This window comes from Eucyclogobius newberryi, unplaced genomic scaffold (genome assembly GCF_026437365.1).
Source record: "Eucyclogobius newberryi isolate DKJ021-1_F unplaced genomic scaffold, fEucNew1.0.hap1 SCAF_21, whole genome shotgun sequence".
NCBI lineage: Eukaryota > Metazoa > Chordata > Actinopteri > Gobiiformes > Gobiidae > Eucyclogobius > Eucyclogobius newberryi.
Window position 1 is genome coordinate 19,399,429 of NW_027315846.1, and position 141,155 is coordinate 19,540,583.

Here is a 141,155-nt window from a genome sequence, read left to right on the forward strand (position 1 = left end):
CCTCTTTGTTGCCTTCCATGCGTACGTGCTTATCTCCTTGCACACCTTTGTCAGTTGTGGCTACATGGTTCATTCTGTGCCAGGACACACTCTGATAAGGGCCCTACAGCCTCATCCTTTGCCTTCACTTATCACTCCCTTTAGGCAACATGGGACCACTGTCTACTGCTCCATGGATAAGAGCAGGCCTTTTCCCTCGAGCCAGCATAAGTATTTCACGTAGTGCTTAAAATCTAAATTTAGATGTCATCCAGGGAGATGCAGTTGTGTAATTGTCTGGAATAGCCAATCTGGTGGTTTAGGTGTGAGGACGCACACAACATATTCTCTCCTCATGCAGTGATTTGAATATTTCTTGTAGGTATAGCTTTTTGGTATGCCTCTTTTTTATCAAGCATGAAGCGTCTGTTCTTCCTTATCCTGTTCCACATGCCGGTAAACCTATAACTGATTTATGGCCAACTTAAATGTCATGTTACTTTTACTCAACACTTGAGTAAACAATAATGTTGAATCTAATCTAAATAAAATAGTGTATTCCTTATATATGCTATTTGCCTACCTACTGTGTATTTTAGTAAGGTTAGGGTTTGCGTTATTGATCCCTCATGAGGGAAATTCCTTCTCTTCAGTTGAGCTGCTGGACGGTGCTCAGGGATTCATCCTCAGATCTTTCGGCTTCGGTCAGGACTATCCCAGCTGGAGGATTTCTTTCCCCTACTGCATGTGGATGTTAAAAGGGTAGAAAAATCCCACACAAATTTCACACAGAAAGATTAGTGCACTCCACCAATGTGCTATTATTAGGTATTATTCTCATTGGGTTTGTTCAGAATAAGTTTAATTTACTGAAAAAAAAAAAAAAAATACTCACACAGAAGTGTAACCATAGTGTATATTCAAATAGCAGCTGTTTTCTCACTATCAAAATATATTTCTGAAAGCAGGCCTATATCCATAACTCTTATCTTAACTTTTAACCTGACCATAATCTCAAACCTTGGCCCTAATCTCAATAATAACCCCACAACAAGGCCCTAAATTCAACCATTATTGTACAAAGAGTTTCAACCATTACGTATTATAATATCATATATACCATGTATCTGATAATGAAACGACTTAGTTTAGCTGTATATATGACTGAAAGGATTGTCTCTTCTCTTGTAAATCTTAATCCATTTTATGATTTCAATGCAATTTTTTCCTGTTGTATAAAGCACTTTGAATTACCTTAAGTACAAATAAACTTGCCTTGACTTAACATAAAAATACAGGCTTTTATCAAAACTCACCAACAAACATGCAAGCATTGTCCGTGGTAGGAACATGGAACTAATGTCTTTTCCCCTTGCATTTTACGGTTGAGTAGAACCGTACGCTGCTTTATTTCAGGGAGGGAAGTTTGTTGAAACCTGTGTAAAATAATGTTGCATCTTTGGTTGAAAAGGAGGTCTCTTAAACTGATGGTTCACCTCTTTTAACCTTGTATATAGACACTGGAAGGGCTAAAAATAAATGAAGAATTCCAGATAAGATTACAACTTCACCTTTACAAATGTATTACCCTATGACAATCCTTTGAGTGCTGAATATTTGCCATGTGTTTTAATAAACATTTAAACCATTACATTGTCTTTTGTCTGTGCTAAACATGAACATAAACCTACGATATTTAGCCATGCGTTTGCTGTGTGCATTAAGCGCACTGACGCCATCTACTGGACGAACACTATAGTGCAGAACGTACAAAACACGTGAAATACAGAGCAAACGTCTCTCCACAACATGACACAGTACTGACCTTGTTCCCTCGTCAACTTCATATCATGAAACACCATTTACATCTTAACTTTCACACAACTTTAGTTTTATCATCTTTACAAACTTTCCCTTCTGCCTGCGTGTGGCTCCATCAGTGAGCGACACCTTGCGGCTGTTAAACAAAGCGTTAAAAAAAAAAGAACGAAAACAAAACAAAAAGCATAAAGCATAGTTTTCGTAATTAATTATTTGCATCTCAATTAGTAATAAATAAAGCAAGATCTGTGAGGTCACTAAATGTTAATATACTAGTGTCCATAGTCCAATTGTACATAAAATCTGGAAAATAAAGAAAATGTACAAACACATTTTCCTCAAGTATCTCCTGTAGGGCTCAAATGTGCTATTTCCCTCCTGCTGAATAACATAAACTGTAATGATCGGACATTTTACTGCCAAAAGATCATATAGTGCACTTCTAACCTCCAGGTATTGGGTCCTACTCACAGTTAAAGTGACACTCGATCATAGCCAGGGAGCCACACTGTGCGTTTGTTAGCATGTTAGCATGTTAGCATGTTAGCACAACATGCTAATTAGCTACATTTGCTTTTTAGTGCACGGATGGAGAGCAAAAAAAGGAGTAAAACGTTGGTAAGTCCCGCGATTTAATTATTTTTTGGCATAACTTGTTGAAACTATTACACTTTATTTGACATATTTGAAGAATGGTGTTTATGTTTGTTGCGTTTGGCATTTGCTCACAATTTGAACAGAGTAAGGAATTCGTACTATGAGGTGTGTTCCCACTTTTCTTAGAAAGTTTTGAAAAAAAGGCTATATGTTCTCACACCCCTGTTTCTCTCATTTAAAATATATTTTATTTATAATTAACCTAATTAATTATGTTGCACCGAATCACCAAGACAAGTTCCTGTTTGTGAATTCTGTTCATTGACAATGGCAATAAACCCCATTCTGACCATTCTGATTCTAAAAACAAAACCCACACCAGACTTCTAATCTTAAAGGCGAAATGGACGATTTTTCGGCGATTTGAGAACGCAGGTGGAAGTGCGCATGCGCACTCCCCGTGCGGACTGATACAACACACACGTGCGTTTGTTTATTAGCGCAACGGAGCGCATCGCATCGCTCGTCTCCCGTAGATTTCTGTCCACTTCTGCGTCAGCTCCAACTGTCTTTCTCCGTCTTCATTTTGCCCCGTACACTGAGGGAACTATATTATGATAGATCCATGCGCTTAGACACGCGGAAACGTGGGGACGAGCCTGACGCGGCTGCAGGTGAGCGATAGGTGCGTTTTATGATTGATACGTGGCAGGACAAATGATTTATCCACGCCGGCACTATCAGTACAGACACTGATAGTGATATTCTACAAACAGCACCTGCACCTTCACATGGACCTACAACACAGAAGAACAACTGTCCCCCTCAAGACATCCCACCTGACTCCAGACTGGCGCAGTCTCAGCACGTGACAAAACAGGCCAACGATTTACCTGGAAAGGAGCAAACACCACGTTCCATTTCGAGGGTGAGAAGGAAAGATGCTCAGCCGTACATGAAGAAACCAAACGCATTCATGCTCTACAAGGCTGAGCAGAGGGAGAACGTCATGCTCGAATATAACATCAGAAATTCAGCGCAGGTCAACAAAATTGTCGGGGAGCGATGGACAAGGCTCTCGGCGGAGGAACAAGCTCCCTACTTCGAACGGTCGTGGGCTGCCATAACTTCAAGTACCTTGGGTGCTCTACGTGATAACTTTGGGAAAATGAAAGGAAACATGGCCAACACAATGACACCCACATGTTACAGCCCTCCTGCAGCCACTGAACATCCACATGAACACCTTCACATTTTATGACTTCCAGATGACAAATCTTTTGAAACCTTTTTTTAAATGATTGATTACTTAAATAAATTGAAAGTTCTTGATTCATCATTGTCAAAGAGTGTTGTTATTTTATGAATAGTTCATTCTGCTGATCAGGGCTGACCTAAATGGCAAAAGGATTGATGCTGGGAAATTGGCTAAAGAGCTAGATAGTTCCCATGGGCCACGTTTTCATGTTTTTTCTAATTCCTTCATTTGGTGGGATAGCACCGGGCTGGCTTATATATTTATCATAGTTTACACCAGTGAAGTTGAAGAAAATGGCATTTGAAATTACTTCCTGGGATCTGCTCAGGCCATTCCTCCAGTTTGGGGGTCATTGCTATCAAAAAGTATATTTAGATCAAGTTATCGAAATATGTGAAATGTGTAAACATGAGTTTAACCATGAATTTCCCAATAGAGGTGCAAAAAATAAATAAGTAAATAAAATAATACATATATATTTCATGGTATAATAATATCTAACAAAATGCGTTATAATTATATTTTTGATCAAATTGATATATCTTTTCCTCCAGCTTAGTAGTACGCAAATTAATTTGTTTGCAAATTCAGTTTCCTAGTTCTGCGTAGACCCGCCCTTAGGACCTACTTCTCAATATTGGTGATCCAATCAAAAGACGTGCACGTGCTGCACCTGCTGGCATACAAGAGCCAACTCTAAAGCTGATTGGTTGACACTTCATTATCATTTCCGTTCACTTTAAGCTACAAGCACCTTCACTGTTCGGTCTGAAGGGCTGAGGGCAGATTTTAGATCCCTGGCAACACATAATGGTGATAGGATAAAAGATCTAAAAGACCAGCCCTTAAAATCTCAACCTGGGGCAGAAGCAGTGCAACCAAGACGAAAGCCATTAAATGAAGAGAATAACTCTTACTCTGAGGAATAATTTAATAAATATTTGCGGTAATATATATATTAGGCCAGCATTATAAGTCAGTGCTGGCCCTGACGGCCCACCACTGATTTATAATCTTGATCTGATTTTTGATTTATTGGTTTATTTCGAGGTTATAGCATAGTGTAGAACACATGTTTTATAATAATTACATGTTTGCATACCTCTACCAACATATAGGTATTTCATAAACAAGTTCATATGAAATTGCACATTTGAATGTCCACCATGTGTCCATGATTCAAGTCATTAGAAAAATTCTAATAATAGACAATAATAGCTCAAAATGTATAAACTCATCACAATGACAATGACAATTATCTTAAGGCTCTTGTGTTCGATTGTACATTTTATCAAAACTTTTGGTACTATGATAGTGGACATGCGGCTACAGGGCACAATGCAGTCCCAAAGGCAGCAGACCAACAGTGCAGAGGTCAGTGAAACAGGCTGTTTGGATGTGCATCTGACTGACCATTACACCAGCACTCTTCTCCTTGAGAGTGCATCTTGTATTGATTATTTATGCAATGTTATTTGTTTGTATTCTGATGTGAATGCATCTTTTCTCATTACACATTGAAATACTTTGAAACTTGGTGGTCCACAATTCATTCACACTCATTCTCACGTGGCAAGGCTTGGTGAAAATAGGTGTTCCTAATGTCGATGATGTTGTGGCATAATCAGTAAATGCTCTTTGACTAAAACTGCATTGCCTAAATTAGAGGGAGTGCTGAGTAAAAACACAATAATATCAAATAGTTTGGTCTACAGACATCTTTTGCCCCCCAGCCCACCACTCGACATGTAGCCTGAGCTGAGACTGAAATCTGTAATATTACCTTTCCGGGAAATAAACCTCTATCTGAATTACAGTTTGTTTATTATTAAAAAAATTCCACAGATCTAATCTCACCTGCTTATCTCCATGGAGAAAGATATGTTCAATGTACCTTCACCTCATTAAAGTAGTATGTCTTTTTTTCTAGATATGAACCATGAAGAATCTCTGTTGAACTCTAAACTGCCAGTGGAGACCCTTCTGACAACATATCCTTGAAGAGTTGAAGGTTGAAGGTTTGGGTCCACCGCCTCTGTTCGTCTGATGAAGACTGGACAGAGCAGACTGACGATGAGAGACACAAATAACTGATCCACATAATGTATAAATCATTTCTTTCTAGAACACTAAACCTACATGCTAGAGAAGAAGTATATCTGCAGTAACCACCATCACCAAACATTGTTAAATCATGAAATGTCCAACGCTGAAATATGACATGAAAATCCATTCAGGTTTAGAACAAGCCAGACAGTTGTCTATTAATAATGGTATGAATATTATAATGGTTTGAAGAACAGGAGCATTGTTATAAGCCAAAATAAACGCCAGGCCATAAAGCTAATAGTCATGTAAAAAGCAGGCAATAGGCTTCAGTCAAGTAAAGGTAAAATCAGCCTATAAGCGAACTAAGCAACCGCGTAGGGCCCCGAGGCGTTAATAGGGCCCCCAATCTGGCAACCCGTTTTATGCGAAGTGCAAGCGCAGCGTGCGCCACTAGTGTAGTAGCGCTGCTGGCGCGGCAGCGCACACAGCGGTAACATAAAACACACAAACTGCATTTATTTGTAATGACAATCTGGCAACCGAGACACCAAACCTGCGCTGATTGGGCGCGAGCAGAACGAGAGCAAAACATAAACACAACAGAACGTGGTCCTCATGTCCAGAGGAATATATCTCCTGGTGCCGAAAAACGAAAGAAGAAACTTCTTGACGATGTAAAGAAACTGCAAACTCAACAACACTCTCCAGGTATTGAACTTCTCTTACAAAGAGACGGTTAATGCTGCTGTTTGAAACAACACGATTCTGTCACGTTAGTTCGCTCAGGCTGGAGGCGACGAGAGCTCTGCCCCGCGCACAATAATATGTCTGAATGAAAGATAATAAAGCTTAACATTTACACCAGCCCGGTAGTGTTGGCTGCAGGTGAGGCCGGGGAGGGGCGTCTGTGCCCCGGTCACTAAGAGGCGGAGATCTGGTCCGGACGAGCGCCGTCTCGTCCAGACCCTCTGACGTGAGACTTTGGAGTGAACAGTGTGCGGCCCCTGTCCCGGGCCCCTGTCCCGGGCCCCTGTGCAGCCTCACTTAGAGATGAGCGGGTTTGAGTTTGCGTCCCTCTCTCTCTCACATCACCATGTGTGAGATCAATCGTGACTCGTGATGTCTGTTTTACTTCTTAAAGTGCAATAAGAGGAACGTAAAGGTTTATGCGTGTAAGGTCCATCAGCCAATCACATCGCAGCATTGTTTCATGCAGGAGTGTGTGATGTTCTGATCAGAACAAACATTTATATTGTAATTCACTTTTAATAGAGCAATAAAACATTTCAATTTATTTAAAAAGCATCATTAGACTATTTGTTATAAATTATAATAAACTGATAGTGAAAAATAACCAGACATATTATGATTACGTCTGTTATAGAATAATACTATATATTTTTATACAAAAGTGGCAAAGCTGCAGAAACGCAGTCTCTTCACTATAGCGAGGTTTGGACCTTCACTTCTCGTTCTGTTCATTCTCTGGGAATAACATGTTTGCACTGTTTTATCAGTGTCAATTGTTAATCAAGCAATGCTTATGCCATTTTTTAAATTTAATATAACTTGTTTTGTCACTTTGGCAAGAAGGAACAGTTGGGAGCTGTAAAAGATAAATTAGTAAGGATAACTATTACTTTTACATTTTCAGTTAAAATGAATCAATTTGACCATAAGTATTTTTCATAGCCAATATTGTATTGAGTAATTAAGTACACTAATGTATTAATAACTGGCTTTAATCATTTTCTCCTGGCACAGTTTCATCACATCATCATTTTACAGCATTACAACCTCAACATTTTACTCTTACTTTAGCCGGCTGGACCACATTAAAATGCAGCAGAAGACCCAAAAAAGGTCTGAAAATCTCTGGGGGAAAGCCCCCAGACCCCCCCCCCCTGTTCATTAGTTTAAACTAATGTGCTAATGTGGCTGTCGACCCTTAACGCCCACAAATACGCCCAAAAACATATCTGGGAGGTGTGTTATTTGTACAGGGAGTAGAAGTGATGTCAGCGGAATACCAAGTTGCATTGTGGGATTTAAGTTATCAATATTTGAGCTTGTGAGGTGTTGAGAATAAACTAACTGGCAAACGGATGCCCTGGAGTTTTGGTGCGCTTTGTTTGCGTTGAAGAAAGTTCCAATATGTGAATTGTTCACTGACAATGGCAATAAAACTGATTCTGATGACGTGGTGAGGGGCCCCCAAAAATGTTTTCGCTTAGGGCCCCCTGAAGGCTTGGGCCGGCCCTGGGTAAAATATATCTCTTTTTGCATTATGCCCATTTCAGAAATATCAAACATGTTAAAGGTTTAGGCTGTATGACTAAGACACGTTTAATTAGAGAATAGTCAACTTCTACATTAAACTGTGCTGTTCACGCTTAAGATACTGCTGCGCCTGCACCATCTAGTGGGCAATAAGCAAAACAACAAATTAGGCATTTTTTAATCTTGTCGTTCCATCAGCCCAAAGTGGTTAAATGGGGGGAAATATGATAATAAAGCACTCAAGTAGGCTCCTATTTGCATTTCTTTTTATTCAACAAAATGTGTTTAATTGAACTGATGAATTAAGTGGTTGTAAAGCACCACCTGCTTTCAATCAACCATCTTTCAAATATAAAAAAAATATATATATCTTGTTTACTGGTTTCATTACTAGTACTAGTTTAGATCTGGTTTGTCTGTGGTTTAGTCCTGGTTTAATTCTGCTTTAGACCTGTTTTGATTCAGAGTTAGTCCTGGTTCAGACCTGGTTGGTACTGGTCTAGTTCTAATTCTGGTTCAGTACTGGATTGGTAATTTTGCAAAGCATTGTTGGTAAAGCCTTTTGTATGTTATTTCTCCAAAAAATCCAATCTATAGCAAATTATTTTATTGTATTAACTCAATTTATTGGATATTTTGTGCAGTATTGGCGTGTTGTGCACCTCCGGCGCTGAGGCCTTGGCCCTCTGGAAAACTAAGTTGAATGGCCCTTGAGTAGAGTGTAGAGCTGGAGTGGCAAACTCATCTTGGGCCACGGGCCAAACCTAACATACAAAATAAAACAATAAAAAAACAATGAAATAAATAGTTTTATATAGCCTAGTAATAGTTCTATGTGGACACTGTTGCACAAATCTGCAGCAGGTGAAAGACTGAGTCCAGATTCGTGCATCAGCAGCAGGAACAGGAATATGGACTTTTGATATGATTTCTGATATGATGCCTAAAACTATTTTATAATTTTAATTTAATACATTTTAATTTAATTTGCACAAGCAGTTCTATCTCACTTCTCATACTCAAGACCTACGACAGTCCATTATGCATTCATTCTCCAAGATGTTTGAACTATTTTACACCATAGCAATTTCATGCCATGATGAAGCTGATTAATAACAAGATGGTACCAAAGATCAGATTTATCAGATCAGATTTATAAACTGCACATGGGTAAGTAGATAAAGGCTTCCATTATTTCAGTAAGATGTACATTTGCACACATTTGTTTATAATCTTAAATGTGGCATTAATATAATAACATTAATCTTATTTGTGGCATTAATATGCTAACATTGTGTACATATTGGTGGGCTATAGCCAACTTTATGTTTATGTTTACTTGGTTAAATCTTTCAACAAAGGAAATTGACATTTTGTTTTTTATAAAGAGCTGGGGCTGGTATAGCCACTACTGCTCAAGTGAGCTAATAGATGTCTCCGCCCCCTTTTGGGTGAAAACAAACAGTGTTAACAGATAAGCGGGAGATACAAATTGTTAAAATGTTTTGCTACAAAATACCACAAAATAGTGATACTGGCAACACAGCGGAGAAGTTGGTGAATATTTTAATTCAAGGATGGCGGTGTGTAGTGTCACAATGACAATGACCTGAAGATTGGATTAGACAGTTGTAGATGTCGGGATACGACACCACTGTGAGAGGTTGTTTTTCCAGAAAGATTCTTGTAAGTTAAACGTCTCTCGTCCTCTATTTCTCGCTGTTTTTTTCTGGTAAGGATCCCTATCGGATATTAGGATAGAATTAAAATATTCACCAAATTCTCTGGACATTGTTTTAGAAAAAAGCAAGACATTTCGACTGCAGAGTGGGTGGGGCTTAATCAGAGTAAATATTTGAGTTCTCAGACTAGATCCGATTGAGATTGACTCAAGGATGACAGTCGAAACGTTTTGTTTATTCAAAACCATGTCCAGGTGACTACAACTGAAACATTGGACAAATGAGGGATTACACTGTTGTGTGCTTTTCAACATGATTCATGAGTTAAAAAAGAGTGACATTTTATTGAACACTTTGTGGAAGACGTGTAAATATTACAGATCGGTCTACTAGTGTTGAGAGATAATGAAATAAATACAAACAAAAGTCAAATCCCATAGGGATGTATAAAACATACTTCTCTTAAAAATCTCAATTTAGCAAAAAGGAAGAAAAATCATATTTTAGTCTAAGCATAAATACAAAGTGATCTAAATCTATGCCCTATAGAGATTACCTGGTTATTTTAGCTAGGATACATACATAAAACAATTTAAAGACATTTTAAGTACAAAAAAGGCCATTTTGTTGTTAATGATGAGTATGAGAGCAATTCTTTAACAAACCCTTCTGCAGCATACATCTGAAGTCCTGAGAGAAATTGTATTGTCCTGTTTTCTTATGACCAACCAGAGATCAACTTCTTAATAACAACCAAGGGCTTCATTTCTTGTAGCTGCTTTAACAATACATCGGCACTGTCTGAAAATGTGTTATCCATAGCTATCTTTACGTTGTTTACTAATTTAAGTTTTACTGGATTTCTAAAGTCAACTACGACATTGCAGTCTTTGCCTTGATTAGTTAATTTATTTTGTTCGTTTAATTTCACTTTCAATTTGACGGCAGATTTGTGTTTTTGTATTGGCTGTCTTTTAGAAGGAACATCGCAGTTCGTTCCATCATTCAACTTGCGTTTGGAAGCTTGGGATGTGTCTGAGGTTTTTAAGAGCTTGAGAAACGTGTCCTCAAGTCTTAAGTGTTTGAAAGATTCAGAGTTTTTACCATGACCTCGGCCCGATCGCGTGTCAGACTGTAAGCGTTCTCTCCAGTTGTGTACGATGGTGCGATTTCTTAGCGTCCGCATCCTCTGTGAACACACTGGAATTGGTTCAGATGGTTTTTTGGGACGTCCTCTTTTACCTTTGATCTTTTCAGGCGATGGAATCTTAGCAACATCATCTTTCACGTCTGCATCCTCCTGGCTTTGACTGTCCATAGTGTCCATAGCCACAACTTGCTTCTGCTCAGGTGTATTTTCTATGTTTTTTTGCTCAGACTCTTCAGATGAACCTGCCGGGACTTCAGATTTGTTTGTATCATTAGGTTTAGAACGTAGGTATTTTCTGCAGAAGATGAGCTGTTCCCTCTGTGCTTCAGTCGTTTTTTCTGCAAGACCATGGACAATGTAATGCTTGAAAATATCTCTTTCCGCTCGCGTTGAAACATCACAACCTACTATCATGCACGGGTATTGCACCACATAGTTCTTGGCGCACGTGGCAGATGCCTCTTCCTTTGATTTTATGTTTAGGCTTTCAAAACTTATCCATTGTGGTTCAGCTTGCTTCACCTCCTTGTGTTTAAGGGCATTTTTTGCCTTTACATTTGCAGTTTTCTCTACATTCTCCTTTGCATTACTTAACGTAGAGAATAGTCCCATTGACTTGGTCTTTCGCCCATCATTTGCTTTTGGGTCATACACAAAGTCGTGCTTTTTAATCAGGTGGCGGAGCAGGTTTGATTTGGTACTGTACACACGGTCGCATCCTTCGTACTCACACTTGAAAGTTACATCCACTGAACCACTTTCAGAGATTGCAATTTCTTTATGAAAATTCTTGATGTGCTCTATGTATCCTTCCACTGAATCAAAAGGAAGAGCACACTCGGGACGGTCACAGTTGAATGTCCTAATATTCATGCTGGCCATCATAGATGTGGCTTTATCACGGCTAAACTTGTGGAGTAAAAGATAATGCTGCACTAATGTTGTTATTCCTTCAAAAATCCTTGAACAGTTTTTAACTTGGCACCTCACTTCAGTCTCTTTCTCAATACTGTCTACATAATCGTCAGACTCATTTTCTTCTGCATCAGTCTTACACAACGGCAAAGACTCCTGATGCATAGCCCTGTAATGTAGTATTAAATTTTGCTGGATGGTAAATGCAGCAGTGCATCCCTCATGAACACAGCGATATGGTCTGTATGGGCTGTACACATTGTCAAGTTCATACATTTTAGGTCCTAACTTTTTCAGTATGTTATCCTTTTTATAGCTTTCACAGTTGCTCTGTATGTTTTTGGAGCTGCTTGGTTTCTCTGGAGAAGTATACCCAGTATTGGTAACATTGTCCATGTTGTGAAATGACCAATCAGACTGCCTCTTCTTTTCATTTGCTCCAGCACCTGGACTCTTCATTGTGTTCACTGTGGTATCCATATCAGGACCTGTTATAACTACAGCTTCAGGCTCATCAAGAGGAAGAATTGGAACAGTCAAATCACTGAAAAAATGCGGAGGTGACGGTAGCTGAGTAACAGTTGACGCCTCTTGTGGTACTTTTTCCAGTCCCCCATTTCTTGGCGCAGTAAATATATCAGCAACAGGTTCTTTATCTCCTTCAGTTCCGATGGCAATGTCCAGCAGCTCTGGTTTAACTGCAATCGCTGCATTGAGGGGCGTTATGTTTTGACTGGTGCTGACACTTGAATCAATGCAGCCAGTAGCGCCATCATTCTTGTTAAGTTTGAATGCCCGTCTGTTTCGAGCACTTATCTTTAGCTTCTGCATCTCTTCGCCAGACAACCGATGCACCTTCTCATAATGAATTCTCAAACCAGTTGTTCGGGTAAAGGTTTTGTTGCAAATCTGACACGGATATGGAGACAATTTTGATGGTGTTCTTTTTAACCCTTCAATCATCTCCTGAGTATAATCATGCATTTTAGTCAAATGTTTGAACAATGCCTCTTTTGTCATGAATGCATATTCACACTCTTCCTTGTCACATTTAAATGGTTTCACCCTCTTCTCTGGTGATTTGCCCTGAGTTGCCCCTGTTTGAGAGGTGGGAGGTATTGTTTGTTCAAAGTTTAAATTATTTCCCATTTGCTGTTGCACAGACTTAGTTTTATGGAGGGAATTTGAAAGTTCAATCAAGTTTTCTTGTTTTGTAGAAGAATATTCTGTGCAGTATGTGTTGAGAGGTTCTTGTTTTAGAGTCATAGTGGACAAAGTGGCAAAGTTTCCTGATTCCTGTGAGAAATTGCCATTTGACGTGCTGGACACCACTCCATTTGAGTCAGGGACAAGAGGATCATTGAGGAAATCAAGAAAAGACATTGGAAGGTCTGCTGTAAGATCGATCTCATCTATCGGCTTGCACTGAGAGCATTTAGATCGGTGACCGCCTAGAGACTTGGTGCTTGTAAACTCTTTTGAACATCTCTTACATATGACCTTTCCATCTTTAAAGATAGATGGCCACTTGGTGCGTTTACTCCAGTCGCTGGATTTGTCTTGACCATCTGGACCTTTGTTGTTTTCATCTGAGGTCTCACAGTCATTGTCAGGGCACTCATCGTCTGTGTGGCTGCTGCTATTTGGACTCATTCCATCTACAGAATTTTCCAAATGTTCACTTAGAGGATGTGAAGAATTGTCTGTTTTCTCCACTTCATCTGGTTGTAAAGTTTTGTCTGCATTTGGACTTGTGGCTTTTTTAGGCACATCACCAGAGGAACTCTGTGTTAGACAAGAGTTTGGAGTATGTGAAGTCTGATAACTTCCATCATTTAGCGTGTCGACTGTTGAAATACTGTTTTCATTCATCTCTATGCTGTTTTTCCCAATATCTCCACTTGAAACACTAACACTGTTTTCAGGGCATACAATGCCATACTGATGTGGTCCATTGTGTATTTGGCCCGCATTGTCGAGCATTAAAGAACTGGACAAATACTGTGACATTAAACTGGAATCACACGGGCTGTGTGACACAGCACTGTCTTGCACTGTTGCAGCTGAAGCCTTTTCGGATATTGTTGTTGGATAAAGGTCTTGCTGCCACTGAGAATAGCTGCGGGTGGGGTAGTCACTCACGTTTGAAGGGTCTGTATAGCAGTTATTCATAGGAGGTGGAGACCAAGACATGGACATGTCAGATTGCATTCCGGAGTGGCTTGGGCTTCCCCAGGATGGGTATAAAGATGGGTTTACCATTGGAGTGATGGGCACAGGCTCCATGGAGTTTGAATAACACTGGTTAAATGAAGAGGAACAACCTGGATGATAATCTACATGTGGCATTACTGGTTTGTTGCACTGTAATCCCAACTGTGTAACTGGCCTTTTTCCTAACGGCGTCTGATTTGGTGAAAGTGTTGGAACTGGTGCCTTTTTAGATGTAATTTTAGCCACTTTGTTATATTTCTTAGCAAGTTTCCAGTCTTCAAATATTTCAGGGTGCTGTTTCTTAACATGTCGAGAAAGACTTTTGTTTGTGCTGTATGACCTTCCACAGTCACTAACCGGACAACAGTACAAGTTTTCATCACTGTTACTAGGATGGGTACTGGGTATATAACCTTGAAGGGAATAAGGAATTTCAGTTTTGATTTGATCTAAAGCAATTGTTTGAGGGATTTCTTTATGGAATTCCTTATTCAGTATGTCCCCTTGCTGGACATCCATAGTATTTATTGCTCCAGGATACGGCGGTGGTAAATTTCCACCTTCTGCAGCTCCATAATCAGCTTGTTGGATCTCAGGTTCAGAACTCAGTTCAGCAGAGACCGGAGTGGGATTTGTGAGAGGAGTGTTACACTTTTCAAGTTCTTTGCCATCGGTCTCTGCCATACAATTTAGCATGTTTTCAATAGAATGCTTTACTTTAACTGGTTCTTTGACAGCATCGGGTGTACTGCAAGGACTTGTGCTGTCATGAGTCTCATCTGTAGGTATGTTTAAGTTGCTTTTTTCCTGGTAACTTGTGGATGTTAGTATTTCTTCTTCTTCCTGTATGCAGTTAATTGACAGTTCAGTCTTTACAGAGTTTTCAGTTCTAACATTTTCTGGAGCATATGGATTGTGTACCTGTTGGTGGGAAAGGAACTGTTCTTGTGAATAGAATATTCTTCCACAATTATCTGTAGAGCATGTATAAGTTAGATAATGCTGTGCTTCGTGGTCATACAAAAGATAAGCTTCGCTAAAGATTTGCCCACAGTTGGGGAACATGCACTTGGCTTTGAATTCTGGATGGACTTTTCGATGCATTAGAAGTTCAGAATTGGAATTAAAAGTGGCCTTGCAATCTAATTGTATACAGATGTATGGCCTGGTGCCACAGTGTATCTGCAAGTGATCATTTAAATGCTGGACATTAACAAATTGGCGTCTGCAATACTGGCACACTACTTTCTGCTTTTGTATCTCTAAAAAGCGAGTGGCTTCTTCATCATCCTTGTGAGAGCGAACATGAGCCATGAGGTTTCGGAAAAATTTAAATGCTTTGGCACAATTTGTAACAGGGCAGAGACAGTCCTGACTAGGGTCAGGTGGAGCTTGTTCTAAATTAACAGCTTTGTTTTCCAACTGACTGTCCGGCTCAGATTTGATTACGTTATTAGTTGTACTTATTAAAGTGGACTGAGGTGATTTGACAGCTTTTCGTGAGGCTTTCATTGCTGCGAGCCTCTCTTTGCAGGACTGCTTTACATGAGATGCTACATGAGGTTCTAACACCTCCTTACTTTCATAACTATTAGCACAAATGGGACATAAAAACATACCATCTTTAAAATGCTTTTGAGCGTGGCGGACAATTCTGTGTCCCAAGAACTCCTTATCACACAAAACACAATACTGCATGTAGGCCCGCCAGTTTCTGAAACGAGCTGACACAAAACCTTGTTCTCTGAGCTTTTTAGCCTCTCTATTTTTCTCTTTTTCATCTGCTATTTCATTGAGTTCATTAGTAGTAGTAGTTAGCATAAAATCCTCCAGGTCTTTGTATTCAGGGTGCTTTCCATGTCCACTTTCTACATCCTGTTCATCAGTATCATTAAGCGTATCAATAGATGACACTATAGCTGCCTCGTCACCCATCAGCGTTAAACAGTTGTGTTTTAATGTTTTCCAGTCCCAGAATTCTGGATCAAAAGGCCACTGAGTTTTCAAGGCCAAAAGTAACTCACAGCGTAATGAATTGGGCATTGGATGATCCTCGTCTTCCTCAGGTTTTTTATCAGGCTCGTTGTATGATGTTTCCACAGCATAATATGTGTCCACTGTAGGATGGATCAGGAACTCAGTGAGCTGGCATGCACGTTTCACCTCCAGATCGGTAGGTAAAAGGCATGAGATGGTTTTGCAGATGGAAGATTTGCTATCTTTATGGTCGCTAGATGACATTTTCAGGGCTTGAATGCACATTTCCACGCACACTGGAAGTCCCACCTCTCCAATCTGTAATTAAATATAATATAAAAACAATAAATGCCATGTATTGTACACCATCACATAGACCTGTATATACCGTACTTTTCGGAATTCAAGCCGCTACTTTTTTACCACGCTTTGAAACCTTCGGCCCATACAATTTTTATAGATTTTTACTGGCTAAACAAGCGGCACTCTAGCAGGAAGAGCAAGTATTTGACACACTGCAGAAGACGACCTCGGTGAACAGTGGTCACTTGAAGCGTCAAAACGCTGTGTGTTTTATTACAATCAGACTCATTCATGGAGAAATTAGTCTAGATGCTGTGAAACGCAAAGACACATGTGGAGCGCAGACCTGCGATATACAGCGGTCTGCAGTTTAGAACCTGATGCATCGAAATGAAAATTTCTTGGCCCGAATTGACCCCTGCATCACTACTATGGACCATATTTCTGTGTAAATATCTCATGTTACATTGTGGGCACCTGCGGCCCGTATATGTACAATTTCTTGTTTCTTTGTAAATTTCGTTGGAGCGGCTTTTATTCAGGAGCGCTGTATAGCTTGAAAAGTACGGTACTAAATGTCTAACTTACTTCACTTTGAATGACTTTGATAAGAAATAGAATATGACAGACACTTCTACATAGAAGAGCCATGTCTTTACAGCGGCGGAGAAATTCATCAGCGGATGATTCTCGACGAATTAGTAGTTTACTCCAAAAAAGAGTAAGTTCCCTGTAAAGAAGTATAAAAACAATAGAATATAGTGTAAAGAAAGAGTAGTTATTTTTTTTTAAATTTACTATCTATATTATATATATTGTCATTTTTATTTAGTGTAAGACACTTTACCAGGCACAATAGACATCTCCTTGGAGAAGCTGCCGCTTCAGAAAAGCTGAGCATATGCAAAAAGCTCCATTCTCATCTCCTTCTGACTCCAAGTTGCAGATCATCTCTAGAGCCTCTTTACAGTCTATTGATGCAATCTGTGGGATTAAAAGAAACAAATGATAAACCAATGTTTACCATAATCAAAGACTGAGATTATGTTCAGTTATGTTATAACTATCCAAAAAATATATGAATATTGATGTAAAGCATTTGACCTCATCCATCAGCTGCTCCTGGCTTTTTGTCACGCAGATGCAGAGAAGGTAGCTTTGTTTGAAGGTCCCTTTCCCTTCAAATCCAGGATATTCTGAGCAAGTCTTTGCGAGGGAGGCTGCTTTGTCCACACTGTCCATTTTGATAAGGTGCTTTATTCGCATTGTCAGAAGCTTTGGACCTTCAAACTCCAGATATTTGTGAACTACAAGAAGAACACAAGTTATGAGGACATGAAAAAAGAAACAAACATGACTTGAACAAATATACAAGAATACTATTTGAAAACAAACCTTTGTCGGTTTGTGAAGTTTCATTGGCTAATATGCTGCAGAGAGTAGTGTTGGACCAAACACCTTCCTGCTGTGCTAGAACAGCCAGTAGGCTTAGCTGCGAGCTCCCGCTTTCTTGTAAAAGCTTGTGTGCCATCTGAAAAATATTTCATGTTAGGCTTACTTTTAATCTTCCAATTATGTAGAACCAAAACATAGCTGCATATTACTATATTGGTAGTTAATATGGTACTAACGTTGGTGGAGGACTGAAACTCCTCCCATAAGGCACCTGGGACATGCTGTGGCAGCAGAAACAGCAGCTCCACACAGCTCCTGGAATCACACAAGTACATGCAGACAAGTTGTGAGAATGGTTTAGCAAACAAAAAAACACAAGAAAAAGAGAATTTGAACTTACTGTGCTAATTTTTCAAGTAGGAGTGGTACATTTTCACATTCGGGGGAAAGATTGGAGACGGCCTTAGCAAAGTTGAGGATGGCCACAGTGTAGACCTGTAGCTGAGGCAAGGGATCTTCATCTGCTTGCCAGCGGCTGGCATGTTCCACAAGAACCTGCACAACATGTTCAAAATATACCTAGCATTACACTCATTAGGATTATTCGCTTTGGACATTTTAGCCCAAAACTAGAATGTAGTTTATGTTTAACTCTAATTTAACTGTTATAATTCAACTTATCTTCATATAAACCTGTTAAAATCTATTTTTTAAACCCAGCCAGGTCATTGGTCGAAACATCCCTTAATGAACAGAGCTCGCGACTCCAACAAAAACGGCAGGAATGTGTAATGGAGTCCCATTGCACTCTATAAGCGTATAATAGCGACCATAAACTCATTTTACATTACGAAACAGTCCAGACCAACACTAATATGGCCATTTTGATCTGCCAAATTAGTTAAATGGATGGGCCAGCATCTGTAAAACATTATTAATTTCTGCAGCAAAGTAGCCAAGATGCAAATAGGTCAAGCCCCTGCAATGTCTACAAAGTATTTCCTAACTGCAATAGCTGTGTAATAGCTATAACATGCATTTAGTGCACACAGAAAAGACACACCTCGCAGCAATGTCCATTTTCACTGGGGCTACAATGAACAGGACAGGGGCTCCCGCATACCAGTTAGCAGCATTGATCAGATTTGAGCTTTTAGCCTTAAATACAGCCGGAGCACGCGCGCTGCACACACGAGAGTGTGCAGAATACACGGCTGTACACGTACGTGCAGCCTCTACGACGGCCTCACATAAGACGTATAAGAAAATCACATTTTTTAAATGCCAGTCAAATTAGCTATGTTGCTAACGCCTTAGCTACATTGTTATAGCAGACGTTGACGCGCATCCTCGGCCAGGAAACCAGAGGGTCTGTGTGCTGTGGGATGAGGAGCGGTTTTGTGGGCTAACCTGGCAGAAATCCTGGCAGAAACGCAGCGTGGCCTCCAGTGGAGTATCTTGACTCTGTTTTAGAACAGCGGTCAAAGCCTCAAACCTTTCTCGAAGCTCCTCAAAAGCTATCCTTGTATCATATTCCTTCTCATTCTCCCCCTCCGCCATCTTCACAACAATCACGACCGCGTACGCACAGATGTTACGCTGCCAGAGCCGCACACGCACGCGCACGTAAGGGGGGAGGGGTGTGCCTGGACATCGTGGGGTCTGCTATGGATGTTTCCATGGGTCTGGCTCGGTCTGGGTTCACAGAAATCCCCCGACCTGGCCATGGTTCTGCCATTATGGCTCTGCCACGTCTCTTATCGCACCTCTCGGTCAGATGCACCGTGTACAGAAGTCTGGCCTGTGTTTTTGTAGATGTGGGAAGATAAAATAAGCTTTAATGTTCTCTTTTTGCGGAGGGTGAATTGAAATAGGACTAATGACAAGAATGTGACATAGTATTATCTGATTTGATATTGAATACATAATAAGAGCGTAATTGCTTTAGATATATTAGCCTATTAATATCCCTACTCTTGTTCCTCCAGAGTTCATCTGCATGAGGTTATAGTTGGTTATAGAAAAGACTTGAAACTGCCTTAGGCTTACCAACAAAACAAACCACACTGAATTTTATGTCATATGCACAAAACAATTGTCTGGGAGTATTTTAATTAGGGTAGGGCTATAACGTCACATGAATGCAAACATTGACATTCACACAAATAACACAAAGGCTGCCCCGATAAAATCCAATACAAAACATATTCTATACCAGCTTGTGTGTAAGATATGTTACAAGAAACATTGTTTTACTTCAAAGCAGCATTATGCAAGCAAAAGTTATTTCATGGAGGCTTCGACATGCACTTTGTTAAACTTTGTGAAAATAGCAGGTGCTGCAGTGGCACTCTGTATGGTTCCTTACTTGAATGCCACCCACCTCTGTCTGTAATACACACACACAAAAAGAAAACAAAATATATGTAGATTAATGTACAAAACACGACATGGAGTGAAAAATAAATGTTTATAAATTAAATCTAAATAGCATTTCTTATTCAAAGCTATAGTAGAGTTTGAATAGGCCTAAATAATTCTGTATAACACGAAACCTCTTACATCAGAACCGTTCTTTGCAACACAACATGTTGCTTCAGATGTAATATTCTTCGGGTTTGCCATAGTCTTCCTTGCCCTTAAAGGTGTTGGGTAAGCTCTGGAGAAGCAGCACCCCATACACTGATAGACCGGACGCTCCATAGAGAAAAGCACATTCCTTTTCAGAGAGCACTCTTCACATCCAGCTAGAAGAGTCAATTTGGATTAGAATTTAGATGAACAAACTGCACATTTAAAAGTGAAATCGGACAATAATATTCACTATACCGTTACTGTAGGAGTAGGTGTCCACTAAGTAGAGAAATGAAGTCAGCAAAAGAACAGATATCCCTCTGGATTTTACAGAGCCCTTTGTTGCCGGATTCGCCTGGTGAACAAGAAACAAGATCCAAATGTCTAATTCAACTCTAAAGAAGAACATAAATGATATAATGTAAGATACATTACCATGTTGAGAGACGGCACTGCAAATGAAATCTACAGCATCATCTCTACTTTTATAGTAACATATTCCAACGGTCACTTCCTGGATAAAGTAAAGCCTACCTACCTTATCAATGATCTCACTGACTCATTGAGCACTTTGCTGCCATCCCTGTAATCCTCTAAAAGCACAAAGAGATCAAAATTAAGGTCAGAAAGTCAAAACATACATCATCATCCTTCCATTCTGACTATGAATGCACTGTGTCTAATCCCTGAGCTTTCGTTACTTGGTAACTAAGGGTTATTTGTCATGTCACGGTAAAAATGGACAGGTCATTAGTTTATGATTACTGCATAATAATTGCCAACTGTTCTTTGAATTGTAGATTTTTTTGTCATTTGTATATTAAGAAATCTAAATGCACCATGTGTTACAGTTTTTTTTGATAAATGCACTTACAAATTCAGCGGATAATGAACAATGAATAGATTAGAAACTCCTATTGGGAAAGCTCATGTTAAGGAACAACATATTGAGATGGTTCAGATATAGTGCAGGAGAGTTATTATTTAAAGATGAGTTTAGTGCTGCCAGACAGAAGACCTATAACCAAAGAGTTGATTTATGACAGAGGATAATTTTACGTATACTTTTGTATATCACTATTTGAAACTTTTACAACATGCTTCACAACATACTAACATCTAGAGTAATAGAAAAATAGCATTTTGTAAAGTCTATTTTACAGGGAGTTTGCACTTATACAGCATTACACAGAGATGCAACGCAACAAGCTCTTTTTGACAGGGGTTGATAAAAACAACAAATCTGTCAATTGCCTTTCAACCATTTCATTACTCTAACAAAGCATTTCCAAATCCTTCCAGCTTTGACTGTCTATCAGTTCAAGTCATTTAGTTTCTATCATATAATATTTCATCATGCATGTATTTTTATTATAGCAATATACAATACCCTTTTATGCATTTAAAAATAATTATTAACTTCACTATTAGTAACAAAGAGATATTCCAGTAACCATCAAGAATGGAATGCATTAAAAAAATAAAAAAATAATAATAATATATATATATATATATATATATATATATATATATATATATATATAATTATTATTATTATCATACATATATATTGGACTCTGACTTTGACCATAATTTAATCACTCACTGCACTGTTTCTGCACTACATCTGTGAATGCAACTGTTTGTACATAGTAAGCCTATTTTTATTTTTATTTTTGTCTTATAGCCTATTGCTATTTTTATCCCATAGCTGTTGCTTTATCATTGTTCAGTGTTTTATGTTGCACCAAAGCAAGTTCCTATGTTTGTGAATTCTGTTCATTGACAATGGAATGGCAAAAAACCTTTTCTGATTCTAATTCATATATTCAAGATAAGATAAGATATTCCTTTATTGTCCCACATGGGGAAATTTCATATATTCATATTCATATTCATATTCATATATATATATGCCAATCTTTAGTTTTGCACAGAACACTTAGGGTCTTTTATATCTTTGCTTTTATTACAAATTTGCTGTTATTATTATTTCAAAGTACTTTCTACAAGACGTTAATTTGGATTCAGGTATGTTAAGATTAACTTCAGACTTACGACCTATATCATCAGCCTGCCGAGGGACTACAGGTGGAAAATAGCACTTGAGCTACAACCTGGTACAATGCATCTCCCCTGTTAAGGGTCATGTATATTGTGCACTGTCCCTGTCTCAAAAATAAAGAAAAATTGCTTTGACTATATATCAGTTCAATTAATTTAGTTTCTGCCATATAATACACAATCATGCATGTATCATGTGCAAAACTGTCATAATCATGTGCAATACTGTGACATAATGTCAATCATGCCTGGAGTGTTATTATTATTAATATTATAAGAGTTTTTATCTGTGCATATTATTATACTCTTGTGCCTAATCTGTGTTGCAACACTGGAATTTCCTCATTATGGGACAAATAAAGCTTATCTTATCATAAAAATATAATTTATTTTGTTTTCAAACTTGGGGCTACAATGGAATATATTTTTTTCAGACAGGATCTCTGTGCCTCGTCTTTTCATGTATGAACCAGCTTTGCCTGCTACAGTGTCCATGTCTTTCCATACCAAACCCGCTTGAATTTGTGTCTGGCGCCTTCTGCTGGCAACACTAAGCATTTAGACAAATGTGACATTAAAAGATGATGCATTGTGGTCAATTTATTTTCAGCGCTGAAAATTATTTCAAAATACAACACATGTCCCATGATAAATTAATTCTTACCAAACATTCTTGTTTAATTTGTCAATGCCAGAATGCACTGGAGTAGTGGACTGCTTGTAATTCCAAGACTGGTAAATAAACATATCTAAATATCTGGTAAAAATATCTATCCATTTATTTTTGGTCCCTAGTTCGAAACAAAATAAATAGAAAAAACATGCAAGCCAAATGTAGCAAAAATAGACCTCTTGATCTATATATTTGTTTTATTTCTATGTTAAACTAGGTGGAAAGTGAAGCTTTGTAATAATGTTGAATTCTTCCACATCCTTCACAGCCGGAGCATGGCTCTGTTATGGCCGGAGCATGGCTCTGTTATGGCCGGAGCATGGCTCTGTTATGGCCGGAGCATGGCTCTGTTATGGCCGGAGCATGGCTCTGTTATGGCCGGAGCATGGCTCTGTTATGGCCGGAGCATGGCTCTGTTATGGCCGGAGCATGGCTCTGTTATGGCCGGAGCATGGCTCTGTTATGGCCGGAGCGCGCTGCTGTTGTCTGCGCGCTGCAGCTTTACTGTAAATGCATACAAGGCATGCCCGTGCAAGGCCGTCCAAGAAACCCCATCGATGAGACAAAACTCGAGGCGTGAACGTGGCAGCCATTTTACATCATCAAGAGTGAATGACTGGAGCCGGACCAGTGCCGGGACTTTTACACTTTTACTGTCTTTTAAATATCGAATCTACCCTTCAGAACAATCAGCATCACACGCGTTGGCGATCCAGCGGCAGGTAGGGCAAAAACACAACAATCCGCCTCCTCACTGCTTGATAGTTGCTGTCTAAGTGCGGGTTCGCGCCGTGCTGTTGCAAACAATGTGGAAACTGGAGGTGGATGGGAACGAGTTCTCCAGACCGGCTTTTTGAAAATGGACTCTTCCTATGTGGCGGCACGTTGTCAAAACCACGCACCCTGCAGGCTAAAGCCCTTGCCACACGGTTGTCTTTTAATTGAATTGAAATCTTAACTCCCAACTATCTGGTTCAAAATTCGAAACGTGTAGGAAACAATGGCTCCATTGAATGTGTGCTCAATTTGGCATGCTAGCTTATTTTGACAGATCGCAGATTTTACATGCTCATTGTCACTATATGCTAACAGTAGTCACACTAAAAGTATTTTATTTCAATTGGACGTTAGCCGTGCGCTAAAGTCCTTATCGAATAAGGCTCGGTCAGTATTAGTATGTTCTCTCATCAAGGAACTCCACTTAGCTCATGCTATTTTTTTCACAGTAGCCTAGCCGTGCAGGTTAGCTTCTCTGCTAGTTAGCTTGTTAGCTGCAACATGTGCAGGTCAGTGCACCCGCTGCTTCTTACTATACGTCAAACGTCAAGACACGTCAGGGAAAACGCAATTGTACTTGGCTCCAGCAAAAGCCTGAATTCCAGCCCGCGTAAGTTTCCCATTGACGGGCCTTTATTTTTAGATCAATATATCTGGAATTATTTTTAGCAAACAGTGGCATAGGCTGACGGCCTTTGGACCTTTTTACAGAGGATTTTCGGGATCAACATGGTAGCAAGCATAAACTACTCATTGGGTTCCAAAGTCCATGTCGTCCATTCACATTGACTCATAACATTAATGAAACACTAAACGACGCGTTATAGTGTTCACTGGTCAGTCACCGGAAACAGTTCTTTCTGAAAGAACACGTGTATCGGCTATCAAGCCTGTGCTGACTGAACTCTGCACCGAGGAGGTAATCTGCCGCTCCATTGAGGAATAAACACATTTATTGGAACCACGATTATTCAAGGGGGTGATGTGATTTAGTGTTGACAACCTGAACCCCCTTTTCCCCGGACCAAACTTCCACTAGCCCTTCTTACGAGGCACATTTTGGCACCTGTTAAGCTGAGTGCCAGCCAGGCCATGCAGGTAATGCATGGTTACTATGGAGTATCCATGGACATAGATTTGTTGTGGGCAGTTTCCATGGCTACCGCACCAAATTTCACAAAAAAATGGAAACGAAACCAGGCCGAGTAGGGCTGAGTTGGACCGGTGGAAAGGGGTTTAAGATCATTTCCCCCCTGGTCTGCATCATGTCATTTAATGTCTTGTCATCACATGTTGGTTTTATTCTTGTGTTGCATAAAGACAGCTGGCAATTTTGCTCATTGTTCAGTTAGTGTAGAGTCTTCAGACTGTTGTGGGCTAAATAGCTTTGCAGTGTAATCCCTTGTGCTAATTTCCCTTTTTCTTTTTTGACGATTTGCTGCAACTTAATGAAGTTGCGGTTATGAATCCTATTGTTTGAAACTGTTAAAGCACTAACACGTCTGAGACCTTACACTTTTCTGATCAAACTGTAGCCTTGACCCAGGATTAATTTGGCTCATTGCATTCACACAGATTTCTGGAGACATGGCCACAGAGCATATAAATGGAAATGGTCCAGAAGAACCAATGGACATCTCTGCTGCAGTTACCCATTCTGAGCACTTCCAGACTTTATTAGAAGCTGGTTTACCACAGAAAGTTGCTGAAAAACTAGATGAAATTTACCTAGCAGGTAAGGCACATTGAATATGCTTGCATATGAAGTAGGCATTCTTTTTATTTTTTTATCTCTTGCATGTACTGTCATTTTTAACTTTTTGAATGGGGGAATTGGGTTCTTGAAGCAACTTTTTGTGGTTTCTCCCCAAAATGGGTACTGCAGACTTGCCAAAATTTTATATCAAACAGATGCATGTTCGCAGAAAAAATATTGATGAATAATATTTGTTTACCTAATTGCAGCATGTAAATTGCCTTGCTGGCTTTATAAATGGCGTCAGGGCGAGTGATGACTCCTCAACCTGGGAGTTTGTAATTGAGCCAACTATTCTGCCCTTTCTAAAGCCCTGCCCACCCAGAGGTCACAGAATATGACAATTTAACCTAAAGTATCTTATGTTCCATACTCAAAGGTTATGTTGGGACTAATATGATTTGTCTTACACTAAGCCAGATGGGACCAAGGAAGAAACAATGGCACCAGCTGTGAGGTGTAGCTACATGGGACAGGTGACGACCCCCTTTTAGGGCAGAATGGAGTCTGGTTCATTAGAAACTCGCAGCCTCACAGAGGAGCGCTGACATATCAAGTTGCACTTTGGCATCTGTTGTGATTCGTTTTGGACAAACATGCTGCTTGTAGGCTACAGTACTGCATGACCAATGCCTGCTTCTTAATTTATGCCAGTAGCTTTTCAATTTCATGTTATATATTGGCCAAATGAATTGCATCCACCTTTTTATCCAGGTGTTTGGATCTTTATTAATCACATTTTTTGTCAGGTTTGGTGTCTCACAGTGATCTTGATGATCGAGCAATTGAGGCTCTAAAAGAATTCAACGAAGAAGGTGCTCTTCAAGTATTGTTACAATTTAAGGACAGTGACCTTTCACATGTTCAGGTAATTTGAGGTGACTGACGTCATCTGGTTATTTATTTCAGTTGTAAGCACTAATGTTTTCAATATTGTATTATTTAAGAACAAAAGTGCCTTTCTTTGTGGCGTGATGAAGACCTACAGACAGAGAGAGAAACAGGGGACCAAAGTGTCAGACACTATTAAAGGACCAGATGAAGCAAAAATTAAAGTAAGAACTTGGTTAATCTATCAGTCTCTATAAATGGTTCATTTGAATAACTTATTCCCCCTTTTATTAGGCTCTACTGGAAAGAACTGGCTACACACTTGATGTGACAACAGGCCAGAGAAAGTATGGAGGCCCCCCACCAGAGTGTGCTCACTCTGGGGTACAGCCCACTGTTGGCACAGAGGTAAGAGCAAATGTACAGTGTGTCTCAGATTTGTTGCAAAGGTGGCATAACTTTCTTTAAAGAGTGCTCCTTATTTTTTTTTTAAGTAAGGGGAAACCTTGGCTATTCTTTAACTTCTTACAGTAATTTATACCAATATTTTGTACGGTGCCCAATTAGTTTGTAACATAGTTGGGTTTCAGTTTCCTGTTTGGTAACACATTTCAATTTTTTTGGCCATTCAAATAATAAAATATTTTGCACATGTATTACATGCATATAATAATTTTGTTTTTGCTCAATTGCTATGCTAATGGTGCACATTTTTCTCCACTCTTAAACCCATGGATAGCCTGGCAAGCCAGCCCCCTTGTACTTTCACAATTTTGTTGCTCAAATCACACACTTATGTATAGCAAATCTCTCAAGCTTTTTCTCTGTCTTCTAACCAAGCCTTCTTGTGTTAGTTTTTAACATTAACACTGTGTTCTGGTGAATTTACCTGTCAATAAAGCCCATTAGGACCCGGGTCCCTTGCCAGGCTATGACTTATAGAGAATTCATGTGCATTTTTAGTGATTGATGAAATTACAACAAGTAATAACATCTTTGTTGCAGTATAATATACATTAATATCTTATTTATCTGCTAGATCTTTGTAGGCAAAATCCCCAGAGACCTTTTTGAGGATGAGCTTGTGCCACTCTTTGAAAAAGCTGGCCCCATCTGGGACTTGCGTCTTATGATGGATCCTTTCAGTGGCCTGAACCGAGGATATGCGTTTGTCACTTTTTGCACTAAAGAAGCCGCACAGCAAGCTGTCAAATTGGTATGTGCAATGTCTTTTTGTATAACTTGAAATTGTAGTGCATCTATTTAAGCAGATTGAGTAACTTAGATTTTTTTCCTGAAGTGCAATAATAATGAAATACGACCAGGAAAACAGATCGGAGTGTGCATCTCTGTTGCCAATAACAGGCTTTTTGTTGGGTCTATCCCCAAAAGTAAAACAAAAGAGCAGATAGTTGAAGAATTTGCTAAAGTCACAGGTAAGTCCATTTACCTTGTTAATCGGTCTTCTGTCCAGTTGCTTGTCTCTTTACTGCAACACTTATTCAAATACTTGTGTCAAAATGATGACTTTTGATTGTTGTACCAGAGTGACTTGAGTTACTTGAGTCACTGTGAGGGTTTACCGCTAAGATCTGACATGTCACAAGTGTATTCTAAAAAGCAGAGCAAAATTTGTTTTTTGCAAATTTGCCCACACGCAATTGTTGTGTAATCTCTGATCTCAAGAATGAGACGTACTGTTGTAAAATGTCCACCTTTTTCATTGACAGAGGGACTGAATGATGTCATATTGTACCACCAACCAGACGACAAGAAGAAGAACCGGGGCTTCTGCTTCCTTGAGTATGAAGACCATAAGACCGCTGCACAGGCGCGACGGAGACTTATGAGTGGCAAAGTTAAGGTGTGGGGAAATGTGGTCACAGTAGAATGGGCTGACCCCATTGAGGACCCGGACCCTGAAGTTATGGCGAAGGTATGAACATTGATTGTTGACAATGTTGAGTAAAATATTATTGGTTGTAGTTTTAATGTTCATATTATTATTATTATTATTATTCTTTAGGTTAAAGTGCTATTTGTTAGAAATCTGGCTAGCACTGTTACAGAGGAGATACTTGAAAAGTCCTTCAGTCAGTTTGGAAAACTGGAACGTGTGAAAAAACTTAAGGATTACGCATTCATCCACTTTGAAGAAAGAGATGGTGCCGTAAAGGTATAGAGTGGGGCTAAAATAAAGTTTATTTAATCAGGAAAAACAAGCATTAAATATCTGATCATTTACACAGGCTCTGGCCGATCTGAATGGAAAAGAGCTCGAGGGGGAACACATTGAAATTGTTTTCGCTAAACCCCCTGACCAGAAAAGAAAAGAGCGTAAAGCCCAGAGACAAGCCGCTAAAACACAAATGTAAGTGACATGCTTTGTATCAACTCTGAAAATCAATTTAGTAAAACGTCTTAACACCAGAATTTGCATACATTTTCTCAGGTATGATGATTACTACTACTATATGCCTCCCCACATGGCTCCGCCCGCTAGAGGCAGAGGGAGAGGGGGGAGAGGCGGCTACACATACCCTCATGACTATTACTGTTATGAAGACTACTATGATTACTATGGATATGACTATCATAACTACCGCGGAGGCTACGATGACCCATATTATGGCTATGAAGACTTCCAAGGGTCTGGGAGAGGCCGAGGAGCTCGAGGAGGAATTCGGGGAAACGCCAGTCAAACCCGGGGCCGTGCAGTTGTTCCGCGTGGTCGCATGGGATTTTCTCAGCGAGGTGGGCCCGGAACAAACCGAGGTAACTAGCTGTCCATTTGTCAGTGTAACACAGTAGTTTCTTCCACGTGCAGTTTTCTGGCTATAGTAAAGTTGTTTTTCTAATATCTGATTTCTCAGCAGGAAAGCGCGGCCGGGCACGCTCCTGACCTGTCCCTGTGGATACTGACTTGATGAGTGGGGTTACGCCGTAAGCTGCAATGGATGTTAAAATGAAAGAGCATGACAAGGTCCAATGATATTCCAGCCTTACAAAGAAGCATTTTCCTCCCCATTTTTTTTCTTTTTTGAAACTGCCACCTTAGAAAAGATAAAGGATTGATTACAGGCCATGGCCTCTCTGCCCAGAGCTGATACAGGGCTCGTTGCCCTAACAATCTACCCCTTCCCTGTCCCTAAAATGCCATTTAAAAAGATAATTATTGATGAATTTGCACTTTTAAGTTTCTAAGGTTTGAAGTGGCTCGAAGGAGCTTGATGCTATGTATATGTTTGTGCTATTTGCAATTTTATTATTGTCGGAATATCCATGTTAATCTTAAATGTTTGATCTGGATGTTTGAATGAAAAAGAACATTTGCAGGTTTTTAAGGTGTACCCACCTGGCATGGATAAGTCAGGCATTCCAGGAACGTGGTTCTTTTCAGAACTTGTCTTTAAGGGTTGGTTGACTACCTCAGTACAGAGGACTAAACTACCCGGCCTGTACTGTAAATAGGGAAACTGTTGATGAAAGCAGGGTTTGTTTTAAAATAAAATATGCACAAGAGCTGCTGTAAAAACGATTTACTTAATGTAATATAATCATTTCAGCTGCAGCTCTGACACGGCAAACAGTCAAACTGGGCATGCAAAATGATCTCATGTGATGAGTTAAACAAGCCCTGCTTTTATCTTATTTTGAACTGAATTGGCTGTAATGCCTTTTCAGAGTATGTAGTTACTGGTTGTATAGTTTTTGGATAATCGTTACTTTTGTAAAGGCTTAAACATCACAGGTATCCAATTGCCTTTGATTTCACACAAAAAAATAACAACAAATAAAAATAAAGCCCTGCAGTGTCCCTTTTGTGCCACACTTTGATCATGTAACTGAGGTCCCAGAAAAAAAGTTTTATCCAACTAATGAACTGCCTACCTGAAGTTTGTTTGGTGTGACGTCTGGAGTGGCGGGAGAGATACTGCAGAGAGTTTCTATTTCCACATAACAAAAGGAAACTGCTTCAGTCCCAGTTTTCTACAGTTAACTCCCTCGTAAAAAAACAAAAAAAATACCATAACCAACTTTTGAGAAAAAAAAACAAAGTTAGCAGTTTTAAACTATTGTTGGTGGCCAACATCATTTTTTGCATTCCTGCAAATTGTTTTATACTGTAAAATGGAGGTGAGTGTAACTTATTTTTGTAATAAAGTTTTTGATTTCTACCACTGTTTAATCTTGTCTTTTATAATCTATCTGTCTAATGGGTTCTTTCTGATGTGTGTAAATCAAAAGTCATTGCTCGTGAGCGCACGTGGGCAGAAGCGGCCCTTGTTACGTAGTACGTGCCGTACGTGCCCGTCCCAAGGACTGCCTACGTACGATGTGGACCCAACGCGTGCTAATGCTGCGGTTACAGCTGTGCACTTCACATCGGAAATAAAGGATTATTCACATTCTACAACGTGTCGAAGTCCGTAAGAAAATGTCTGCCTCTGGCCGCGCGTGCCGCTTTGGACGACCACATCCAGAGGTCTCTCCTCCGCAGATGCTCTATGTAGCCCGCTCTATGTAGCCTTCAGACCTCCAGAGCCGTGATCCTCGGGCTAAGGACAGACATGGGATGTATCCGCGCGGTGGTGCGGAGGATGAGAAGCCGGATGCGCCTCGAGCTGCTCCGAGAGCTCGGACGACAATATCCGCTATTCTGCTTTCTCCTGCTGCTGCTTCTGTTGTCCACTGTGCTTTTGAGCAGGTCTCCGACTATTAGAGCTTATGTTTCAAAGGTTGTCCATTTTATATGCGGTCTAATTTGCTCTCTGCTCCCCACAGATATATGCATATCATTATGGTGGTCTGGTCATTCCTGGCCGGAGTTGTCACTTTTTACTGCTCTTTGGGGCCCGAATCTCTGCTACCTAACATCCTAATGTCAATTAAATCAGAGAAAAAGGTTTATCAAGCCGAGCTGTTCCCTCTGGGCCACAGCTGTGCAGTTTGTGGAAATATCAAATGCAAAAGGCACAGGTAAAAATGGTCACCAGCTAAACACATTTGTTATACAGTATACACTGAATGTTTAATATGGACGTACGCCATCTAGCGGGCATGGCCGTAATGTTTCTGCCATATATATATATATATATATATATATATATATATATATATATATATATATATATATATATATATATATATATATATATATAATGTGTATATATATATATATATATATATATATATATATAATGTATATATATATATAATGTATATATATATATAATGTATATATATATATATATAATGTGTATATATATATATATAATGTATATATAATGTATATATATATATATATAATGTATATATATATATATAATGTATATATATATATATATAATGTATATATATATATATATGTATATATATGTATATATATATATATATATGTATATATATATATGTATATATATATATGTATATGTATATATATGTATATATATATATGTATATATATATATATATATGATGTGTGTATATATATATCAACAACAGGCCAACGTTATTGCTGGAGAATTATCAGCCGTGGCTTGATCTTAAGATTCCATCCAAAGTGGATGCTTCCCTGTCACAGGTACGATGATTGTAACAAGTAAGAAACTGTTTGAAGACAATAACTGTGAAAATGTTGCATTTTCCCCCTTTAGATATTGGAGCTAGTTTTAGAAAACTTTGTATATCCATGGTACAGGTAGGCATGGTGCAGCAGTTGTTATTTTTGTGTCTTTTTCAATAACCTTAGAAAGCTTTGTACTTTACAGAGATATCACAGACGATGAAGCGTTCGTGGATGAGCTCAGGGTGACTTTACGCTTCTTTGCTGCAGTTTTAGTCCGTAGAACTCAAAAGGTCTGAGAACATCTGCAAAACAAGTAGACTTACATGTTTAGCATATAATCTGAGAAACCTCAAATATGTTTTTTTTCACTCAGGTGGATGTTGCATCACTCATCTTAAAGAAGCTTTTCAAAGTTTCCATGAAGCACATTGAAATTATTTGCAAAGCAAGACAGAAAGGTAACTTTAATTTACTCAGGTCATGGTCAAAACAAACAAGCGCCAACTCTTACTTATATATTCAGTCAAAACCGCTGAGCAACTTCAACAAGCGGCTCTAGAGGAGTACGGTCCCGATCTCCACGTGGCACTTCGCAGTCGCAGAGATGAACTCCTTTACCTTCGAAGGCTGACTGAGATGCTCTTTCCTCACATCCTTCCTCCTAAAGCCACAGACTGCAGGTGACTAAAGCAAATACTCACACACAAAACTGTTCTCCTCCTTCTACTTTACACATTCCTGGTCAAATGGTGTGTTGAAGTTCACTCTCCCGCTCAGTGTCACCACCTGCTGCTTCCTCTTTCCCCCTCTGCTCAGATCTCTCACTCTCCTCATCAGAGAGATTGTGGCTGGCTCTGTTTTCCTTCCTTCCCTGGACTACTTGGCTGATCCTGTGAGTTTAGACACATCGCCTCTAAACAACTCTTGCAATTCTCAACATTACAATTCTCTGCTTTAGTTGGACCCTAAGACTTGCTATTACTTTATCTTTTTGCAGGACACAGTTAATCATTTAATCCTGCTTTTCATTGACAACTCACCTGTAAGTAATGTGATTTTGTCCTATATTTTCCATTTTCTGCCATTGTTTTGATGTTAATCTGCTTTTGTCCTTAGCCTGAACAAGCAACAGCGCCATCTTCTACGATGGTTCCATTCCTAGAAAGATATTCCGAGCCCCGCTCTAAAAAGCCCTCAGTGAGTTTTCTGTTTACTGCAACTGTTGCCCAAAAGAGTGGCTGTTTACTTCAGCATTGTGTTTGACCAGGTACTGAAGCTTGAACTCAGAGAAATCCGCCAACAGCAGGACTTGCTTTTTCGCTTCATGAACTTCCTGAAGCACGAAGGCGCGGTGCATGTGCTCCAGTTTTGCCTCGCCGTTGGTAAATGAAAGTCCACGTTTAGATTTGATGTCTGCTCATGAGACGCTTGAATATCTCTTTGCTTACAGAGGAATTCAACAACAGTATTCTGGATCCAGACCTGAATGACACCAGGAAGATGACGCTACACAAAGAAGTGAAAAAGATCTATGAGACCTACATTTTGGACGAGAGCGTTGATAAAATTCGCTTTGACCCATTTATCATTGAAGAAATACGTCGCAGTAAGCATGGGGATGTCTATATGCTTTATAACAATAACATTCAATATGCTGATCCTGTTTTTGTGTGCCTTTTTGAAATCTCGCAGTTGCTGAGGGCCCGTATGCAGAAGTGGTTAAACTGCAGACCATGAGATGTCTGTTCGAGGCATATGAACATGTCCTGTCTCTATTGGAGAACGTTTTCACGCCCATGTTTTGCCATAGCGATGAGGTCGGACGCACTACTACTTCTATACGCTTTTATTTGAGAATCGCTGCATGTCGTCTCTCGAAATTGACCTAATTTGCTCAAACCCCCCTCATGCTCTAAGCGACCAATCACGATCCATTGCGTCATCAGTCGACACGCCGCAGCTAATGGGGCGACTCTGGCCTTACGCCGAGCTGCCAAACCTGATTTCACCCCTCACAGTGTTTGATTCAGTACAAAGGGTGAAACTGAAGCAGCGCCATTGTCAGCGGTCCCCTCCCCTGCACCAACAGTCTAGACAATAATACTTAACGCTGTGTGGCCAATCCTGTTTCTGAGTGAAATTAAATCAAATGCCTTTAATTTATCTTAGTGTTTTATTCTCTTTTCTCTCAGTACTTTCGCCATCTTCTAAAAGGTGCAGAGTCCCCCTCGAGGACTTCCAGGATGAGCAGGTATGAATTATCTCAAGACAATACAATAGTATTGCACTGCATTTTCAAATGTATAGTTTCAGTTTAGATGAATTCTCCTTATCACTGTGCAGTCAACGCTCTTATACAGGAAGTGCTTTTGTTTGCCTCATGGATAGGACCTCTGTGGAGTGTAGTGTGTATGTGGCCACTGGGCCCTGCCACTAACTCCATATTGTTGCATATGTTCCAGAAATAGCCTCAGTTTGGATGACATCCGGTGAGTAAATAGATATGGAACAATATAATAAAGGATATAAAACATTTGCTTTTGTATTGCAATCAAAACCGGACATATTCATTCATTCTTGCATAGAACAAATGGTCCTGCCTGCTCATTGCATTTTCAGCATTGTCAGGATGCTCTTGTTGCTTCAAACTCGTTCTAAAGTGATAAGATCAAACTCCAAATATTCTGATGTTTTAGTCAGATTGAACACCCAGGTCTAATTTCTAATGATGCAATAGGGAGTGATGGTTTATAAAATAAACAATACACACTTTGGAGACATTGTTGCAGCCAAAGGTCTGGTAGGATGTCCAGGTGATGCAGTAGTTTGCAGGTCTTTCTGCTCTTGAAACGATGTAGTGCTGTGTATCAGGGCAGACAATGCAAGGTGCACATAAAGCCACTGGGTAGAAAAGGTCTGGACCGTCCTCTCATCCTACAGTTATGACCGGAACCTCAAGTAATTGCAATTTGTATTGCATATCTGTAAATCCTGAACAGGAACAATGGGCAATAAGCATGGAGTTACAGATTTAATGGTCAATAAACAGAAATGAGTTATTTGATTACAGAGCAGTGTAGCGGTGATGTCACGTGGACTAGACTTTACAGAGTGTGCATATAACACAGGCTAACTTTTCCCGCGCCTTTATGTCTAATCTGTTTAACCTCCATTCCGCCTTTCCTGCTCTGCTACCGGGCCCTCCCTGAACTCTGTGGGGACCTGAACCTGCTCTGCTCATAGCTACTGGGACTGGAGCCCTGAGTCTCTCCCCTCTTTCTCCACGGCCTCTGCCGGCTCTTCACCTGCATCCTCTAACTCCATCCATGCTCTGTCCACGCTCACCCCCCCCCCACACCGCCACTCATCGCCCAAGTAAGTTAGGGTCAATAGTCCATCTGTCGCCCCGTGTGAAGTTCTTACATCAGCCCTGTGCCATCAGTAAACTCCTCATCTGCATGTGACCAATGCATGAGACCCAAGCTTCTGTTTAATAGACATGCATATTCTCTATTTGGTTTGTGTTAAATACTTTTTGTTGTATGTTCTGTAATTATGATGCAAATATGATCCATTATTTGGTACAATTTGCACCAGACAATGGCATCAGTTTGAGTTTTTGATAAGTGAATATGAATCATTGTCCTGCAACTGTATCTGCTGTGTACAAGTGTATCAATTCATATTAGTAATCATGACGTTGGTGATGTGATCCTTCTGTAGCCACAGACTGTGCCATTCTGTGCCTATGGATTGTGACCATCAGCATCAGTTGAACACATCGACTCAGTAACAAAGTCTGTCCTGCAGGAGCTCATCAAGACGAGGAGAGTCCTTTGGAATCGGCCGCATCGGCAGTAAAATTAAAGGAGTTTTTAAGAGCACCACCATGGAGGGGGCCATGCTGCCGTCTTACGAGCTGGTAGAAGGAGAGGACGACCTGGTAAAAAAAAAAGAATTTGTTCTATTATGGTTTTGCTTTCTTTTCTCTGCTCTTTAAAAGCAGCTGGAGAGGGGTCATGTATCACAGGGGGGGGAAAAATCGATTGATTTGGGAGTACAGTATTTGCTTTCCAGTGGAGATGTACTGCAGACGTTGGTCACCAGGGGGCGTGGCAGGACTGGCCTTATGTAACCGCATGTGCAGAGGTTGTTAGATTCATTAGGGGGTCCACCACACTGCTGTGGAGGGGGTCCACCACACTGCTGTGGAGGAGGGGGTCCACCACACTGCTGTGGAGGAGGGGGAGGGGGTCCACCACACTGCTGTGGAGGGGGGGAGGGGGTCCACCACACTGCTGTGGAGGGGGTCCACCACACTGCTGTGGAGGAGGGGGTCCACCACACTGCTGTGGAGGAGGGGGTCCACCACACTACTGTGGAGGGGGGGAGGGGGTCCACCACACTGCTGTGGAGGGGGTCCACCACACTGCTGTGGAGGAGGGGGTCCACCACACTACTGTGGAGGGGGGGAGGGGGTCCACCACACTGCTGTGGAGGGGGTCCACCACACTGCTGTGGAGGGGGGGAGGGGGTCCACCACACTGCTGTGGAGGGGGTCCACCACACTGCTGTGGAGGAGGGGAGGGGGTCCACCACACTGCTGTGGAAGAGGGGGTCCACCACACTGCTGTGGAAGAGGGGGTCCACCACACTGCTGTGGAGGAGGGGAGGGGGTCCACCACACTGCTGTGGAGGGGGTCCACCACACTGCTGTGGAGGGGGGGGTCCACCACACTGCTGTGGAGGGGGGGAGGGGGTCCACCACACTGCTGTGGAGGGGGTCCACCACACTGCTGTGGAGGAGGGGGTCCACCACACTGCTGTGGAGGGGGTCCACCACACTGCTGTGGAGGAGGGGGTCCACCACACTGCTGTGGAGGGGGTCCACCACACTGCTGTGGAGGAGGGGGTCCACCACACTGCTGTGGAGGAGGGGAGGGGGTCCACCACACTGCTGTGGAGGGGGTCCACCACACTGCTGTGGAGGGGGGGAGGGGGTCCACCACACTGCTGTGGAGGGGGTCCACCACACTGCTGTGGAGGAGGGGGTCCACCACACTGCTGTGGAGGGGGTCCACCACACTGCCTCTAACTTGAAACAACAGCTCTTTCAAATACCAAATATAGATCCAAATCTCTGATGTAACATTTATTTGTTGTCCACTCAGACTTATTGACAGGAGTAAACGTCTCTCGAAGACAATGGGATTGCATGCATCAGTTCTATGTTAAGAGCCCCTTTCCTTTCTGCTCTTATGAGTTTTTCCCTCACACGCAGGTGGAAGAGGCCTTGATGGTCCTGGAGGACGACTCTCCTTTGGAAGCTGCCTCAACTCCCAGCACTCCCAGGAACCTGTCGGCGTGGAGCATCAGCATTCCTTATATCGACTTCTATGACGATGACAGTAAACGGGAGAGAATACCTGTGTTCTGTATTGATGTTGAGCGAAATGACCGGAAGGCAGGTAGGCCCGGGCCCTTCCGCAACAGAACAAAGACACAAACTGTCTTTGTTCTGTTGTGCATTTTTGTCTTCTTTTTCGTAGTTGGTCAGGAGGAAGAGAACTGGTCCGTGTACAGAAGATACCTGGAGTTCTATGTTCTTGAATCAAAGCTCACAGAGTTTCATGGTAGATTACATGTTTTAACATTGCATTGTTTCACTGGTTTTAGTTTGCAAACCACATTTTTTGTTCTCCGTATTTTTTAGGCTCATTTCCAAATGCACAGTTGCCATCCAAAAGAATTATTGGCCCCAAGAATTATGAGTTCCTTGCATCTAAACGTGTGGAATTTGAGGAGTACCTGCAGGTGACTGTCCCTTTCCCCGCGCCTGACATAGATACATCTGAGACACTTCTATAGTAACACAAAACCATGCTTTTGTTGTATTTTAGAATCTTTTGCAACATCCTGAACTCAGCAACAGCCAGCTTTTGGCCGATTTCCTCTCCCCTCATGGCATGGAGTCACAGTTCCTTGACAAGATGCTGCCTGATGTTAACCTTGGTACAGTAACAAAACATTTGATTGATTTAAGTCAAGCCAAACCTTGGCATTCAGTGTCTGTATTTCACAGGGAAAATCATTAAGGCTGTTCCCAGTAAACTGATCAAAGAGGTAAGAACAATAGCACAATGATGATCAGGGAACACGCTTTAATTCTTCATGAATTAAATCTCTTCATTTCATCTCTTGTTGTTAGAAAGGACAGCACCTGGAGCCTTTCATTCAGTCGTTCTTTAATTCCTGTGAATCTGCCAAACCTAAACCAAGCCACCCTGAGCTCACTATTCTAAGCCCCTCTTCTGAAAACGATAAAAAGGTACAGTATGTTTTTTTTTATTTGTTAAAAAAGAAAAATGACAACTGGAAGGTATTAATTGTAAAGTTGTACCATGCAATACAATCACAACTAAACCATGGATGTCATGAGGACTGTGTTTAATGCAATGTAAACTGATTTTAGATGTAGAATATGAATGGCCAATAATGATTTTTTATTGTTTTATTTTTTATGAACTGTTAATTACAATTGTAGTCAGTCAAATAATAAATGAGCAGGTTTACTTCATATGTTGGAACACAGGTTTATGAAAAATTTAAGAAAAACGCTACACACAAAGAAGAAAATATGTATCTTTAGCCTTTTTGGTCCTTTTTCAATCGTCATGTTGCCAGCAAACATAATTATTTTATATATTCTCCACCCTTAGCTTTTCAATGACCTCTACAAGAACAATGCCAATCGCTCAGAGACGTTAGAGAAGAGGCATAACCAAAATTACTTCATGCAAATGTTAACTGTGGATGGACTGTACGACTATTTGATGTACATAGGTGAGTGATCTATTGGGTTTTATTGTATGTATTCATGATTTTTTTTATGTATCTTTTTAAAAGCTCATTGCCCAGGGATGCACCTCATTTAAAAGTAATGTTTGCCCTCATTTGAAGCACGTGGGACGCACCCTCAGTCAGTTTGGTCTGGGCCCGGGCCTGATTCTGTTTGTCGCCCTCTACTGGCAACAGTTAATTTAGCATACAACGTTCTGCACCTTAAGAGTGGCAGGTCTGGCCTCTAAAACACGAATGATACAGTACAAATGTCCCTTAGGTCGCGTTGTCTTTCACATCCCTGACTGGCTGCACCACTTGTTAATGGCGGGTCGAATCCTGTTCAAGAATACTTTGGAGGCTTATTCCCATCACTATCTGCAGTCCAAACTGGGTCAGGTGCTGGAGGAAAACCGCATTGTGTCCCTCATCACCCTGCTCCGAGGTACACGCCCTCAGCCGCTCTCACACTGAGACAAACTCTTCATTATCCTGAATTCTCGTCTGGTCTCACCCCAGGCAGCAAATGAACACACGTTTATTTCTCAACCAGATGCAGTTTTCTGTGAGAGCAGCCAGTCCCGCTCAGCTCAGGAGAAACACAAGAGGGCCAAAAAAGCCTTCGAGGAGATGCTAAATTATATTCCAGGTAAATGTACTGTACTGTTCCATTACTCATTATTGCCAAAAAGAGTTTCTTAAGTTTATGCCCCCAAATATTGTTCTTTATAGACATTATTGGCAAATGCATTGGAGAAGAGGTGAAGTATGAAGGGGTCTGTCTTCTCTTTGATGGTCTTCAGCAGCCGGTTCTTAATAAACAGGTACAATCTGTAATCAAGGAATTTACCTACAGTTTTTATGCAGACGATACCAATAAAGGATGTGTCCCTTTGCTCTTAGCTAACATATGTGCTTTTGGATATCGCTATACAAGAGCTGTTTCCAGAGCTGTCCAAGGTAAGACATAAAATTGCAACCAAAAAAAATAATGTATCTTTCTGTATTCTGACTGCTTATTATTATCATAGAGTTAAAACATCCTATTACTATTTTATAGGTGTAACAAATAACAAGTGCTCCTGTTTCCTTTTTTTTGCAGGTGCCAAAAGAGACTTCTAATGTCGCACCATGGATGTAGAATAATACTGTTAACCAGGAGCTCATAGCACTTTCTTTCACAAATCATAATACCAGTTTCAAATGCTCATTTTTATTGTTTGCAAAACTTCATTTTGGCTTTAATTCCTGACCAACAAATGACTGAACCGATGTATATTTTATCTTTAAATTAAAGTAAATAATGAAAATTGGATATGTTGTGTTCTTTTATCATTTATGATGCATTCTGCTGTCACATAACAATGCCTCTCTTTATAATTTATGACACTGTTGCAGGCCATCTGGCCACATCCTAGTCTGACTGGTCCGCTATCACCATCATACCACCAAAAAAAAAAAGTTTGAAGGTTTTTAATAGTAGTAGGTATGATATAATGTCATGAATGCATTATGTGAGCATTTAGTTCTAAAATGGGAGTCAATGGATATGAATATGTCCTGAAAGAGCCGGGCTCATCATGAGTATATCAATAAATAATTCAAGTAATTCTAACCAAGTAACATACAAGTAGATTCACCAAACATTTGCCCGTGAATCCTGAGATACTTCTTGATTGACAGTTTGTGATGCTGGACTCCACCCACAGCTGCCAATCCTGAGTGCTGCTAATAAAACACTGTTAGGGTCATTTAGTTTAGTCATAGTGCTAATAAACGGTCTAACCACACCCTTCAGCGAGCAGCATGAGACGTTTGCAGTTGCAGGTTTCTAGTGGCTCGTTGCCATAATCAGCCCAGAGGGGATTTTCTGCACAACTCTAATATTAGACAAGGCTCCGCTGCTCCGGGGTCATGAGGCCGACCATTGCTCTGCAGAACCAGAGCAGGCTGCACTGACAGAAAGGCTCAGCGAGAACTTTGCTCTGGTTCATATCATCACATTTTGAAAGCTTGTGGTAAAAGAATATAAAGAATATAGTGCACTGACATTTCCCTGTGGTCTCCCTGTGTGTGGATGGTGGTTACTGAACAGAGAAATCTAAAGACAAGTGTGCACATTTGAGATAAGAAAGGTCCAATTACTTCATGGTATATTGTATGTATTCCCAAGAGTATTTGAATCACAATCGAGCCAAAAAATAACTCTAAAATCCACAGAGAAACCCAATAATCTACTGTATTTTATATATGTTCTTTTGTCCCTGCTCTTAGATGTCCCTCTATTGTTCCTCTGCTTACTTTTGAAGGACCAAAGACCATGAATCGGATGAGGAACTGTTCTCCTGCCACCTGCCTCAATACAGAACCAGGTTAGTCATGTGAAGCTTTGACTGAGACTTTATACTGCTGTTGCCCTTAGAGTTAATCTCCTTCACACGAGAAGTGGGAGAAGATACAGGAGCTCTTATGTCTCACCTAATTAGAATTTTAAAACCTGGAATAATTTGAGGATTTTGTGCACTATCTTTTTACAGACAAATCTAAATATGTCAAGTTGTGTCTTACTTTTTGCATAATTTAATGGGCATTGAGCAATAGTTTGAAAGAATCTGTGCGCATTCTGTAAACACATTACAGAACAGCGTGCCCAGATTGGAGGGGAGGTCCCGGGGCAGAATGGGGGCTGTGGTGTAAGCCCCAAATGCCTGGACGCTCCCCAAGGTTTGTTGATCTGCCCAGAAGGTCTCTAACAGGATGAGAGCACCCACGTGGCCTCACTGGGGATTACAAGCACCACGATCAAGGTAAAGAGATTAAACTTGAAACAGAACTGCTTTTTAACCTTGGCTTGTTCACGCGCTGGAACTAAAACATCTTCCGTCCGTGCAGTTATGAGGAAACATCAAAAGTGTTGAAGAGGTGGCACCAGGGACGGGTGCTGACCAGTGCTCTGATGCATGCAAACAAGACTGTGGCCGCGCCCGTGAGGATAACTGAGCTGGCTCTGCAGATAAACTAACCCTTCATCATGATTTTGAGTGGAATTCCCATCCTCTTATTTGTGTTCAGTCTCCAAACACGCTCAGATGAAGGTGAGTCACAAATATTATTATCTATTTGGAATATTCATACATATTTATTTGTTTCTATGTCTGTTTCAAAGTTACTTATAAATTTAGGTGACATTTGCTCTTCTGAATACATTATTTACATGGCATAAAAAACAGTTTTGTGAACACAGAACTGCCTGTATTGTTGTTGGTCAGAAGTGTTTGTGTCTGAGGTTGGAGGGGTGAGGGGTGAGGGGATGTGGGGGTTTGGGTGAGCTCATTAACCAACGGGAAAACAAAAGCCATTCTGTTCCTAATATTGCCGGACACTAATCTCTTCTGGCTTGTAGGAGGCCTTCAGAAGGTCTCCTGGGCTGCAGATCCATATCTGTCTGAGCAGTGAAGCAACATGAGTGCCTTTTTATTTACTTAAGATTTACTATTTCATAAAGAAACAAGCTACGAACTGACACATCTTTAGGGCTGTCAGAATAAATGTGATTTTACAGGTTTATAATACCTGTGAGTTCCCAATACGCTCATTTGAAATCATAACATTGTAGAATTCCTATAGTTTAAAAAAGAGCTGGAAACAGGAATTCTATGGTAGAATTTTCTGTTTGTTGGTTCATATATCAGCAATTACTCATTACGCCTAATGACATGAAACAAAAACTGACATAAAGATTGACATTGTCTCTGTCAGCAGCAATAATCAAAAATAATAATAATACATAAATAGTACGGCAAGTTTGTGGAGGAAATCCCCAAATAATGATGGAACAAAGCATGGCTCTCTCATAGAGTTGTAGCCTCTGCTCTGCATCTGAAATCATGACATCAGATTCTACAACGTGAACTGCAAGTTTGATATTGTACAAAAGTCTCAAATAATATTGATACCGATTGCCAATAATGTTACATCTTTGACATTAGCTTTAACTTCTATTTCAATTCAGAGCAGCACACCTGATATAGATGCAGTAAGATGGACTCCTCCAACTGTACCTGAGGGTAATCCCTTTATAGGCGGCTGTAATTCCTTACTGTTCACACCTGGACAAGGGTCACTAATCCAAGAGCCTCATGAACCACGTGGGCCAAACACAGAGCAATTTTCTATCTTTAAAAACGTGTCAAATGTTGCAGTAAAATATGGGCCAGGTAAAGACCGACACCAGACCCAGACAAACAGAGAGGAGCTGAGGGTGCAGGAGCCCTCTGCAACAAGAGGCCACTTCAAGGTCATAATGTAGTTTGTCATACATTATTCTGTATGCATTTCTATTGTGTCAGCGTTTTATCATTTCTGCAACTGGAGTACAATAGTTTATTGTTTGCTTTAATATTGCATGGTAAATCTAGCTGTGGACTCTATTCATTTTATTTGTTTTGTTCTGAATCCTCAGTGACAGACAGGGGCCTCGCTGGACTCAGGGATGTGAGACACAGACACTTCCTGAAGGTGTCCCGCTCTGTCTTCTACAGCAGCAGCAGAAGCAGCAGCAGAAGCAGGACCAAGCGCGCAGCTATTTTCAGCACAGGGGTCAAAATGTGTCCACAGGAAACAGCCAAGGCGGTCATCTCCAGCCACCGCGCTTACTACAGACTCAGAGGTCAGATGTTTGTCAAATGTAGAATGTGCATTTTCATTGAATCTAAAACGCTCACTAGTGAATGGATAAAGATGTTATGTGGAAGCAATATCCCTAAAATAAAATGTGCATAATTTATAAGCATCTCTGGTAATAAAATAACCATCATCATGTCCTATCCATTTACAGTCTGCCAAGAAGCCATTTGGGAAGCATTTCTCGTTTTCTTTGATCGCGTTCCAAACTCAGAGGAGTACATGGCCTGGGTTCACACGTGCCAACATGAGAACCTCTGCATGGACGACCTGGCCCAAAACTTCAGCTCCTCTGCAGAACATTTGGACATGATAGACAGAGTAAGTTTATCCAAGCTCATCATAAGATTATAGCGTCTTTACTGTATGTCATGGGGTCAGAAGTTTCTGTTATGAGGTCTTTTGTTTCTGTTAGGCTTTTGTGTGTGTTTTTTTAATTTATTAATTGTATAAAAAATGGAGAGATTTGGCTTGGGCAGGGGTCAGGAGCATCAACATTAACAAACATGACACAAGATACACTCATTTGCAGTCTCCAAGGTCCATGGTTTGGCTTTTAAAGAAGGTTAGTAGAATAAAGCACTAGAAATAAGTATAAAAAACACAGATAAGAATAAATAGAAACAAGGCTGTTCACTAAACATCCTAGGGCAGTTTAATGTTCGCACTATTGGTTTTCTTTAAGCCAGGATTTCCGTTTTGTGGGGGAAAAGTCTGACGCCCGACTGTGACTTAAGCTCCAGCGTCAGAGTTCCAGAGCTCTAACCCAGAGCCGTCCGGGCCCTTTGCACTCTGCAGCTCCCACTTATTCCAGCTCAGGTCCTCAAACCTTCAATATTATATTTTTGTATCAGTTCACACATTACACACACATTTTACAAAGAAATAATGAACAATATGAACAAGCGTCATTTGTTTATATTTTTGAATCATGCAGCAGTGACTAATGCAGCACTTTACTGGTTTTTGATCAAATCCTTTACAGAACTTATATTACAGACACAATGCACAGATAGCTCAGGCTCAACACACTCCATGTTGTTTTGTATTAACTTAATAATTTAATAAATTAATTGAATGGACCGTAATGAACAAGTTTTTATATCTGTTGTTTTTACATAAGGGAATTCTACAGTTTATCTGTTTATGCATGAGCTCATACTGATTGTTCAGCACAGAGCGGAATCTCCAATGAGCCTCAGATCTTTACCTAAGAACTTCATATTTTCTTGTCCGGTTTCCAAAGCAGCTGACTATTCCATACCATAGCACAGACTCAATACTGGCTCTATAGAAGGTTGGCATAATATTTTGTCTGACTCAAAAAAATATATATATATATAAATGTAACCGCAGATGTATGATGTATGTATGAACACACTTGTTACATGTTCCTGTCCATGTAAGTACACATTATCATGGGCTCCTACTGCCCTGGGGTCCACTACCACCGTTTTGTTTACATTCATACTTTCACTGGTGTTAATGATACTCTGTTTTATACTCTGGGGTCATATAGGTCATGGGGTCAAGACAAAGTGAAAGTTGGTTTAGAAAAGTGGTTCTCATATATTATTATATTGGTATATTGTCAGTGAAAAGCTTTTGAAGAAAGCTCCTACCGGAAGAAGCTAAAGCGTGTAAAGCAGAATGAGCCTTCTCCAGAGAATACAGATTGATAAATCAATGATCAAAGTAAAAGTGACTCAAAAGTAAAACAAAGCTCATGTTTGTGCTTCTTTGCAGAGAGTGGCTGAGCTGGGAGACAGTGAAGAGTAGGTCCAAACATTACCAACTTTATGTTCCATTAAGCGTTTCCCTTTTTATAATTACATACATATTTATATTTTGTAGAGCTTTGGCTGAAACACCTGCGCCAGGCAAAGACTGTAAGTTTCTGATGGGCGTCCTTCTAAACAGGGCAATGTATTTCTTAACTAAAAGTAATGTTGTTCCCACTTGTTAAGGCCCTTGGACTGAAAATAACGACATTCCTACAGAGTCCGTTGTGGTAAACATACTACTGATCTTTTGTATTTTTGGATGAAACATTTTAAATACAATTTGGTGTGTTTTCTGCTATATTCATTTTGTAAAATTGTACACTAACCTTTTAGATAATAGAGGAGCCCAACGTGATCTCTGAGAAGCAACAGCACTACATGGTGGAGTTCAGTGTGACTGTGGAGGACCCCATCTACAACGAGATCCTCCGAGACCCTGCCACCCCTGAATATGCCGATGTGGTCCGGGAGCTCAGGGACGAGGTACGATCTCAACACTTCACAACCCCCACTTTTGGAGGGGTTTGCATTACATCTGGTTTCAAGATGTAATGTTAAAATTATGACACTGTATTTAATTTATTTTTAATTGAAAACAGTCAGCTTTAGTGAAATTGGGTCAGATAACACTGAAATACATTTTCAACGGTTTAAAATGTATCGTTACAGAAATTGATTTAATCTTGCTGTAGGGGCTCTGAGTTGGTTTAATTTCACCTGATTTAAATAATACCTTATTTTTCAGATGTATCATGTTTTTGCTAAAATTCCTGGATTCAAAGAGATCCGTGTTCTGGGATTTCGGTACGTAGAAAAGTGTATTTCTGAAGCTAAAGGTACAAAACTAGGTGTGCATTATACAAATGGGTTGTTTCTCTGCTCCACAGGGCGGAGGACGTGTCTGTGCGTTATGCAGCCATATTTAACGGTGACACTGAGCTCAGTGATGAGCCGGAGGGATTCCACGTGACTGATGTGGAGACACAGAGAGACATGAACGCACCCAAACTCCAGAACACCATCATCAGGGCCCTGAAGCAGGAGCATTCACTGCCACTGGACCTCAACACTCTCAGCTTTGACACTGGTATGTAGCTGGCGAGGCTACAGGGGATGTTATATTACCTTCCATTAGAAAATATACTACTGCACTTTTCTCTGGTTGTGCAAGCGCCACTTGCAGCTCCAGCTTTGTGGTTATAATTACTGTGATGATAATATTACAATACACATGTACAAATATTGCTTTTAGAAGTTGCAAGTCTGATATATCCCAAATGAAGGAATGACATAACCCTTGTAAAATGTAAACTCATCCTTGTGTCACAGTGTATAAGGTTGAAGAACACGTGAACAAAATGGCCCGTACTGCAGCGCCCCCTGTGGAGAAGAGTTCCACTGCTGCCATTGGTGCATCTGAACACTTGGAAGAGTCTAATATTTCTACAGAAAGTGAAACGCACACCGTTGTTCCCTTCAACCCTGAAGTTCTGACGAACATCGTTTTGATTGAACCAGTGCAAACTCCAGCTTATCCTGCAGGGGGCGCTGTGAAGAAAGCAGAAGAAAGAGATGAGTTATTTACAGAGTCCCTGACAACAGGTGAGACACTGTTGGCCTTTACCCTCAGAAAGACAATTTTCTGATGAACAAAAAGATTCTTTGGATTCTTTGTATAAAAAGTTGAATGTTAAAAATACTGTGATCCGGCTAATTATCAACTCTGTCTTTCTTCTTCAAGAACCTGGAGCGGTCGTACTCAGTGGTGATGTAACATCACAGCTCATCGAGATTCAGGCCACGATCCACACTTCTCTGGACCTGACTGTCCCACACGAGGAAGTCCACACAAGCAGAGACACAACAGCTGCAGCAGAGCAAGACCAGGCCTCAGGAGAGGACGAGGGTACTCTGTCTGCAGCTGGCACTGAGAGCACCCGCACAGAGGGGGAGGGCATGATCCCTGAGAGCACAGAGAGCACCCGCATGGAGGAGGATGGTGTGTCCTCTGAGAGCACCCGCACAGAGGGGGAGGGCATGTTCACTGAGAGCACAGAGAGCACCCGCATGGAGGAGGATGGTGTGTCCTCTGAGAGCACCCGCACAGAGGGGGAGGGCATGTTCACTGAGAGCACAGAGAGCACCCGCATGGAGGAGGATGGTGTGTCCTCTGAGAGCACCCGCACAGAGGGGGAGGGCATGTTCACTGAGAGCACAGAGAGCACCCGCATGGAGGAGGATGGTGTGTCCTCTGAGAGCACCCGCACAGAGGGGGAGGGCGTGCCCCCTGAGAGCACAGAGAGCACCCGCACAGAGGGGGAGGGCAAGTCCCCTGAGAGCACAGAGAGCACCCGCACAGAGGGGGAGGGCATGTTCCCTGAGAGCACAGAGAGCACCCGCACAGAGGGGGAGGGCATGTTCCCTGAGAGCACAGAGAGCACCCGCACAGAGGGGGAGGGCGTGTCCCCTGAGAACACAGAGGGGGAGGGCATGTTCCCTGAGAGCACAGAGAGCACCCGCACAGAGGGGGAGGACGTGTCCTCTGAAAGCACAGAGAGCACCCTCACAGAGGGGGAGGGCGTGTCCCCTCAGAGCACAGAGGGGGAGGGCGTGTCCCCTGAGAGCACAGAGAGCACCCACACAGATGGGGAGGGCGTGTCCCCTGAGAGCACAGAGAGCACCCGCATGGAGGAAGACGTCGTGTCCTCAGAGAGCACCCACACAGAGGGGGAGGGCGTGTCCCCTGAGAGCACAGAGAGCACCCACACGAAGGGGGAGGGCGTGTCCCCTGAGAGCACAGAGAGCACCCGCATGGAGGAGGACGTTGTGTCCTCTGAGAGCACAGAGAGCACCCGCACAGAGGGGGAGAGCGTGTCCCCTGAGAGCACAAAAGGGGAGGGCGTGTCCCCTGAGAGCACAGAGGGGGAGGGCATGTCCCCTGAGAGCACAGAGGGGGAGGGCATGTCCCCTGAGAGCACAGAGGGGGAGGGCGTGTCCCCTGAGAGCACAGAGGGGGAGGACGTGTCCCCTGAGAGCACAGAGGGGGAGGGCATGTCCCCTGAGAGCACAGAGAGGGAGGACGTGTCCCCTGAGAGCACAGAGGGGGAGGGCATGTCCCCTGAGAGCACAGAGGGGGAGGACGTGTCCCCTGAGGGCACAGAGGGGGAGGGCGTGTCCCCTGAGAGCACCCACACAGAGGAGGAGTATGGGAGTGGCCTGTATGAGTGGACTCCTCCCCCTGTGAGCACTCCTCTGATGGCCGCCGTGGAGCGGAGCAAAGACTTGGTGGTGTTCTTTCGCCTCAGAGTCTCCAACATGATGTTCACAGAAAACCTCTTCAACAAAGAGTCTCCTGAGTACAAGTCCCTGGAGAACACCTTTCTGGAGCTGGTGAGTTCTCACTCTCATTTACTGTGCTCGTCATGATACTGCTCACAATAATTGTCATATCGAGTGTCATATGACAATGACATTATTATTATTATTGGATAAAATGAGTAATTGTATTTTTTGTCTGCTGCTCCATGTAGTCTTGAGCTTGTGTATTTAAATACTGGTGGTGCTGGTGTGTTTGAAACATACATCACATGATCAGAAAATGGAATAAATGATTTGTTTCACATAGACACAGCGGCCCAGCCTCAGAAAGCAGCAGAACCCTGGAGCTTCCAGTAAATCAGGGCCACAGAGTCTGAGAACGTTAGCTTCCATTCCGGTACCTTCTCCCGTTGTTTTCGGGGCATTCAAATCCAGAGAATGCCTTGTCTGTTCATCTCACTCATCTTTGCTCAATTGAGTTCTCAGCACAAGCATTTTCTTTTTCCTAACTGACTGACAAACCCTGTTTTCTTTAGATAATCTGGGACATTAAAACATAATCGTGCATATCTAAACTAATTGATATTACCACAATTCTCTTCATCCCACCAGCCTCAGCCTCAGCTGCTTGGACACACTATGAGCTAATGTATGACCAGTGACATTACACATGTGTAGCATACTACATGTAGTCCCAGGTTAGTGTGAACACAGGGTCTGTACATAATTAAAAATCATATCTGATTAAATAAAACTAACTGGTGCCAGGAGCTCAGTGGTACCCCACCCAGTGACCCACAGGTCTGTGGTTCGATCCCCATTGTAAAGCGCCTCGAGAAACACCTTCACCTTGTACAGTCTGAGCATTGTGTAAAGTCATCCCCGATATAAACTCTATTATGTAAATGACAGCAGAGGGGGGGTGGGGGGAGTGCCACTGTGCTGCCACATGTGCTAGAATCCTGCTTTACCCTCACTAATACTCACTAATACTCACTAATACTCACTAATACTCACTAATACTCACTAATACTCACTAATACTCACTAATCAATAATCACACCATCTGATTATATACTAATCAAGACCAACACTAGATCCAGCTGTGACACCACTCTGGGTCAAAGGTCAGCTTTACAACCTGCTTAAAGCTCCAACATCTACTAACACACAGGGCCGGCCCAAGCCTTCAGGGGGCCCTAAGCGAAAAAAAATTTGGGGGCCCCTCACCACGTCATCAGAATCAGTTTTATTGCCATTGTCAGTAAACAATTCACATATGGGAACTTTCTTCAACGCAAACAAAGCGCACCAAAACTCCAGGGCATCCGTTTGCCAGTTAGTTTATTCTCAACACCTCACAAGCTCAAATATTGATAACTTAAATCCCAGTGTTTGCAGTTTCTTTACATCGTCAAGAAGTTTCTTCTTTCGTTTTTCGGCACCAGGAGATATATTCCTCTGGACATGAGGACCACGTTCTGTTGTGTTTATGTTTTGCTCTCGTTCTGCTCGCGCCCAATCAGCGCAGGTTTGGTGTCTCGGTTGCCAGATTGTCATTACAAATAAATGCAGTTTGTGTGTTTTATGTTACCGCTGTGTGCGCTGCCGCGCCAGCAGCGCTACTACACTAGTGGCGCACGCTGCGCTTGCACTTCGCATAAAACGGGTTGCCAGATTGGGGGCCCTATTAACGCCTCGAGGCCCTACGCGGCTGCTTAGTTCGCTTATAGGCTGGGCCGGCCCTGCTAACACATGCTTGATATCATAACATGTAAAAACATTACAATAGAAAACTGTTCCAACAGCTTCTTCCATACCTGGAGACCAACCTGACGGGCTTCAAAGCGTTGGAGATCCTGAGCTTTCAGAATGGCAGTGTTATTGTGAACAGTAAGATGAAGCTGAACAAAGCCGTTCCCTACAACGTGACTGAGGCCGTGCACTGCGTGTTGGAGGAATTCTGTAACTCCGCCTCCAACAAGATGGACATTCATGTGGACAGTCGCTCTCTGGAGGTAGAACCAGGTACTTACGGAGGACATACAGTCACATACAGTTCATCCATGTGGACTGGATTATCTCACATGTCTCGTGTGCTTCTGCTTTCAGCTGATGAGCCGGACCCTTGTCAGTCCATCTCATGTTTGGAGTTCTCTCGTTGTATGATAAACGGCTGGAGTGGAGAGGCAGAGTGTGTCTGTGATCCTGGATACAGTGCAGAGCAGGGCCAGCCCTGTCAGAGCCTCTGCACTCTGCAGCCAGACTTCTGCTTCCATGGAGGGCTGTGCCAAATCTTACCTGGCCATGGCGCCACCTGCAGGTACAAAGCAGTTCACATTTAGTTCGACTTTTCGCACAGAAACAAAATGTAAATAGTGAACAACACTAATATATCTGTACTATTATAAGCGTTCTTGCTTTGGTTTACTGTCTGCAGCTTTAAAGCAAACCATTCCCATTCTTTGAAATAGATAGTTGATTTGAATTGTCAAGTATTTATTTTGGTGTGTATATTTCAGATGCCCTGTTGGTAAATACTGGCACTACCATGGCGAGCGCTGTGACGAGCTGATCACTCTGCCTCTGGACACTTCACTTATTCTTTCTGGCCTCGTGGGGAGTCTCTGCCTTGTTGGCGCTGTTATCGGCATTCTAATATTTATTAACAAGAAATGCATACAGCCCCAAAAAGCTGTGACCACGGTGTAAGTACAGGATGTGAAACGTGACTGTTGTTTGCTTTTCCCCATTACATTATTATTATGTTCACGCTGCAGGCACACACTTGCTCCTCATGCATTTGACCACACGTTGTGTGTGAACCCTGCATTTCAGCACGAGGATGAGTTTATAACGTCCACATTACCCTATTCTTCAAGCTCTGTGACCTCACAGTCACAAGCACCTGAACAAGACCAGTTTGCTTCAATTGAAAATATTCAACTGAGTATTGAGGTATTGAGAACTGAAGTCTCTAACCTCAACTTAACTTGTCCCTCTAAATAACATCAACTTAACTTGTCCCTCTAAATAACATCAACTTAACTTGTCCCTCTAAATAACATCAACTTAACTTGTCCCTCTAAATAACATCAACTTAACTTGTCCCTCTAAATAACATCAACTTAACTTGTCCCTCTAAATAACATAAACTTAACTTGTCCCTCTAAATAACATCAACTTAACTTGTCCCTCTAAATAACATAAACTTAACTTGTCCCTCTAAATAACATCAACTTAACCTCTCATCTTTGTCAATCACTGCTCCAACAGACACTAACACTTTGTATTCTAGTGTAATGTTTGCTAACATCTTAAAACCACCATCCTCTGAATTAGCAAGAGCTTTTGGGAATTCCTACAGAAATTGTAGTTTTCATCTGAACTAAATATTATCGCATCACTCATGATCCTGTCTTGTGTTTAGATCCCCAGACACCTCTACACAACAAGATCAGAGAAGTTAGTGTCGAATATGATGGACGTCCAACTCTGCAAAGCACATAGTCAGGTAAGATCACACATTACATCACACAAAAGTGAGTGCTCATATAAACGAAGTGATGCGTCTTTTGTCACACAAATATGACATGTGCCCAAACAACTTATGTAATGGAGCTTTTATTGAGAGTGGTATTTCTACTTGTCCAATTACTGTAGTTATATACTTTTTCATGTCCTTCCACTTATGAAAGAAAGTGACATTCAGAGTTGATATTGATTAAAGAATTGGATTAAATTTTTCAAACAGCCCTTGGTGAGAGTGTGGGTAAGTTTATTTTGTATATTTTTATGAATGATGTGGGGCATCAGCCTCAAAGTTGAGGCAATTACCAATTCTCAAATCAGATTAAAAGTAATTATTTTGTATCAATAATCTGAAGGTTTGTGAGAATATTACCATAAAATTTACCCCTTTTCGTGGTTTAAGAAAATTCACTGATGCACAATTAAATAGATACATATGAAATATGCAAATTAGTCATTTACAGGTACAGTAGAGGAAATAGATAGTAGACAAACTGTGAAATGTGTGCGTGCTAGAGTGATAATTAAACAGAAGGTCAGACTGCTCAGTGATGGATGAGGGCTGCTCAGTGATGGATGAGGGCTGCTCAGTGATGGATGAGGGCTGCTCAGTGATGGATGAGGGCTGCTCAGTGATGGATGAGGGCTGCTCAGTGATGGATGAGGGCTGCTCAGTGATGGATGAGGGCTGCTCAGTGATGGATGAGGGCCGCTCAGTGATGGATGAGGGCCGCTCAGCGATGGATGAGGGCCGCTCAGCGATGGATGAGGGCCGCTCAGCGATGGATGAGGGCCGCTCAGCGATGGATGAGGGCCGCTCAGCGATGGATGAGGGCCGCTCAGCGATGGATGAGGGCCGCTCAGCGATGGATGAGGGCCGCTCAGCGATGGATGAGGGCCGCTCAGCGATGGATGAGGGCCGCTCAGCGATGGATGAGGGCCGCTCAGCGATGGATGAGGGCCGCTCAGCGATGGATGAGGGCCGCTCAGCGATGGATGAGGGCCGCTCAGCGATGGATGAGGGCCGCTCAGCGATGGATGAGGGCCGCTCAGCGATGGATGAGGGCCGCTCAGCGATGGATGAGGGCCGCTCTGAGGCTTTCCTCCAGTGACGAGAAAGCAGTTGACCCTCAGCTGAGGCCAATTTGAAGATCCTTTAGTTTAAGCACGAGGACACTCAGAGTATTTCCCTTTTCTTCACATTGGTCTTTAGTCTTGGAGGTCCTCGATGGAACTGCCTGTGCAGTAGTTTTAGTTTAGGCAACTCCTTGAATATTAGCGGCAAGTTTCAACCAACCAGACACACTAGTGTTCTGAGTCAGCGAAAAGAGGAGGGGCTCTGGACCTGAAATGTCCCCAAATGCACAGACGCTGTTTGAACATTAACTAGGCCTACAAAGTTGCAGGTAAACATTTTTACAAGATGATGTTGTGTTAAATTGACAAGAAAAAAACAACATTAACATTATACACAACTTGTATATTAGATCCTGTGAGAGTTCTGACTTGGTTGAGACGGCTGATGGCCTTTTAAATGTCATGCCCAAAACTATTTTCAGCTGCGGAGAGATGGCTCTTTTGAGTCCAATTAACCCAGTTTAAAATCTGAAGCGATTCTAATTGATGATTAGTCCTCATTCAGAGCAGAAAGCATCTGCTTTTGGCAGACATTGTAAAACCCCCGAGGTATGTGGATCTCCAAAAAGGGGGTGGTGAGCTATCGAGCAGCGAAAGCCTAATGTCCAGCGTTCCTGTCACCATGACAAAGAGGTCATCTGCAGGTTGGCCTTTTCCCTGAGCAGTTATACAGAGGACATCAGGACATCGCTCATGCACGTCCTTTCATTCTTTACCCATTATACAGAATGAGCTTTCACTACTGATACTGATACTTCAAGGCATTCCTGGATTCCTGCACTCATTCTTTACTGTATCAAACAGTTTATGCCACAGATCATTAGCCTGTTTGGTGCGTATGTTGTTCATGGTCCCACAGTGCACCTGTGTCTCATTGTATGGACGGTGTGCAAAATGGGGGCAAGTGTAAGAAGAGGCAAAGATCTGGGGCTGTTCAAAGTGGTTGACATTGGCTGAAGTGTGGACACTACTAAACATGCCATTCACTTTTTGTAAGGGATCTTGCTCTTTCACACTCTGACCAGTGGAACCATCTTGTTTGTTTTGGAACTGGAATGCCGTCTTGTGTGGAAACATGTGATGGCGACTGTGCTGAGGTGTTATGGGTGGTATAACGGGACATTTAGCTGCAACTCTGTCAACATATGTTTTAAACGACCTTCAATGGTTGTGCTGAATGTTTAGGTCTTGGAGTTTGGAGTTTGTTAACTTCCCTGTGTCGCATGTTGTCTTCTGAAACTTGAGCTTGCTTCATCAGCGCACTCCTAGTATCCGGGTATCCGGTTTGAGTGCTGATGGTGCACATTGGGTATTCAGTGAGGCACGAGTGGTGCGTCTAGGATTGTGGCTCACTTGGTGCTGTAGGGTTTTTTGGTCCTTTTTGTGGAGCTAGGATCTGTTACAGAACTCACGGGTATAACTTGCACCTTCTGGGATTTGCTGCATTTGGTCAACACACTTTACAGTAACCTGTTGGTGCACATTGGGTATTCAGCGGGGGACGAGTGGGGCTACTAGAGCCTAGCTGTGCCTTACTGGGTGCTCTGGCCTCTTTTGTTAAACAAGGATCTGTTACTGGACTTACTTGCACCTTCAAGGGTTTTGCCTCATTTGATGCACTCTCAGAAGATTTTAGAGTATTCGGTTTGGGTGTTATTGGTAAATGTTGGGTGTTCAGTGGGGCACGTGTGGAGTGATGAGGGTCTAATTTTGCTGTATTGTTTTGGTTAAACTGGGGTCTATTAGTGAACACACTGTGGGTTTTGAGTCACTTTGACTTGGCAAGTATGTTATGAGAGGAGGGTGAACCTTCACTTCTATTTGGTTGTCATTGTTACATGATTTCAATTTAAAAATTAATTTGAGCTCTCCTTGTTAGTAAACTTTGTGAATGATGATTATTATTATTTTTAACCTCTTTTTGAGTAGTGGGCACTGTCTCTGCGGCTCATGTTCCTCTAATTGTTGCTGAACATGAGCATTTAACGCCTTTTGAAAGTCAAACAGCAGCTGAGGAGTTGCTCTCTTGGTGCAGGTCTCAATATCTGACAAGATTGGCTGCGTACTTATGACAATACTTGGGACCTTGGGCCTGTTAGTGAAACACTCCTTTAAGGCTGTCAGCCGCTCACTCATGATTGATTCTGTTCAGCTGCAGAGTGTGAACTCTCTTTGAGCCTTATTTGAACACTGCCTCTTCTCAGTCGTGCTGCCAGCACGAACAGGACAACTTTATGTCAGATTCTTGAATGTGAAAAGTTATTGTTGCCATAACAACAGAAATTGTATAATAAGAATAACAAGAAAACAGTATGTGACTAAAACTCATGAATACTATATTACTGGTACTACTGTACTGATTATGTGTCGTCTCATACAATTTATCAGGAACATTTTTAAATTTGCTGTAGTAAAAACTCTTTATCTCTTCACGTACACCACAAATTACGCATATTAACAATAACCTCACCACCTCTCAGTTAAACCTACAGGTCAATTCAATGTTGAAAATGGTTTAATCTGTTTTTTCACTTTTGCCCCTCGAGGAATCTGCTGTTGTGATTTTGGGCGTTACAAATATAAATTTAATTTAATAGAATATTGAGATGTCTAAGCTAAAGCACATTTTATAACTGCTCAGAAATTTGTCTCATTTTGGGTAACATCATGTTTTATTCCTTTTCTGCTCGACAGACGTGGCGGCCACAACTCCAGGAAGAACATACTGTTTTCTGAGAGCTTCAGAAAATGAGTGCTTGGAAGTAACTGTGGTGTGATGTTTAGTTTACACACAATAGGCTATTTTCCAGTTTCCTTTCCGAGGTGGTTCTTTCCTCATAATGAGGTATTTATTATTTATTGGATACATAAAGCAGAACAAGTGCATAGACTGGTATGAAGGAAATGTGATAGCTGAACTTGTATAATGTATCAATTTTACATTTACATTTTACATTAAAATGAAAATGTTAAAATATTTCAAATAATGATATACTACAATCAATCATACTTGTATTGTCAACATCATTAAAAAATGTGATGAGAAAACTTTTCAAAAAAACAGTCTCATTTTCTCTGGGGCCATCATGAAACAGAAGAAGCAAAAGGTTTATACACGTCATAATTCACAAAACACACAAATCATTGGTAAACACTCATTTCACACAACTGCAAACCATAACTGGAATTATTTTCTACAAAAAAATGTAAGATCATTTGACTTGACATCTACATCTAATGCATGGCAACAAATATTAAAAATGAAATATATAAGGTTTGGTCTGTCATCTCTTTAAAACCTTCAACAGTTTAACATCAAAAGTACCAATAAGTTTGATAGGAAAGGGATGTTTTCACTTCATGATTGTATTTAAATAACAGCCTCGCAAACTTAAAGTAAAAAAAGGATATGTAAAGGCCATGGAGAGCTAAACGACCAGATAAAACGACATTATTGTGAAAAGCGTGCTGTAGGGGCCCCCAGTAGTGGGCCCGGGGCAGGTGCATTACTTGAGCAGACTCTGAAGCATGGCTGTGGCATATGTGGGCCGAGCCTGTTTGTTCTCAATAGCCTTTTTAAGGTACTGGATTCCATCACAACGCTCCCAGATCTCCTCAAACTGTCGCGGCAGGATCTCGGCTCCTCTCTTCCTGGTCAGTCCTGTCTCCTCCAGACTCAGCTCACACATCTCCATATCGTCTTTCCCTGGACAACAACCACATTTCAACTGAGCCATTATCAAAAACACAAACTGCAACTGTTACTTAGCATGGGAATAACATGCAAGGATGGAAATATTATGGAAACTACTATTACCAGTACATTGTATTTACTGTTGACCAGGGGTAGAAAGTAACAAAGTATAAATATTCTAGTCACAGTAACTAAATAGTTGTTTTTTCATGGTAAAATGATTAAAGGTGGGCAGTATCAACAACATGAATATATGTCCATATATTAGAGCAATTCATACAAAATAATTTGCCTAAATGTGTCTTAAAAGAGACACAAAAAGAGAATGGGCAGTAAAAATAACAAAATATCATTGTTTGAAAGATTACATTGCAAGTTTATTTCATTTCATAATCAGTTTCATAAGCTCATAATCAGCCCTTTTTGCAGCCTTTTTTTTTTTTATATTTTCCCCCTCCCACCTCTCCAATATGATTGATCCTGCACTAGTATAAATAGTAAATGACCAGGAAACGTGGTTACTTTGCTGCAGAATCCAGAACAAGACTAAAGAGCCAACTCCATGTATGTTATGAAGATTAATGAGAGCATAAAGACGCTGTTGCTTGTAATAAACACTGACCTGCGACTAGAACTATGGGCCTCTTGTCGGGGTGCAGCTCCACCTGGCGTGCAATCCAGGGCCCGTCGAAATGTGCGTACCACCAGCCCTTCTTCTTGTTCTGGGGGTCTTTGTACTGGTCTGCGGGCCGGATGAAGGGGATACGGAAGTAGCGCTGCTGTCGGTTCATGGCCCCCTCCTGATGCTGAGCGACCGGAGGAGCTGGGTTCTGTTCCGCTAAAACACAAGGAAACTTTGAGTGGTCCTCTGAAAACCGCTTTACTCTTACATATAACGGCTATGAGCGGGACTGCTAAAATATTACCATCATTATTTACATGCAGAGTGTACAATAGTAGACTCTATAAGGAATATATTTGGTCATAGACACAACTGAGAGTGCCCTGAACACTGAGATTACTTTGTTGTTTTGCTGTGAGTAGATGCATTCATTTAAAAAGGACAATGTGATAAAAAAGTGAGCAGCACATCATTATAACACTCCCTACAATGGAATATATGAAATATATTCTGTGTACTACAATGTGCTGAGTGTTCATGTCCACGGGTCCTGTACTTTTTTCTTTCTTTGTATTTTAGAACATAAAACAACAAAAACAAACTCGGGCAGGACATGAGAGAAACAACAAAATGAATAAAACTAGAAAATAAGGAGGGGGTAGAATCCAAAGAGAAGAATGTTAAAGTTTAAAGTCCAAAATAGAAGTCCCATTTGGGTTCATCCTGATGGTAAATCATTTCTCTAGTGTTATAAATACTGTTCTATCTTTACTACTACTGCTACAGCTACGTGAATTATTTCCACAAAACACTGTATTATATAACAGTCAAATGTAAGTAAATGTAGGTTAACTGTTTTAGGTGCAGGTTTTAGTTTGTTGAAACGATGTCCCTGTAACAGCTTATCTAACTGACCATAGTCGGTGACAGACTTGGGAGCTCTTTGGTTGCTGTCATCATCAGTACGTTTCTTGTTTTTGGCTTTCCAAGCGTGGTACACCTTCAGACGCCGGTGGAACTCCTCTCTGCACGCGGCCAGCAACTCGATGTCTGTGAACACGGCACAGAGTCAGATTCAAACTCAAATCACTGCTCAGTTTAGAAAGAACCTGCCCAGATCAATGCATGCTGATCTGGATGGTCCACATCTATTTGGATTAAAACAGCAGCAGGTTTGGTCTGACTTTAGACTTTAGACTTCAGACAGTCTCCAAAGTGGATTTCATCTCACCACATGAAGTATTGATGACGTCTCGGAGCTCGGCGTACTTCCACTTGCTCAGCTCGTACTTTTTCACACCGGCAGCCACCTTGGTCGCCTGAACCTGAGCCCCCCTGAGGTATGGGGAGGGAGAATGTGATGTTAAAGCCGGTTCAAACATAATGTAATGCTAAACTTTAGTTACAATTACTATAAATGAATATTAATATGTTTGTGATCATATCCTTGTCACTGTATTTTAACATATGTTCTACTCTGATAGTTTTGTGGATGAAGGAAGCCAGATATGTATAAATGCTTTGGAGATATTTTAAGATACAGTATATATTTATATATTTGGAGGATAGGTATAAATAGTTGGAAGAAGCTGAAGGCTAGTTACAAAAAAGTCTGGTTTGATGGGCGTATGTTCTACTCTTATCACATGAGGCAGACAGACTTCGCACCTGCGCAGACTGGGGTCCAGCTGTCCCTCTTCTGTGATGAGCTCCGCCTCACTCTGAGCGATCCTCATGGCTAACTCGCGGTCCCTCCTCTCCTGCTCTACGATGGTTGCCTGCTGAGCCTGCTCCTCTCGCTCCAGAGCCAACTGCACCTCCAGCTCAGCCTGTTCAACGACAACACATTCAAATACAATCAACTGAGCAGAACTGAACATATCAACAAATACTAACTGCAATGTTATTTTGTTTTGTTTCAGTTGTTACTTGATCTTTAATACATTTAAAGGCATTTCATACTAAAAAAAGAAGATTTATTGAAGTACCAGTTCATAATAATGATCTACTTAAATTGACTTCCTCACACAAACCTGCATTTCTTGGTCTTCCGTCTCTCGTTTCTTTCGATCTTCTTCTTCTTGCTTTCTCTTCAGCTCCATTTCTGCTTTGCTGAAATATTTAAAGAACAATGCTAAACTCATTTGCACTTATTAAAGGGAGACATTGCAGTTATCTAATTTTTTTTAATGTAGAGATAGTTTATGTAAACAAAATGTATTACACATTTTTCGTCATGAAATGTTTTCATACTAAAATATATCATATTAACAAAATTGCCTTTTATGTGTAAAACCTGCAGAATTTGATTTCATTTTGTTGACATATTAGATATTTTAAAAAACACTGTGAGGATTTATGATTAGTTATTCAGTACTTGAGTTAACTATTACTGAAAATTGTGCGATCATTTTTTTTTGTTAAATACAAAACTAAAGTTTTGTGTTTGTGGGTGCTACTTAAAGAAAACTGTCTTTAGAGTTACAATGATGTATGGGGCATACATATTTAAATCAAATAAAAAACATATTTTGGTGCAGATTGGACATTGTTGTTTCCAAGTGAAAGCTTTTATACTGAAAAAGCAAACAATATAAAATCAATTCTTCTGCCTGTCGTGTCTCAGCAGTAGTTCTAACCATGCTTGGACACATAAAGTGCATTTAAGTCTATTTGTCTCTACTATAGTCCAGTCTTAAATGTAACTTAAGCAGCATTTTCACTAAGGATGCTTACAGCCGCCGCTCCTCTTCCTCTTGTAGGCGGCGCTGTTCTTCTTTCTCTCTCATCTTCCTCTCCTTCTCCATCTCCTCCTCGATGTGCTTCAGCCTCTCGCTCTCCTCCTGTTCTTGCTTTTTCTTCTGCATGGACCCGAGCAGCTGCTCCGAGCGCCTCACTAAGGCCTGGTACTCCGAGTCGATCTCCTTCCAGCTCATCACAGAGTTCTGCGAAAGTCAGAGCAACACTTACTGTGCAACACTATCATGAATCTGATGAACAGTAAGAGAAACTACCTCTGCCCTCTGCATGTGCTGTAAGTCACTCTGAGCCCTCACCTTGATCTTGGCCATCAGCTGGTCTATAGCAGTCGCCAGCTCGTGCACTTGCTTGGCCACCTCTGGTTTTCCCTCCTTCAGCCCGTTCACCACGTTAGTCAAACGTTCCGTGTGTTTCTTCAGATTGCCAACCTTCACCATGCCGTCCACACTGCAGACGACAAACTCACGTCAACAGCTCGCAACAAGACTGTCCTCAAATCTTAAAGGGGACATATTATGCTAAATCAACTTTAATGAGCTTTTATAACAGTTTCCTCATCATTAGTTTACTCAAAGTTGTATTTTGATTGATGCATGTTTGAGTAACCACCTGCACCTGAGGCTCGAGTGCTCAGAAAATTCCTGTTTTCATCTACCCCCTATCCCAGCCCACATCCCTGTACTTTGTTGTGATTATTGGGAAAAACTCATATTCTAAATGATACATGTCGAGTTAAAAAATGTCACTTAGTAACTATTCAAAAATAAAACCATGTAAATAACAATCTCCTGCTTGTTACAGTGAAATGTCTCTGTAAAGAGGCGGGGCTTATCAGTTTTGCAGTTTTAAACAGGAAGTCAATGGACCTTTTTCTATTACTAAGCCATTTTGGATCAATATTACAGTTTAGAATGAACAAAATGTAAAACGAAGATCTACTTATGTTATAGTTCAATACTAAATAGCTGCAAAAAGCATAATATCTCTCCTTTAAACCCACTATTATTACATTCAGGCAGTTATTGGACCGCTCTTTACACAGTGTTTTGAATTATGTAATTTAAGAAATGGTAGTTATATACATGAAAATGCAGGAGGACTCACCGTGGCTTGTGTTTTCTCCTGCACAGCCACATGCGAACAGTCTTTTGGATCTTAATGCAGGCCATGGCTCGGTACCTCATTTTGTTGCGAACTGTTGAGTGAAAACAATCATATTTTTATGCCTACATGAAGTATAAACGGCTCACATGACTTGCATTGTAATCATCCTCTCTATGACATGATACTAATATTTATGTTTAATGCGTTCTTCCGAGTTTGACCCACGTTTGATGACGGACAGGCTGCACCACTGGACTTTTTTCCAGCGGCTGCACACGAGCCACTTGTTGACTTTCTTCACCAGCTCGGCCAGGTGCTCCGGGTCGGACTTCATAATCTGGTCAAACTCTGCAAACTGATGGCAAAAAACATATACATTCATATTAAGAGTGATTCAACTGTCGAAAAATGAATGACTGAGGTTATGGAAAAGATAAATGACCTTTCCTGGGCGGAAGAAGACTCTGGTCAGACCAAACTTGAAGTCAGCGTCATTCAGTCCCAAAGCTTTGAACAAGGCCTGGACAGAAAGAACAATAATCAGCTGTATAATTGTATGAATGATGCGAGGAAGTGCACACACAGTAAAACAAACCTTGCAGAAGAGCCGTGGATTGAGTCGTTGTAGTTTTTCGGGGAGGTACTGTTTGTACATGGTGTAGAGCTCATGGAAGGGAGCGCGGGAAGGGAAGCCGCCCTGCATCAGGTCCAGCACTGACACCATTCCTACAACAAGCAACAGTAGTATTACACTCAGGATCTGTTTTAAAGGCTAGATAGACTGAGTTGTCCAATAATAAGTCAAATCTGAAAAAAACTGTAGTGAGTAAAATAGTAAAAGTTAATATTTCTGCACTTTTGTGACAATTTCACAATTGTCTGATAATTATATTCATTTTTTTCCATATCGCCTGCCCACCCCTAGTTAAAATACTCAAAATGTTAAACTAAACTCGATTTTGCTTCTAAGAAAAAGGGTTGATACTGAATACCTATTACAATATCAGAATATACGTTTTAAAGACACTCCATCATTGTCAACACAAAATATTGGTTCTGTAATATTCTCATATATGGTCCTGTACTAGCTCTGATTTAGATTAAGACCAGTCTAAAACTGTTCTGGAACGTTCTCATTTTTCCCAGAGTTGATACCTGTTTAGTTTCAATACAGTTTCAGTATGGATTAGTTTGTGAGTATCAAATCAAACTCCTTGACAACCCCAGGACCCACCAGAGCACTGCAGCTGGGACAGGATCAAGGCCCCTTCAAACTGGTGGCTCACCATCTTTAGATTGGGCTTCACACAGCGGATGAAGCTGGAGCCCTGAAAGTGCAGGGGGGAAATCACTCATTTAAACACATTCTGCTTTGCACTTCATTCAGATTACATACTCATATTGTATCTTCATATGTATGTTGATTACACAATTGCTAATCAGACTTTATGTTATTTTTTCATTCCAAATCACAAGTTCTAACTGTATGACTTAACTTATAATTCCAGTCCATATGCGTAATCATAGTTCAGTACACAGCTTGTACTTACAGTACTGCGGAGCTTTTCCAGTAATAGGTTCAGCTGAGTCTGTTCATCAGAAAGAATACTGTTATTATTGTAAAGATATTTGATGCACATTACGACATTGCATATTCTAACCACAAATTATGTAGACAGTGGTGGAAAGAGCACTGAAAATGTGTACCCAAGTAAAAATACAGTAACAAGGCTAAAAATGTACTCAATTACATGTACAAGTACTGCTGCCAAAACTTGACTAAGAAAAACAATGAATGGCAAATACTACTCACATTTTAGTAGCATTTTAAATCACTCTTTTATACAAAACATGATTACTTTAACAGTTTGCTGCACATATTCTATACACCAGTGCTGCAGTATGTGTTTGTAGAGAACGAGGAGCAGAGACTCTGTGAGAACAGGACTGGGCAATTCATCGAAAAGATCGAGATTCAGTCACGTCTAATTGTCCACGATATTGTGTTATGGTGTGGTAAGTTCAGACTTTGGTGGAAGCACTTTGACTATTTCTTGTGTTAATTTTGAAAATACTAAATAAGATAAAATAAAAAATCGAGGTTGGAATTTCTTTTCCTCATAGCCCAGGCCTTGTTGTGAGACTGCGTGAATGGTGGATTGTCCCATGATTTTAAAAGTAATGAAGTACAGTCACATGGCTAGAATATGTGTACAATTGTATGTGTATGTGTATGTTAAAAATCTAGTGGTACAATTACCCCAAAAGCCTCTCTATTCCAATAACGTGAGTATTTGTAATTAGGTACTTTCCACCTCTGTGTGTAAAAGTTGCTTGTTTTGGAAACATCTGGCGTTAAAACTCTACCTTGACATGACTTGATCCCGTTTTATCCCCCAAAGGAGCTCAAAGAGGAAAAAGAGGAAGATTGAAGAAAGTCTACAGGAGAACATGGAAGAGGAAGCAAAACACAGGCGGGAAAACAAACAGCGGGCGACATCCTCGGAGCCCACGGCGAGCCAGACCTTGAACTTGTTGCCGACGCTGATGAAGCTGAGTTTGCCAGACTTCTGCTTGACGTCTTTGGCGCTGTTGTAGTTCTCGAACAGCTCTCTGACAAAAGTGTCTTTGGATTCACACACCAGGCACTCCAAGGACATGTGCAGGGCGTCGTCGTTCTTCTCCACAAAGCGCTTCTGTGTTTAGGATGGACAAATGCAAAACACGTCACCATAAAAGGGCAATTTATGTATTAATTATTAACCTTTATTTAACCCGGTAAGAAACCCACTGAGATCAAAACCGCTATTGAACCGTCTCTACTATAAAATAAGTGCTATAAAGTTACTCTAATATTCGAATCTTACCGTTTCATAACAAACGGCTCCAGCAAAATGTCGGATCATAAAGCCTTCATCGTCGCGCAGGTTCCGGTGAATGGCCAACTTTGACTTCCTCGGAACCTAACAATCAAATGAAATATTTTATGAAATGTATGAATCTGTAAAGAGATACGTACAATACATTTTGGTCACGATGAACACAGTAAAACAGTGTCAGATTAAAATATAAACATGAATTGAAGTAGTGGAGTAAAATGTAGTTGGTGATCTTAAAGTTGCATTATGTAACTTTTCATGAGGAGGGTTCTCCACCTGACTGTCTCCATGGAGATGTTATTGCTTTGCTCGGAATGTTCCAAAGTATCAAACGTAATTGTTATTGCAAAAAAAACAAAAACTCTCCACAGATCTGACCTGTCACTTTGCTTGATGGCGTTACCTGCTTGTCTCTATGGAGATAGATGAGTTTAATGCCACACTGTGGGAAATTCCAAGCAAAGTGAGAACATCTCCGCAGAGACAAGCAGGTGGCAGCTAGGTGGCAGCTTTAAATGTGGATCATAATGAATACAATACAGCAAGAGGCAGATTTAAAAATAGATAAATCGATAAAATCCTTTGTTGATTTGAAAACAGAGAAAAACCATTAAATCCATAAATCTGGTTTGGTGTAATTAGGTTAGAAGAAGACTCTGGCCTCACCGTGAGTCTGAAGTGGTTCTTGTGCTTGCTGTGAACGGCCACAGTAAAATGCTGATCACTGGCCTGAGGGAGACGGTTTTCTTCATCCAGAATGTCCAGGATTCCCACCAGCCGAGCCTCTACCAGGTCTGGACACATCAGTCTCATGTTATCGCGAGTCATCACGAGTTTGAAATGCTTTAAAGATCTTACCAATACAATCCTGGTTGTCGACGTAATGCACCTCACTCACGCCCAGGCCTTCTCTCTGATACAACTCTTGCTCCTGCACAACAAAAGCAAATGTTTTTTTTAAGAGAGAATAAGAAAGAGATGTCAAATGGAATAAAGAGGAAGCAAACCTCTTTGAGAATCCGCTCGTTGAAAAACTGCTGGAGCTTCTCGTTACAGTAATTGATGCAGAATTGTTCAAAGCTGTTGTGTTCAAAATACTCTAAAGTGTGACAGAAGGAAGAGAAAACATGTGACTATGAATAATGTGTCCAGCGATTTAAAGAGTATGACAAAATCGGAGTAGTTCTTTACCAAAACCCGCAATGTCCAGGACTCCAATGAAGTGGTTGGAGGTTTCAAACGGGAAACACTGGTTGACCCTCCTCACCACGTGATCGAAGAGGCGGCTGTACACGGCTTTGGCCAGGGCGTCCCGGGCGTGGTTTGCCTGTTCCACCTTTAGAGGGACTCTGAGGACACAGAGAATTCAAATGTGGTGGATTAGTAGTTATTTTAATACCACAATGATATTTTCCTAGACATCACACTGTAATTTTCCGCCCAAAAATAGTACTAACTTTAATTTTACCTTGTGGTCAATAGTTCTAATATTGAGGCATAAAGCGTATCTATTTTTGATTATAGTTTAGTATCAATGAGCATCTGGGATTCCATTCAATTCGAAATAGTAGTAGCAGTTTAGTTTTTATCCAGTCATAATTTAAAGCGTGTGTGACAGATTTTTATGATTTCCTAGGTTTGACTTTATTTGGAATAAAACCTGTTGTAATTCAGTTTGAGATGAAAAAGTAAAAATGCATATGTTGAAAATGACAGGAAGTAGAGCAAAACATGATAACATCGCACTAGGAGACAACATAATGCTGTTCTCATGTGTTTTTATTTGTCAAACAATAATTAGAGGAGATTTTGGCCCAGTGTACAACATGGTCGCTAAGTAACAGTTATGGAATTTCCTAGTGTGATAATAAGTAGCATATGTACTTTAAACAGGACTTGTTCCATTACCTGTTGTAATGACCAAAGCGGTTAAAGCTTAAGTTCAACTCAATTAAAGCCTAACACTATTAACTCCAACATTAGCAAACCAAACTATCCTTGCTTTCCTCAACAATGAAAGCAGCAAAAGAAATGATTAGAACAGATACCAATATAGATTCACAGATCACATTACATACATTTTACCTCTAAACATTCCATTGCTCTTAAATACTAACATGAATTATTATATTATATCATAACTAGCCTTCTATACGTTTTAATGCACTCATTGATTTTCTCCTTACAACAGAAGCAACAATGGACTGGACTAAACTGGAATGCACAATCGCAATGTCTTAGGGTTCATGTCTCCGGGTCCCGTACAGATGGAAATAAACCTCTCCTGTGTTAGAACCCCTGCCTCATGACTCTTCTTTCAACACTTCAATTTAATCTACAACAGACGGATTTTTCATAGTTTGACTCTGAACACAGTCAATGAGCTCATAGTTATGCACCTTATACACCACTGCATCAACTAAATCCTGTCATTTTAATGCATTTAATTTCAGGATCAATGGGGTTGTTGGGGCTTTCTTCAGCTGCCCTGGTACTGCTCAGAACTCTGAACAGCAAAATAGTTCATAATGAGAGAGTTCGGTATGTGAGGTGACAGCTCTCACCTCTATCACCCCCTCCTCCCCCCTGTCTCCCTCTAATAAAATCCATTATAACCTTGTGAATTGCCACTTCATAATTTGAATCCATCGGTTGAGCCCCTGAGCCACAGAACCAGATCTTAATCATTGTCTTTTCAGATACAGCATTGATTATTTATACGGAGCAAACACTTTCAGGCCAAAGCAGCATCTGTCCCTGTTGAAATATTAATCCTCCATTCATGCCGCACTATTAACAACTAATGCTGGGCCGGTACCACTTTTTCATCAAACCTTGTTCACTTTTGCAAAGAGAGGAATAGATGGCACGGGCCGGACGAACACACACACACACACACACATGTTGGCTTTCCATGAGTTTTGGGGACATTACATTGACATTGACTTCCTGTTGACTGACCCTGACATTAACCATAGATACTGCTCGCCTTTAATCCCCACAATAGAATGAATATCCGTCCACACTACACATTAAGACAGACTGCTGAATCCCCCTCAGCACCCTCACATACTAACGTTTAAAAGTCATGTTGAGTGCGAGGCTTCACTCTCTTCACGTACTCACTTGATCACAGTCCCTTTGGCGCCCCCTGCTGTCGTGAGCATGACTCTGGTGGTGAGGCTGACCTTCAGATCATCCTGGTCCAGACCCAGCAGGTCAGCGCAGACCTGCAGGGATTCACTGGACTGGTTCTTTAGCACGCAGCCACCTACATGACACACAGGAGCTCTGTGTTATGCATGAAACCGTTATCACAATGTTATAATGTGCTACTAACTCTTATTACCAGAGCTGCTTCCTGTTTCTTCAAAGTCGGCGTTGCCTAAATGCAAAACTCCAGCGACCACTCGGAAGAGGTCCAGCTTCTCCGTGTCGTTTAGGCCGATCTTCTTCATCGCGTCACACATTCGGGTGAAGTCGCCCAGGTCGTCCAGTAAAGGGTCCTTCAAGGCTCCGCTCTTCAAGTGCTGCAAACCACCTCAAAGAGTCAGAGCCACTGCCACGGTGTGTGACCCACCACCACCACCACCACCGACATTCACAAACCACAACCTTTTACAGCAACATAACCAAGCAAATACATAAATGGATATAAATAAATACAAATGCCCAAGCTCCGCCCCTCCAACGCATGCACATGTGGATTAGCATGTGCTACACCAGCTTCATGCAAAACTCCTCCTGATCCTGATCTAAGACACAGCAGCTCACGCTAAGGCCACGTTACCTTGGAGTCCTGGGTTTGGCCGTGAGAAGGGAAGAAACATGGGATTGAAAATGAACACATTATTAATGAGATGTTTAAAGGTTATTAGGACAATACAAATGTCTCTGAAAGAGAGACAATTTGCCAGTTATCATCTACTGTAATGTTTTTAGACCCAAATGTACCACTTCAATATCCGGTTAAATCCACAAAGTTTTGTTGGCCTCACCTCAAGACTTTTACGGTGCTGTGGGATGTGTTTATCTGAATCTTTAGTGGCGAAAAAGCTGGAGCATCCTCGATTCAGGTACTATAAGAGAAAAACTCATTATTATGTCTAGCACAGGGGTTCCAAAAGCTTTCAGACTGGGACCCCCAAAAATAATCATGAAACCAACCCGGGACCCAGAAAACAAAATAAAATTGTAATAATTTCATGTTTTAAACCATTTAAAATGAGGTTTCATTGTTTTTTATTTCAGTAGTTTATCGCGTTATCTGACCCAGTTTGTTTGTACAGTAGATTGTCTAATATTTAAAAAATATACAGATTATTCAGCATGAAAGTGTAAGGTCTGTGGATGGACTAACCCTGAAGTGGTCTGGTGAGTCCAGGTGGAGCTTTTTCTTGAGGTCCTCTGAGGCCCCAGCACACAGTCTGTAGAAGATGTGATAGTTCCTCTCGTCATTGCTCTGAACGCAGATTCTGGACTTCTCCAACAAGTAATGGGAGACAAACCCTCCTACAACTGCATTCTGCAACATCAAAAGGAAGAAGGTTAAATTAGCAGGTTAAAAATCACTGTTGGGGGTCAAATCAAAGGTTTCAGTTGTATAAGGTGAGTTAGTAATCACTTTCTACCTTCTCATTGAAGTGTATCTCTACAAACTTTCCAAAGCGACTGCTGTTGTTGTTCCGCACAGTCTTGGCGTTCCCAAAGGCCTCCAGAAGCGGATTAGCTGTGCAAAACCACACATAATTGTTGTTACATCACTTACCACTCCTTTTTTCTGTCTGTCTGGTGATGATTTGCTCTATATTATCACCTTCAACAATTCTCTCATCAAAGTCTTGACCAGTTCCATAAGTTGTTGTTAGATATCTGCAACGTTCAAATCGACATAATAAACAAGTGAAGAAATGAAATGAAATATGACTAAAAGCGCTCAAGCCGTGTACCTGAGAACAAACTTCGTGTTTTCTGTCTTTCCTGCGCCGGACTCTCCCGAAACGATGATGGACTGGCTCAGCTTTAGAACCTTCATGTCTCTGAACACTTTGTCAGCTAAAACCACAACACAGAACCTCTTTACACTTAAAGGAACCATATGTGTGATTTTGATTTTAAATTATACACATTATATCGATCTATGTCCCTAGATATGAGATAAACCTGTTAAAATCAAATATATCATTTCACATGAGTCTTTTATTCAGCACCTACAGTGAAAAACCTGTGCCTCTGTCTTAAGGTTCAGGCGCTGGCAACACAGGTACATCAAGTTCCTTTAAAATACAGTTGGCTCCACTGAATACTGAATATTAGAGTGGTTTGTACTCACCGATTGCGTACACATGAGGTGGAAGTGTTCCCAGAGACTTCCCTTTGTAGGACTTGAGTGCTTCTGGACCATAGAGATTGGGGATTTCAAAGTAAGGGTTGACAGCTATCAGGATATTTGCTACGTACGTCTGTAAAATAAATCAATACTAAATATAATATGCTGCTGCTTGTCTCCATGGAGATATTATTGCTCTTTGTACATTGATGCGTTGCCTGGAATATAACATTAAAGAAGTCATCATATGCTTAAATGATAAATTAGAACATAAGGAGACAATTAATTTACATTTTGTTCATTTTAAGCCACAAAAAAATTATCAATAATGACTTAGTAATAAAAATGGCGCTGTCCACTTCCTGTTAGACAATTACAGAATTGACAAGCACCGCCTTTTCATAGTTGCATTCCCCCCAGGCAAGCATTGGATTTTTAAATACACGCAAGTTAGTAAAATGAGGTGGGGAGATATAGGGGGGTAGTTGACAATAGAATTGTTCAGCACATTGAGCATTAACACAGTAAATTAATGAGAGGCAAACTGTTCTCTCATCATAACATGGTCAAGCGCTCATAAATGTTAATTTTGCATAATAGTTCACCTTTAAACTTGTTTATCGCTACAGAGACACTTTTCTCCAGATATTGCTTTCAGTAATAAAAAGACAAGTACAGGAAAAAATGCAAGATATAACTGTAATGCTGTATACTGTGAAACCCTCTAAACAAAGTAACACACAGAGAAGGTTCAGAGAGTGAAATAACAGGGCCTGACTGACGAGTGCTGGTTGCCAGATGCTGTTTCTCCCTCAGGATAAGGGGGGGACTTGGATGGGCTCGTCTTTTGTCCCGGTGCCTATAATGGTCGGCTCTACCTAAGTCTCACTGCGATACATTTGTAAAAGCCAAGCAATAAAACAAAGATTCTGGAAAAAAAATACTCACATAAATGTGGTCTTTGCCGTAGCGCACTTTGACGTTGTGGAGGAGAGTGGCTTCATTCAAGTACATGAGTGAACCTGAGCAGAGAGAACATTTCTGTGGGATGAACTCTATGGTACAGACTCAACACTGACCTCAACATAAAGCTAAACAGCCTCATGAATGGAAACACAAACACAAGGATCTTTCTCACATCATAGTACAAAATATACCGATATCTTATACTTTTGAGAGTGTCAGCAAACCAGTCACAGTATAAACAATGCAGGTTAAATGTGGAGCAGTGGCAATTAAACTAAATAAGCTGTGTATATTTTCATGTCACTACTGTGATGTTATAATTGGGTTATTTCGATACAGGTGATAATATATTAGTGGTTCAAATGCTGAGGTTGACTCTGAAGGTCACAAGAGTGAACTTACAGTTGTCGTCCACATGTTTGTTGACATCTTCCTCAGCTGGGTAGACTTGGTTCATAGGGGCAAGAAATGTCTGGAAAAGAGATTTTTGCATTCATCATGAGACTTGGATAATATGGATGATATGAATAATAATGGTATATTTGATTTATTTATTTATTTATTTAATATATACTGTACACTAGCCGAAAGGAAGAAGGCAGAGGACCTCAGTGAACCTCAGTCTCAGGCAATGGGGAACATAGGATGAGGTGCTGGAGGGACCATCATGGGAGGACACGCCCCTACATGGGATGTACCACTGGAACATAACTGAAGTGGCTGATATCACAAAATCCTCCCAATGGTTAGAACGAGCCGGTCTGAAGGACAGAGGCCCTGATCATGGCAGCACAGGAGCAGGAGCCCTGAACACCAGATCAATAGAGGCCCAGATCTACCACACCAGACAAGACCCAAGGTGTAGGCTGTGCAAAGGGGGCGGGGCCCTGAGACCATCCCGCACATAACTGCAGGGTGCAAGATGCTGACAGGGACAGCACATGGAGCGCCATAACCAGGAGCTGACATAGTGTACAGAAACATCTGTGCAGAGTACGGGCTGGAGACCCCAAGGACAAAGTAGGAAACACCTCCAAAGGTGGTGGAGAACAACCGAGCCAAGGTCCTCTGGGACTTCCAGACAAAAACAGACTGAATGGTAAAGGCGAACCAACCGGACATAATGGTGGACGACAAGGTGCAGAGGAAAGCGGTTTTGGTTGACGTGGCGATTGCAAGTGATGGCAACATCAGGGAAAAGGAACACAAGAAACTGGAGAAAGACCAAGGGCTCAGAAAGGAGCAGGAGAAGGTGTGAAAGGTGAAGGTGAAAGTGGTGCCCGTGGTCATCAGAGCACACGGGGAGCACACAGTGACCCCCAAACTGGAGGAGTGAAGCTAATTATTAGGGATGGGACGAGACACAATTTCCACAAGAGAGTGTCTAAGAGAACAAACATTAATTTTAAATAATGGTTCTGTTCACAATTTTGGCGTCACAGTTTTTGGGTCTTATTTAATTTTAAATGGTTTGCCGTCATTATAATGATGCTTTTTGGAACTATAACTTCTCAAGAGGTGTAACTTAGCAGCACTTAATCCTGTTTTTTGTCCAAGCTAAATGAAAGCACATGGGAAGAAATCTCACAAGATCATTTTCCACTTGTGGGCAATTTAATTACGCATTCAGACAGAATCATGCCAACTAATTGTTTGGTTAGCTTTGTATCTTAAATGAGTTTCAGTCTCCAAGTCTGAGCCAATGGAATTAAAGTCAGTGGAACAACTGTGCCACGACAAGAACACAGAAACTTATGAATAATTTGTTGAGCGAGCAACAGGATCTGAAAAGCTCTACCAAAACATGTGATGATAAAATAATTATTAAACATTATTGAACCACTCAAAACACACATGAAGAGGACAGATATCTCCACCCGATGAGTTCTCCAGCTCTGAACACGGGCCAAACGCAGCACAAAAACATGTTGTACTGCCGTGAACAAGAGGAGCTGCTAATGAGCTGCTGAGCGGCCAATCGCACGCCTGCCTTTCATTCAATTCAGTTCATATTCCTCAAGGAAATTCAATAGACCATAAAGTAGCTGCCAACTGTTTCCATAGCACTGAAACAACCTTTGACCTATGATAAAATATGAATTATTGTTGTTTTTGTTTATTTTTGTAATAAAATCAATACCCGGGTACTAATCATTATTCATTTGGACATGTATGTATTTTCAGGTAATACTAAAGATACTATTAAGATTGTGTTGTGTTGTCAAAAGTATTGAAAAATCTGATACTTAACAATTAAAACTAGAAACTCGTTTGAACAAGTATCAATCATTTTATTTAAAAATATTACGAATAGGAGAAAATGTGACCTTTCCAGAGCAAAATGCAACTCAAAGAAAGTGCTAATATTTTGTATTGAAAATAACAGTATATTGTGTAAAAAATGTTCCTTGGTATCAAAATTGAGTTTGAAGCATCGTGACAGCATTTTGAATATTACATTCTATTGTTGATTAGTGTGGTATTGATTTCAAGCATCGACGTTGAGTTTTAGCTCTGATTGCATCACTGAAAAGCAATACAACAGTTATACTTCATGTTTGGAATGGTAGGACATGCTCTGGTGAGACTCCAGTAAACAGGCAGTGTCTCAGGTGGGGCAAGTGCGGCAGGTGGGGCAGGTGCGGCAGGTGGGGCAGGTGGCCTTCAGTCCCTGATCAGCCTCTCTGCTCTAGGCAACACTATCTCCGCCTGCTGCTGCTACTGTTACTTATTCATGGCTCAGTGCACAGAGAGGCTCTAGTTTCACACATCACCTCAGCCCTGTGTTTATAAGACAGACATGTCTGGGGCGGCTTCAGCGTCTGTCCACTTTGGAAGTCTTTGGGGCTTAACCTATGTACAAAATAGTGCTCATTGTAAGTTTCAAATAGTGGATGTGTCAACACTTTACAGTTCTTTTATTCATATTCAGGAAGGTGTCAATCAAATCAAATTCTGAGTGGCATTTTTATAATGAATTGCACAGTCATACGTCATCACAATGGTCTTTTGACTCAGTGCGAAATGTCTCAACCAATGTCTTTATGGCTGATATCTGTGGCAGAGAGGAGGAAGAGGAGCATCTTCAGCGACCTGCTGCTGTCATGAATCCTGCCCCACTGACCACTCAGGAAGTGTCCCACAGCAACATGACACTCAGCTGCACCTGACATATGTTTTGCACAAACAGGTTCATGCACCACTAGGTGGGCTCCTGTCATTGTGTTATCTGTTTCCCACTAAAGAACAGGATCCCACTCTAAACCAGAGCAGGATGTACATCATTCTGTCATTATGACTTTAGCAGTCAGTTCTGTCACATTAAACAAAGCCTCACCTTAAGCCCATTATAAAATACCCTCAGTGCCTCATTCCCCTGGAGCTGCCACAGTGAGGCTGGTGCAGCAGCAGGTGTATGAGTAGGTGAATGAGACACACCTTTCCCCTCTGGTGCAGCGGCTCGATGGTCAGTGCGTCAGCTCCGATATCTACGATCATGCCCAGCTGGAACCCATGGGTGGGGTGCGGTGCCCACACTGGCTTTCCGTCCTCCATGGCTCACCTGTTGTCTTTTGTCTGAGGACAAAGCAACAATGAGGAAATGTTGATGGGGAAAACAGGAGTGATGTAAATAATGTAAAACAGGCGACAGAGTTTGCATTGAACTACCCTGCCTATATGCAAACCAGACTACTGCAGTCAGAGCAAACCAACAACAGAGTTCTCCTGAGACAACCTGTGGTTCGCTCAAAACAAATGAACTCAGGCTCCAGCCAAACATCTTCAAGGTCAGAGGTCAAATGTTTACACCAACATATTCCTGTAGGCCTTCACCACTGTGTGTTGTGTCAAGAGATAACAAAACAACAGAAGTGATATTGAAATAAAGCTTGATAGATTGGCATTTTACTAAATGAATACCAACTACCGGTACTTTATACATAACAGTGTCACACTCTAACAGTCAACACTGTTACACTGTTACACTGTTACACTGTTACACTGTTACATAGTGAGTCCAAACAGTTAGACTGATTTATGGTCATAGTTCGGTGTTAGCAGCAGAGGCTGGGACACACAAACACACTGTTTCCTCTTCCTGCCTGAGAGGACATGGGACAGCCAACAGAACACACACACACACACACACACACACACACATTCTTTTAGATGAATACAAAATGTTACTGTAAAAAGGCTGCAAAATTAACAGAGTGAGAGTAAAAATATAACAAACAAACAAACAAACAGATATAATAATATTATATAATGACATAAATAGACATTTACAGACTTGGTGTAGAAATCGTTTTTATGTTGGCTACTACTGTAATATAACTCTGATTATCATCATCAAGGTAATTTTAAAATGTCATTATTTAAAATAATAATATATACATATACACACACACGCACACATACATTCACATCATGTATGTAGCTCGCTTGCATTGGTAAAGTGGTCACGGTTCTATATATGTTTTCATCAGTATGTGTTTGTTTTTAACATGAAGGTTAATGATCTCTTTAATAACCTGAAACTTCAATGAATATGACAGAATGTGTCCTAAAAGCAGACCCAGTGAAGCACCTTAAAGACACATTGGGAAGATGATACAGGCCGAGCCGTGCCAATCTGAACTGAGCACAGGAGCTGGTTAAGCCCCAAATCAACTTAATGAAGTTAAAGTCTTTGGCTCCAAATCACATGGCTTACCCTTCAGAGGCTTCAGGCCGCGCTGCCCCAGTGACTCTCACACAGTTCACAAACTACTTACAATATTTACACGGACTGAAGTCATACTTACAGGCTCAGCTCTTCAGAGTCCCGGGGCGTCAGAGTGCGTGCTGCTCACGCGCTGCAGCGTCTCTGTCCGGGGAAGTGCTGAGGACGCGCGCGCCTGCAGGGCTCCTGAGCCGGTGAGCTCGATGACGTCACTGCACCAAGGTGTGTGGACCGACTGTAAGATCCTATGTCAGGTCATTTACATGGTGTCTGCGCTTTAATGTTGCTCATACAAATGTTATTGTAGGCTATTAAAAGTGACCCACTTTTACAGCAGCCGTGGCCCTCAGGAGTCAGGACTAAGAGGTGTAACTCCTGAACAGCCCGATGTTTGAGGGACGCGCAGCTGAAAACTACTAGGCTTGTTTAAGCCCAGCCTCCAGTTTAAACCATGTCGCTCTGACTGCAAACTGTGGACAGTCGTGTGTTCGCGAAGTCTGTGCCTTAAGGCTCGTGAATAATTCAGACAGTAACTCAACACTTAGAAGAAGTCACTTCATCCTCCACTGGTTGTAGTTCTAATGAAGACACCTGATAGGCCAGAACAGACTCGTATCTTGTTACAAACAATACGTCGTGCAACTTTTAAAATAAATGGTCTACAAATATATAAATAAGTCAAAAATACAAAAAGGCCCACGTTGACAGTTTATGGGGGAAATATATATATATATATATATATATATATATATATATATATATATATATATATATATATATATATATATACATATTTATCAGGCTTCTTGTGCCAAGTTTCATTTGTTCAAGTGAATCATGATGCCTCCTTTTCCTCTGCAATGGCAATAGCGCCACCAAGTGGTGATGCATGAGAGAGAAACAATTTTGAAACAATGAATATGATGCAAAATTCACAAATCTCAAGTATTGTATTACAAGAGGAAGCATTAGAGTTTAATAGTTATTGAGATGAGATAGAAGTCCAGTCATCTCCTAGTGGTGCACAGCTTTTGAATTCACAATAAAGAGGAGACAGCACACAGTAGTCGAAAGTCATAAATGATGAGTTAATTTACAAGAAAAATATTAAACATTAAAATTATATGAAGATAAAAAATATTAAATAAAAGATGTAATAGCAAAATGAACAAGTGAATATTTGTGACCCTTGCAGTCTTGGGACGCCCCTGAATACTTTCCCAGCCAATTATCTTTTGGGAGCAGGCTTATCTGACTGTTTACTCCAGCGCTATCACTGTCCTGCCACAGCCTCCAAGCCTCCTCACACTCTCACCACGCTCCACACGGTCAGCAGCTCCAACTGGACACACAACTGATTTTACATACAGCATACTCTTTACTTTATTCATCTCCTTCTGCACTGATTTTCTGTAATCAAGTGCATGCTTTTCACTTACAATATATTTTTCTTGTAGCACAGGCTCCAGGGGACCCAGAGTGCAGCATGTCTCCACACATGCTCCTGCTGCCCGTTATGGTCCTGGCCACACTGACTTTGGTGCGCACGTCCTACGCTCAGCAGCCGGAGGAGTCCTGCACTGTTCAGATTCTGGTCCCAGGGCTCAAAGGTAAGACTTTATATGCACTGTAGGACATTTTGCTTTTCTATTCCAACCTATGGTTTCTTTGCTGCACAGGAGAGCCAGGGGACAAGGGTCAGAAAGGGGCCCCAGGACGACCAGGAAGACTGGGCCCTCCAGGAGACATGGGTACAGTCACACGGACACTGTCTGTACACACACTCAAGGACTTACAGATGAGGGTAATAAAACTATGAACTAATAATATGGACTTTTGTGTTTTAGGTCCACCTGGGATTAAAGGGCACAAAGGAGTTTTGGGAAGCCATGGAAAAGTGGGGCCCAGTGGAATGAAAGGTCATTGGCCGAGCAGATAAGTGCTCCACACACATTTTTCTCCCCTGAAAAGTTATAGTAGTAGGTTCCAGAGGAATGCTTCCAAGTTTCCCTGAAAGTTCACTTTCATCTTTTGGGGGCAAATGTATTTGACTGTAATAAGTGAGAAATGTTACATTTATTACCTCTCTGAAATAGGCAATAAAGGAGAAATGGGAGACCCTGGTCCAAATGGTCCAAATGGAGAACCAGGTCAGTTTCAGCATATTTATTGTGCAAATTTAAACTGGAGACTGTTAAATGTACATAAGTGCACATGTTTGTGCCCTCAGGGCTGCCCTGTGAGTGCGCTCCAATAAGAAAGATGATTGGAGAGATGGACCTTCTTGTTGCCAAGTTATCCTCTGAACTGACATTCATTAAAAATGGTAGGTGTTGCTTCTTACACTGTACTCTGCTTACTCAATGCTCAAAGCAAAAATTATAGAAATCCAAGTGGTCATTTTTCAGCCCTGCCCTCCCCTGCAGCTGTCGCTGGCATTAAAGAGACCGAGAGTAAAGTGTATCTGCTGGTGAAGGAGGAGAAACGCTACTGGGACGCTCAGCTGTACTGCCAGGCCAGGGGAGGGCACCTGGCCATGCCCAAAGACAATGTGTCCAACTCAGCCATTGCTGCATATCTCCGAGAGGCGGGGGTCAGTAGGGTCTACATTGGTCTGAACGATGTGGACCGAGAGGGCGTGTTCACCTATGTGGACTCGTCTCCCATGAGCACCTTCAGCGCCTGGAGACGAGGAGAGCCCAACAACGCCTATGACGACGAGGACTGTACTGACCTGCTGCCCTCTGGGGAGTGGACCGACGTGTCCTGCACTCCCACTATGTACTTTGTCTGCGAGTTCACCAAGGACAGCATCTGATACATCAGCACTATGGAATCATGAGAGGGTGTTTTTATTATTGGAGAAACTTTACTTTTAGAGAAACTCATGTTAGAGCAGGGCGTGTGGACCAGGCCCACAGTGAGTATGTACCATATATAACAGCTCCTGCTGCTTCAGTCATAAGATGCAGCTCCAAACAGACGTCTATCTACAAGATCTTTTGACTATGTACGGCACAGTTCTTATAAAGCAGTGAACTCCCCAGAGCAATGAATAATTAATGCTGAGATAAAATGTTAATTTCAATGACCCGACATTGTATTGCTGAATACATTTGGAAATCACAAATGTTCTGTCAATCAACACATTGTCAAAGAATGTAAGGTTTTTTGTTTATTTATTAAGATATATATTACACATTAAACTTTAAGATTAAAGTAACTTGACTTTCATGTCAGTATTTTCTACACAGGAACAAGGTTTAGACCTCGCTACAACAATAGCTGGGCATATTTAATAATACTCTGAAGAAAGCAATCAGGAGGAGTGAGGAAAAGACCAGTGACAACAGAATGATGAATGCCTGCACGTGCACAGTTGCTGGATAGATTTCCTTGATGCTAGGCCGAGCTGTCATGGGAAGAATTGGTTTACATATCAGATGCTCTCTCCTGTTACTTGCGGCTGCCACAAAGTTCCTGAGAGGAGTTTTTATGAGAGCAGCCATAGAATGAAGACAGGCCCGCTCCTCGATTCTAAAACCATCACTGTGCACAGGAATGGAGACGGGTACTTTGTTGGGAGGAAAATAGTAGTGAACCCACGGCTTTCCACTCTGGATATTCTGCTGGATTACCTGACGTCAGTGCGGGCAGGGGCAGGGCAGGCGGCGCAGTTTGGAGCTGTACGGAAGCTCTACACGGTGGAGGGCCACAGGGTGCGGCGGCTGGAGCAGGTGGAGGCGGGCGGGCGGTACGTGGCAGCGGGCAATGAGAGCTTCAAACATCTGAGGTAAGTATGGAGCTATGGAGGTTTGAACATGGAAGAAAGTACAGGATTATAATGGCTGACTTGTTCTTCTGCGTCATAGTTACTCTGAAATAACAGCCAGGAAACCACAAACTAAAGTGAATGAGCAGGTAAAGTGCTTTTTCACATTAGGTTTAAACTGATTTGAATCTTTCCCATTTAGAGAGACTATGGTTTCCTCTATAAATGAGAAACACTGCATTTGTTACCCCCTGTCTCTGATTTGTAGGTTATGACAGTTGAAGATTAAAAGTAGTGTGTGTTGAAGTTTATTACATATTAATAATCATAATCAATCTGTGGCTTTAGATAGGAATTTTCATCAAATATTGAACAACTGTCATTTCTGTTTATTCGTCATTATAAAAAGCATTTTACACGATGTAAAAGTTCATAATGTTTACCAGTTTGGTTACCAGAGAGTATAACTAAATCCAGTTTGCAATAAAGCCAAAAAGATGTGTCTTTACGCCATTAGCTGTGTCAGTTGTGATTGTAATGCTGTAGCCAGTAGGAGTACATGTTACACCTTATATGTTAAATTCAGTCAATAACTATTTAAATTTGCCTGTGGCACTATGTCAGCAGAAATCTGTGGGAAACACTGACAGGATCTCATTGACATTGAATACCTCTTTTCCCTAAATGGAGCGGTGTAATTATGAGAGAGGCCTGTAACAGTAATGTGATACATGACAGCAATAAATTAGCACCTAAAATCATGAAAGGAAGCTTTGCCAAATACATCTGTTGAAGAGTGAACCTCTCCTGTGACTTTCAGATCCAGCCTGTCGTCCACAGCCGGATCCAGGCCTCTTCTCGCTGGGGCAAGACTAAAGATGGCACCTGCACAATACAGTAGGAACAGAACTCACAAACTCATGGTACATGTGTATATCTATTTACATAAATCGTGATCATGTCTGATTTGTCTCGTAGTGTCTTCACAAATGGGGAGGTCTTGGTTTCTCCAGTGAAAATACGCATACCAAAGTACACTCTGAAAAGTTGGGACAATGTGTTGGCAATGGTGACAGAGAAAGTGTGTCTTCGCTCTGGAGCAGTACACAGGTAAGACTATGTCATATTTCCTGCAGCTCTGATTTAGGACCTGGAATACTGACAAACTCAACAAAGGCATTTAGTTTATAAGTGGGAAATGCCTTTTTTGGTTGGAGATAGGTCCTTGTGTCCTTTCTGTCCCCAATTTCATACAATTTTATTAAAGAATTGAATCAGGAGAGATATATTTTCAGACTTTGTACAATGGATGGGCGGCCTCTGTCCGGCCCGGCTCAGCTCAGAAACCAGCAGTACTATGTGGCTATGGGAGCAGAAAGGTTTAAAGCTCTCCCATACGACCAGCGCCTCCACATCAGGCCTTTCCACAGCAAACACAGCTCACAGGGATGGTATGGAGAGTTTAGTCAAATATTAGAGGTGTCTAGATTGTTCTTATGATTCTATTCTGATGATTCTCTACTGTTTTTGTCTGCCGTCCAGTGGAAGGCAAAGTAAAGCTCTAAACCTGGTTAGTGCTCTCTGCTAATGGGTTGATTTAATTTAAAAGACATATTTGTTTTGTGTGGGCTATAAATAATTAAAAATCTCCCTTATGTTTGAGTAGGCCCATGTGTGTTTACCTGAGGAATTTGAAAATACCCCCAGTGGCCAGCTGGGAGCAGCAGAGAGACAGATGACCGGTGGCTCTTCAGTGCTTGGTGAGCTTCACATCAGCTTCACAATCTGCAAATGAAAATCTATATCGAGAAAGTTTTTCCTAAATTGTGTACATGACGGAAAAACGAATTATCTTGTGCATTCACTGAGATTGCTTTTTCTGCAGGCCACTTACGCATTTATGTCACAACAATACTATTATGAAGGCAGAGACGCGGTAGAGGACAAAGTCATGTATAAGATGAATGCCTTTTTGTAGGGGCCAGTGTGTTCACGGCACAGAACAGGAGGAGTGAGCTGGTGGGGGCCGCAGAGGTGCAGGAGGATGGCTGGCTCAGCACGGGGCCCCCCATAGACCAGGTACATACACCACAGGCCCAAAACTATAGGACAGTCTGAAAGATTAAATTGCATTTCTCTTTGGTCTATAGCATTTCCAAACTATGGCCCGGGAGCCAAATGTGGCCCTCAGACCAATTTTTGTTGGTCCTCCGGCTTCCTGCTGAGTTGGTCCAAACCACAAGAAGTAGAACTTTTTACTGTTGTATTTTAAAAAATCATGTTGATGTTGTACCAACCTAATATTAATGTCCCAAGTCTTATTAAAGGTGTGGAGACTCATTGAAACTATGCCAAATGCTAAATTTAGAATGATTCACTTTGTCATTCGTCAAATTTGACATTGTCGGGTTGTTTGTGGCCCTCTGCTTAAAAAATGCGGCCCTCTGTGAAAAAGGTTTGGACACCCGTGGGCTATACAGTTAATGTACACTATATATTTATATATTGTATATATTGTGCAAATATATATTTGCACAATGTGAAGAGATAGAACCAGGTAGTCCAGATGGGACAAATGTAAACACCACCACACCTTTTGAGAGTTGAGAAAACCAGCATTCACCTAAATGTTGAACTCTGCTCAGACTGAAGCCAAGACTATGGGAGAAGATTGCACCTCCACCCGCTCTGCATGCCTCCACAGTCCTCTGAACATGTAAATACAGTCATTTCTATCAACACACATATACATGTAGTTACATCAGAATCAGAGTCAGAAAAGGTTTATTGCCAATGGACAGAAATCTATAGACATAGGAACTTGCTTTGGTGATTTGGTGCAACATAAAACAATGAACAATGATAAAACAGCATTAATAAAATAAAAAAATAGCATGCATTGAGGAGAAACAATTTAATTTTACTATAGGAAATAGGCTTATTATGTACCCAAAATGTACAAATGTAAATTTAACTGCATGATAACAGACACATATGTGTGGACCACCTCTGGACAGTCTACAGCGCCACCACAGCCAAAGCTGCAGAATTGATTGGATCAAATCCACATAGGTTTGTACATTGTCCTCTAATGGATTTGTGTTATCTTGGCAAAATTATACTGCGCTGACCAGTAAAACCGCTTTGTTAATGCAGCCATAGTTTTAGTCAAATCATTTGAGTCAAGTTTTAGTCAAATCATTTGTATGTTGATTGCATGTTTTTAGAGAAAAAGCAGTTTTGTCTTGAATCAAAAAGCCTTTTTCCTAGCATTCGAAATAGAGTATGTCATTTTTGGTTTTGTGACAGCCACGTTTCAGCTGGCCCTGGTCCCCCAGACTATCTCGGGACACTACAATTAATGGTAGAATGTGTTTCTGTACAGAAGGCCTGGCTCACAAGAACCAGTAAATGGGCCATGTTCACTAAATGCACCACTAGCGCATGTCGCCACCATGGATCTACTGTTTGCCACTTTAGCCTTTAGCATCTAGCCACATCCGGTAGCTGCGCAGCCCTAAAGTAACGTAACGTGGCTCATGTAACACTTGACCCCCTAAAGCTGAGCAGTTATGGATTTATTAAAATATATGGAGAGGTTATTGGTAAAAGAAAATCCTTGAGAGCAGAGCGAGCTGAAGCTAAAGATTTAAAAGCTGTTTTTAAGAAAACTGAAGGGTTTTGATCCGGAAAAAGCAAATGACCTGAATATAGTCTAAAATCGCCACAAAAAACAAACTTTTTGAAAACTGTAGCTACCTTGAGTGGGACACGGGCAGTTTGTTTTCAAATCTCGCTAAGTTTGTCGGCTCAACAAAAAAAGTTCTCATCACTGGAAACGTGGAAGTTTATCACAAGTTCAAGTCAGCGTTTGTGAGGAATGACAATTTTATATTAATATCTACTTTTTTGCGTTTTCATTAGAACTTGTCTTCCCTTTTGTTCTCTCTTGTCCAAAAGCTAAGTGTTCCGGGGGCCGAAAGCGAGCCAGCACCCTCTGGGCCTAGTTCCTCTAAAGGCCCCATTTGGACCCCTCAAGCAGACGGTAGTACTTTGAGCAGTGGAAAAACCACTGAACCGCACTGCTCCATGCCGTACTGCTCTCAAGGAAACGTGGCTCCTGTTTCAGACAGCAGAGGGATCAGAACAGAGAAACCCTCAGCTCTGAGGCCTCTGCAGAGAATCCTGAACCACCGGCAACATCCTCCTGTCCACTTTTACTGCCACCTGCAGAAACCACAGGAACAAAAGTAGATTTGTCTATAATTTAACTGACTGTGTCAGAACTGTCCTGTTCTACCTTTTTCTGAACTTTTTCAATAAATATATAGTTTTTCATTTTGCAATCAAAAATTATTTAACTGGTGGAATTTTTTTTTTGTCCTTTTAAAATGTATTCTCAGTCTGTATTCAACCCACATTGTTCAATGCAAATAACTATTAACTAACTAGCTAACTAACTAACTAACTAACTAAATCATAAATAACTATATGCATACATGGCTTGAACCCAGCTCTGCCTGGCGACAGGCCCCCCAGCCCTTAGGCCTATGGCCCTGCAGTCCCACTCTCTTCAAGCCCCTGAACAGCTCAGTTAGCTTTGCTAATATCCATTGTTATGAATGAGGACCTCTGCCCCTCTCTCTTTATTGGCTAGCCCACGGCAGCCAGATGGATAGGCTGCTAGATCTCCTATGCTACCAGGACGGCCCAGACGCTATAGGCTCACCATTGGTGGAACAAAGTAGAGGGAATGATGCTCTGCTTGGTAGAGAGAAGCAGAGGACAGGGACAGAGCCAGAGCCGAGAAATCTTGTGCTGAACACAACAGGAGCTTTTTGTGTGGCTGGAATAGTGGAGTGTGGCTGCTGTCTGTGCCAAGCCCCCTACTGCTCCACCCCCGGCACCCGCCTCTGTGATGAATAGTGCTGAGAGTGAAGCCCATGAGTGTTGGAGCACCCCAAAAAGCTCACATGAGACTGAGATCAGGAAATCTCTTGGCATTACCTATTTGTAATAGTATAATAACATATTTATTTGTATGAGTTTATATTTATTATCTAAAGCCATATACACTGTCATAACAACAGGTCTATAAGTCAAGGTGTACTTTATTTATCCCTGTGGGGAAATTAAACCTCTGCATTTAACCCATCCTTAAACGCCACTTGCATTATGCATGTTTAGGTTTATATTATCAATTCATATTGTTTAAACCATATTTTAAATATGATCTGGCTTTTGTAACGAACTTACACTTTCACCACACTCCCTATGGGAGTACTCTTGACACCCCAAGAGCATTTCCAAATTGAAGTTATCGATTTGAGGACACACAACTTCAACCTCATGCCACTGCATTTAGCTGTAGACATGAGCTCTGTAGCAGTGCATGTGGCAGCTGGCTCTCTACAACTTTATAAGTTAAGATATAGGAAATAACAACAAAAAACAGAAATAAGAAGAAATTAATTACCATTATTAATCAAATGCAGCAAGATGCTGTGTGTGGACATGTCAGGCTCCTGCAGAAACAACGGGAGATGGGCTATCCCCCATCCCCCTCAGATCCAGGCCATCTGCCTCAGCTGCTGCCTGCCTTTAACTGCCACTCTAATCGACAATGAACCCAGAGCTCTGTGATAATTGCGCGGCTTGGTGACGAGGGCAGGTACTGCCTCCCTTTCAGAAATCATCAGGCCCCATCTGTTCTTCGCAGGGCAGTGTGTGGCTGTATGAGGCCCTGTACCCGAATATTATGCAGCCCTTTTACCCCCCTCAACACACACTCCCTCACTTACTGTGCAAATATTGACCATCTATTTGTCTTCTACAATCTTACTGTGCTGTGTCCTCTGGGACAGCCACGCCCTCCTTGGCCAGTCATTGTTGGCTCAAATTTGAAGGCTGGTTGAAACTCCTATTTCCAGTGCTCCATGCAGTGTGGGACAGGAGCATTCAGTCCATGCCCCCATCATTTTGCCACTTTTCAGATCATACTGCCAATGATGTGCTATTTAGCAGGTGCTGCAGTCATTGATTCGACTGCCGTATTTGCATTGAACAATTTGATTGTAAATCATTTATTCCTAGGCCTACTCCAACTTTTCTGTGAGACGTGGCTAAAGTAGGAGTAAACAGGAAACAGCTTATTCTGTTCCCACTTCTCTGCAAGTCTATGCCTTTCCATGCAGTGCAGTTTGTCTGGTATTAGATATGTTTTACACTGGAAATATATTGTTTTTTAAAAGACCCATATGTAAGACACTGATTTCCAGATGCTTATGTTGTGATTTGATATTTTGTTCTCAAGATAATTATCCAATCAGAACTCCCATTTGGGTTGCCATTTCCAACAAGTAAATTCATCCAATCCAAAACTTACCAAAGCCCAGGACCTGCTGCCAATCATGAAAAACGTGTATGTCTCTATCTCAGAATCAGAATCAGAAAAGGTTTATTGCCGTTGTCACTGAACACAGTTCACAAACATAGGTTCTTGTCTTGGCGTTAAGGTGCAACGTAAGATTGTAGTACCTTTTTTGAACAAGTAAGAAAGCAGGCTACGTATGGTTCTTTTAATCTTGAAGTGTGTGCCATTAATCGATAAACAGGAAACGACTGTTGCTAATGTGTGCTAGCTGTTTTTTGCTAAGTATGTTGACACAATATTTAAATTACCATCACTGAAATGAAGTGGTTTGAAACAAGGTCAAATCAGCGTTTGGTAAAAAAATTATATTTTCTTTTTCACATCTTGTTTGTGTCCGATTCTGCGTTCTATCTTGTCCGATTAATGCAGTGTGTAGATCTTTGGCCCGGAGAGGACCCAGAGGCGTATGCGCTGGAATCCCCTGGGAGAGTCTACGAGCGTGGGCTGCCTTGGACCCTCAAATGTCACGGGTAACTCTGGACAGGGAAACATTTTCAGACTGTACCGCTTTGCTCCCATGGAAAAACGACACATTGTCCCCTACATTGTACCACACACTGTCCAATAAACTACCTCATACAGTGTCCAATAAACTACATCACACACTGTCCAATAAACTACTTCACACACTGTCCAATAAACTACTTCACACACTGTCCAATAAACTACCTCATACAGTGTCCAATAAACTACATCACACACTGTCCAATAAACTACTTCACACACTGTCCAATAAACTACTTCACACACTGTCCAATAAACTACATCACACACTGTCCAATAAACTACTTCACACACTGTCCAATAAACTACCTCATACAGTGTCCAATAAACTACATCACACACTGTCCAATAAACTACTTCACACACTGTCCAATAAACTGTACCAAACAACATCCAATAAACTACACTACACACTGTCTAATAAACTACACCACACACTGTCCACTAAATTATACCACACACTGTCCAATAAACTACCTCATACAGTGTCAAAAAAACTACATCACACACAGTCTACTGAACTACGTACACCACACTGTCTATTAAACTACACCACACACTGTCTATTAAACTACACCACACACTGTCTATTAAACTACACAGAACGCTGTCCACACTGTCTACGCCGCACACTGTGTATTAAACTACACCGATCACTGTCTATTAAACTACACCGCTGCGCCGCACACTGTCTATTAAACTACACCATACACTGTCTATTAAACTACACCGCTGCACCGCACACTGTCTATTAAACTATGCAATCATACTGTCTATTAAACTACACCGATCACTGTCTATTAAACTACACCGCTGCACCGCACACTGTCTACTAAACTACACCATCATACTGGTGGAGTGTTACGCCATTCAAAAGAGTCTTATTCACCTGTTAAAATAGAAGCCGATATGAACGTTGAAGCTGATTTGCATAGAGCGTTTGCACACACAGCAGAGGCAGCGCTGCTCTGACCCGTGTAACTCCTGGCATGATATATGTCAGGAGAAGGTTACTGAGGGCACACAGCTCTCATGCTGGTTGTGGAGCAGCCAACTATTTACTATCAAGTCACAATGTCAAAGTATGGCAACTTTGAACGAAACATGCTAAACAACTATCACGAAGTTATCTGATACAGAATTGCATGAAAGTATCAGTGTCTTTTTATGATAGTTTCATGTTTAAACGTGATACGAAAATCATAAAATGACTAGATATGTGACAAGAGGAAGTATGAACTGCAGGTCGGTCAGTTGCAAAATCTTAAGTGTGATTGCATACCACAGATGAATCTGACTGAAGTTTCTCCTCTTTTTTCACATGGCTGAGGTGACCCACAGTCCCACACACACCACCCACTTCAGCTCTGCGTCACCATTCTCCTTCTCTGCTCAATGTTCCATGACAACAAGGTGAGCGGACAGCCCAGCTGCTTCCTGGGTTGGAAGTCTTTGCAATAAGGGCCATCTGTCAGCATGGCCTCTGATGTGTTTGGGGCCGACTATGAGGCGGGGGCTCGCAGCTGCTGCATAGGCCACCCTCCCGGGGCCTGCCTGCCTCTCCAGCCTCAGCCGCTGCACAATGGGAGCTCCTTCTTCACTTTGTGTCATGCAGAATGGGCTGATTTGATTAAGTCTCAGACTCTTTTTGTGTTAGCTCGCAGTGTCAAATTTCAATGGTATCCATAATGCATGACCAGGGTTTTGTTACCATGGTGACATAAATTCAAGGTTACCAGCTCAGTGGCATAATTGGGTAGGCATAGAGCGCTGAAGAGGTGCTGTTAAATTCCCCCTTAAAGTGGAGCATCAATCATGCTTTGGCAGACAGTAAAGCCTCATCTGAACATACCAAGGCTTTCTTCAAATCTCTACAGACACAAACCATCCACGTGTTACTGGCATCACTGCTGATATTACAGAAGATTGACAAGATTAGCTGAAGTGTGTTGGGACAGTCATCTCTCTCTGATAAAAAAAAAATTCACTTTTTAGATGACGAGAAGTGTGGATTTTCAGTGATGCTCACGTCTCGTTTTAAACTAAAACATGTTTTCATTCACAGTGGATAACCATATAACACAGAGGACACTCATCCAAGTAGCTTCTTCAGTTCATCTGTCATCATGTAACACTGACGTCTGTGAAGTGGATTCATCAAAGCTCAGCTGCACATTGGTTCAGGCCTATTCAAGGATAAATACTGCAAATATCACTCATACAGGGTGTTTTTTTTAATAAACTGAGTTGTTGAGTCTAATGGTCACGTCCCAGGATTTGTGTCCTAGAAAACCTTCTGCCCATCTGCTAGAACCCTATTATCACTCCTCTGGTCAATAATTGTCATTCACATCGTTTAAAACCATTAGGTTCCCCTTCTCTGGAAATCAATAACGGATATCCCTTCCCTCCTTTTATAACAGGAATTACATTTATTTGAATGAGACAAAAAATTAAATAACTCATCAACAAACTACTAAAATATCACATGTGCACAAGCTTCCACTTTCAGCCTAGTTTTAAGCCTACATAAAGTAAATACACTTAACCAGTCAAACTGTTCACACCAAGTTCACCTTATTCCAGAAGTTGGCCTGAGCATCGCCATCCGACATAATCCTCCTGCTGTAGTAGTTAACATAGGGCTGCCGACCTCAAGAGAACACACGTTTTACAGAGACTGAAAATATGTTTCAGGCCGCCCAGGGAATGTCACATGAACATTGAACATTTTACACAAATCAATCTACTTTATTTCCCTCATGAGCTTTTTTTTTCCTTTTTTCGTAGGTTTTGCTTTGCAGGGCTAAAGCAAAAATGAAGGTATGCACCAGAGGGAGTATGTGTACCACCACTGCTTCACAGAGTGAGACTGAGAACAGTGCTAAACGTTGACACAGAACATCTTTCCTGACTCAAAGATGAGGGTGAATTACAAAACTTATGTAATGTGTACATACAACTTTAGACACACATTTGACTTCCTCATTTAACTGATAGACAGTGGTTACAAGTCTGTCACTCAGAATTTGCTGATAAGACTTGTAATATTGTTCCTGAATGTTGCCCTGGGAGTGGCTGCTGTGATCTGATTGTGTTCAGTCTTGTTTGACCGTTCGGAGTGAGGCTGGTGAGGGACCAATGGTTGTTTTTAATCTGTTGTTAACATTCAATTATCAGAACATTGCACTCAGACAGAGCTGGAACATTGCACCATGCCAGAATGTTTACAGTTACAGTTCAGATGCCCTGTTAAGTCTGACCAAAGGTTTCTGGACATCATCAGAGGTCAGAGAGCAGACAGTGGGAGATGCACTAGAGAGACGCGCTAATGAGTGAGCTTTCCTGATAAACAACCAGACTAGAGGTACTCTGGTTACTCCGGAGGTCTGCCACTGGGATGACTGTGAGCTGGGACACAGAACTGCTTGTGTCTATGACGCAGCTGTAAACACTCACATGCTTTGACAACCCAGTTGACCTTTGACCTGCTACCAATGAGCTGGATGACCAGTGGTGGGTAAAGTGGATTCTCTCGCTCTGAGGGTGCAGGGGGCTTAGGGACAATGTGTGCTGGATGTGCAGGGGGTCGCTGGGGTCACTGTGGCTGATACCCTCCTATTCAGGCAAAGAAATGCTATTGGGGGCTTTGGTGCATGCTCTGTGAAAGGGCTTACAGGGCATTTATGACCAGAGGCTGAGGTTAGTCTTAAAAACAGAGGAGGGTATAGGTTGCCTTCTCTCCAAAGCTCAAGCTGCTCAACAAAATCCAGTCAAGCTATTCAAGAGGTGCACCTCCAGTCCCTGTCTGACCAGCCCTGTTTCCATGTTGGATCATGTTGGATCAGGTACAGTGAGCAGTACTGTTAATGCACTGTTATAGCTCATATGGCAACCCTAGATTTAAGATAAATCTGGAGAGAATAAAAGATTTAAGGAGTCTTGAAGCAAAAAGTGAACTTCACATGGATGCAAATCGCATACATCAAACAGATGCAGATCTTGTGCCCTCATCGCCCCCTGTGTGCTGCACATTTGACATGTGCACTGACACATGCACACACTGCCAGCACCTGAGCAGCATGGCACCTGTCAGCAGCAGGAGGTCGAGCAAAGGAGTCAGCTTAAACCCACTGAGCTGTCTGTGTGCCCTACGACAGGTACAGGGCATTCTGAGCTGTGCAGTGGAAGAGGAGGGCAGAGGTCAGATTGCACACCCACATGTATGTATGAGGAGGGGCACTGTGTGACACTATGTACACATGCCTCATGGAAAGGTGAATAAAAGGGGAAATAAAAGGAAGTTCGGGCTTTGTCATTTTCTGTTTTAGTGAGTTGGTTGGTTGAACTGGTGGGAAACGCCAGAATATATCCTGCAGAACATCCCAATAAAAACATCATAGGTGTTTTCTGAAAATTACACAGAGCACATGTAGGTAAATCACAACCTGAAGGGAAATTGCACAGAGCGCAAAATCTTAACCCTTAAGTGACTGCTGTATTCCACACTCACTACCATCATGCCACTGCAGCAACAACACACCATTATAGATGAAGGATGAGTCATTATAATCAATACATTTAGATTATTTTGCTTATGTAAGTGCTATAGAATATAGAAAAATAGCACACGTTACTATGGTGCAGATTTGTGTCCAACTGATGCTCTTGGTGACAGAAAACTTGTAGGATCAGAACAGGCTCAACGGGTGGCTCTCTGTGGCTTGATCTGGCCATAGAAAGACATCCATGTCACTCGCTGTTCAAAACATGCTCCAGCTGTTGGAGTACATGTTGATCCCATATGGAGTACATGTTGATCCCATGTGTTATCTGTTTGGCCAAAAGAGTGTCCTGAAATAGAGAAATAAAGGCACATGAGGACACACTCACCAGAAATGGGCCTTTCAGTCACTCAAGTCTGCAAACCTCTGTAGTCTTATACTCTTGTGGGGAAATTCATATTTTATTCATTAATTTAAAGACAATAAGACTAGAAAGATCAGGCCAAGGCTTTCTCCTTAAAAGCACTGTTTTTTTCTAATATAGAAACCTGTTCTTATTGGACAATGCGTCAGCCCCTTCATGCTCAAAGCAAGCTACACATGGGTAACTCATCATGGTGAAGACTGTGTGGACTTTTAGAAGCAGAAGAAGTTTTTCACCCTTCTATATTAAAAGCAGACTTAACAACAGAATGACATGTGTTGTGTTGCTGCAAACTGTTCCAAGATATATTGAGTTGAACCGTGTTCATTTCTCCTGCTGCAGGCTAAACCTTCAGTCCAGCTTTTAAATCAGGGCTGAACAGTTGAAAACCATGACCCGCCCACCAAATCCAATGCAGCTAAGGATAAGAGTGCCCTCTAAAGGATGAAAAGAACAAGGCGCCTCAAACCCTCTGGTTCCTGCAGCCGCTGTCGGGGGGAGGGGCAGGAGCGCGTGCAGGGCGTCTGGCCACACAGACAGTTGTGCTGCTTGTATGTTTCAAACCTATGCATGGCCTTCATCTGGCTTTGCACGTCCCGCTCAGTGGCTTGTACAATCATCGTGACCTTTAATTTAATTGAAGTTGTAAACTATTATGTTTTTTAAATTGTATTTACCACGTTAAATGTAAATGACTCACATGAGCATCTGGAATTGACAAAGAGGAGCTCCCGTCTCTGTGCTCACATGTGTTTTATGTTATATTATTATTTATATTTATTTGATAGGGACAGGTATATTAGACATGTAACACACGACAATATTTATAGTTAAGGCCAATGTGTTACAGAAAAGGGCTATTAGTTAATCACAGGGTTTTATGTGTACAAATTAAAATGACTACTGTTAAATTCCATGTACCACTGACCTATATTTCTCAAATTTGGGACAGTCAAGATCATAGGCCAGACATTGGGAGACATTTTGATGTGTTTGTCTGTGTTCCATGCTTAATGTTTAGGCCTAATTTGAGAGGAACCCGAAATGCTCACAATAGGACCCTAATGTAGGTCTAGAGCCCTTACGAGAGAGAAAGGCTCAGGTTTACTCCTTTGTGGTTCGAGAAACACGTTATAGGCTAAGTACAAACTGTGTTTAATATTCCTGTCTCGTCTCAGACATTATGTACCACAGCCCCCTATTCTCCAGAGGTGGCTGCCAGGAGGAGGGGGGCACACGCACGCGGGGGTTTAGGGGAGTCTCGGCTCTAGTCCTCGGGGCGGAGGGGAAGAGTCGTGGTTGGTGCGCCCCGGCGTGACGCAGAGGACGCACACACACGTACAAAAGCCGAGCGCTAGTTAAGAAGCCACTTTGGAACTCCGAAAAGGGAAGCGGAGACACACGGAGAGAGAGAGAGACAAGAGACGAGTCCCGTGCACCGGCGGCAGACAGAATGGTGCAGCACATGGACCACGGGGAGACGGACGGGAGCATGTCCCGAGACGCCACCGACTCCGAGGAGAGCGAGTTCATGGCGTGCAGCCCCGTGGCGATCAACCCGAACTGGTGCAAGACGGCCAACGGGCACATCAAGAGACCCATGAACGCCTTCATGGTCTGGTCCAAGATCGAGCGCAGAAAGATCATGGAGCAGTCCCCGGACATGCACAACGCGGAGATCTCCAAGCGGCTGGGCAAGCGCTGGAAGATGCTGAAGGACACGGAGAAGATCCCGTTCATTCGTGAGGCGGAGCGGCTGCGGCTGAAGCACATGGCAGACTACCCCGACTATAAATACAGACCCAAGAAGAAGCCGAAGCAGGAGAACTCCAAGACGGTGGCCGCGCTCTCGCCGGAGAAGTGCGGCAAACTGACCAAAGTCAACGTCAAGAAGTGCGCCAAACTCAAACCGACCAAGGGCCCGGGCAAGCACGCGCACGGATACGACGACTGCGTGTTCCCGACCTACAAAGTTCAGGTGAAGCGCGAGCTGGTGTCGGACGAGGAGGACGACGACTCCGAGGACGAGTATTATGCGCGCGAGGAGGAGCAGCGGCGCGCCAAGCCGTACCAAGTCGCCAAAGTGCCCGCGAGCCCGACTCTGAGCTCGTCCGTGGAGTCCGAGGGCGCGAGCATGTACGAGGAGGTGAGGAGCAGCGGGAGCAGACTGTTTTATAACATCAAGAACATCACCAAGCAGCAGCACGCGCCCTCCAGGTCTGCGTCCACCTCCTCATCCTCCTCCTCATCCTCTTCTTCTTCTGCAGGAGACAGGGATGAGCTGCTCTTTGACTTGTGCTTGGGCTCAGGCTCAGAGCTGGGCAACTCCAACTCAGGGAACGTGTCCCTGTCTCTGGTGGATAAGGATTTGGACTCCTACAGCGAGGGCAGCATGGGCTCGCATTTTGAATTCCCAGATTATTGCACCCCGGAACTGAGTGAGATGATCGCGGGGGACTGGCTAGAGACGAACTTTTCTGACCTGGTGTTCACATACTGAAGTCTGTGTGAACGCACCGAGCAGTGGACTGTGGTCAGAGTGAGCCACCATTCACTGGCACTGTTGTATTTATTAATATTAGCCATTGTTTATTATTGAATTGGAGCTAAATCAGTTCTAATTCAGGCACCTCATGAATCTGATTTAGGTTTGGATTTGTTGTCAGAGTCCCCTTAAGTGGCTGCTGACTTCCACTACCCCGAACAAGTTTACTTCAATGCAATATCTTTATATTCTCAACTGTAACGGACTGTTTTATATTTTAATCTGCTGCATTGGTCATAGACCTGCTCATTGGAGTACCTCAGAGAGTACCTCCTTGAGGAGTGATGCTCTGTTAGGCAGAGGGGCAGCTGCACTGGGGAATACAGAGTCTGCCCTGACAAAGCACTGGCTCCTGGAAGAGTGTCTTTTACACCAGCACTGACAAGAACAGGACAGCCACACACTTCAGGGTCACCTCATTTACATGATTTGTTTACTTCCTTTTTAATACAATTTTAGTAGCCTAATGAACATTTGGATAAAAACAGACCTCATTTTTTAAAAGAAAACTATATTTTAACATATTTTTGTATATGGCACCATAGGAATGTTCTTATGTGCTTTCAGAAAGTTCAGACACTTCGTCCCTTTACCATTTCTTTGTTGCATGAAAAGGGTTTTTTCCACATCAAATGCCTTGATTCAAAGCAGGTTTGTACAGTAGTCCAGCATGTTAGAACAGTGTCCTGGGGATCCAGCTCATGCTAGTTTGAAGATGGTACTTGTATGTCATAGTAATGTTAGGAGTTTTATGTACATCATACTCATAACATGTTGATGGTATCATTCAAACTATATTTTCTGTTGAATGGCACATGCTTTTTTCATTTATTTATGTGCAATATGAGCTCAATACAGACCATCATACTGCAGCAAATCAGCTGGAACTGATGAAATATTTACTGAATGTTACAGCAAACTGTCAGATTTGGTCCAGAGGGTCCTGTGTGGTCTGGAAGGTCCAGGTGGTCCTGGTTTTGTCTAGAAGGGAAATAAAAGGGAACATTCCATATTCAATTCATGAAATGAAAAACTGCAAAATGCCTTGTTTTTTAAAATTAAATTAATTAAATAATACATATGTGTTTCTGTTTGTTGCATTTTGAGTGCAAGGTTTGATATAGTGACTTTTCTCTTTTAGCAACGTGGCTTTGAGTTATTTGGATATTATTATTTATTGCATTTATTTACGATTGCACTGTCAACTCAATCAATGTCAAATCACATTTTGAATGTGCAGATAAAAAAAGGGAACTTCCCCTTTAACAAATTGAACTGGCCGCGTGTGCTGTGATTGGTGGGACAGGCGGTCTCCATGGAGACTGGAAACAGGAGCTGCACAGTGTGTGGCACAAGCTCCATTGAGAAAGCAGCAGCACAGTTTCTCCTCCACAGCACAGGGTTAGCAGTCATAGTTCACATGCACAGACAACTCATGAGGGGTCATGAGGCATGAACTGGGGTTTACAAGATGACTTGGAAGATGTTGATTTTATACGTATGACTCTGTATCTAATGCATTTTTAATTAAATACAGTATATTTAGTGAAATTAAGTCAAATAACTTATTAAGCCACTCAAATAAACACAGGGTCCTGCCTGAAAGGTTTGGAAGCTAAACGTGAGCGGGGGGTAGAGACATTCAGGGACATCTAGCAATTTAGCATTAACACTAGGGAAGTGAAAGGAGTAGCAGTGAGTGGTTAATGTAAATGTGTTTGAATGAATAAGGTGAGCAACAAGAATAAGGCAGCAAAAACATCTAAATAACAGAGCACATCATTTGAATAAGAATGGGAAAAGAGAAGGCCATTCATTGTCTTGACAAAATTTACAAGCTAGGAATGTGCTTTATCCACTTACTCACTTTGACTGAATAAAAATACAAATAATACAATACTATGGAGGGACAAACAGATTAATTATTGTTGAAGTGAGTTATTCACTGGTGTCATGAAGTGTTCATGAGTCCAGAAGATGGTGAATGCAGAGCTGAAGTCCACCACTGCTTTAAAAACTATCAGTGGTGTAACTGTACTTAAGTCGAAGTTTAAAAAAAAAAAGTATGCATGAAACGATTATTAAGTCCGAGTACAAGTTACTTTTTAAAGACTGGTTTTGTATAATTTTAGTACAAAACTTGATTATTAAACATTTTTATTCTGAATTAAGTTTTTTTAGGCTCTGCATTTTCTCTGAGAGGCTGGAGCGCAGAGACACAGGAGAAACCCGGGACACAAGCACTTCTAACCCAAATCTGAACAAATCAACGCACACACGAAAGTCAGAAAAGGTTTGTGGCAAAGGCCACACAAAGCAGTGCTAAAGTTAACAGTGCTAACAGTTTGGTAAAGAAGCAGTACGAGAAGGTGGTGGGACCATAGACGTGTCCACAGCGCTGCACCCGTCTGTCTCGTGTCCCTCGTACAGCGTGAGCAGGTAAACACACACATACACTCTCGTCATGAGCTCGGCTTTTCCTCATATGAGATTCAATCGTACAGTGTGAATTTGAGAGTCATTTGGAACAACTTAAAATCTTACAAAATGGCACAATGTAAGCCCAGTTTAAGAGATAGGATGAGCAGCAGTCAACGGGAGGAGCTCAGAGTAGAGCTGCTCCTCCTCTGCAGAGTCCTTGCTCAAACTGCTGAGGAAGAAGATGGATGGATTCAAGTATGATTTAGATTAGATTTGTTGAAAACACGAGTTATGTATGACGTCACTTACAAACCCGGCTCCTGATCTCCTGCTCAGTGAACCAGTCTGGGGAGCAAGAACCAGTGGAAATGTGAATTATAAAATTAATTCAATACAAAATGTCAATGTTTAAAATTTAGCCTTCATGTGTAAGCGGAAATTAGGCTTGTGTCTCTCCATGAAGTTATATTTGAGCATTTAGAAGGCCTAGATTTGATCAAGTTGTTTTGATGTTTTAGCCTCAGACCCCAAACCCTCATGATGCTCCCGCTTTCCTGCTGCTGAGTTGAACTCCATTATTCTAGAAATCAGCAATATAAAGGAAAATAGTGAAATAGAAATAGTGAATTGTATTTTATTAGACACTGCTGGCCATGTGTGTGGGAATGTGTCCATGTAAACAGCCATTCTCTGCAGTCTTTGAATCAATTCTGCTCCCCTGTAGCAGACAGGCTCATAAATCAGGATTTGTTGATTAGTTATCAGGAGCACAGCCCTAATTATTCTAGTACACAGTCTGGATGAATGAGGACACTAACCTAATCCAAATCAAGCCAGTGGCCCTGGCTCGAGATGGGGTTGGAGTTCAGGGTGGACATAGGTGACAAATGCTTATGGACAGCAAAAAAATAAGGCACAGAAATTTAACAAAACAGTAAAATAGTCACGTCTTTGTGGTGATAAAGAAAACTGCCAGTAACAAACTTAATAATGACATGATATTATTTCTTAGTTTGGGGTAAATTTGCCCAAATTATTCGAGTGGTACTGGGGGACTGTAGGCGTAGCAGAATTATTGCATAAAACAGATTAAACAATAAAACTAAATATTGTAAAATGTATCTTAAAGGTTGGGTGTAAAATATAAAATCATATTGAACTATCCTGTGTTCACTTTTCAGTTACAATTAGCCTGTTACATCACTGCAGTAGCCTATATGTTATTCTAATGCAAAGTCTGGCCTAATTCTCCACTTTCTATTGTTCTCTGGTAAACCCGGCAGAGCAGCTTTCTTTTCACTCAGGGATGGTCTGCCTCTCTCCAACACAAATGTTTAGAATGTACATGGCAGTGCACATTAGCAGGATCGCTTAAGTTTGTTCTAGTCCCGACTGGCCCAAAACATGTGTGTCTTGACAGCGTCTCTCCATGGGGCAAGGGCCTTTCTGCTGTGCTCATTCAGATAAAGAAGCCGTGACGAAGAGGTGGAGGGAGAAGGGGCTTGTTGCTTTTAATTGAATTGTAAATGCGAATGGCAGGGGAAGTGGGCTGCTCCCGGCTGCAGACAACAGATGGAGGGCCGAGGTTGCCCTGCAGGGCCAGGGGTGAGAGCGCGGGGTGGAGATGGATGGATCGGTGGGGGTAAATGGGGGTAGGGTCTGACCTGTGTTTTGGGAGCCGACTGCAGTTCTCTTTCATTCTGGCATGTTTAAATGTGCATGCTAAAATGCTGGCTTCCTGGGGAGCCGTATATGATTCAGCAGAATCTCCTAAGTCACTTTGACAGAGGCCCCAAGGTGACCCAGACTGGACACTTAATCTGACATTTTTGTGTGTCTGACATTTTGTTTTGGATGCAGTTCAAACGTGGCTTACTCTCTGGGCCTGCCTTAAGCCGGGGCCGAGCCTTCAGCTGTCATCGCTGTTATCAGCCGTTACTTATTGTTGTACATCTTTTCGTTTATGGCTGTTTCGTCCTCTTACAGAGCCATCTCTCCACCGTGGCCCTCAGTTAGCATTGCAATTTATTATCCGTGCTACCCACATCCCATTTCTCTGACTTTGGGAAGATGGTTTTCACATTGAGGCTCTGATTTAACCGCTTAAGTCACATTGACAACGGCTGATAAGACTCGGAATCAGGTTCAGCCCTGGTTTGGGGTTAGTACTGTGTTAGATCACCCAGTTTAACAGTTTTGTAAAAAGAAACATCTGGGATTTTTTTCTTGGCACTGTGGCTTCACTGTAAGGTTCCTGGTTCGATTCTGAGACAGTTAAGGCCTTTTCACGTTTTCTCTCTATGTCAGATGGGGGGTTTCCAGTTTACTCCACTTTCTTCATTTAGCTGCACTGGGCCAATCCTCCAGCGAAGGTAGATCTGACCAAGCCCAGCTCAAGATGCAGAGATGGGTCCTTGAGCACTGCAATGTAGATGTTCACTGCTTTTAATAGGTTGCTTAAGTGGCTTTCAAGATTGGGTCACACAGAGGATGATAAAGTATAAAGGAATACATGTCTTATATGGGACTGCTGGAGTCCAAATTACTTTAGTGGCTCAGTGGGTTTATTTTTGGCCCAATAACCCAAAGGTTGGTGTTTCATTTCCTTCTGTTTGATATGTTCTGCATTTTCATCTGACTAACGCTGAGGAACAAGAACAACACATGGATTTATTTGTTTAGTTTTATTGTAGAGCACATTTCATACACAAGGCAATTCAAAGTGCTCCACACAACAGGGAAAAAAATACATTCAAATCACAATGAAATTACAGACATCACAAAACAGTTTAAGACATGAAAGAGAAGAAAATCCTTTCTGTCATATGCAAAATCCTTTCAGTCATATCAGGCGTCCCTCCTGAACCTTCTCCTCTGGTTCAGGAAAGACTCCTGGGCCCAGCGTTTGGGGGCCACTCTTTCCACAGCATCCTTTAAATCAGCCACTTGCGTTAGAGCCGGGTACAGCCGGGAGAGGAGGGGGAGGTGCGTCATGCTCAGGGCTTACACACGGTTTCAAATTACACCAACGCTGATTGAGTCTATGCTGCAATTAAACTATAGTGTTTGTCAAAGCTGCAGATAGTTTTTCTTAGATAGAATATAAAAATAAAAAAACATGATAATCGGGCTGCTTCCACTTAGAAGTCTCCAAAGGGCTTGTATGCTCTGGTGCTCTTCAAAATTGCATGGTATTCCAGCCAGCAGCCCCTAAGCCCCCTTTTCAGACAGCCCAGCAGGGGGCAGAGGTGTGCAGTGGCTTTTCATTGATTCAGCCATGCACAGAGCATCACTAACAGGCAGCTCCACAGTCTGGCCTGCATTTACAGCTGTATTCTGTATGGGACGTGGCTCTGGATTTACAGCTGGTCATGACTCAGTATGCTGATTCATTCAAATGCAATGTGTCCGTTATCATATACCCTTAACAGACCAATATTCTTTAGACATTTTCTGGGCTGCAAGTGATAAAAGAAGGAGTAGGGGAGTGTGCACGTTGAGAGAAAAGACCAGTGAAGATTTGGGTCAAGATAGGTCAATATAGAGATTGCATCATCAAAACCACCTCATTTACTTTCAGACAATTCTATGGGACACCACTTGTGCAAATGTGTGCAAATTATTTTAATTTGTGAAATAATAACAAAGGATATGTATTCCATGTTTTGTTTTGCACATCTCATTTAATTTATTCTGAAGACTGATCTCCGGAGAATAAATTGTTGAGATGGACAACCCTTCAGTGAAAACCACACTCCAGGTTCTCTGATTTTTGAAGATACTCAGCATGTGAGCGTGTGTGTTTGTGTGAGGGGGTTTGGGTCGTCATTGTGGTTTGGGTTCAAATCTCGCCCCTCCCACTCTGCTGCTCTATTCAGACTTAAGGACGGTTGCTAGGGGATGGACCTGATTAAGGACGGCAGGCGGGAGAGAAAGGGATTTGTGCGTGAGTGAGCGCGTCTTTCCTCGGCAGTTATCACTAATTGACAGCTGCTGGCCCTGGGGCTGTGTGGTAACCTCACGCCCTCAGGGTAATGCAGGCCACAGCTCTGTCACCCCTCACAGCCCTCACAGCACCGTCCAGAGGCCAAGGGGGGCCTGTTTAAGAAAGGGAAGAGAAGGGCCAAGGGGAAAGGCAAAAGGAGAGAACAAAATGAGAACATCTGTACATTAACTACAAGGAAACTATCAAACGCTTTTTTCTTGATTTTGCCTCATGTTCCCTCCAGCATTTCGAGGTATAGCGCTTTTCAGTTATTTCCTCTCAATGTAACTTATTTGGGCTATTGGGCAGCCAATGACCAAATCTTTCAATCCATGGCACTAAAACTATGGCCCGGTGGCCAAATGCGGCCCTCAGATATATTTTCTTTGACTGGCTTCTTGCTGAATTGGTCCATGAAGCAAAAGAAGCGTTTTAAGTTTACAGTTTTGCAGCGCTACATTGCACTGGAGTTTTTGTGACTATTTTGAAAAAAGCCTGTGTGATTTTCCTGACGTTATTTCCAGTTGGCTTTTAGTGGGAGATTAAAAGGCGATTATTTTGAACCTTTGGGTTATTTGTTGTTTTTGGAATATGTTGATTTAAATCTTGTATTACACTGAACGCACATATTAAGTTATAATAGTGTAGACATGGGCAGTTTTAGCATAGCAAATGAGCCACATAGCTAGGTATAGTATGATAGTGGCGAGCAAACAGTTCAGAAGGTTTAGTTGAGATCATTCATATCATGGAAGTGCAATAAGATAAGGTCAAAATAAGATCATATTAAATTATGTTTTATGCACTTGATGGCACTCTTTCTCATTAAAATGACTTAAAAAGCAACAAACAAAGGCTCACAATAGTCCATTATTGGTAGTGGCTTCTTCAGGTGTGGCTTCAGTAGGCCCACTTGTCATTGTGTCACAAAAAAAGACCACTATGGAGCCATTTGGGTTAATGGAGTAATGGAGCAATCTGGGATAAGAACTATTGACTGTCCACTAAAAAATCCACTAAGACAACGATCAGACCAGTATAAAATGAGGCGGTGATGGAGTGAGGGCTGTAGTTAGGCAGGTGAGCTGTCTTCATCTAAAGAGGGATCTACCCTTGTGAACAAAATGTCCTCTGTTATTGTACAAAGACAATTGTTACTATTACAAACATGTGCCAAAGCTGCATCAGGATGAAAGTAAAATGAGAACCATGTTATTTATGGATTTTAACTTCCTGTTTTGCAACATTTTGAGAACCTTTCCATTCAAAAGATATAATAAAATAGTTATAATTTTTTAAGCACTAGCATTTTAGTTTTTTTACAAATTGTATTAAAGGTTGAATGGACGATTTTTATGGCCCAAATCTGAGTCTTATTTCCTCGTGGCGTGGACTGCCGATTAGTCCTGCAACGTATCAATCATAAAACGCACCTACCGCTCACCTGCAGCCTCGTGTGGCTCGTTCCACGTGTCTAAGCGCATTGATCTATCATAATATAGTTCCCTAAGTGTATGGGACAAAATGAAGACAGAGAAAGACAGTTCGAGCTGGCTCAGAAGAAGAAGGAAATCTACGGGAGACGAGAGATGCGATGTGATCCGTCCCGCTAATAAACGCACGTGTGTGTTGTATCAGTCCGCACGGGGGAGGGCGCATGCGCACTTCCGCCTGAGTTCTCAAATCGACGAAAAATTGTCCATTGCGCCTTTAAGTAACCAATATTACTAGGCTTACGCTATAGATTAGGCCAGGGGTCACAGGGGACCCCTGGCCTAATATATTTTATATGTATATATTTATATTTATATACTTCAAACATGACACGGACAGCTGTGTCCTGCAGAAGTTCTCTGACGACTCTCCCATCATCGGACTCATCACGGACGACGATGACGCGGAGTACAGAGGACTGGCGCAGGACTTTGTGGACTGGTGTCAGCGGAACCACCTCCTCATCAACGCGGGGAAGACCAAGGAGATGGTGGTGGATTTCCGCAGACGCCACCCCACTGCCCCCTCACCAGTGAACATCCAGGGACGGGACATTGAGAGAGTGGACTCATATAAGTACCTGGGTGTTCATCTGAACCACAAACTGGACTGGACTCATAACACAGACGCACTGTACAGGAAGAGCCAGAGTCGGCTCTACCTCCTGAGGAGACTCAGGTCTTTTGGAGTAACAGGGCCACTCCTGAAGACCTTCTATGACTCTGTGGTGGCATCAGCCCTCCTGTATGGTGTGGCCTGCTGGAGCAGCAGCATCACAGAGAGGGAGAGGAAGAGGCTGGACAGAGTCATCAAGAAGTCCAGCTCCGTCCTGGGCTGTGCTCTGGACTCGGTGCAGGAGGTGGGGGACAGAAGGGTCCTGGCTAGATTCACATCTATGCTGGACCATGAATGTCACCCCCTGCAGGACACTCTGTCCACTCTGGAGAGCAGCTTCAGTGAGAGACTGATCCACCCTCGCTGTGGGAGGGAGAGGTTTCGCAGGTCTTTCCTTCCTGCTGCTGTCAGACTTTATAACAAACACTGTTAGTACTGAACACTCGCAATACTGACCTAACCTAATACTGATGTGCAATTCTGTCATATGTGCAATTGCTGTTGGAATTCATGTGAAATTCATGTGCAATCTATGTGCTGTCGTGACACATATTCATGTGCAATTACTGTCGGGATCACATGCAATGGTATTTATTTATTTATTTATTTATTTATTTGTCTATGGGAGTTTTTTATTTTTATTTTTTTTATTTTATTTTTTTATTTATTTATAGGAGATCTTCTACTGAAAGTGTTTTTCAGACTTCCTATTAGCGATCTGTATCTACCTCTGTATCTTCCTGCGTTACACCAATGAAATTTCCCCATGTGGGACAATAAAGGAATATCTTATCTTATCTTATCTTATATATATATATGTATGGCCTAATATGATTTTCTTATATTTACTTTGCACCTTTGGTTGTATTTTGACAATTACATAATTCAGTTACTCGTTGAATTTAGTGCAAGATTTAATACAAAGTTATCTGATATTTGTTTTAGCTGTTTTTGTTCTTATCACTCACTGGTTTAAATATGTTATCAACTATTTAATCACAGTTTAATAGTTATGTAATTTGATTATGAATGTAATTATAGCCCCATTGAGGCTAATTTAACAGGTTTCCCTCAACCAAGTCCTTGTTCGTAAAGCAGCCCTCGACCCTAAAAAGGTTGGTGACCCCTGGATTAGGCTGTATATATTTTATATTATATTTGTTTATCTATTTAGTTTTTAAAAAACTAGTTATAACTGACCTTAAGTGCATAAACCAATATGACCTTATTATAACATTATAATATGAGCTCAACTAAAGCATTTGCTCTGTGCTCGATTATAAATGAATATGTGCATCAAAAGTAATACAGCAGTTAAATCAGTTTAAGCCATGGGTTATTTGTGGTTTATTCATGTGAGTGTTTTTGAAGGTTGTTTGATTTTTGTTATTTGTTGATTAATGTTATTACAATGTTATTACAAACCTTATTACAAGGAACAAGGTTTGAACATGCCTGGTTTAGATAAAGCCTTTTCTAGCCATATTTGTCTTGCCACAAAAGCTGCATTACCATTGGCTGACTTGGAGCGGATCAGGACGAAAGTGTTTGAGGGGTTCGGAGGTCCTTAAGCGGTATCAGCTCTTAGACTAGCTGGTCTCACTTTCGGCTCTCGGAACGCCTTAGCACAAGACGAGTGGATGAGAGAGAACGCAAAAAGCAGCTATAAATTACAAATTTAAATGTCTCTCTAGATACTGGCCTTGTGATCGACCTCGGCATGTCCAGTGATGATAGCTTAATTTGTTGCTTGTTGCTTCTTGTTTATCGATGCACAGTACTCAACTCAAGACCCAAAATGTCTAGTGCATAATGCATAACACTATCCAAAGCCAATGTATTTCATAAAGAGATGTTAAAATGCAGTGTATAGTCGTAGAGAAGTGAAATAAATGCAGAAAAAGCTATTGACAAACAAGAAGTAGGCTTTACTCTAGCCACGTCTCACAGAGCTACAAACTTGGCATTACTAAACTGTCTTCGGTGAATGGCTGAGATCAGCCTTATGAAGAAAAAGTATAATATTCAGGTATGATTTTGATTGTATTCATTAAAGGAGTAATAGAGGATTTTTGGCGAGCAATCTGAGTCTCATTTCCTCGTGGCGTGGACAGCCGAGTAGTTCTCCCACATGTCAATCATTCCCTGCGTCCTACTGCACACATGCAGCCTCGTTCCCAGGATAGCAGCACGTTTCCCTGGCAGCGCATGCGTGGTTGATATGCCGGTGTGTGTTTAGCGAGTTCCTTCAGTGTACAGTACAAAAATGATGACAGAGAAAGACTGTGTTCGAGCTGGCTCAAAAGAGACGGAAATCTGCTGAGACCAGTGATGCGGTCCAAGACACGCCAAAGTGAAAAGACCTGGGAGACCAGGGCCAGTCTATACGTGGCTAATATGGGGCTTTAAGGTGGATATACGGATGGGCCGGTGGCAGCAAGAGGTATAAGTAAGTTTCACCTACAACACTGAGATTCCTGGTCATACATGTAGAAAATGTAAAAAATGTCACAACGATAAAAGCAAATAAATGAAAAGCCACTGGTTGCTATGACGAAATATCGCTATGGGAGTTTTGTGCCTGTTCTGCAGTTTGGAAAAGGAAGTCAGTGGACTGATTTCTATTATTAAGCCATTTTAAATAAATATTACGTTTTGCAGGGGACAACATGTAATGCAATGTTAAGGCAAAGTGTGATATCGACATTACTTATTCCTTAACCAGAGTCCTGTACAACACATTTATTCATTAAACGTAACAAATACAGACTAAAAGTTGGTAGTAAAGTTGACAGTAAAGTTGGACTAAAAGGTGCATTTATCTTCATCTTTCAATCATATTAAATGATGTGATGTAAAGTAATATTATAGGGGACACAAAGGAGACTGCTCACAAATACTTTGACATTATCGACCAATCAATAGATTCCAAAGCTGGGCCTGATTATAATGAAGATAGCTCTCGTTTAAAATGTTAATGGTCGGTTTCACCTAATAAGAGACAATGGGTGCAGCAGTTCATTAAAATGTGGAGCTGAAAGGGCTGTTCCTAATAGGTTACCCTTTTTCCCCGAGCTCTGAACCCATTAGAATTGAAGAAAATGTGTCCCGCCCCCTGGTCCGATCACTCATCGTAAAAGTGCTTCACAGTCCAGGAGAGGGTCATGAACAAAACCCATAGCACATCACATGACCTCATTTAGTCCTGCTCCTCGCCATTCATTAAATGGTCTCCTCCCTAAAAGCCATAATCATGACATCATATTCATGAGCTTCTTGCAGCTCATAGCAACTGCTTGAGTCTGCTGTTAGAGATTATTATTAATCACAGGTGCACAAAGAATAAGAGTTTGCCCTCCAATGGGAGGATCACTGGTTCAAATATTGTCCTAATGCATGCTGTTAATGCACTTAGTGACCTCACCCCTGGAAAGAAGAGGAGGGATTAGAGGGGACAAGGAGGAAGGGGACGGGGAGCGGTGGGAGGAGACCGTTGTCATGTCACAAACACATTCGTTTTTTTCTGTTTCTAGAGTTCTTTAAATTATCCATCAAATGAGTGTGTTATAAATCCATCTGGATTCCGGAGCAATGAGCTTTGATTTGATGGAGCAAGATTTTTTTTCCCCAACATTTAAATTAAATCATATTTGGTAAATGTTGGTGATTAAATCTGAAAAATTGCATTCTATGTGCATGTCATAGCTCAGACAGTTGTCCTGTCTTGATTGTAAATGATTGCATTTCAGCCAAGCTTGTACGTGTTGTACACACAGCCACATGAGTGAACACAGCACACACCAATAAGGCTTATCTCTAGTCTTTAGAAGATCTGCAGAAACAGTTGTGCTGTTATTCTGCTCTTATTCCTGAACACTGCTGTGTTTGGGGATTACAGCCTGTGCACACTCACTGGCTGCAGGCCACTTCAGCTCAATAAGCCATTTCTGCCTCACTGACACACTAGCTGGTCCTGGGAGTATTACATCACCCTGACGTAATGTCTAACCAATCACAGCCAGCAGAGTATCAGAAGCAGCAGATTTAAAAGGCTTACATTTGAATGTTAAAAAGTAACTATGACATGTGAATTGAGGTAAATGGATTTGGATTAAAATGAGAGCATTTTAATCAAAAGAGAACACATCTTCAATTCATTCTAGATATGGCTGCCAATCTGCACCTCTAATCACCATCCAAAACACAGTAATAGTGGTTTCACAGCACCACTAATAATTAGCACTGTTTCCATAGCAATAGGCTGTAGTCACATTCTAGAATTTGATGAAGGGCCTGTGTAACTCCATGGGAGATGTATTGTTTTTGAAAGAAATCCCCAAACATGGAACATTCTCATTATTGCTTTGGGATTGGTTCCACAAATGTGTCATATTATTCAGTGACAACAATCACAATCATAATGGAACTTCACTCTTGGGCTATATAATTTAATTTAATTAGTTTTTACTGACGGAGAAGCCATTGAACTGTTCTTGTTTGTGTTTCATGTTGATAGTCCCAGTAATTACAGAGATATGAACCATAAACCAGGTAAAAACATCTACAATCTGACAGTGAAACAGCAAACTAGTGATTTTAGAATGTTGTGATGTCACGCGAATGCAACCTATTATCCCTTCAAAGCTATATATCAAATCTTTGAATAGTCAAACGTACTTAAAGGAATAAGGGAGGATTTTTTTGCCGATTTGAGAACTCAAGTGGAAGTGTGCATGTGCACTCCCCCGTGCGGAAGCACACAAAGCCTCGTCGCTACATGTGCGTTTGTTTATTAGCGCGACGGATCGCATCGCGTCTCTCGTCTCTCGTCTCCATAGATTTCCATCTCTTATGAGCCAGCTCGAACTGTCTTTCTCTGTCTTAATTTCTTAAATCCTCCATAATTCCTTTAAAATGGAACTTCAAGTCCTCAGAAATCGAGTCTATAAAGCAATAATACATGGTACATGGTACAAAAACACACAATGTCCAATCACATGGTCCCTTTTCATCATATTAATCATATTTAAATATAGGTTTAGAATTTGAGGTGGGTGTTTTTAGGTATTCCGTATGAAACTACAACATAAGAACTGCAGATAATCATTTTACGTATTGTTCATTCTACAAACAGCTTGATAATAGAAATGGGATAATAGACTTCCTGTTTAAAACCAGACTTGATAAGCCCTGCCTCTTCAGTCACATGTCACTGATACAAACAGCTGAATCATTTACATGTTTTTTTTATTTTTAAAAAGTGGGTATGTGACATTTTAGAACCCTACATGTCACAGTAATAATCTGTTATTTTTTTCTAATAATTTTAACTACCGGTATGCACAGGGATGTGGGCGGGGATAAGGATGTAGGTGAAAACAGGCTTTTTCTGAGCACTCATGCCTCAGCGTCAGGACAATAAAGGATTGATCAAACATGCAGGAATCAAGCAAAATACAACTTTGAGTAAACTAATGATGATATGACACGGATGTAATTAGGCTAAAAGCTTATTAAAGTTGTTGTGCCACTGGTCTAGTCAGGAATATGGACCACTGTGGAAAAGGAAAGGGCCAAACAGTACTGTATCTGCTTGTTGCTAAGACTATGTGTTACTTTCACATGGAGCAAAGGGTTAAGCACTTAGAAGAGACAACACAATCCCCACATCCACCATGCACCACATGCTCTGTGTAAGTGCTGAGTGTCTGCTCCTGCATGAAGCATTCTATATCAGTCGCTCCATAATGGATCCCCCAATGGCTCCTGTGGCTGCATTATTTAGATGAAATCAAATGCCGGAAGGAAGCGAGGAAAGAGATGTTTGCCAGAGCCAGGTACAAGGACAGGGGCTGCATTTGCACACTGCGGGGGGCACTAGGGAAGATGATATGAACTGTTTTGAAATCAGTAATACGTTGAGTCTAGCCATAAAAAAGCAAATATGTGAGGGAGGCACAGGATGGCCACAAATGCTCTTAGACAATGGCATATTATGACTTCGCAGCCATTGGGCCACACTACCTTGTGCAGGTCCAGCCTTGGAAGCTAAGCAGGGATGGGCGTCGGCTAACATTGGACAGGAGCCGCTGACAATACAGGTGCCACGAGCACTTCACCCATGTGCTGGTGTGTAAATGAAAGTGTTTATGAGAGTGAATGTGGGACAGCAGATAAATTAACCTAAGGCTACAATTTGGCATCATTAGAGCAAATATATAATGTATTCATCAACCTCAAATTCTAGAAAAAGTGCAACATTCTCTAAGAGGGGCCAGGGAGGGACAGAGGCCTAAATGTTTGTGCAGGACAACCAAACTATGTCACCCTATGTCCAAACCAAATAAAACAATTAATAATAAAAATCAGTACAAAGACTTCTAACTCCGCCTCATACATTTAAATTGTTCAGCTACCCATTTTAGTCTTAAATAATAAATAATTCTTCCAAAGCAATAGTTAAATTACAAGGATGTTTGTCCACTACTGTTAGGGATAGTTATATTTCTATGCCCTATGATAAATTGGCCTGACCTTTGACCTCTAGCATGGACAGCTCCCACAGCACCCTCAGTTGGCTCAATGTGATAAATTCTTGTCCTGTTCGCTTACACGGGTCAGAGGAGAAGCTGGTCACGATGTCCTCTGTGAGAGCTGCTTCATTATGAATGAGAACCAAAATGACATTCAAGCTGCCACTTCCGAAAGGTTTTGTGACAGCTATAGTTTTGTGCTCCTGCCGTGGCCGTGCTCGTCTGCACGTGTGTCGTGTTGGCTCTGGTCGCAGGTCACTGAGCTGCTGATTCCTGTAAGGGTCTGTTCTAAATGTCTCTTTTGCTTTAAAATTGTTGTTAGCCACAAACTCAGAGCTTTCTTTATGTTGCTATTTCCCACATAAAATAACAAGAAAATAACACTGGTAACTCATTTAACATTGTGCATTGATCAGCATCAAAGTTAATGTCGTTATCAGCTTGAATTTTGCATGCTGAAGCTATAAGGCCACTGTACAGGTGCTTTGTGGTTCACTTCACAAACATAGTAGACTAGAGACCATTATTATTACAGCAATACACAAGAGGTCTCTAACTTGTAGTATTATAGGTCTCCATTCCATTCCAGGTAGCTCTTCAAAGGTTTTATGAATTGGACACATTTGATTCATTACAGATCTACACAAAGAAAATGTACTACGCCACCACTAAGTACACACATATATATATATATATATATATATATATATATATATATATATATATATATATATACACATGATTAATAAGCAACAACTTGCTCCCACTCCAGTCGCTTGAGTTGCTCTCTGCCATTCTCGTTTCATAAAGTAGCTCTCAGGACAAAAAGGGTTGTAGATCCTTTTACGCATACACATACAAATGTAGTGCTCACACAAAGTACTTATAAAAAAAGTATTTTAGCTGTAGTGGAAAGAGTACTGAAAATGTGTAGTCAAATAAAGGCACTTTTACTCATGTACTGTATACATGAGTAAAAGTAAAAAGTACTAGTCACTTTTTAAATTATACTTTAGTAGCATTTTAAATCAAGTTGATTCATTTTAGAGTTTTAAGCAGAATTAGATTGTTTAAAACTGCAGTCCACATCTCTGCAGCAAAGTTATGCGTTTACACAATACATGACTAGAGAAATACTCCAGTAAACATTTAAAAATCTATGCAAAAAGTGACCCTAAAATCTACTCAATTACAGTAACATTAGTATTCGTAATGAGATTATTTTTCTTCTGCATTTTAGACTATTATTCTTTGTTCAGGTGCAGGCAGACTCAGGGGCACAGCCCTGATAGACTGGCACTGGTCATTCTGGCTGGAGCTGTGTTTGGAGCTGGAGGCTCAGGGCCTTGGCCTCTCAATGGGCGACTAGCAAGCAGATAAAGAGCTTATTTCCCAAATAGTTTTGTCATTTTTTTCCCAATTGTGATGTTGACAGAAAGTCAGTGGCAGCTGTACTGCTTTTGCATAATGAATTATAATTATATGAAGCCAGACAGAACTACCATCCAGATGATGATGATGATATTCTAATCAGGCAGGCTCTCATTTGAATTGCCCCGCAGCATTGAACTGTCAGCTCTGTCCTGACGTGATAAAAGAGCCACCATTAGACATCTGCTCACTGCTCACTGCAGCCTCAAGTCCTCTGTCTGCACCAGCCACACAGATCTATCTATAGAAAGTCACTTCCAAACACAAGCAGCTCTATGTTCACACTGACTAACAGGTGATCTTTTCTGTTATTTCTAGTTCCTAAAAGCCCATCACAGTGGATTCGGGGACTTCATTAACTGTATCACTGAAATAAGACTAGAAGATGAATGCTGTTCTTCTGCATTGTTTATTAAAATTACACCCGGGTCTAACTGTTCACAGGAGCTGTGCAATTTAATTGGAGCACAACATTTATTTGTTTTTATGGACCAGCAGGTTCTCCTGAGACACAGAGCCAGTAGATACTGATGGACTTTGCTGGAAGGTGTTAGGAGAGATTCCCTGCATGTTTGCACCAAAATCAATATTAATCCCACAACATGGTATTGCAAGTGATAGTATGAAAACACTGACATCCTTAAGTCGTATGCTCTTCAGAACCTCTGGGTTTAAGTCTGGGCTCTGGGCTCAACCAAAAATACACTTTCCCTATATGTAATTCTAAACTACAGAGAGTAGAGAGATCATGGCAGGGACGGACAAAACAAAAAACACATTTGTAATGATGGGGCTTTGAAGCATGTGCACATTGCTTCTGAAGCTGACAGACTAACACACCTTGGTGACATGTTTGGTTGGCTCCTCTTCCTCTGGTTTTCAGACTTTTGCTGTGTAGCTGAAGCTTAAGCGTGGCACAGGAGCGTGTATTGATCTGCTCGCTGTGATGGCTCACAGATTGCCTGCATGAGGCATTCATCTGGAGCCAGGGCAGGACTGAGGAAGGCATGGATTGCTATTGATTTCGATCTGATACAATCATTTCAATTGGGCTCAAATCTCCCTCCTGGTGTGCTGCGAGCCACACCGTGGCAGATACCTTTTGATCCAGCTCCTCTGCTCCCTCAAACATGCACTCATCTAACAGGGTTGCCACCTTCCCAACAAAACGTATTAAAATGTAGAATGAGGCCATGTGGAAGATTTGAACCTAGTGTCCGGCCAACCCATCGCTTAACACAACTATTGTTGGCCACATACAACAGGGTCATTCACTCTGATTGATTGGTTTGTGTTTTCTCCACCAAATCAGACCACTTTATTGAACGGGAATCTCCAGTGAGCGTGTTTAATTTGTTTTGTGAGATAGATTACTGTCTCGAGATTAAAGTCCTGGAATCTGACCATTCCAGGACATATATATATATATATATATATATATATATATATATATATATATATATATATATATATATGTATATATATATATTCAGCAAACAAGCAATATTTTTTATAGAATTTTTTGTCAGTCTTTTATTAAAAAATTATTATTAGGCCCGAGCGCCACAAGCTGGCGAGAGGCCTATTAATCTCGTAAGGCCGTGCGAGCCCACTCAAAATTATCGAAAGTACCCGTCAGTGACCAGGGACCCACACCATGAGGTAGGAAAGCGCGAGCGCTTTCCGAAAATGTATAGTTTATGATATTTGAAAAATGGGAAACATTGTTTTCGCATCGGAATAAATTTGCACACCTCTAAAAATCGTGCCTCTCTACATTCTGGCTATTTCCCTTTTCTAAAATAAAAAAAATTGGCGCGTCAGCGCCCCCAAATGTACCAAAAATGCATTGAGAGATAGGAAATGACCCAAAAAAAATCTGATCGTAGAATCATGAAATTTGGCGCAGAGGTAGATGGTGACAAGAGAAGTAAAAAATATTATTACGGCAACGCCGTCCGCCCAACCAAATGTCGGCCATATTGGTTCAAAAATGGCTAAGCATGACTCGGGAGTTTTTTCAAATGTCGTACTTTTACGAACTCCTCCCAGGGCGTTGGCTCTAAAAAGCTGAAATTTGGTGAAAATGGTACTGAGGAGTGGGACATCAAAAGTTATTCAAATTACATTGATACCTCTCACGGAATTTCAGAAATCTCCCAAATTTAACATTTCTGCCGTTTGCGCAGATAAAGTCCGAATTGCGTCAAATTAGAATCAGTTGTTAAACTCTTTGCCCTAAACCTACTTGAAGTGAAATAAATTAATTTGGCGCCACAGCGCCCCCTACAGATTTTATATGGAGGTAAAATGTTTAGTTTTGCGAAATTATATGAAATTTGACACGCAACTCAATTTTGGCATCCCCATCAAAAAAGTCAATGAGACCCATGTCATAATTGTTATGGCTTTGCCGTAGTGATGACCAAAACCTCCCACGTTATTCCAATGGGGAAATCGCCAGAACATGTTTACACTTTATACTTTCACAAACTTCTCCCAGGGCGTTAGCCCTATTAACCTGAAATTTGGTGAGACTCATCTTCAGGGGTGGACCATCAAAAGGTATCCACATTTTTATTCAAAAAGTCACGGTGTCTGTGCGGCAAAGCCGCACATTTTGCCAAGAAATCGAAATAAAATTGCTTTTTGATGGTAAAACAAAGGGGATAAGATGTGACAGCGTCACAGATTCAGCAGTAGATGTAATAAAAGGACAATTGGGGCGCGTTAGCGCCCCCTCCTCTTGCGGCGTGGCGGCGGCGGCGTGGCGAGACCCGATCATTGCCGCTTGCGGCTATATTTGTTACTTATTATTTAACAGTTATTATACAACAGTTTAAAAGAGCATCATGCAATATTGAAGATATACAACTTCCTTCAACATATATGGGATTCGTCTTTCTACATGGTTCAGAAATGAGAAGCCGCTCACTGCATTATTTGGGTTCAAAAACTGTGTTGCAGCTGAAATATCATCCCAGCAGCAGTTCTCCAGTATGAGGCTCGGACATACAGGATTTGCTTAGTTGAATCCAATTTTTTGGTCAGTGTATTGCTGCATTTTGGGAAACTAAATTCACTTTTTGGACGATATTTATTCAACTTATAAACAGGCCTCATATAATCACATATTGGCCATTTTTTGGGGGTTCTGGACCAGAATAGTATGTTTGTTAGATGCGCTAAACCACAAGCCTGTAAATCCAGGTCATGTGGTGTCCAGCGCCCAATGGATTGCTTGGCTCCAAACAAGGAAGTGTGTATACAGTGAAGAGGCGTGTCCTCCATGGTCCCCTTAATGAGGGATCCACCCATACCACATGAGTCTATTGAAGTCATGCCACCTCCATGTGAACTGTTCCAGGAGCTTGTACTGGCTGGTGTGGGTGAATAGTGTTTATCATACAGGGGGTGACCTGGACACGCCCTTCAAAGGAAACTGTGGCCCCTTATGGAAATCTGTAAAAGGAAACAAATAAATGAGCTCTGGTTTTCAAAAGTGGAAATCCTAGGCTTGTTTTTATAAATATTTTTCTTACATAGTGCACCTTTAAACCAATATGTTTTAGTTCAGAAAGGAGCAGAGAGAGCCCTGAGACAGCAGGGACGATTCTGAAGTCTGTAACTTCTATGATTTCAACTAATTACAATTTAATAAATACATGTTTAAATATCTACTCTATGAGACAGTTTCAACTTCTGGAAGCAGTAGTCAACATAAACTCTTACCCAAACGCTTGATAGCATTTCCAATTTGACTCCATCCCATAGCTCCGTCTGAACCGACGCTTCATTAGAGCTGAGGAGCACACAGGCTGACAAAGTTCATGATGCTGAAGATGTCAAGAAAACAATGTGGAGTCCATTAGATGCAGGCCTCGATTTGGTTCACTGTGGCCTGGCAGAAACTCTGACCCTTTCCATTGATTTGTCCTAATCAAATGTGGAGCAGGAAGAGTCCATGGGAAGCCAGAGGAGAGGCACCTTGGGACTTAGAGACAAGCACAACAGCGTCCATCAATTCCCCCTGACATGAGAGGATCAGGCAACGTGACAGGAGCTCAGCCTGTGTGGAAGGAGCTGATAGTGGGGTGAAGGACAAAGGGTCTCATGGGTAAAGCACATGCTGTGAGAACTCTAACAAGAGAGACTGAGGGTTGGATTGGGTTACTCCAAAGAGTACGGAGTAAATACACATCACCCAAACCTGTGTGCGTTCCAAAACCATACATTATTTATAATTTTATAATTTTGTTGCAGTTGTTGTTGTCTCTTATTGCTTTTTGTTTACTGGGTTTGCTTTTTTTTTTTTTTTCTCATTACTATCCATTACCTCTTTTTCTTATTTGGTTTTACTGTTTATCCAACTGGAACAGATAATTATTTATTTGCATATCAACTATTCAGCAGCACTTTGTTAATGGTTGCATAAAATGTGCTATAGAAATAAAGTTCAAAATATATTTGTTTAGGAATTCAGCCTAAACTTTTCATTTAATTACAAGTCCCTTAAATCAAAATTTTAACGTGAAATAAGCTTCAGCTTTGAAAAATAAATGGTCAAACTCCAACAAATGCTCAGTCCAAACCTCCAACAAAAAAAATGTGCTTCTTTGCAGCGCTTGATTCTACGTTTAGGCCTAGTAAGAGTAAATCACAGCTTCAGTTTAAAATTGGGATACATTTCTCGCGCGTGCTGTCGGCTAGTCCTGAATGGGCCACAAGAAGGTTGCACGGGTCATTTTTAAAAATCAGCCATCATATCGGCCTCAATTGCCTTCGTCATATCCTTTTCTTTGTTTTCTTTTTTTTAATTGAACCCGCTTACATCTCGTAGTGCGCTCACGGCATTCTACCGCCCCCTAGTGGTAGGTCTAGGTTAAAGCTCACATTAACAGTTAATGATCTTTAGGTCATTAGTCCCAGCCCCTTGGTCCCAGCTTGAGCACGTCTACAACTCAACTTTTGCTACGGACCTACCGCTGTAATTATTCACATTATTACAATACCGGCACAAACCCAGACGTGAAATGAAGGGCGAGGGCCCACATTAAAACCGAGACTGTTGCAATAACAAAGCCATAACCTGACTGTTGAATCTGGTCAAAAGCTCAGAGGATACTGACAATATTAGTGGACTATCTGTAAAAAAAAAGCAAAACAAATGATACGGGAAATAAAAATGAAATAAAATTAATAATAATAATAATAATAATAATAATAAACAAAAAACTCAAGAGCGTGCTAGACTTGGTGAGGCTTAAGTTTTAGGAGCAAAAGTTTAGAATAAGGACCGATAATCCCATGGTTACAACGCAGGCTGCACTTCCTTGTTCAACCAGGGAAGTGCGCGGCTGGTATGACGCGGCGCGCGCGGTGGCCGCTGGGGGGCGGTGCAGGGCCGTAAACAGACCATGACACAAACAAGACTCTCGCGGAAAAATGGCGTCTCTCCAATGAGAAGCAGCTGATTTCCTCCGCACGGTAACACAAACGCAGCTGAAATAAACACGACGCCCACCGAGCTGTCTGCGCTGACACGGCCGCACGCCCCTGTGGGAATGATGTAGCAAACTAAAGAGGACGCTGTGTACCTGTATTTCTCTGTCGTTAGCAGCAGGAGCGGCGCTGCTGCTGTCGGTGTTGTGTCGCAGCAGCCGCCTCTTGTTTATCTCTCTACGGTGTTCATGCTCTTCCATGGCGCTGGAGACGACTATAACAGGCCGAACACCTGCGCCGCGCTTTGAGGGATTAAACATGAGCATCAGACCCTGTCAGTGAGAGCCCGGCCCCGCCACACCAGCCGCCTGCTCCTTTAATCCAGTTCGGGAGCTCATCCTCTCGGTCTCAGCGGCAGAAACATCACGGAGCTGCTGAGCCAGGTCTCAGGTAGGAGCCGCCTGCACCTGTCCTGTCATTGACCGCCTGTCCTGTCATTGACCACATGCTTCTCACAGTCGAGCGAGGTTTTCTGTCTGCAGCGGTTGATACTTCGTACTCACGTCGTGTTTGGGCTGTGTTTAGTGCTCTGACCTTTACCTTTGTGCAGCGTCTCACAGAACCTGACCCGCTCAGCTGTCAACATCGCCTCTGATGTCAGACAGCAGCGGCAGCTCCTTCTAGTCCTCCTTCTCCTCCACGTCCTCATTATCGTCATCCTTCACCTCCTCTTCTTCCTCCACGTCCTCCTCCTCCATGTCCTCCTTGTAGTCCTCCACGTCCTCCTCATCCATGTCCTCCTTGTAGTCCTCCACGTCCTCCTCATCCATGTCCTCCTCTTATTCCTCCACGTCCTCCTCGTCCATGTCCTCCTCTTATTCCTCCACGTCCTCCTCGTCCATGTCCTCCTTGTAGTCCTCCACGTCCTCGTCCTCCTCGTCCATGTCCTCCTTGTAGTCCTCCACGTCCTCCTCGTCCATGTCCTCCTCTTATTCCTCCACGTCCTCCTCGCCCATGTCCTCCTTGTAGTCCTCCACGTCCTCCTCGTCCATGTCCTCCTTGTAGTCCTCCACGTCCTCCTCATTGACCAGATGTCCCTATTTACCCGGGACTGTCCCAGGTTTGAGCCCTGTGTCCCATGTCCCAGTAGATATTTCCAAAACTATTGATTTGTTTCAGCTTTATGTCAAACCTGTCCCAGTTGTCCCGTTTTTTCAGAAGGGAATATATTGTCGTTATATTGTTGCCAAAATTGAGAAAATATGGATTTAGAATAACCAGAACTTTAAAAATGCAGTTAGTTACACTGATGGAAGTCTCTCAGATTATACAGACTCACACGAGAGCTGTGAAAGAGGTTTCAATGCATAACATGTACTGACATTTTACAATTTAATAATATCCCCCCATCCAAATCTGGGGGTGTCCCTGTTTTTAATTGGGGAAAATCTGGTCATCCTAAAATGTAGGGTAATGTCTCCTCCTTGTCCTCCTCCTCCTCTTCTCCAGGGCTCAGGCCGTGGATCTCTGGGACAGAGTCTGGGACAGTGTCTGGGACAGAGTCTGGCCTATAGCGGGGTGGGCAGGGTCGTATTTGAATCCAGGTCGTGTCACTCATGTCGTGTCACTCATGTCCCGTCTCTCATGTCCCGTCTCTCATGTCCCGTCTCTCATGTCCCGTCACTCATGTCGTGTCACTCATGTCCCGTCACTCATGTCGTGTCACTCATGTCGTGTCACTCATGTCCCGTCACTCATGTCGTGTCACTCATGTCCCGTCACTCATGTCGTGTCGCTCATGTCCCGTCACTCATGTCCCGTCACTCATGTCCCGTCACTCATGTCGTGTCGCTCATGTCCCGTCACTCATGTCCCGTCACTCATGTCCCGTCACTCATGTCCCGTCACTCATGTCGTGTCGCTCATGTCCCGTCACTCATGTCCCGTCACTCATGTCCCGTCACTCATGTCCCGTCACTCATGTCGTGTCTCTCATTTCGTGTCTCTCATGTCCCTCTGGAGCTTCTCTGACTCAGTCAGTTTTTCCTCTTCTGCTTTTCTGCTCGTCCCTGTCACTTTTCCTATATACTTTCCTGCATCCTACACGCTCCTGTTTGCCACAGAATAATTGGCTGTTAAATTAACTTGGCCTTGTATTTATTGAATTATTGAATAAGTCATTCCCTGGCTGTGGATAATGCATTTGGCAGAAGCCCCAGTCTCACAGAGAATTCAGATTGAACGATATCGCTTACGTTTTGTCATCCACAATATCTAACTGGAGGCATCGCTCTGTCTGAAGCACAGTTAGACTTTAGTCTGAGCTTTGGTTTGTCACAATCTGACCATAAAAGGCTGACTTGGTTGAAATGACTTGATTTCAGGTTTATGCAGTTAAACAAGTCCTTTTCAAACATTGCAGTCAAAGGCATTCTCCAAAAATGGGAGCCTGTTTATTGGCCAGTTAATGATTATTAAGTTATTTAACAGTAATGATTGATATCCTAAGGTCTGTTCACAGCATTAAATGGAAATGAATATAATAAAGATAATCAATTAGCCACAATTAATCGATTAACTTTACTTGTTTCAGTCCAAAAATTAATGAAAGTTCATAGTGGTCATTTTATCATTGATTAAAAATGCCTCCACTAATAGAATCACGACAAAAGTGCATCATCCCATTAAATGACAACTAAAGATTGTTGTTCAGTCCTGGTGTTGGTGTAAGACATTAAGGTGCAGAAATACAATCTTATAGTCTTGTTCACTCATAATGCGTTCAATGAAATAAATCATCATAAGTAAATGTGTAAATCATCATAAGTAAATGAAGTAAATGTATAAATCACCATAAGTAAATGTGTAAATCATCATAAGTAAATGAAGTAAATGTATAAATCACCATAAGTAAATGAAGTAAATGTGTAAATCATCATAAGTAAATGAAGTAAATGTATAAATCACCATAAGTACATGAAGTAAATGTGTAAATCATCATAAGTAAATGAAGTAAATGTATAAATCACCATAAGTAAATGTGTAAATCATCATAAGTAAATGAAGTAAATGTGTAAATCACCATAAGTAAATGAAGTAAATGTATAAATCACCATAAGTAAATGAAGTAAATGTGTAAATCACCATAAGTAAATTAAGTAAATGTGTAAATCATCATAAGTAAATGAAGTAAATGTGTACAGCGCCACAGTAGTGGCCTTTTACAGTGACCTTTAGGTTTTGAACTGAATATGGCCCCACACTGATATTGCTTGGCCCAAGCTCTGGAGCATTTATTTGGGCTGTTATTTTTGTGTGCTGTGTCGATGTGGGAAGACTGCCCCCTCCTCCTCCTCAGCATTGCATAACAACATAACAGGCTGTGTGTGAGGGCTGAACTGTTACTGGGCCCAGCCAGAGCCTTTTCTTTAGACAAAACAATTGTTTCTGAAGTTACTTATTATTTGACTGAGGAAGATCAAGGAGGGAAGGAAATCACAGTAGGGCTGGCAAAATATATGGATCAGTCAGGTCATTCAATACAATTGTATATGTTCAAAACCAATCCAAATGTCTTTCAATCTCAATTTTATGAACACAAGACAACACAACATTTTAATCAGATATTTCACAAAAAGATCTAATTTAAACTAGAATCCGTGCAATGGCAATGAGGCATTGCGAGTGACTGTTGTTGTTGTTGTTGTTGTTGTTGTTGTTTTATGGCGGTTGGTATCCAGGTGTTACATTACCACCAGACTTTATTCCAGCAGGACTTCTTCCACACGGTACCTTGTGAGTGACTGCGTAATACATGGCCATATCCTGTACAGATGCCATGATCGCTGAATGACAAAAACACGTATGATGACATCATACCCCTGATGCCCGGTCATGTGACGATGTAAAGCACACCTCATGCCAGTGATGCCCAGCTATGCTTCATATCAGGGGAAACGCCAAAGAACAAGAACTGAAGAATGGAGTCTAAAGGATAAAGTCTAACTGAAAATCTAGAGAGTTCAAACAATGTAACAAATGTAAGTAATGTAAAGAATTAAGTCTAAAGATCGCGGTAAGTGCACCTTTGTAGTTGGTTGCCAGCCGCTACTAAAAGCAACAACAGCAACAACAACTTCTTCTTTGGTGTTTTATTGCGGTTGGTATCCAGTGTTACATTACCGCCACCCACTGCAGACTTTAGACTCTTTAGACTTTATTCTTCAGACTTAATCCGTTCACACTACATTATTTAGACTACTCTCTTCAGACTTCACTCTTTAGACTTCACTCTTTAGACTTCATTACTTCACTTCTCTCCCCCAACCCCCTGAGGCCCAAGAATGAGGACACCAAACCACCACGAGAAGGAATAATAAAGTCTAAGGAATAAAGTCTGGCGGTAATGTAACACTTGGATATAGAGCTGGGTTGAAAAAATCGATTTTCCGATTTTTAATGCATTCGCATATTAATGACCGATTATCGATTCGTACGTCCACAGATCGATATTTTTTTTTTTTAATTAAAATTATTTTCTACATTTCCCTCAGTGAACTTTTACCCCCGCCGCGTCACTAAATTCACGCAGGCGCGCTCGGTCTAAAAATAACTCGAAAACAATCATGGCGTCGGACAGAGATGGTAACGTTAGCGTAACACTTAAGACACCTGAGACACTGAAGGCGCCGATTTGGAGGAATTTCGGGTTCCGGGAAATAGAAGGGACCAACGAGCTGGACAAAAGTAAAGCGGTCTGCAAAAAGTGTGGAATTGAGGTAAAGCACTGTGGTAATATCACCAACTTAAAGAATCATCTGCGGCGGCATCACCCTTAATTATTTTCAAGCATAATAATAATGCACTGGTTAGTGTCCCAGTAGGAATCCACTGTTGCAGATGTAGTTACCTCAATGATGTCCTCCATTTATTGTCCTAAATTATCTTTCTTGAAGGTAGATTGACCCTTAACCTTTTCATCAGTCTTCCAGCCATCAGTAACTACCAATACTTGTAAGATTTGCTGTTTAATATTGATATAATACTAGTTTTAATATGTTGCTTCTCTACACAGTCATGAAGTGAAGGAAACGGTTCAAATACACATTTTGAAACGTAAAAATCGGAATCGAATCGATTCTTGAAATTTGAATCGAAACCCAGCTCTACTTGGAAACCAGCCTCCATAAAACAACAACAACAACAACAAGTCTAAAGAATGAAGTATAAGATTGAATTTGTGGGCTTGGAACTCATGTGCTTTGAACTTGTGGGCTTTACTTGGATACCAGCCGCCATAAAACATGAGAGAAGAACAACAGTCTGCATGTGACAGTGGTCGACCGCACTGGTAAAAGTGGTCACTCTCACTCACTCATAAGGTTTCGCAGTGGCAATCTCTGAAGTCTAACTGACAAACTCTGCATTGTAAACTAATAGGGAAACTTAACTTGTCATTCTGACACTTTACCCGCCTCGCCCATGTATGAATGTGATGGTGGAAGGTGCTGAAGGTGCAGACATGTGATGTCCCACCCACAGCACAGAGCTCTCTGCTGCTGCAGTCATCAGCAGGTCTTCAGTAGAAGCTCTCCTTTGGCCTGTGTCTCAGCAGTGCTACTGCTCTAGTGGACTTCCTGTTAACAGCTGAGCCCTGCTGGGGCCACTAAAATAACCCAACAGAGACGCCCAGCCAACAAACAGGACGCTCTCACAATGTGCATCAGATCCGGAGCCAGAGAATGTTCTACCTCATTCTCCTTGTGTTTCAAATGATATGAAGATATGACTCATGTGGTCTATTCTAAGAAATGATGGAATTACAGATGTAATATTCTTACTCTTGGTAGAAAAAGCTTCAGTTGTAGTCATCTGGACTCAGTTAGAAAAAATAGACGTTTCGACTCTCATCCAAGAGTCATTGTCAATAACAGAATTTAGGTCGGGAACTCCGATATTTATACTCTTCTGTGGTCAAATCAAATCAATTTATTTTTGTAAGGCCCAAAATCACAACAACAGTTGCCTCTGAGGGCCACAGGGAGAAATGAATCAACAATGTCTGTGGTGGCGATGAAGTCAGACAATGTCTGTGGTGGCGAGGGACGATGTCCCAGGGTCCTCTGTCCTTAGACTCTCCTTCTTGGCCAGGAAAAACTACAAAAAAAAACCTCTGGGAAAAAAGCGTAGAAACCTGGAGGAGTTCCAGTGAAGGAGAGATCCGACTCTCACAGACGGACAGACGGACACGAGGGAGACTCTTCAGGCAGATGAGGGACCGACTGAGGCGAACTGGACCCACTCTTCAGGCAGATGAGGGACCGTCGGAGTCGAGCTGGACCCACTCTTCAGGCAGATGAGGGACCGTCAGAGGCGAACTGGACCCACTCCTCAGGCAGATGAGGGACCGTCGGAGGCGAGCTGGACCCACTCTTCAGGCAGATGAGGGACCGTCGGAGGCGAGCTGGACCCACTCTTCAGGCAGATGAGGGACCATCGGAGGCGAGCTGGACCCACTCTTCAGGCAGATGAGGGACCGTCCACACAGGGCAGGGACCACTTCACCAGGAGAGGGACATCTGGGTCCACAGGTCCTCAGGAGTGAGAGAAAGAAAAAGAAGGCGGTGAACAGTTTGCAAGTGGAATTAAAAAGAAGAGGATAGTGCTCAAGCTGTCATACTTCCCCCAGCATAGTTACTCCTAGGGCAGCGTAGCTAAAGCTGTGGGTTTATGTTTCTGTTCCTAACTAGTCTGACCATAAGCGATTTCGAAGAGGAACGTTTTAAGCCTGGACTTAAATGAAGAGACTGTGTCAGCATATTTAACATGGGTCGGGAGCTGATTCCATAACACAGGAGCTTGGTAGCTAAACGCTCTACCTCCTACAGTACTTTTAGAGACTCTTGGCACCACCAGAAGGCCAGCATTCTGAGAGCGAAGAGCTCTGTTTGGATGATATGGTTCTATAGCATCTTTGAGGTAGGATGGGGCCATGTCATTTATGGCTTTGTAGGTCAAGAGTAGAATTTTAAATTTGATTCTGGACTCGACGGGGAGCCAGTGAAGAGACTTCAGCACTGGCGTAATGTGCTCTCTTCTTTTTGTTCCTGTTAGTAATCTTGCTGCTGCATTTTGAACCAGTTGAAAGCTTTTTATGGAGCTTTTAGGACACGCTGCCAGCAGGGAGTTACAGTAGTCTAATCTAGTCGTTACAAATGCATGGATAAGTTTTTCGGCATCACTTTTAGGCAGGATTCTTCTGATTTTGGCTCTTGTTGCGCAAATGGAAATAGGCTGTTTTACAGACTTGATTTATATGAGCTTTAAATGAGAGCTCCTGGTCAAATAAGACTCCAAGATTTCTTACAGTAGAACTAGAGGCTACACTAACATTGTCCAGTGTGACTATCTGCTCAGATAGAGCATCTCGTAGATGCTTAGGGCCAAGCACAATGACCTCGGTTTGTTCAGGATTAAGAAGCAGGTAGTTAAGTGTCATCCAGGTTTTTATCTCCTTCACACAAGCACTAAGTCTGTCTACTTGATCGCTCTGATCAGGTTTCATTGATAAATACAGCTGAGTGTCATCTGCATAGCAGTGGAAGTTAATGCCATGCTTTCTGATAATGTTGCCTAATGGCAGCATATAAAGAGTAAACAGAATTGGACCGAGTACCGAACCCTGTGGCACACCGTAAATTACTTTAGAGCATGGTGAGGAGCTCTTATTTACATTAACAAATTGGTACCTATCAGATAAATAGGATTTAAACCAGCTGAGGGCTGTTCCTCCAACACCTACATCACATTCTAACCTCTGCAGTAGAATGTTGTGGTCAATGGTGTCAAACGCTGCGCTGAGGTCCAACAGAACCAGGATTGAGACCAGTCCATCGTCAGCGGCTAATAACAAATCATTTGTGACTTTAACTAGTGCAGTTTCAGTGCTGTGGTGGGCTCTGAACCCTGACTGGAAAACTTCAAATAAGTTATTGTCCTGCAGGTGGCGACAAAGCTGTTTTACTACAACCTTTTCAAGGATTTTAGAGACGAAGGGAAGATTTGAAATAGGTCTGTAGTTTACCAATAGGTCGGGATCTAGATTAGGCTTTTTCAGAAGAGGTTTTATGACTGCATGTTTGAAGGACTGTGGAACATAGCCACTTTCGAGTGAAGTATTTATTATATTAAGAATAGGGTCTATAATTAGGGGTAAGTCCAGCCGGAGCCTTCCTGAAGTAGCAAGAGTTGTTTGTTTCAACAGAAACTCCCCCCTTGTATCTACCGAGCTAGCCTATTCAGAATTTTAATGGGCTATTAGAATCCTCTTTGTCTTTGTGAGACCCTGGCTCAACCACCCTGAGTACCTGATTAGCATCTAAATGGCCTGGTCCTGGTCCTCTACCTTTCCAGGGGTTCAGTATACCATTATAGATACCAGGAAGATTGAATCTTAGCCCTCCATTCCTGTTTAAAGAAGGTCTTTCTTTTTTAACAAAAATAGCTTCCTTAAACGAGTGATTAGAGGCTTCAAGATGGAGATGCACGGCGCTCTGTGGTCCTGAACTTGTATTTCTTCTGTGCTGATAGAGCCTCTTGTGTAGAGGCTGTTTCTTCTCACCTATGTACCGTTCTTTACAGCTTTCTTCACTGCATTGGATCGAATAAACTACATTGCTCTGTTTTTGAGTCGGCAACTTGTCCTTAGGGTGAACCAGTTTTTGTCTTAAAGTGTTTCCTGGTTTAAAATAAACAGGGACTTCGTGTTGTCTAAAAATTCTCTGCAGTTTTTCCGACAGGCCAGAGACATAAGGGATAGAGACACCCTTCCTTCTCTGTTCAGTTTCCCTTTTGTCCTGCTTCTTGGTTCTCTTCACTCTGTTGAGAGCCCAAGCGGGGTAACCACAGGCTGAGAGGGCATTTCGGACATGTTTTTCCTCTTTCTTCTTGCCCTCTGAGCTGGTGGGCACACCTTGAGCTCTGTGTTGTAAGGTTCTGATCACCCCCAGCTTGTGCTGTAGTGGGTGGTTGGAGCCAAAGAGCAGATACTGGTCCGTGTGTGTCGGTTTCCTATATACTTCTATTTGGAGTTTCCCGTCCTCTCCTCTGATCGTGGAACAATCAAGAAAGGCCAAGCGATTCTACTTACAGTCTTCTCTTGTAAACCTGATATGCGTCTATTTTTTCTAACTGAGTCCAGATGACTACAACTGAAGCTTTTTCTACTATGGAACACGCCTGGACGAATGAGGGATTACACCGACATTCTTACTCTTGGCTGTTTTCCTCTCCTGCCAGGTCTGTAGCGGTGAAGATGACGACGGCCCGGTATCGGCCCACCTGGGAGCTGGCTGCAGACCCTTTGGTCTCCTGTAAGCTGTGCCTTGGGGAGTTTCCGTTAGAACAGATGACCACTATTTCTCAGTGCCAATGTGTCTTCTGTACATTGGTGAGTTGCTCTGTCAAACACACAAACACAGCATGAGGCCACTCAAAGGACAACTACACTTTCTAGGGTTACTAAAGGTTCATCCCACAGTAAAAGTGTGTGACTGCGTGTGATTAGAGATGATACGCATCCACACATCCTCCATGTGAGGACAGGAGTCTGCACAAACACTCTGGGCTGTAGTGTAGTGTGGAAGCTATGTGGATTTTCAAAACAAATGTTGCTATGCTACTATATCGGATGGTTTCACCACATATTTGGATCAGATTTTAGTTTTTGAACAGACAAATGCTTAAAAATAGAAATAGGAGGCCATTTAAGCTCCAAAAATGTCTGTATGTTTACGCAATCATGCTAGTAGTTTTTTATTATCCCAGGCAAATGTTGTTTTTAGCAAAATGGAAATGTAATTTGTGAACTTTATTATAAGATAAAGTAACGTATTGGTCTTATCAGTACCAGCAAATCGGTTATCGGCAGCAACAGTAAGACAAATGTTGCATACCGGGATCCGTTAAAAAAACAAAAAAAATAGTCATGCCGGCTCAATCCTATTCTCAATGCCAGCTCTTTCAGCTTCTGCTACCTGTCAAACTGTGATCTGGGTGGGACAGAGGACACCGTGACTCACACTTTATCATGCTCATTGTGGTGTTTTTCCCTCAGTGCCTGAAGCAGTATGTGGAACTCCTGATTAAAGAAGGTCTTGAAACTGCCATCAGCTGCCCTGACTCCGCCTGCCCCAAGCGAGGACACCTGTCGGAGAATGAGGTCAAACTGCCATGTTTTACTCATTGCAAACAGCCTGCTTTTGTCTATTAGTTACTTTTTAGTTACTGTACTTTCTGGATTATAAGTCGCTTTAGGGGAAATTTATTTGATAAAATCCAAGTCCAAGAACATATTGAAATGCAATTCAAAATTAATTTTACGTATTCTAACGTAACACCTTCAGCTACATGACGCATAGACAACAAACTGTCTTACGTGTGTGATCATATCTCATACATTGTCCTTGTTGAAGACAAGGTTTAGCCTTGGCCTTGGCCCAATTTTGATGCCGTGTTTACGAAAGTGTGAACGTAGCCTCAACCTTGTTTGGAGTAGTTTTGACTAGTTCTGATTTTACTTGTACATGCATTACTGCGCGTGTTACTCTGCACAATTAATCACAACCGCCGTGTCACTTCGAAACAACTCCGCAAACTCCGGAGGTAGAGGAAGTGCCGGTTCTTCAGGATTAACCCTGAAATATTGCAAATGTGAGTGAAAGTGAACCGTGATACTCTTAAGTACATATATTGTTTGCCTTTGTACTTTTGCACACACACATTTTTTAGCTTGAAATAATGTTATGTAGTACAGATGAGTTCCAAAATTTGATTCCAAACCCTAAAGATGTTCTGATTATTACTGTTCCACTGAGCTGAGCTGAACTCACGTCAACTCTTCTGATTTACTAAGAACTAAAGCACTGTCTGAGAGACACAGGGCCTGTTATCAAGAGACAGGCTTCAGTCTGAGCTCATCAGGGCTCTGCAGGCTCACAGGGGTGTGTGTGTGTGTACGAGTGTGCGTGTGTGTGCGTGTGCTCGTGCTCGTGCGTGCGCCACACAGTATGTGCCAATCCTACATACACTTTAACCTGCTCATTCTTCTCTTTTCTTGGTCTGCTGTAGATTGAGTGCATGGTGACCTCAGAGATGATGCAGAGATACAAAAAGCTTCAGTTTGAAAGAGGTAAGCTTAAATTTAAAATAAATAAAAATAATTTATGTAAATTCAGTCAATGCATATATGGGTCCAGCACTGTGGTAGACATGACATAGGCAGCTGTGTGGGGCTTTACATAAAGTTGAAGAAAATACGCCTTTGGCAATGGCAAGCCAGAAAGTCAAAATAAACAATATTGTCAGACTGGATGTTTCACTGTAGTACAGCACATGAAGTGTGACTCAAACGTGAATGGAGTCCTGCTCTGCTTTGGCTGTGGGCCACAGGGCTGGCCACCGATACTCAAAGTAGGAACCAACTGTAAAGTCCTGGGAAATACTGGAACTGAAAAAATAATGTTCTTTCGTTGCCAACTTTGGGTTCCTTGGCTTTACATAACCAAGTCAGTAAGCAAAGACGGCACAAACAAACCACCCAGCCCTGACCGCGCCCTGCACAAGCATATGGCACAAACAGTACGTTTGTCATAGTTCTACCATGTTCAAAGAAATCACAGTGCATCACCATACACCTGTAAACACCTAGAAGCACTAGAAACACCTGTAAACACCTGCTCCTATCCACTAGAAAATACAGTCTTCAGTGTAGAGCCTTGTCTTTCTAATTCCTATGTGCTCCATAATAAATCCACATCCAGTCACAGTCTGCAAACTGATAATATGATCTAAACATTGCCATAATCTCACAGTAGGCCTATGTGGTGTCGTCAAAATCCAGCAGGGAGCACCTCTGCTCAAAGATTTGGCCAGGGGTCTGTGTGAAGAGCCTGGCAAAACAAAAATATTCAATCTTGACCATAATCGTCCTTCTCCATCAGGTAAACACAGTAAAAGCATAATATGCAATGCTTACTGTGATGCAGAATACTGTGAAATTTAAAAGCATGAGAGAACACGTGAGCTGCGATCAGCTGTGCATTTGCACATTGTTTTTATATAATAGTGTATATATAATAGTTATAATGTGATTAAATGCTGGAAAAACACAGTTTTATCCATTTGTTTTACACTACAAATGCAGGCACCAATAAAAGAACCATTCAGGAACCGGTATCATTAATGTACTGATATTGAGAAAATAAAAGTACATGACTGTGACTGACTCATTTAGAGAGAAATGAGAAGTTGAGTGTCCTGCATTTAGCAGTGGTCTATTTTGAAGTTTAACAAATGAAAGCACCAAATATAAGTAGAAAAAGGAGGCGACTGATGCTGTTCTTCCTCTTGGGCAGATGTCTGGTCTGTGAGTGATGAGTGGAGGACCTCTTATTCGTGTTATCGCGCTGTGCATTGTTTATGTTGCTTGTATGAAAGTAAGGGGTAACTTCCATTATATTAAATATAGTATGTATGTGGTGCAGTCTTTGTTTCTGAAACCCAAGGGTTATCCAATAAAGAGCTTGATTCCCACAAAATAGAACATCTTATTGGTGCTCTGAGATACACATGTCCTGCTGGTTGGCAGTCCATTGTGTAGTTTGTGATTGCCGAGCTGAGGCTCGTGCTCATGTTGATGCTGTTTTCAGAGGTGCTGTTGGACCCGTGTCGGACGTGGTGCCCCTCCTCCTCATGCCAGGCCGTGTGTCAGCTGCAGGAGGGCGACTCTCCCCCTCTGCCCCAGCTCGTCCAGTGTGCCGTCTGTGCCCTGGAGTTCTGCTCAGCCTGTAAGGCAAACTGGCACCCGGGCCAGGCCTGCCCCGAGAGCCTGCCCATTGCCACCTTCCTCCCTGGAGAAAACGGGTACCTATGGCCTATTGCATATATCTAATATCAACATTGATTTGATTTTCCTTGTACATATTTCTGGGTTTCATAATAACAATGAATACTCCGTGTTCTCGCTGAGGGGTTTTAGCATGGTGGGCCACCATGCTTCGGCCCATCACCGCCAGGCCCAAAACATACCGCCAGGCCCAAGACATACTGTCAGGTTGAAAAACAATCCGCCAGATTGAAAAAAAAACGATTGTGTTTTTTATTCAAGTCACATAGAACGCTATCATATAGTTAAGAAAGCTACACTCAATAACGTAGACAACTTCCATTCTGGTTTAAATGTTTATTTGGCACCTGTTCTGCGAGAGCGTCTGTGGTAGTAGTGGGTGAAAGTGATGGTGGGAGGAGTCCTTCCCACGACCTATTTTCTCACTCACAGACACACACAAACGGTGTCACTATCCCGTTTTAATTCAACTGACCAAGCTCCTACAGGTAATATTCAGGTATGACAAGAGTAGTAAGTGAGTTGTAAGTCAATGGTCTAGTCACTGATAGAAATAATCAGGTTAAACATTTGAGATTTTACCTTTTAGATATTTATTGGCAAAATAAAATGTAAACAACGATAATCAATAGGAAAATCTGTTCTTGCCCTTCATCTAGGAGACATCGGCCCATTTTAGAATCTGATCAAAATGAATTAATAAAAGCAGCAACAACAACAAATATTATCAGCACATGTTTTAAATTGAGTGCAAATAATTTTACATGTGAGACTACAGTTGAAGTGATGAGTGCTGATCAAAAAATGGTCTTTTCCAGCTCTTTATACAAGAACGAGGAGGACGATGCACCGATCAAGCGCTGTCCCAAATGCAAAGTGTACATCGAGCGTGACGAGGGCTGTGCACAGATGATGTGTAAGAACTGCAAACATGCTTTCTGCTGGTACTGCCTGGAGTCCCTCGACGTGAGTCTCCTTCTTTTAGAAAGTCAGACCTGTGCACTGGCTCCTGCTCCTCTAGGACAATTACTTTAGCCATCATTCTGCCCTCTGTAAAACATCATTATATTTTTCATACTTGTTGCTCCTTTTTTAGTCAACACTATTTTAGTGAGAGAGCAGGTGAGTGCACATGTGTACAGCTGTCAATGTGCTCAGACTGTGCTTTCTCTCAGGACGACTTTCTCCTGATCCACTACGACAAAGGACCCTGTCGGAACAAACTGGGCCACTCCCGGGCCTCTGTCATCTGGCACAGAACACAGGTGAGTCCTACGGGGTCCACGTGCACCAACAGGGGGAACATGCTCACAATCCCCTCACAGCTCTGTGCTCTTTGTATGAGCACAGCCTCGTTACAGCTGCACATGATGGACTGACACAGCGCCACGCAGAATGAGTCACGGTCCAAACACGTACCAGTATCAGCAGTTTCCACTCTCACTGTCGGAGGAAACCCAACCAGACATCATAATCCCACTGGCCATTAAATAGTTGCCTTGAGGGGTGACAATGAAATGGAGAAGCAGATTAAACAATCTTCACAGGAAGTTAGCAAATGTTCAACTGTCCCAGCACCCCCTGTCATTAGAGCCTCATTCTCAGTGAGGAAAAGCTATAACAAAATCCTGTGCAAAACCTCAGGGAGATGGTATCTAAGGTGCAGTCGTCACTGGAGCGGCATCGGCAGTGTCTGAAACAGTCCCACTCCCCGAGGGAAGTGGAAGGAGAAAAACATGTGAACAGCAATGAACAAAGCTTTATGGAGCTTTTAGGACATACTTACAGTAGTCTAATATAGATGTAACAACTGCATGGATATGTTTTCAGCATCACTTTTAAATAAAATTATTCAGATTTTAGCTAAATTACGCAGATGGAAATGGGCTGTTTTACAGGTTTGATTTATGAGACATTGTCCAGCGTCACTGTCTGCTCACATAAAGAGTCTCAGTCTCTGTTTAGGGCCTAGTACAGGGTTTCAGGGTTAAGAAGCAGATGATTAAGTGTCACCCATGTGTTTATATCCTTCACACAAGCACTAAGTCTGTCTACTTGATCGCTCTGATCAGGTTTCATTGATCAATACAGCTGTTTCATTGGCATAGCAGTGGAAGTTAATGCCATGCTTTCTGATTATGTTACCTAATGGCACCATATAAAGAGTAAAGAATTGGACCGAGTACTGACCCCTGAGGCGATGGCGTCAAACGCTGCGCTGAGGTACAACAGGACCAGGATTGAGACCAGTCCATTGTCAACAGCTAATAATCAATATAAATATTGCTGAACACCCAGGTCTGCTTTCCCATCCATAAAAGTCACCGCACGCTAGAGCTGCAAGTCCTTCCCGTGTTACCGTGGGTTCTCTGGCCCCCGTCCAGGGTGTACCCCAACCTAAGGCCCTACGTCACTGCGATATGGCCCAGTCACCTGCGACCCCTAATGAGAACTAACGGGAGAAAGTGAATGAATGATTGAATGACCTGTTTTGCAGCATCTTGAGCAGATTTCAGAAAATTCATGGTCGAGTCGACAAATGGATCACTTGCACTGGGACTAAAGCTGTTCTCAGCAGGGTCACATGACATCATATGGCTTTTAGAACTTTTAAATGCATTTGTCAGACATTATCCTTTTCATGATGGGGCTGGATAATCTAGAACAGGCATGTCCAATGCCCGGGGGCCAAATGCGGCCCTCAGACCAATTTTTGTTGGCCCTCCAGCTTCCTGCTATGTTGGCCCAAACAACAATGAAATTGGGAACATTCAGGCATATTGATGTTATAAAAACCTAATATTAATGTTCTATGTCTTATTAGAGGTGTGTAAGCTCATCGCAATTACGTCAAATGCAAAATTTCGAATGATTCACTTTGTCATTCCACAAATTCGACATTGTCAAGTTGTTTGTGGCCCTCTGCCCCGTTTAAGTGTCAAAATGCGGCCCTTGGTGAAAAAAGTTTGGACACCCCTGATCTAGAAGAATAAACTCAAAAGATAATTAGGAAAGGTTGTGACAATATATGGTTTTGGGGGTAATAATAACACATTAATTAGAGATTTGGTGTTACTCAATACACATGACACCCTCCCTCTCCCTTCACTCTCCTGTCTCCCCCATCACTCACTGAAGATACATACACATCTTTCCTAACCAGCGCAAGGTGGAATTATTATTATTACGTTATTTAAAACATTATAGTGATCTATTGCAGTCCTATCCTCATTTTCACCTTATTCCCTCAAAACAAATCCCAGTTCCCTCCTTTCCATGTGAGTGTGTGACAGGCAGGGTTGGCTGGTGTATGGCGCCCTCTTCTGGTCACAGTTTCTCTTTCCTTCAGTACATTTTTCCACACACATTATGTATTGTAGAGGTTATGCACAAGATATCACAACACTGGGAAGATTGAGTTTAAATGATGAAATCTGCTTCTGCAAGAGCTCCAAACACATCTCTATGTTCCCAAGTTTCTTAGATATTTAAAAAGAAAATGGTTTCTATGTTCTTACAGCCCTGTTTTCTCCCATGTAAAATACTTAAATTATGTAAATTTAAGGTTAGGGTTCTTTCTGGCACTAACTTCAACCAGAGTCTCAAAACCTAGGCTTTAATCTTAACCTACGGTAAACCTTAAACTTATTATTATATAAATTATGGCACATAAAGGCCCTAAACTAACCCAAATTGTATACGAAGGGCAAGGTCCTGATCAACCTAACGCCAAAGTGCTAACTATAACAAAGAAATATGGCAACAAAGAACAACTTAAAAGACAAAAATGTAAACTTCAGTGTTGTGGAGATGAGGTCGGCGTTTGGAGATTAGATTAGTCTCTTCTGATTTAAGAAAGAAATCTGTTATTCCAGACCACACATGAACATAATGTGAAGAAGCTTGGCAGAAACAGTTTCCACCCTTTGTTTACCTGCATCTGTCTTCAAGTGTAAAAGTTGATTAACACATGCATATATGTATGAAGCTTTGTACTTCAGGTATAAAGTACTCAGAGCACAGAGGCTCTGACCACGGCTGACCAGGCCTTGTCCTCATCACTTGTAACAAAGAATAAACCTCTTTCTATTTCCTCTAACTCACCAAGGCTTGGAGTCTCTATATTTTTGATACAGATGAAAAATGCTAGGATTCTGTAGTATTTTAACATGAACATGGCTGCTTTGTTTGTGCAGGTGGTGGGGATCTTCGCTGGCTTCGGCCTCCTGCTCCTGGTAGCGTCTCCGTTCTTGCTGCTGGCCACGCCCATCGTGCTGTGCTGTAAATGCAAGTGCAGTAAAGGAGATGATGACCCACTGCCGACCTAACACCGGTAGCTCACTCCAGGCTTCGCTGTCTTTCTTCCTCCCTTTGTTTTCCTCCACCAGCTTCATGTGCTTCTTTTTGGGCTGTGCCGCTAAGAGCCGGGCCTCATGGCCGAGGTGAAGGCTGCGTCTGGAGCTTGTCTGTCTGGGATCGCCGTGTGCTGGACTTTAAGGACGGATTCTGGGAGATCAGGATGGGGCTATGTCAAGGTCCCAGGTGTGACGCAGTGATGACATAAGCTGATATTTTATGTGCAGCAATTTTGTTCAAGGACTTTTACTTTTTGGCTCTTTTTGTTGTTATAAGAAACAAAAGATTATCTCCAGCGCCGCACTTCAATGTAGCTCTGGGACTGCGTCAGTAGCATTGGTCACACCCTCTGGGTGTAGAGTCATTAGCACACAAAACTTGTTCTTACTCTTGTCCTGGCGGTGGCGCTCTTCGTGTACAATATGTTCCTTGATGATGTCATTATTTTTGAACTGGCAGAACAGTGGACAGCTGTGTTCCTTCTTGAAACACTTTTCAAATAGTTAATTCTTAAATTGGGTTCACTCTGCTTTGTTGGAGGGCTGTTTGATTCTCATGAACATCTCTGCTGTTACTGTTTGATTGTTGTGGAGCGCACCACTTTCAGTTGCCACGGTAACAATGTCTGCGTGTGTTGAATTGACGGATGAGATTTCTCTTTACTGTTTTTAATCTTTAAATCCAGTGCCATCTTCATGTGTTCCTCCGGCCCCTGCCATGAATGTGAAAACCACAGATCAGAATTTTACTTTGATTTGATTTCAAGTTTTTTCATACCATTCATTCTCCTTTTGCCTAAAGTAGAACTTATTCCAAAGGATGGAGAAAACCAAAACAAGTGCATAACCTTAAGAAAACCTAATGAGCTCCATGTTTGGGCCTGACAAAGCCAGTTTTGTAATATTCAGCCATTCATAACTCCATTTGTCCATTTTTTTTTAATGCAGTATGAATGCATTTATTAAGTGCATTATTGTGGGTGCCGCTTCACTCATTTCTCCTGTTCATACCCGGCAGGATTAGCCAAACAGAAAAAAAAGTAGCCTTAAAATGAAACTAGCCAAAATTTGGCAATTTTCATGCGGGTTTTTAAGTTTAAATAAGTTCAATGTGGCCGATCCCAGGCAAGGCCTGTGGATGCATGTGCACTCCTTTGTACTGTCTGCCGTTTATACTCAAATGATTGAATGATGTCTTTCATGTCACTGTTGATGACCATACTCTTCGTTTTATTTTGGTTTTGTTCAGTGACTGGTCAAATAAGATGTCTGCTGCACTGTCCCATGTCCCAACATGAGATGTCTCTTCTATTGCACCACACAACGGAATCACTCCAGCTGCAAACGTAATATTACTATTGCAACCAGATAGTGTGAGCAACAAGTTCAAAACTGTCTACTCTGCTTTTGTTCACCTGAACACAGATTTCACATGAACAGATGCAATATTTGTATTGTTTTTGCAGTATGCAGGCATTTCTACATCTTTAAGATCAGTGGTTTGATCAGCATTTGTCCTGGGCCATAGCTCCATGGGGCTTGCTACTTTCTGGTCATTTCTGACTATGATGTGTCAGGTGTTTGTTTAGACAAACCATCACACAGTTTTACAGTAGAAGGTTGGAACAATGTGCAGAGAGACTGGTCCTGACCTCTACTGCCACGTGACGCAGAATCTTCTGATATGCAACCTTCACCCTTCAGCAGGGCCAACCGTGGCACACAGCTGGGACACACCCCAAGGGCTGCAGCACAACTCATACTCTACTCCCCTTTTAGCCTGTTTGACTGTCTCTGTAAAATATGTTGGCTGTATACTTGTTTGTAAAATGGCAGTTTTGTTCATTATAAACTTCTGACTGATTTAAGTGTCCGTGTTTTTTCGTCATGCCCAGTGTAATGTGAAGTTTGTAGAAGAGTTCAGTGATGGCCGCTGAAGTGCACGGTGCCGTTCTCCACAAGGGGGCGCCAGAGTGCTTTCAAACCTCTTTGATCTCGTGTAAGTATCTTCAGAAGTACAACCTCATCTATGCAAGCTTAACTTTTACTTATGATCCATTTGAGAGCATTTTACATTGCTACAATACAAGTTTAGCTTAAGTTTGGCTGCATGGACGATTTTGGTGTTTGCTTTACTTCATAAAGGGCCGAGGGTCTCATGTGATTAAATTAAATTAAATGGATAATACAGCTCTTGCAACTTTACTGCGTTCAACAGTGTTATAAAACTTGCATTTAATCCGTTAATTCAAGGTGTTTCTTTTCCTTTTCGATTGTCTCCATGGAAACAGACCCGTTAATGTCATGGTGTGGAACATTCCAAACAAAGTGATAACCTTGCCATAGGAACAAGCCAGCTGCACCCTCCACCAAAAAGTTACATAATCCACTTCAAAAATACAAATGCCAATTTAAGGCTGGACACTGCAGGTGATGGGAACAATCTATTTAAAGAGATCAATTTGAACCTTTTCAAAAGTCTTTAATCATGTAATATTTGTATAAAGAAATAACATTTGCACATATTTGGGAAATATAAATCTGAAAAATGTAAAGAGCCAGGTTTAAATTGCATGCCTAATTGTGTTGGTATGGAGCTGATTTGGGATATTTTATTTGTTATTTGAAAGCTAAATCTTACTGAAAATGTTAATTAAAATTTTGCCTTTTTAAAAATGTATATATTTTATTTTTAATACACAGGGCTTAGAATTGGACAGCAACAAATCCTGTGCGATCTGTCAAAAATGTTGGTAAATACAAAATTGCAACAATGGTCTATCGGTGGTATAAGGGCTGATCTTCAACTCCCAGAGACATGACATTCATTGATAATCTCATAAACAAACTGACCAGAGTTTTGCCTGTATTATCTCCTTAAAAGTGTTATAAATTATGACTTATTCTGGATTTAGATTTGCATCTGGTGAAGCAGCTGAGTCACAGTTGTTAACCTGGGCTAACCAAGACCACATGAGGCGGTATCTGAGGTCCTCTCTCAAAAAAAAGTTAAAAAAAAAGATGATGGCAGTAATCTGGTGTGTTTTAGATGATCCAATACAATTTTGCAGTCTAAACAGAACATGCAGACGGTGCTTCACACATCATGTTCTACAACAGGTGCATTGGAGAAGGTGTGAATGACGCTGAATCAACTGAGAAAAAACACCACAGTCTGAGACCTGAGTCTGAGACCACAGTCTGAGACCACAGTCTGAGACCTGAGTCTGAGACCAGAGTCTGAGACCAGAGTCTGAGACCAGAGTCTGAGACCAGAGTCTGAGACCAGAGTCTGAGACCTGAGTCTGAGACCAGAGTCTGAGACCAGAGTCTGAGACCAGAGTCTGAGACCAGAGTCTGAGACCAGAGTCTGAGACCTGAGTCTGAGACCTGAGTCTGAGACCTGAGTCTGAGACCTGAGTCTGAGACCACAGTCTGAGACCACAGTCTGAGACCACAGTCTGAGACCACAGTCTGAGACCTCAGTCTGAGACCTCAGTCTGAGACCTCAGTCTGAGACCTGAGTCTGAGACCTCAGTCTGAGACCTGAGTCTGAGACCACAGTCTGAGACCACAGTCTGAGACCACAGTCTGAGACCACAGTCTGAGACCTCAGTCTGAGACCTCAGTCTGAGACCTGAGTCTGAGACCACAGTCTGAGACCACAGTCTGAGACCACAGTCTGAGACCACAGTCTGAGACCACAGTCTGAGACCACAGTCTGAGACCTGAGTCTGAGACCTGAGTCTGAGACCACAGTCTGAGACCACAGTCTGAGACCTCAGTCTGAGACCTCAGTCTGAGACCTCAGTCTGAGACCTCAGTCTGAGACCAGAGTCTGAGACCAGAGTCTGAGACCAGAGTCTGAGACCAGAGTCTGAGACCACAGTCTGAGACCACAGTCTGAGACCACAGTCTGAGACCTGAGTCTGAGACCTGAGTCTGAGACCTGAGTCTGAGACCTGAGTCTGAGACCACAGTCTGAGACCTGAGTCTGAGACCTGAGTCTGAGACCTGAGTCTGAGACCACAGTCTGAGACCACAGTCTGAGACCACAGTCTGAGACCACAGTCTGAGACCACAGTCTGAGACCTCAGTCTGAGACCTCAGTCTGAGACCAGAGTCTGAGACCAGAGTCTGAGACCAGAGTCTGAGACCAGAGTCTGAGACCACAGTCTGAGACCACAGTCTGAGACCTGAGTCTGAGACCTGAGTCTGAGACCACAGTCTGAGACCTGAGTCTGAGACCTGAGTCTGAGACCACAGTCTGAGACCACAGTCTGAGACCTGAGTCTGAGACCTGAGTCTGAGACCTGAGTCTGAGACCTGAGTCTGAGACCTGAGTCTGAGACCACAGTCTGAGACCACAGTCTGAGACCACAGTCTGAGACCACAGTCTGAGACCTGAGTCTGAGACCTCAGTCTGAGACCACAGTCTGAGACCACAGTCTGAGACCACAGTCTGAGACCACAGTCTGAGACCACAGTCTGAGACCTCAGTCTGAGACCTCAGTCTGAGACCACAGTCTGAGACCTCAGTCTGAGACCACAGTCTGAGACCACAGTCTGAGACCACAGTCTGAGACCACAGTCTGAGACCACAGTCTGAGACCACAGTCTGAGACCACAGTCTGAGACCACAGTCTGAGACCTGAGTCTGAGACCTGAGTCTGAGACCACGGAAAACTGTGTCCAGATGAGAACAACTTTTCTACAATGGAACACATTGCTGTTACGTACATTTATCCAAGATTCAATAGAGTCAGTTCTTTACTCGTGGCATACTTAGCATGAACTTGCATTTTAGACTCACTGGTCATGGTTTTCAATACCAGATCAGTGTTTCCAGGAGCCTTAGCCCTCTGCTTCAATACAGCCTCTGGGCTGTGGACAGACTGCACACAACAGTCTAAGTAACTCAAACTTTTGTCCATAACATGCGATTGAATCTGGTGTTTGCTCATATTATTGCAAATAGGAGGTGAATTGACAAAAATGTATGAAGCTTCATGGATATTCCCACAGGGACAGTGGGATCCGTCCTGCCATGCTCCCTCAGGACTTACCCGTGGGTTTCAGTCTCGTGACATTGGTTGTCACTGACATATTGAAGGCGTGGCCGCATGCTGTAGCCTCTCCACTGTTAAATAGTCATGAAAATCAGTTTTCACTTCAAGAAGACAGAAGTTATGGGCCTTGATCCTTATCTACAGCAGCGAGTCGCTGACACTAAAAAGCAGTAACAACCTGCCACAACAATCTTTTATGGACATTTACATCTGCTCTTCCTCGTCCACGAGCCCTCTGCACCGGACAAGCCCTCAAAGCTTTGTGTGCGGGTGAGTGGCTGTCGGATTCTAAAATGTAACACCAGGACAGTTGGAAATTAGGCTCATTAAAACTGTCTGCCAGTAGGCTAATATTTATTAGCATAGCCACACAATAATATGTAAACAAGCATTAGCCAGCTGCTAACTAATGTGACCTAAAACAAACCGCTCAGCCTCAGTCTGGAGTGAGTTCTGTACGTTCCTCCTGACCACACTAATCCATTTCTAAGTCTTTGTTTTGAGCCTTTTTGTTGGCAGTGCTCACAGTACAACATGCAACTTTCGTCCTCAAGATGGCAGTTGCACCGTGTGTGAGATGTAACTTCAGACCCATGAATAGCACAGACTGACGCAAGCCAGAGCTCTGATGAGCAGGGCAGGCCGCAGTATTGGCCTGCTGCACTTGAATAAAAGACAGACATTGGGGACAGGGAGTGCATATAGTCAAAGCAAAATAATATTATGGTCGAGTTTATAAAACAGATTTTATATCTTTCTAGCATGAAAAAAGAGAGAGATTCAAGCTCACAACACTGCGGCATATGTGCTGCCGCCATAACCACTCGACCACCAGGCAGCATTTGGGCCCTGTTTTAGAAATGAAGATGTTTTGACTTCCTTCAAAAAGTAAGTTTAAATCTGATGGAAAGGATTGAGAGGTAGTATTTCATGGAACATGGGTCTCGTGGTCAACACATATGTTTCCTTGTGACCAGCTGGGCTCTGTCCACGCTCGTCCCCGAAACATATCATACATTATTGTGGTCTTCATTGACTTTTAAATATACTTTTGGTCACCTTGGCACTAGTAACTCACATTTACCAACTGAAAATAATGTACACATTTTGAAAAAACACATTAAAAAGTAGACTTCCCGTTTTCAGTGCGGGAATGAACGTTGAAAAAATAATGAGGCAGTTTGAGCCAAAAACTGCTGAGACTCCTGTTGTTTATAATAATAAAAAAGTACATTTTGCACCAGACAAACTGGCCCATGTGTATCTACAGTGAAGTCACATTTCTAGTCATAAAGGCCTCGGGTTCACATACTGTGAGGGAGCAGACGCCTGTGCATGCGTATACGCCTATTACTTACTGCTAGCCTGATTTTAAACTTTGAAATCTTGTTATTGTGCCAAAAATAAGGAAACACCACGGCCACTATTTTGTAAAAAAGCTTGTTGAGTTTCATGAACTATTGCATGCAGTGAGGTTTTATTCTGTATCAGCTGAGGCTATAATATTTGTGTAATAAGTGTTAAGGGCATAAGCATTTATAATGTCATCCATTCAATTTTTCTTTGAGCCATATAAAAAAAGCAATTTTGAACAAAGGCCTGGATAAAAGCTCGAGAAAACAAAAGGTAAAAACGCCATCGTCCTGAACACAGCATGAGCAGTGAACTTCTGTATGAACCAGTGCTGTTGTGGCAGTATGGCCTGCGGGCAGACCATGCCACTTCCTATTGGCTAATCATTAGGGCCGTTGGCCAATAAAATGTTGTTCCGTTTTGTCATTCATCCTCTGACCTACGCACTTCCTGGGTCTGGGTGTTGCTCCACGTACCTCCGCTCTCCAGGTAGTAGTTGTCCCTTATGCTAATGCAATTCGATCGTGTAGTTTTACTCATAAAATGGTTTCTGTGGTTTAGTGCCGTGGCCTGTCACCTGGCGCCGCTTTGTTAACGCTCCGATGTGATCTCTGCTGACTCGGGATTGTTGTGGTCTCGCTGTCATAGCCCCACAACGCGTGGTCCCGGGCAGCTAACGTGGTACGTCCTGAGCGTGATATGCCGGTAGCCTAGTATTCAGGTTAGCGTTAACCAGGTCTCTTTTCAGATGTAACCTAAACTCTCTGGAGCGGCGGTGTGCGCTGGAGCCGTTGCCTTGCCCTGCCCTCTGTTGATATGGACGTCTGTGCCCTGTGTTGTCCAGATCCACTGGACTCTTAAAAGACCATACATCCACGCATAAAGAACTGATACGAACTGTGTTGTTACCTAAGCCTGTGTTAAAGTATTTATTAAATTAATAGCCTGTTAAATAAATTACATGTGAAACTGGAATCTGCCTCTGTATAATCAAGAACGAATCTGTGTGTCCTTTTAGTTAGTTTTCCGGGTGTAAGCCCGGTGGCGTTGTTGGTTTTATTTTCTTTATTTTTAATGTAAATTAGTTTAAAACATTTATAGTACCACCAGAATGCCACACTGTGCTATAAGCTATTAGCATGTTAGCTCTGGACAGGGAGATGTGCAATCATTGAAACATGCTCGAATGAAACAGAACACAACGCCAGGTATATTTTTGATTAGGGTACAACATGGCACGGGCAAGATCTAAGAAAAGTAAAGTTTGAAAATGAAAGAATACTGTTGTTTGTCCAAGCAGCTGCGGCACAGTTCTGGCCACAGTCGGCTACTCTCAAATCTAACACTTCACAGATAATGAAGCTTTCATGTGACACTGGGATCACAGGACTCCTTTATTTTAGTCTGTGCAGATGTTAGCCTTCAGATGCAGAGGTATTTTTAACCAGTGAGACAGATGCCTCTTGCAACACCCACACAAACAACACCACAACTCTATGAAGTACAAGAACTGCTGCTTATCATACTGCACTCACATGGAAAAGTAGTGCATGACTATTTAAAAAAAGAAAAAGAATTGCACCAATCTGAGTGAGTAAAAGTAAGACATAGGACATTGTCAGAGTATCCACTGTGGCAGATGCACGCTGAGTTGATCAATGCTACGTGAGGTGTTGAATATAGATCCTTTCAGTCAGAGGGCCAAACCTTCCAGGGTGCAAGCACGGAGAGCGAGAAAGTTCCACAAATGTCAATAATTAGTTTGAAATGTGCATTTTTGATGAAGCCAGTTGGTGTGAAAGGGTTGGGGGCAGTCACAACGAGCGGGGAGATCGAAGGGCTGTGCCTCTGAATGTAAATGAAACAAAAGGCGGGAGTTCACATGACAGCTTTCGAAGGGCAGGGCTGCAGCCGTCACGTTCTTCCGAGCAGAAGCACAGTGCACCAAACATTGGCACATGGCGAACCGCTCAGAGGCAGCGCGAGCAAAATAACTTCTGTTCCAGGGAACAACAGAGCAGGGACAAACAAGCCCGCAACTTTCTGCTCCTTATTATTCTGTGATTTCGTAATCAAGAGGATGGGTTCTGATCTACAAACCATAGACAGCTGGTTCATTTCCACTGCTGGGCC

The 141,155-nt window shown here is 41.9% G+C and overlaps 10 protein-coding genes and 1 long non-coding RNA gene across 21 annotated transcripts; 8 read left to right on the top strand and 3 right to left on the bottom strand.

Annotated features, from left to right (window-relative positions):
* Positions 1–9,990: 9,990 nt before the first annotated feature.
* On the bottom strand, positions 9,991–19,226 carry znf292a (zinc finger protein 292a). Its single transcript, XM_072458196.1, has 8 exons — positions 19,031–19,226; positions 18,021–18,175; positions 17,857–17,935; positions 17,621–17,756; positions 17,330–17,532; positions 17,073–17,209; positions 16,814–16,955; positions 9,991–16,240 (listed from the first exon to the last, which is right to left on the bottom strand). The coding sequence occupies exons 1-8, from the start codon at positions 19,178–19,180 to the stop codon at positions 10,385–10,387; spliced, it is 6,858 nt and encodes a 2,285-aa protein (XP_072314297.1). The 5' UTR covers positions 19,181–19,226; the 3' UTR covers positions 9,991–10,384.
* A 490-nt stretch (positions 19,227–19,716) lies between these two features.
* Positions 19,717–20,618, bottom strand: LOC140370394 (glycoprotein hormones alpha chain-like). The gene is made up of 3 exons (XM_072457529.1): positions 20,450–20,618; positions 20,183–20,367; positions 19,717–20,009 (listed from the first exon to the last, which is right to left on the bottom strand). The coding sequence occupies exons 1-3, from the start codon at positions 20,601–20,603 to the stop codon at positions 19,935–19,937; spliced, it is 414 nt and encodes a 137-aa protein (XP_072313630.1). The 5' UTR covers positions 20,604–20,618; the 3' UTR covers positions 19,717–19,934.
* Positions 20,619–23,496: 2,878 nt separating this feature from the next.
* LOC140370291 (heterogeneous nuclear ribonucleoprotein Q-like) lies at positions 23,497–30,473 on the top strand. 3 transcript variants are annotated; one of them, XM_072457393.1, is made up of 12 exons: positions 23,497–23,653; positions 25,284–25,443; positions 26,214–26,332; positions 26,412–26,519; positions 26,590–26,703; positions 27,335–27,511; positions 27,596–27,731; positions 28,026–28,231; positions 28,322–28,471; positions 28,545–28,666; positions 28,748–29,070; positions 29,169–30,473. In XM_072457393.1, exons 2-12 carry the CDS (start codon positions 25,296–25,298, stop codon positions 29,195–29,197), a joined length of 1,632 nt encoding a protein of 543 aa, XP_072313494.1. In that variant the 5' UTR covers positions 23,497–23,653; positions 25,284–25,295; the 3' UTR covers positions 29,198–30,473. The 3 variants fall into 3 exon arrangements, with proteins under 3 accessions (XP_072313494.1, XP_072313495.1, XP_072313496.1); XM_072457394.1 differs by having other exon boundaries at positions 29,172–30,473; XM_072457395.1 differs by lacking the exon at positions 25,284–25,443 and having other exon boundaries at positions 23,515–23,653.
* Positions 30,474–30,794: 321 nt separating this feature from the next.
* snx14 (sorting nexin 14) lies at positions 30,795–40,019 on the top strand. Of its 6 annotated transcripts, none has more exons than XM_072457389.1 (28): positions 30,795–31,003; positions 31,081–31,275; positions 31,801–31,879; positions 31,953–31,996; positions 32,067–32,154; positions 32,238–32,322; positions 32,388–32,544; positions 32,681–32,756; positions 32,862–32,906; positions 32,981–33,061; positions 33,132–33,246; positions 33,315–33,470; positions 33,557–33,681; positions 34,057–34,115; positions 34,327–34,353; positions 35,675–35,807; positions 37,146–37,332; positions 37,414–37,497; positions 37,578–37,678; positions 37,765–37,876; positions 37,947–37,987; positions 38,073–38,192; positions 38,584–38,707; positions 38,985–39,149; positions 39,258–39,359; positions 39,437–39,528; positions 39,608–39,664; positions 39,807–40,019. In XM_072457389.1, exons 1-28 carry the CDS (start codon positions 30,867–30,869, stop codon positions 39,843–39,845), a joined length of 2,826 nt encoding a protein of 941 aa, XP_072313490.1. In that variant the 5' UTR covers positions 30,795–30,866; the 3' UTR covers positions 39,846–40,019. The 6 variants fall into 6 exon arrangements, with proteins under 6 accessions (XP_072313490.1, XP_072313491.1, XP_072313488.1 ...); XM_072457390.1 differs by having other exon boundaries at positions 39,258–39,353; XM_072457387.1 differs by lacking the exon at positions 34,327–34,353 and adding an exon at positions 35,108–35,239.
* Positions 40,020–41,418: 1,399 nt separating this feature from the next.
* Positions 41,419–56,205, top strand: impg1b (interphotoreceptor matrix proteoglycan 1b). Of its 3 annotated transcripts, XM_072457382.1 has the most exons (19): positions 41,419–41,511; positions 41,597–41,799; positions 43,167–43,373; positions 43,542–43,708; positions 45,134–45,162; positions 45,242–45,276; positions 45,355–45,398; positions 45,505–45,654; positions 45,917–45,975; positions 46,059–46,258; positions 46,501–46,773; positions 46,913–48,561; positions 48,797–48,886; positions 50,298–50,517; positions 50,602–50,812; positions 51,012–51,197; positions 51,270–51,447; positions 51,920–52,003; positions 55,852–56,205. In XM_072457382.1, the coding sequence occupies exons 2-19, from the start codon at positions 41,736–41,738 to the stop codon at positions 55,891–55,893; spliced, it is 3,888 nt and encodes a 1,295-aa protein (XP_072313483.1). In that variant the 5' UTR covers positions 41,419–41,511; positions 41,597–41,735; the 3' UTR covers positions 55,894–56,205. The 3 variants fall into 3 exon arrangements, with proteins under 3 accessions (XP_072313483.1, XP_072313485.1, XP_072313484.1); XM_072457384.1 differs by lacking the exons at positions 41,419–41,511; positions 51,270–51,447 and having other exon boundaries at positions 41,540–41,799; XM_072457383.1 differs by lacking the exons at positions 41,419–41,511; positions 48,797–48,886 and having other exon boundaries at positions 41,540–41,799.
* Positions 56,206–56,628: 423 nt separating this feature from the next.
* On the bottom strand, positions 56,629–75,446 carry LOC140370289 (unconventional myosin-VI-like). The gene is made up of 32 exons (XM_072457385.1): positions 75,320–75,446; positions 73,950–74,087; positions 70,914–70,983; positions 70,494–70,567; positions 69,549–69,678; positions 69,166–69,271; positions 69,033–69,088; positions 68,848–68,945; positions 68,577–68,741; positions 68,215–68,295; positions 67,566–67,746; positions 67,343–67,487; positions 65,408–65,565; positions 65,224–65,315; positions 65,075–65,147; positions 64,883–65,010; positions 64,205–64,300; positions 63,863–64,033; positions 62,888–62,926; positions 62,572–62,665; positions 61,933–62,063; positions 61,780–61,857; positions 61,563–61,692; positions 61,338–61,428; positions 60,530–60,680; positions 60,210–60,418; positions 59,507–59,585; positions 59,142–59,302; positions 58,705–58,808; positions 58,389–58,523; positions 57,474–57,689; positions 56,629–56,863 (listed from the first exon to the last, which is right to left on the bottom strand). Exons 2-32 carry the CDS (start codon positions 74,064–74,066, stop codon positions 56,664–56,666), a joined length of 3,759 nt encoding a protein of 1,252 aa, XP_072313486.1. The 5' UTR covers positions 74,067–74,087; positions 75,320–75,446; the 3' UTR covers positions 56,629–56,663.
* A 1,031-nt stretch (positions 75,447–76,477) lies between these two features.
* On the top strand, positions 76,478–78,165 carry colec11 (collectin sub-family member 11). 2 transcript variants are annotated; one of them, XM_072457577.1, is made up of 7 exons: positions 76,478–76,591; positions 76,698–76,847; positions 76,917–76,988; positions 77,085–77,156; positions 77,334–77,387; positions 77,468–77,563; positions 77,646–78,165. In XM_072457577.1, exons 2-7 carry the CDS (start codon positions 76,724–76,726, stop codon positions 78,053–78,055), a joined length of 828 nt encoding a protein of 275 aa, XP_072313678.1. In that variant the 5' UTR covers positions 76,478–76,591; positions 76,698–76,723; the 3' UTR covers positions 78,056–78,165. The 2 variants fall into 2 exon arrangements, with proteins under 2 accessions (XP_072313678.1, XP_072313679.1); XM_072457578.1 differs by having other exon boundaries at positions 77,664–78,165.
* A 290-nt stretch (positions 78,166–78,455) lies between these two features.
* LOC140370322 (doublecortin domain-containing protein 2) lies at positions 78,456–83,263 on the top strand. The gene is made up of 9 exons (XM_072457435.1): positions 78,456–79,030; positions 79,110–79,158; positions 79,830–79,906; positions 79,988–80,119; positions 80,305–80,460; positions 80,552–80,579; positions 80,676–80,769; positions 80,988–81,088; positions 82,970–83,263. The coding sequence occupies exons 1-9, from the start codon at positions 78,681–78,683 to the stop codon at positions 83,261–83,263; spliced, it is 1,281 nt and encodes a 426-aa protein (XP_072313536.1). The 5' UTR covers positions 78,456–78,680.
* A 9,032-nt stretch (positions 83,264–92,295) lies between these two features.
* sox11a (SRY-box transcription factor 11a) lies at positions 92,296–94,520 on the top strand. The gene has a single exon (XM_072457930.1). It carries the CDS (start codon positions 92,329–92,331, stop codon positions 93,373–93,375), a length of 1,047 nt encoding a protein of 348 aa, XP_072314031.1. The 5' UTR covers positions 92,296–92,328; the 3' UTR covers positions 93,376–94,520.
* A 20,812-nt stretch (positions 94,521–115,332) lies between these two features.
* Positions 115,333–134,468, top strand: rnf144aa (ring finger protein 144aa). Its single transcript, XM_072457639.1, has 8 exons — positions 115,333–115,791; positions 124,639–124,789; positions 125,456–125,560; positions 126,469–126,529; positions 128,049–128,262; positions 129,064–129,211; positions 129,421–129,510; positions 132,442–134,468. The coding sequence occupies exons 2-8, from the start codon at positions 124,655–124,657 to the stop codon at positions 132,571–132,573; spliced, it is 885 nt and encodes a 294-aa protein (XP_072313740.1). The 5' UTR covers positions 115,333–115,791; positions 124,639–124,654; the 3' UTR covers positions 132,574–134,468.
* A 4,980-nt stretch (positions 134,469–139,448) lies between these two features.
* On the top strand, positions 139,449–139,991 carry LOC140370256 (uncharacterized). Its single transcript, XR_011928355.1, has 3 exons — positions 139,449–139,511; positions 139,584–139,703; positions 139,771–139,991. It is a non-coding gene; the product is annotated as an uncharacterized lncRNA (long non-coding RNA).
* The last annotated feature ends 1,164 nt before the right edge of the window (positions 139,992–141,155 follow it).

Coding starts and splice junctions, on each gene's coding strand:
- znf292a (XM_072458196.1), bottom strand. CDS start 19,180: ATGGCGGAGGGGGAGAATGAGAAGGAATATGATACAAGGATAGCTTTT. Junction 17,936..18,020: donor CTACTTGAAAAATTAGCACA/GTAAGTTCAAAT, acceptor GTGTGATTCCAG/GAGCTGTGTGGAGCTGCTGT. Junction 16,956..17,072: donor GGAGATGTCTATTGTGCCTG/GTAAAGTGTCTT, acceptor ACTTCTTTACAG/GGAACTTACTCTTTTTTGGA.
- LOC140370394 (XM_072457529.1), bottom strand. CDS start 20,603: ATGTTCTTCTTTAGAGTTGAATTAGACATTTGGATCTTGTTTCTTGTT. Junction 20,368..20,449: donor CACCTACTCCTACAGTAACG/GTATAGTGAATA, acceptor TGACTCTTCTAG/CTGGATGTGAAGAGTGCTCT. Junction 20,010..20,182: donor TTGCAAAGAACGGTTCTGAT/GTAAGAGGTTTC, acceptor TGTGTATTACAG/ACAGAGGTGGGTGGCATTCA.
- LOC140370291 (XM_072457393.1), top strand. CDS start 25,296: ATGGCCACAGAGCATATAAATGGAAATGGTCCAGAAGAACCAATGGAC. Junction 25,444..26,213: donor AGATGAAATTTACCTAGCAG/GTAAGGCACATT, acceptor ATTTTTTGTCAG/GTTTGGTGTCTCACAGTGAT. Junction 26,704..27,334: donor AGCCCACTGTTGGCACAGAG/GTAAGAGCAAAT, acceptor TTTATCTGCTAG/ATCTTTGTAGGCAAAATCCC.
- snx14 (XM_072457387.1), top strand. CDS start 30,867: ATGGGATGTATCCGCGCGGTGGTGCGGAGGATGAGAAGCCGGATGCGC. Junction 31,004..31,080: donor TCCACTGTGCTTTTGAGCAG/GTCTCCGACTAT, acceptor TGCTCCCCACAG/ATATATGCATATCATTATGG. Junction 37,877..37,946: donor GCTGCCTGATGTTAACCTTG/GTACAGTAACAA, acceptor TGTATTTCACAG/GGAAAATCATTAAGGCTGTT.
- impg1b (XM_072457382.1), top strand. CDS start 41,736: ATGATTTTGAGTGGAATTCCCATCCTCTTATTTGTGTTCAGTCTCCAA. Junction 45,277..45,354: donor ACCTGCGCCAGGCAAAGACT/GTAAGTTTCTGA, acceptor CCACTTGTTAAG/GCCCTTGGACTGAAAATAAC. Junction 50,518..50,601: donor CTCTCTGGAGGTAGAACCAG/GTACTTACGGAG, acceptor TTCTGCTTTCAG/CTGATGAGCCGGACCCTTGT.
- LOC140370289 (XM_072457385.1), bottom strand. CDS start 74,066: ATGGAGGACGGAAAGCCAGTGTGGGCACCGCACCCCACCCATGGGTTC. Junction 70,984..73,949: donor CGCTGCACCAGAGGGGAAAG/GTGTGTCTCATT, acceptor TCTCTTTTCCAG/ACATTTCTTGCCCCTATGAA. Junction 64,034..64,204: donor GAGCCGTTTGTTATGAAACG/GTAAGATTCGAA, acceptor TCCTAAACACAG/AAGCGCTTTGTGGAGAAGAA.
- colec11 (XM_072457577.1), top strand. CDS start 76,724: ATGTCTCCACACATGCTCCTGCTGCCCGTTATGGTCCTGGCCACACTG. Junction 76,989..77,084: donor GGGCCCTCCAGGAGACATGG/GTACAGTCACAC, acceptor TTTGTGTTTTAG/GTCCACCTGGGATTAAAGGG. Junction 77,388..77,467: donor TGGTCCAAATGGAGAACCAG/GTCAGTTTCAGC, acceptor TTGTGCCCTCAG/GGCTGCCCTGTGAGTGCGCT.
- LOC140370322 (XM_072457435.1), top strand. CDS start 78,681: ATGCTCTCTCCTGTTACTTGCGGCTGCCACAAAGTTCCTGAGAGGAGT. Junction 80,120..80,304: donor CGCTCTGGAGCAGTACACAG/GTAAGACTATGT, acceptor ATATATTTTCAG/ACTTTGTACAATGGATGGGC. Junction 81,089..82,969: donor CGGGGCCCCCCATAGACCAG/GTACATACACCA, acceptor CTTGTCCAAAAG/CTAAGTGTTCCGGGGGCCGA.
- sox11a (XM_072457930.1), top strand. CDS start 92,329: ATGGTGCAGCACATGGACCACGGGGAGACGGACGGGAGCATGTCCCGA.
- rnf144aa (XM_072457639.1), top strand. CDS start 124,655: ATGACGACGGCCCGGTATCGGCCCACCTGGGAGCTGGCTGCAGACCCT. Junction 125,561..126,468: donor GACACCTGTCGGAGAATGAG/GTCAAACTGCCA, acceptor GGTCTGCTGTAG/ATTGAGTGCATGGTGACCTC. Junction 128,263..129,063: donor TTCCTCCCTGGAGAAAACGG/GTACCTATGGCC, acceptor GGTCTTTTCCAG/CTCTTTATACAAGAACGAGG.